The following is a 144,179-nucleotide window of genomic DNA, read 5'->3' on the forward strand; positions in this document are numbered from 1 at the left end:
CCAATAAACTTGTGACGAATGAATCTCATAGCATAACATCATGCCGGGTCGATTCAACAAAAATGTTCTCTTAACATTATGCCCTCAAGGTTGCTGACATAGACATGCCCATGATCAGGAAAACATAACCATCATGCAACACTTGAGCTAGTCTTAGAGGCCAGACTAGGAATACATTTTACCGTTTATTATTCCACACGTGCATATGAGTCTTCCTCCGAGCCTCGTGGTTATTGCAGACTCGAGAACCATAGCAGTTAAAGCATGGAACATAAACATAATTATGAACTCGGAGATAAATAATATCATTTATTATTGCCTCTAGGGCATATCTCCTACAGACTCCCACTTGCACTAGAGTCAATAATCTAGTTAATGCTAATGCACTTTACACCTGTGGCACACCGGTGTAAATATGCTTCGCTTGTGGTATAGCCTGATGTCCAACGGATCTGACGACTTCAGTTCCGTGTGTATCTTTGCATGTCCTCGCGTTTTCACGTTTTCACAAAATTCATATTTTGTGTGGACTTGGCTTTGTATGTATGTGAATCACAGGTCGAACCTGGATTCCTCAGACTAAGTTATGGAGCAACTACCTGCAGTAGTGTCCCATTGTCAAAAGCCATCTTGGAACTATACTAAGTTCATGAATGAACTATATGATTCAACATCTTCTTTGTCGCTTCTAAAGCGTCAACATACTTAGCCCTTGTTATAGAATTCGCCACAGTAACTAGTTTGAACAAATTCCAACTAACTGTGCCACCACATTGTGTGTTACACAAAACCCTTAACTTAAATCGAAAATCGCACGGTGAAAAGATGAAGACTATCGATGTAACATTTTACAACGAACTCTTCATGATCTCCGCTTGCAAGAAAACATATCATCAGTACTTACTCTAGTACTCAATGACATCTTTCACTGTTGTCCCACGATCAGTACTTTGATCACTTTAGTATCCATACTCGCAACACCTTGGGAGTATCGGACATATCTGGTTGTTTTACATACCATGGAATACATGATTAATCCAAACACAAAAGTGTGTGGAATCTGCATCATGTATTTTACTCATCGGTGTTTTGGGACACCGAGTCTTGCAAAAACTCCTTCCATGTGACTTTGGCAAGAATCACTCCTTGGCGTTTTAAATTCTAAAAGGTTTTAGCATCTTGTCAATATGTATTCATTGCTTAGCCCCATTAGGTAAATCTATCTCCATAGATCATCATGCCTAATATTGAGGCTATTTAGCCTAAGCACTTCATCGAAAAACTATTTTCAAATGAAGTCCTAATTCGTGTCAAGAAATTTATTTCCAATTACCAATGTGCCAAGCACATAAGGTTTTTAGAAATATTATTACGCTCCCACTTACTTTCTTGAATTACAAGCATCTTCGTTACCCATTGATGAAGTCAAAACCCCTTTGACCATTTCAGCAAAACACGAAGATTCCAACTCCATTTTGCTCTCTTCTGTCCATTGTTGGAACTCTGAAGTTTGCATACCTACTAGCATCCTCTGGATCGACAAATTACTTTGGACTGTATCATATACAAGTCCTAGCTTTCATTTCCATCAGATGGAAATCCTTTTATCATCCATGTTTCATATCTCATGATTGAAATATGTATTAATTGCTAGTTCAACCCGAACCGACTTTAAGCATCGCTATGATGAAAACAACCTCATCGTAGTCAACTCTTGAACTTGTTATTTCAACAAGTCGAGCTTTATGGATAAAACATTTTTATCCATATCAGTTTTAAGTTCCATAAATATTCGTTAGACTCTAAGTCTTTCGAAAGAAAAATACAATTAGTGAAAGAATTCGTAATCTTGAAGAGAACCTTGCTCCATTCAAAAAAACCTGCGGCAACCTTGCCATCATATGCTTCGCTCCTCATGCATCAGTTCTGCATGGTACTTCTTTGCAGAGTGAAAAATACAATTAGTGAAAGTATTCGTAATCTCGAAGAGAACCTTGTTCCAGCGAAAAGAAACCCCTGGCAACCTTGCCATCATATGCTTAGCTCCTCATGCAACAGTTCTGCATGATACTTCTTTGCATTAAGCTTACCATTGGCGAAAGTTGTGATCTACGTGTTAAGTTTAATTAACCTTAATATATCACTCTACAGAATAACATGCAAATCTTAATTAGTGTATAATGTTATTACATGTACCACACTCCTTAAATCATGCATGGAGGCAGCAACTCACAGGACTACATACTGAAATAATTGCTGATTATCAATATGATGCCATGATGAGATGGAATTAAGCATGAGATTGGTACGCAAAATTAACAGCTAGATTGCAAATGCTTCTCCCGGGAAAAAAAACGCTCATACCACTCAGACGGTCCTCCCCGGAAAGAAAAAACAAATGCTCCTACCGCATATGATTGTACGTGATTATATTTAGCGTGAAGGTAGCCGGTTATGTGATCAGTCCGCAGTATAGTCCATAAGCTGACCGATCTGATTAGTAGTGAAGAGAGAGGACATTGAATACCACAGATGAGCAAAATTACTGTGGATCAACAAAGTAGAGGGTCATGTCAAGCAGTGGTGTAGCTTCATGGGGCCAACCTGGGCAGTGCCCCCCCCCCCCCCCCCCCCCCCGCTCACAGGAAAATGTATGTATATATCTTAGTTGTAGGCCTATTTTTCCATTAAAAATCAGCCTATAGTGATTTTATTTGACCCCTAGTCATTGCCCCCCCCCCCCCATGATTCTTGCCCAAGCTCCGCCACTGCTGTCAAATGCAGCAGATCCGCATATGACGTAGATGGAGCGATCTGTTGCTGCTGCCGGAGAGCCACACAACCTACGAAGATTTAGGGCTGCTGCATATGTCTTAGATGGAGCGATCTGAGACTACTGCTACCACGAAGTGCTCCGAGGCTGCTTCTGCCATGGAGCGATCTGTGGTTTCTCGCTAGTAGAAAAAGGGTCAAATGTCAAGCACATTAGTGCCGGTTTGCTTTTGAGCCGGCACTAATGTGTGCATTAGTGCCGGTTCCAACAGCTAGCCAGCCGCTTTCATTAGTACCGGTTCGTGGCCGACCTTTAGCACCGGTTCGTGCCACGGACCTGTACTAAAGTGAGTGGTGGCAGGATGTTGTCAGTCCGGGGCTCCTCCAGCACCTTTAGTACCGGTTCATGGCACGAACCGGTGCTAAAGGTCGTCCTACATAAACCCTTCGTCCACCCGAGCTCGCTCTGTTCTTCCCCTTTCCCCTCTCCTCTCTGTTCTTTCCCTCTTCCTCTCGAGCTCATCACACATTTTGCCCAAAATTTGTCAAGATTTGAAGGCCCCCATCCATTCAAATGATCACAAAGGTTAGCAACTTTGTCCTTTCATCTCTCATTGCTAGATTAGCTCTTGCAATGCTTTGTATAGTGATTAATTTATGAGTTTAGTAATTTGGTAGAAAATATATGTGCTAGTATTTGATTTATATGCAATTTGTGGTCAAAACTAACACTTAGTTTGCATATGTAGGTGTGGTTTACTTAGTGCCTTCTAAATCTCCGTCGTAACCACAGTCGATCGCCGGCACCGTTCCGTCGCCGGCACCACCTTGTGGTGAGCCTCTTGTTCATGAATGTTTTACATTACCAAATTGATGTTTGTGTGATTTGGATATATAGTTACTCGTATAATTATCTTACCCGTATGTTGTTTGTTATACATAGTGCCATGGTTTTGATATCCGTCCCCGTCGGCCCTCGTCCTTGTTATGATTCGGATGTGGTATATTCTCTTTTAAAACTAGTTGTTGCATTTCGTGTTTATGACAAATTATGCCCATCAAGTTGACATAGATATTTTTGTCTAGGAGGTTTGTGAACCGGAAATTCCAACCGACCCTATTGTCGAGAGGTTAAATTTAGTTGAAAGAGAAAACGAGTATTTGAAAGAAAAATTGAAAAGAATTGAGGGGGAGAAGATGGAATTGGAGTTGCATGTTGCCGATGTCGTCGATGATCACAAGATCAAGATGGAGAAAATGCGCTTGAAGATTAAAAAGATTAGAAAATATGCCATTGATAGTGAGGCTTGGTATCATTATGCTGTTGGATCAATTGTTACCTTAGTTGCGATCTTGATCGCATTTAAATTCATTAGTTAGAGAGTTATTTGTTTGTTGCATTTAAGTCTTGTATGAACTTGTATTAATTTGGTCTATTCGGTGTTGTGTAATGAAGATGAGCCGACAATGGATGTATGATGATCGATGCTCTCCCGAGTTTATTAATGGCGTGCAAACTTTTCTGCTTACGGCTGAGGCAAACAAGCGGGCGGATGGTTTTATGTCTTGTCCATGTTTAGTCTGTAAGAATGATCACAATTACTCTACGTCAAGAACCATTCACGTCCACCTATTTAAGTCCGGTTTCATGCCCCACTATAATGTTTGGACTAAGCACGGAGAAAGAGGGGTTATGATGGAAGACAATAAAGAAGAAGAGGACGACGACAGCTATCCTGGCCATGGGTTCCCTGAATACGATGATACAACAATGGGGGAAGAAGCTGAGCTGGCAATGCGGGAAGAAGCTGAAGAAGAGGCATCAGATGAGCCCGCTGATGATCTAGGTCGGGCCATTGCTGATGCAAAGAGAAACTGCGCAAGTGATTTAGAGAAGAAGAAGTTGCAGCGCATGTTAGAGGATCACAAGAAATTGTTGTACCCGAATTGCGAAGCTGACAAGAAAAAGTTGGGCGCCACACTGGAATTGCTGCAATGGAAGGCAGAGAATGATGTATCTGACAAGGGATTTGGAAAGTTGCTGGTAATGATAAAGAATATGCTTCAAAAGGACAACGAATTGCCCGAGAGTACGTACGAAGCAAAGAAGGTTGTCTGCCCTCTAGGGTTAGAGGTGCAGAAGATACATGCATGCCTTAATGACTGCATCCTTTACCGCGGTGAGTACGAGGATTTGATCAAGCACCTGATGCGGCCATCGAGGATGCGAAGCTGAAGAAGGAGAAGGACAAAGGCTGGCAGATCTGACACCTTTGGCTGTCGGATACGTGAAAATAATAGTGCACGTTTGCTAAATCTTAGTTGCATTCCAGTGCATCACACCGAAGAGGTCATGACATCCCTGGCCTTGTGTGACCGGGACGACGGACAGATTATAACCGACTGAAACTGCTATAGATTTTTCAGTTGCCTGAGGAATTGACAGCCCTATAGTAATGAAACTATTATGTTTCGGATAGCTCAGCTCTTCAGGATTATTTGATTGAACACTTTTTTCATAGCTATTTGATTGTACACTTTCATCCTATCCTCTAACTTTTTTCTTACTTGGAGTAATCCCTCCAACTGGAACCTTAGCAGAGCTCTCCGTCAAGTTCCATGAGAGTCTCAAACGAAAAATTGTGGCCGCCGGATGTGGTTTCAAAGGATAGGATGGGATTTGGAGTGATGTTGGGATCACTCTGTACTTCTCTAGGTTCATTTGCAGTAACACCCTACCCAAAGTTCAAATTGCAGCCACAACTACCCCCTCCCCGTTCCCCAAAATCCTCTTCCCCATGCTGCTCACATTTCGAAACCAAACAAGGGTTTCTCTTCTCACCACCGGAGGCGGACTGGGCGGCGTGCCGGAACGGCGGACCAGAGCCAGCAGACCCGCACGGACCCTCACCGGGAAACGGCCATCCTCGACCACCGTCCTCGTCTGCGGCCGCGGCGGCATGGATTCCGGGAGATGGCCTCGCTGCCGATCCCCGACGAGCTCCTGGCGGAAACCTTCCTCCACCTCCCTGATCCAGCCGACCTCGCCCCACCGCGTCGCCGCCGAACCCTCTTTCCTCGGGCGCTTGCGCAAGTTCCACGCCCCGCCCCTCCTCGGCTTCCACCCCGCCGAGCCGCCTCACCCCTCTGCGCCGGCAGCCATCGCCGTCGCCCTCGCCGGCGATTTCTCCTTCTCCTTCCTACCTGCCCTGCTCACGACTGGGTCGTCGAGGACAGCCGCCACGGCCGCGTACTCCTTAATAGAGCGCCCCGGGAGAGCATCAGTGAAGGGCTCATAGCCGCCTTAAAGGACACAGTGTTGTGCGACCCATTGCACCGGCAATACCTCCTGCTTCCCCAAATTCCTCGCAACCTAGCCGCTATATGAGCCACTCTTGAGAAAACGGCAGAATTTCAGCGAGACTTTCCTTGTTCCATCAGGCGACGATAATGAGGACGCCGAAGCAGCGGCTGCTCAAGAGACGGCATTCACAGTGATTTTGATGGTGCTTTGCCTCGCAGAAGCTAAGCTGGTCGCCTTTGTCTTCTCTTCAAGCACCGGGCAATGGTGAGCCATTTCAACCCAGAATTGGAGCAATTTATCTGGTAACTTGTTGTCGACAATGAGCCTAGTGTTCACCTTCTGCAAGTATCTGTATGGCTGCTTCTACTGGGTGATAAATTGGTTGCAGAAGCTTCTTATGCTTGACAGCCAGAGTATTGAGTTATCCATGGCTGATGACCCACCCATGGTCAGTAGTGCTGGTAGTCCAGATAAAGCCATTGTGGGGACAGGGGAAGGCAGGCCTGGGATGTTTGTGCGTGCATTTGATTTAACACATCTTACATCAAATATACCATTAGGGAAAACAGTGGAGGGAGTTCCAGCCAGTGGCAGAGAGAGAAGAGAATTTTACTGGATTATCAATACTTCTTCATTGGTTCAACAGGGACGTGCTTGCTCCTATGTAAGTATGGAAGCTGTCATGATGCAGGCTATTTCATCCTGGACGTCCAGGCATTCCAGCTTGAGAGAGTGAGCACTTCAACTCGGCGTCGGTTGTACTCACACATATAGCAACTTCCCACCATCGTTGTTATTTACGCCGATGGTATCAAGTGGTAAACTTTCTGTTGCGCCCTAGTTATCTCCCAGATTTCATAATTATCACACTGCTTGTCTCATGCTGGATAGTTCATTATTGTGCTTGGTAATCCTTGTTACACTATTTTGTAGTTGCTACTTTTTATGTGCTCGTGGCGAAGCTAACCAAGCTCAAGAACATAAAAATGATTAATTTGTTTCTCTGTTTTCATTGCCATTTTGAGGTGGTAATCAGAAAAGGCAAAATTAAGTGATGATCTTGATTAATTTCTCAATGGAGTATTCACCAAAAGAATCCTTAATGGAGTTGCCATATAAGTAGCAAGAATAGCTTGTGCTCAGAAACTCTTTCATTTTAAATAATCTTCTGAAGATAAATTAGAGGCAGAGCAACCATGCTTTTTAGACATTTTGAAGTTCTCACCCACCTCTATCTCATCTGCATGCCATATATGCAAGCAATCAGTTTGTTGAACGCTGCTACTGAGACCTTAGGTTAGAAATCCGTTAAACTATCTAAGTAAATCTGTAGGCAATACATGAATTCCTGTAACATGAAGCTACCATTTCTCTCATGGCTCTTAACTCCTTTTAAGATCAATTTCTTATGTGTACCAATCTTTTTCTCGCTATGTAAGTATGTATTCCAGGTTTCCGACTTGTCTTGCAAAAGTACACTAGTAAACACATAAAACTGAGTCTGAGTAGTTACATATCTCAAATTTTATTGAGGTCAAAATTATATGAATGTGAATATTGGCCATTCTGCTTCTTCCTGTCCATTTATTGTATAAGCAGTTTACCAAGTCTTCACCAGTAGTAATGAATATCTATTATCTGAATATGCATTAATTTTGATAAATTGGGCAGATACTCAGGAAGGTACCGAGGAGATGCTGGAACAAAGCGTGGAGGTTTTGCAAGCTGAAGAGCCCATAGCTGCAGATGCTGGATGTCGGGCCGATGAGTCGAGGATTGGAGATAGCGCTGGTTGAGGTTGTGCTGCTCCTAGCCAGTTAACCACAGGTTGGTCCGTAGCAGGGTGCTTTCGGCTCTTATTGGTCTGTATGGTCATCTATTATTAACCTGGATTAATCTCGTCTGTCTTGATTTGACAATGTTATGTGCGTCTTGTGTGTCAGATGTCATGGCGAGCGCATTAATAATTTTTAGTTTATGCACAACCAATAGGTTCATTAAGACAATGTAAGAACCCAAAGTGGTAGAAGCATGTAGAATGGAACTAGTGAAGTACTATTTGGAAATCTAGGAGAAATGCCAAGGAACTAGTTGTTATTTTGGCTCTGAATCGAATGGATTTCTTCATGCTCAAAAATGAATTTGATGATCTAGTATGAGAGATTCTTCTTTGAATTTGCATATCTTTGGTGAAATATGTCACATGCAAACATCTCAGCGCGTTTCTGCTGGTTCTCTTTACCTTCAATTATTTGTTTTCACGCGTAGAAAAAGGTTTATTTTCCTTTCAGAAGTTTGCTGTGTATCAGAACATGTTTGCAGACTTTAACTACTGTATTTCAGATCATGCTACCAACCAAAATTACTTAGTAATTAATTCGAATGAGCCGCAGTAGTTGCAAGTACAGTGTAACAAAACAAACAACATCAACAACATGAACTTGATGCAGTTTGGATGGTTTATCATCTGCAGATAGCCAAATACAAGTTGGCTGTTGCGCCCAGTACAGTTGAGAATCAGAGTACATCACTTGTTGTTTCCACTTTCAGGCTCCGATGCAGCTCTCCCACCGGCCGTACCTCGTGCTGAACGTCCCTCCGCCGAGGCCATGCGCAAACTGCACCACGGCTCTCCGCACGCAGGCGTCCCACGCCTTGGCTATCCCCTTGATTGACCTGGGCTCCGGGAGTTGGCCGAGGGCACGTCGGAACTCCACGTCCAGCACGCCAGCTGCAATCCCCTTTCTGTGTCCGCCGTCATCTCCGACATGCACCGGGGAGCTTCGTGGGTAGTCCGCAGGGACGAGCAGCTTTGTCGACATCTCAGAAGGGTCGATAACCTCCCTGAGGTCCGGTGTAAGCGACACTGGGATGTAGCAGAGCTCGATCACCACCGCCCCGTCCGCTCCTCCTGTGTCGTCATCGGTGATTCTGATCTCCGTCTCCACTAGCATGCTGTACGCAGCTCTGATCTCGTCGCGAAGAGCATGCATTTTTCGCCTCTTGTTGCAGCTATCCCCGCTGGATTCATCAAACCACGCGCAGCTGCCAGACATTGTGTGGCGGAAGGCCCGCTTCAAGTTCACTCCCATATCTTGGGCTAGGCTGCGAAGCGCTGCCGGCGACAAAGACCTATTGGTTTGCTGATGAGCCGGTGGAGTTTCAACAGGATTAGCGTTCTGTGTCAGTTGTGGAATTGCTTCATATGCTGGATGATGATCGTCCTCTTTTTCCTGGCTACATGTTCCACTTCCACTGGTCAATGGTGGCGTACTGCTGCCGGTAAGATTGGTGGCCACCGGTGCTTCAGCCTCACGGCGCACCTCGTCGTGCACCGCTTCTTCACCTGCTACGTCGTGGCTATTCTCTTGCTGCTGTACCAGCAGACTTGTGGCCGGAACGTTTTCTGAAGACTGCGAAAACGACGTCTCTGCTGCAGGTTGCTCTTGATGTTTCTGCTGGCTACCTGTTGCACCTATGTTATTTACAGCCCGAGGAGGGTTCTGCAACCGATCCTTCATGACCCTGTGAAAATGCAGAATACGATCTATGCGTATCTGGTGTTTGTCAAACTGATCCTTCATGGCCTCAGGTATGTTGCTTTTCTGGAGTTGTAGGAAGCTCAATGCAGAACCAATCTTTGCCATGGTATCTACCAATTTCCGATATTTGTCTGCTTGCTCTTTAGGTAATGACTCGAGCTGTTGGTTTGTTATCCTCTGAGGGATGCGTGCTTGTATTGCTCGCTGAAATTCCACGAGCTCCGAGAAGTGAGCGACCTTGAGGGATGTGATCCTCTGGAACATGTCTTCCCTCCAATCCACTTCGACTGGATGGTGCCCAAATTGTTGGTTGTTACGTTCTCCAGAAGGCCCGATCTGCAAAGGGCCGACATTGGACTGCTGTCCTCCTTGAGCTTGGTAACTCTGCCGTTGGTTGACCCTCAAATAATCTTGCTGTGGCTCCTGTGCACGCATGCCGCTTGAGTTATGCCTGGCCATGGATTGGGACTGAATCTGAGTAACCGCCGTTGGATGACAAGGGTGGAGCTGGCCAGTGGGTGCCATTGGGTTGATCCCCATGTTTTGCACTTGATCTGTAGGAGGAAGCCGATTTGCTGATGTTAACCGCGGCACTGCAGTCTGAATCTGAGTTACTGCATTGGGAGGCATGTGTGGCTGATGGTTGAAAGGAGCCTGCGCAACCGGCTGCCGTGTACACATGCCGCTGGAGTTGTGGTGCCTGGACAGGGACTGAGTCTGAATCTGAGCTGCCACGGTAGGATCACAAGGGTGGAGCTGGGCAACGGGTGCCATTGGGGGTTGCTGTGATGGTTTATGATTGAGCTGCATGTTTTGCGCCTGAGGTGGCCTTACAGCGAGACGAGTCGTGGTTGATGGCGACGCTTGCGGCGGCGGCACTGCGGTGGCGTAGGCCGGAACTGCATTGAGAGGCCGCACTTGGCCTCCGGTGTGTGCCTGGTGGTCGGAAGCAGCCGGTTGCCATTTGCTCTGAAGAGTCATCATCTTGATGCTTATTGTTCTGAGGTAGTCCTGCACGTTGTGGGAGTCGCTGAACACCTTGGCCTCAAATCGGGAAGCGACGGCGTGGAGCTGGTCGAGCTGATTCCCTTGGACTTGGAACTGGCACAGATTATTCGTTCTGAAGTGAACCAACAGCACAGACAGGGAGGAAAATAGTTAGATGGATTATTAGTGATCACAACAGAAAACGAGGTTGTCGACTAATATCTTGGAGAAGCATGAGCAGAGCATACGTACATCTTCTGGACCACTTTGGCGCGGAGGTTTGGAGGTGCCGCCGCTAGCCACCGCCCGCCATCGCCGCCGGCGGCGGGATGGGCTTGTTGGCCACCTTCCGCCATGGAGACGAGCGGACGCAGCAGGGAAACGAGTTGGATCGTGGTGAGTTGGGAAAGCGGCTGGATGTGGATCGTGGTGAGTTGCAGGGAAGGAAGGAAAGCAGCGTGGAGTTGTTTGTGATTTATGGGCGCCGCACCGCGATAGAGGAAGCCCAAAGCCGAGTCGGAACAATCCACAACCGGCTCCACGTACAGCTCGGATGTCAGCGTCCCTCATACTGTGAGTGCTCCTCTTTTCTTTTTCTTTTTTTTGGAGCGTAACTTTTTTTTTGTGGGTAACTTTAAAAAAAATTAGGGTAACTGAGTGCTCCTCTTCGGCGCCCTCAGCCCCGCTTAGGCTAGCTGGCGCTCGAATGGTGCGCGGTAGAGGTCGCGGGATCGAATCACGCACGCTCGCAGTTTTTTGCAGTTTAAAGGAATCTGGTGCCTAACGGCCGACAACCATGCCCATTCGTAAGCGTGCCGCGCCCAAGTGGCAGTCCCGTGTGCTTGGATCCGTGCCTTCCCCACCACCATGACGCCTCCAACCGTAGTCTCCGGCGAAATCCGCTCAACGCCCTCCACACAAAAAATCATTGGGGTGTTATTGTTATCATGAAGTGGTTGGTTGAGCTATTTGGTAGGGCAGAGCTCCGGTTTCGGAGCAGGCGACACATTGGTTGGTCCTCTTGTTGGTAGTCTTAGTAAGATGTAACGATGGATTCCATCAATGTAGTGTGATGCATGTATTGCACTTTCAATCTTTATATGAACGCTTGCAATGCATGTGCAACTATCGATATAATAGAATGTGCAAAAACGATGTCGTGCGCTGCCACAATAGCATTTTTTTTTTTCTTGGGCCTGGAAGATTACCAGTGGCGGGCATCAAAAAGGGCATGCCACCGGTAAAGACAACAAACTATGGTGTGGGTGGACGGATCTGCCTGCCACTTGTACCTTACTTACCAGTGGTTGGTGCGATAAGTCGCCAGCCACTACTAATTGTCTACCACTTGTAATATGTTAGCAGTGGTGGCCACGCACTTCTTATTTGGTGTTGTGTTTTAATAGCGATACAATTCTTTTTCTTGTTTTATGAAAGAATATTTGTTGTACTAGCATATATTGTACGTATTAATACTAAAAATTATTATAAGCAATCAAAGTTGGATGATAGAGACAACGTTAATTGATCATGGTTATATCTTTTCTTATTTGGTGTTGTGTTTTAATAGCCATACAATTCTTTTTTTTTGTTTTATAAAAGTAAATTGTCTATATTAGCTATATACTATCATAGACATCACCTTCCAGAAGGTAAAAGTAATATTGCTTGTTGTATAATAGAACACATGAACGGTCGATGTATGTTTGGGGGGATGTTAAAATCGCTACCTATACACAGACCGTTAATTTCTCTTCATGATATCATTTCCACCTTTCCTACTAAATTTCACTGGGTATGACGCGTCCGTGAGGATGTCACATATGCCTTCCTTGGGCTGACCTCTCACCTCGCGCGCTATGGGGATGTAGCCGTTTTCACCCCAGTCTGCCCCTCCCCCCCCTAGTTTTTCACGATCCAGTATTTATGGGAGTCTTATACTCGTGCTTATCCGTGGTGCCATAGCCCACCACCGTCATTTCGTGGTCCAGGTTTGTCCCGCATGACCCCACGAAGACGCCTCGCCCATAGCGTTGGAAGGTCGTCGAGTTTGAATCAACTCCGACCACCACGGGTTGGGCCGCCACCGCCTGCTCCAACGCCATCATCTCATTTGGCGCCACCTGTTTGTAGCCATCGATGGTGACGACCGTGTTCTGGTTTGGCTTGGGCGCCGAGCAGTGGCCATCCTCATGGCCAACATACGGGTACTTAGCATCTGTTCCGATGCCGCCGGTTTGCATTATGTACTTGAAGGCTAACTTCGCGAATCCTCCTTTACACCCCCCGTTCCCCTTGTCGCAGTCCACGAGTTGTTGCGTGGACAACGACGTCTGGTTCCGGGTCCTGATGGAGTTGATGCCCTCGACCGCCGCTGTTGCCGCGAAGGCCCAGCAGGAACCGCAATGCACTCCTTGTAGCTTCACGTTCGTCACCGCCGATGGGCGTTTGCGCCAATCCACAGATGACGGGAGGCCCTTGCGGGCGTTGATGGCGTCGTCCGTGAACCGGCCCTGTCGCCGATGCTTACGGCCATCAGACTTGATGCTGGAGCAGCGACCATATGCGCGATGGACCTCTTCATCGGTCATGCCGCCGAAGAGGTTGAACTTGTGGATCATGCGTGCATTCTGCTTGAACACGTTGAAGCGCCGGGTCTTGTCGTCGAGGTCGCGTGCCACCCTGTACTGCTCGCACCAGCGCTCATACAGCGACCACAAGGAATCCTCCGACGCCAGGTCCTTGTCCTTGATGTCCATGGCGAGCGCCCCCGACGTAGTGGCGGCCGGCCAGCACAATGGCCACGACTAGCATCATCTCAAGTGCTCTTTCCATTGTTGTGTAGTTACTTCGAGTGTCCTAGGTACTTAGCGATGGACCTCCTTATATGGGAAATTCTCATCGTGGACGTACGCTAGTGGAACAACCATTTAGGCAAGGTTGTCAGTGAAAATTTCGTGCTGCATGGAGAATCAGGTAGTAATTCACCCGCAAAAAAAGAATCAGGTAGTAATTGTGCAAATCTTGTGCATATTAAATCTTGTATATTTCATGTAGATCTTCACCGATTCTAATCGTCTATGGAATAAAGAACACTAATAGGAAAAGAGGCTTTTACCCCGGTTCATAAGGGCCTTTAGTCCCGGTTCTGGAACCGGAAGTAAAGGGTCGTTACTAATGCCCTAGACCTTTAGTCCCGGTTCTTACACGAACCGGGACTAAAGGCCGTCCACGTGGCCGGTGCGGGGAGCCCAGGCAGGAGGGCCTTTGGTCCCGGTTGGTGCCACCAACCGGGACCAATAGGCAGGGCCTTTTGTCCCGGTTGGTGCCACCAACCGGGACCAATAGGCATCCACGCGTCAGCAGCTGGCAGGAGCTGAGGTTTTTGTTTTTTTTAAAGGGGGTGGTTTAGGGGTTTTGGGGGGTTAATTTAGGTGTTTCATATATTGTGTTAGCTAGCTAATTAATAGAGAGAAGTGTCCTCTCTTATCTCCGTGCTTGGTCGACGCTACGTATTATATACGTATGGAGAGGAGTAGACACGCTAGCTAGTAATCAAATGAAGGAAACAGAAGATCGTCATGAACATATGCATACAGAGAGAAGTGATATCGACCACCTCTCCTTCTCCGAGATATTGGTCGAACAACAAGTTCTCGTATATCTATCCGACACTACCGGCTACATATATACAATAATTATCTCTTACAATACAATCTCCTAATTAAATTGTAGGAACACAGGGTCCACATAGTATTCTCCGTTTTCAGCGATCACGTGGTCAAGGAAGAATGCCGCCAATTTCTCTTGAATTCCTCGCATACGATCTTCTGCTAGGAGTTCATCCCGCTTCCGAAACATCTAATTTGAAGAAGGGGGTCAATACATATATATATGAATAAATGAAACTCAACACAAATGATGGTAATAAAATAAAATTGTGAATATTATTGCTTACGCACTTCATATTGTTCTTCAGTGTAGCCCCGCTCACAGGTCGTGTAGCGGATGGACTCGCAAACGTAGTATCCACAGTAATTATTCCCGGGTTCCTGCCACAACCACTTTACAAGAAATAGAGGTCAATCAAACTGATAATCAAGCATGCTAAATGGTATTGATGAAACTAGCGCTTGAAATCACTAGGAGATGCGCGGAACATGCTACTATAGTACTTACTTTCGGGTGATTAAATTGCAGCTTCTTCGGCAGTCCCGGAGCTTTTGAGGTGAATTTTCTCCAAACCCTGCCAGACAAAGAAAACAATTACTTGATATCAGGAAATGAACAAAGTTGCTGATATGGTGGATAATGATCGATTTAACTTACTTCTCGAGCATTTGAGTCATGTTCGCATAGTCCTGGGGATCTTTTCGTCTCGAGTCTAAGACGGTTACTACTCCCTGCTCAAGCTTAATCTCTAGGAGAATATAGTGGAAGCTGCGCATGCATGCATAAGTCATCAATTACATTACCATAACCTAGACTAATAAGGGAAACCGAATATGCACAAGACAGTAACACTCACTTGAAGTTGTAAGGAAAGAGTATTATATCTTTGTTTTGATTTAATACCAACGATTGTAGCAAGTTGGCCTCGGCTTCTTTGGGATGTTTTTCAACCGTATATGCATCTATGAGATTTGTGTTAATGAACCCAATATCACCGATTTGTCTTTTCTTCAATTCGGCGATCTTCAATCTGCATAATATAGTGAGGATAAGTATAAATACATGCAATGAAAGAGCTGACCTATATAGAGAGACTTAATGACAGAAGTAGTAGTACTTACAGACAGTAGCAAGTGGTCGTTGTTTTATCGAGGGCCTTTTGATTGTAAAACTGGAAGAAATCCTTAAATGGAACACTCAGCAGATCAATTCCAACGAGGTCATGCTCCGGTTTAACTCTCAGCGTCAAAGTATCCATCCCATCAGACTCTCTGCAGGTTTTCATGTACCAATCATGTAGTCTTCGCATCATCGTGCTTAGAGATCTTTCATCTTTGACGAGAGGCTTCGCGTAATGGTATTTGTGTTCGTCCACCTCCATGATTTCATAATGTACATCGTCGGGCAGGTAATCTCCAAGATTGCTATAACCGGGCACCATACTCGGATCATTAGCGATGATGTCTTTTGACACCTTGAGCGAGGGGCACGATTGGTTCGCTTGTTCGCCGAGCTGGGCAATTTTTTTCCCAGCTCGTCGTTCTTTCATCCTTTTATCACTGACAATACTTCCCGACCGCTCCGCTTCGGCATATGTCTTTGCAAGAACGCGCTCATAGTTGCCTCTCGGCGGAGACTTTGGTGGTTTTGTCAGGGCAGCCAGAGTGCGCTTTGCTTTCACCGGATCTACCTTCTCCTCCGGAGGTCGATGTTTCTTTGCTTTCACCCCTTCAAAGAAGTTCTTCACTTCGGCTCGCACGATCTTCGCGTTCTCCTCCTCGGTCCTCTCGTATGGTAACTTCTCTGGAGTCTTCAGAGAAGGACCGAATCTGTATTGCCTCCCGCCTCTGGCAGCTGTACTGCTAGACGCCGGCAGAGCAGACGGAGCGGCTGCGGCTGTCTTCTTTCCTTGCTTACGAGGCGGAGGAGAAGGACTACGACGCGCCGGAGCAGCCGCAGCGGCGGCAGGTCTCTTCCGCCCTTGCTGACGAGGCGAAGAAGGAGGAGGCTGGCTGCTCTGGCGCGCCGGCGCTGGCGGAGAAGGAGGCGGAGTGCCGCCACGCGCCGGAGAAGGAGGCTGAGTGCCCTGATCACTCGGCAGAGGAGGAGGCGGAGGAGGAGGCGGAGTGTCCTTACTCGCCGGAGCCATCCAGTTCGGAAGCTTGATGAGCTCCTTCCGCCATAGGCATGGAGTCTTCAGAGCAGAACCCAGCTGAGTCTCCCCTTCACCGGTAGGGTGGTCAAGCTGGAGCTCCTCAAATCCCTCCGTTATTTCATCCACCATCACCCTAGCATATCCTTCTGGAATCGGCCGGCAGTGGTAGGTTGCGTCGGGTTCAGTAGGTAAAACAGAGCCAACAGCCGCCTTGACTTTGAAGTTCTGCCATTCCGCCATAAGGTGGCAATGTTGAGACTCCGTGATAGCATCCACGGGGTAGCTAGCAGGAGCCGCATGCTCCAGCTGAAGCAGCTCGGTGGAAGCCACGCTGCTTCTCCGCTGAGATGGCGGTGTAGCTTCGTGGGCAGTTTCGGCATCTCGATTGCCGTCTCGTTCCTCTAGCGCTTGAACCCTTTCGTGCAGCTTCTGAATTTGGATCTGCTCCACTTTTTTCCTCCTCTCCTGGGTTTTGTAACCGCCCGCGTCCGGAAAACCAGCCTTCCACGGAACGGAGCCTGGCGTGCCTCGTGTCCGTCCAGGGTGCTCAGGATTCCCGAGGGCCATTGTGAGCTCGTCGTTCTCTCTGTCTGGAACGAACGTCCCTTGCTGCGCTGCATCGATATAGTGCTTAAGCTTCTTGACGGGTATTGCAAGTTCCTCGTCCGTCCAACGACACCTCCCTGATACAGGGTCCAAGGTTCCGCCAGCCCCGAAGAACCAAGTCCGGCAACGGTCTGGCCAGTTCATTGTCTCTGGTTCGATCCCTTTATCAAGCAGATCCCTCTCAGACTTGGCCCACTTAGGCCGGGCTTTGAGGTAGCCACCTGACCCCGTGCGATGGTGAAGCTTCTTCTTCGCAGCATTCTTCTTGTTTGTCGCTGACATCTTCTTACTCTTTTCCGATGTCTTGTGGGCCACAAATGCGGGCCAGTGATCTCTGATCTTCTCATACCGGCCGATGAATTCTGGTGTCTCTTCTTTGTCGACAAACGTTTTCAGCTCATTCTTCACCTCCTGAATAGGTCTGCCATCTTCTTAAGAGCATGAGACTTGATTAATTGCTCTATAACTGGCTTCTGCGGATCCTTCTCTGGCGGTAGGGTGAAATTTGCCTTCAGCTCAGTCCAAAGATCATCTTTCTGCATATCATTGACATAAGACACCTCAGGGTCTTCCTTCTTAGGCTTATACCCATTGGTGGATGCTGATCGGGATCTTGTCCCTAACTAGAACCCCGCACTGAGCAGCAAAAGCATCCTTTGTCCGGAGGGGTTCAATCGGTTGGCCGTCGCGCGCGATTGCTGTGATCTCAAACCTTTCATCCGAGCGCAACTTTCTCTTCGGGCCTCGTCTCTTTACCGAAGTTGTGCTCGATCCGGAGGCTAGAAAAAAGAAGAAAGACGAGTGTTAATTAATATGTGTACATACCAAAACAATGAATGCATCAATTAGCTAGTCAGCACAGGCTTAACTAATATATTTACCTGGCCGGACTCTGTTCGGTCACCGGAGCCGTCACCACGGGCTCCTTCTTGCACCAGCATTGGGTAACCGGAGCCATCATAATCATGTCTTTCCTCCTCCACTCTTCGATCACCGTAGCCTGCTTCTTCACCCTGTTCTTCCAGACCATCATTGTCGTTAAGATACGACAAGATATCACCTCTGGCTAAGATTATGTCCCCCAACACCTCTTCTGCTTGCTCATCTCGTCCGTGCTCCATTGTTTCTGCAAATATTACAACATGGCAATTATTACACAACATGACAGCAGGTGGACATATTAGTGCAAACGTAGACCTAGCTTATTCCGGGTTTGGGGTGGCCTAGGCAACGCTTCAAGGGTAGGGGCGCGGCGGGAGGGGGTAGGAGACCGACATCATTTTTTCTAGGGTTTGGGTGTCCTCGAGAGTTTTGGTCGAGCGAGAGGGCCGGGGGGTGCTCCCGTGGTATAAGTTATCACGGTCGAGAGGGGGTATACATATCGACCGTCCATCATGTCGAAGTTATCTGGGAGGGAGTTATATATATCGACAACGACGACATACATACACGGGAAAATAATGTTATCGGGGAGGGGTATATCGACCCCCCCCCCCACGTGTTGATGTTATCGGGAGGGGGTTATATCAACAACGACGACATACATACACGGGAAAATAATGTTATCGAGGAGGGGTATATCGACCCCCCCTCGTGTTGAAGTTATCCCCCCTCGTGTTGAAGTTATCGGAGGGGGTAATATCGACAACGACGACATACATACAAGGGAAAATAATGTTATCAGGGAGGGGGTATATCGACCCCCCCCCCCACGTGTTGAAGTTATCAGGAGGGGTTATATTGACAACGACGACATATATACACAGGAAAATAATGTTATCGGGGAGGGGTATATCGACCCCCCCTCGTGTTGAAGTTATCGGGAGGGGTATATATCGACGACGACAGACCCGATAAAACATAAGAAAACGAAGAAGAAATAAAAAGAGGAGAAGAAGAAAGGAATAGAGGAGAGGATTGAAGAAAAAAAAAGAAGAAAAAAGAGGAGAAGAAGAAAGGAATAGAGGAGAAGAAGAAAAAATAGAATTTCTTCTTTTTCTTCTTTTTTCCTCTTCTTATTTATTTCTCCTGTTCTTCCTCTCCTCTTCTTCTTTCTTTCCTCTTCTTATTTTCTTCTTTCCTATCCTTCTTTTTCTTCTTCTTCCCTTCCTAGCTAGATATATAAAACTTTTCTAAAATTGTAACTTTTGCATATATAAAACTTTTCCATGGATCATCATTTCTCATATATATCGAATATATATCCATTGTCATATATAAAAACTTTCTATATATGAACAAAAAAATTTCTATGAACAAAAAAACATTTTTGACATATATATTCATACATTTTGAACATCTACATACATACAAAAAAAAATTTGTTCACATATACATTATAGCCGCATACACATATACATCACATATGAACAAAAAAATTAAACTAATAAAAATAAAAAAACATATAGCCACATATGAACGAAAACATATAGCCACATACATACACATATACATTATATATATATGATCAAAAACAATTAAACTAATTAAAAAACAGAGCCGGGGCGGCGGCTCTCACAGCGGGGCGGCTAGGACGATGGCGACGGCGGGGCGGCGAGGACGCCGGCGCGCGGGGGCGGGACGGGGCAGGGGCGGCGAGGGAGCCGGCGAGCACGCACGGGCCGGGCAGGGGGCTCGGGCGCCGAGGCGGCGCGCGCGAGCAGGGGAGCACGAGGCGGGGCGGCGCATGGGGGCAGGACGACGGCGACGAGCACCGGGCGGCGACCCGTCGAGGCAAGGGCGCGGGGCGACGGCGACGAGGAGCGGGCGGCGACGGCGAGCACGGGCAGCCTGGCGGCGTCGGGGGCAACTGGCGAGGGATCTGAAAATTTCCCAAGTGTTGGCTTATATAGGCACACCTTTGGTCCCGGTTGGTGGCACCAACCGGGACCAATGCCACCCTTTAGTCCCGGTTGGTGCCACCAACCGGGACCAAAGGTCCCTTTTCAGCAGCGCAAAGGGCGGGAAGCGGCGGCCTTTGGTCCCGGTTGGTGGCACCAACCGGGACTAAAGGGGGGGCACCAACCGGGACCAAAGGCCTTGCGCTGCCCGCGGCCAAAAGTTTAGTCCCACCTCGCTAGTTGAGAGGGGCTCGGAGTGGTTTATAAGCCCCACTGCGGCTGCCCTCTCGAGCTCCTCTCAAATGCAGGCTTACGGGCCTAATGTCACACTGTGCTGTCTGTGGGCCTATTGGGCCTTCTGCGGGCCTGAATCCTGGCCCAGGTTGGGTTTCTAGTCGTATTCATGCCGTGGTGGCCCAATAGGTGGCAGTTTTTTAAATTGTTTTCCAGTTTTTTGGTTCTGTTTTTTGCATTATTTATTTTCTTTTGTTTTTTGCTTTATTTTTTAATTCTTTTTGTTTTTAGGTCAGCAAAATTATAAACTGTCTGTTAGTGCCATTAGTTTTAGAAAAAATATAAACTTTCTATTAGTGCCATTAGTTCTTTATGAAAATTCTTTTTGCTGTATTTAGTTTTTTGTTTTCTTTTTTGCTATATTTATTTTGTTTTGTTTCTACTTACAACAAAAACTTATTTATTTTATTTTATTTTGTTTCTAATTACTTATTTATTTTACTTTATGATAATTCTTTTTGCTATTAAAGTTTCTATCAAAAAAGTTCTTTATGAAAATTCTTTTTGCTTTTAATGATTAAAAATAAAAAAGAGGCGCAATGCTCGTTGATTTGCTTCAAGCCTTTCGGAATAGTGTAGACTGCACTGCACATAGCTCGATGCAGTCTACCTTATTCCTCAAGGCTTGAAGCTAAGCAACGTGAGCATTGCGCCTCTTCTTCATCGTCTCTGCACTCAGGGCTTATAAACCGCCCGTTTTGCCTCTCAACTAGCGAGGTGGGACTAAAAAATTGCTTAGTAAGAAACTCTAGTACCGGTTCGTGCCACGAACAGGTACTAAAGGTGCTCGTGGGGCCACAGCCTCATTAGTACCGGTTCGTGGCACCAACAGGGACCAAAGGGTGGAATTGGTCCCGCTTCGTGCCACCAACCGGGACCAATGGCCTTGCACAGCGGCGTGGTGGTGAGTTTAGTCCCACCTCGCTAGCTAAGAGAGAGCCGCACCTGTTTATAAGGTGCGGTACGCCTGAGCTATCGAGCTCCTCTCTAAAGCAGGCTTACGGGCCTAACCTCTCTGTACATGCCTGTGGGCCTACTGGGCCTTCTGCGGGCCTGAATCCTGGCCCATGGATGGGTTTCTAATCATATTCAGGCCGTGGTGGCCCAGTAGGTGGCATAACTTTTAATTTTTGGCCTGTTATTTTTCATGCATTTACTAATTATTTTGAGCTATAAGACCCTAAAATTGAAAAGCATTTCAAATGAACTCTGAAAAGGTTGAAAGTTGGCATGGTATCATCATTTCATCCACATAGCATGTGCAAGAAAGTTGAGAGGGTTACGGCAAAAACTAGATGCACTTCTTGTACAAAACGGACAATGGTATCATACTCGTCTATTACAAAGTTGGCATGGTATCATCATAATAGTTGCGGGAGAAAGTCTTCACTTTTTCTTCGCTTGTGTCATTTGCTTATTGCGCCGTAACCATGGATAATCTTCATCGTTTATCAGGATGCTTGGGTCAGCCTTGACTTTGAAGGGAGGAATTTCATGAAACTTTTCATAATCTTCAGACATGTCTGTCTTGCCCTCCACTCCCACAATGTCCCTTTTTCCTGAAAGAACTATGTGCCGCTTTGGCTCATCGTATGATGTATTCGCTTCCTTATCTTTTCTTTTCCTCGGTCTGGTAGACATGTCCTTCACATAGATAACCTGTGCCACATCATTGGCTAGGACGAACGGTTCGTTAGTGTACCCAAGATTGTTCAGATCCACTGTTGTCATTCCGTACTGTGGGTCTACCTGTACCGCGCCTCCTGACAGATTGACCCATTTGCACTTAAACAAAGGGACCTTAAAATCATGTCCGTAGTCAAGTTCCCATATGTCCATTATGTAACCATAATATGTGTCCTTTCCCCTCTCGGTTGCTGCATCAAAGCGGACACCACTATTTTGGTTGGTGCTCTTTTGATCTTGGGCGATCGTGTAAAATGTATTCCCATTTATCTCGTATCCTTTGTAAATCAATACAGTCGAAGATGGTCCCCTGGACAACGAGTACAACTCATCACAAACAGTGGTGTCACCTCTGAGACGTGTTTCCAACCAACTGCTGAAAGTCCTGATGTGTTCATATGTAATCTAGTCGTCACACTGCTCCAGGTGTTTGGAGCGCAGATTGTTCTTATGTTCATCGACATACGGGGTCACCAAGGTAGAGTTCTGTAGAACTGTGTAGTGTGCTTGAGACCAAGAATATCCGTCCCTGCATATTATTGAGTCCCCCCTCCAAGCGTGCCTTTTCCAGTCAGTCTCCCCTCATACTGAGATTTAGGGAGACCTATCTTCTTAAGGCCAGGAATGAAGTCAACACAAAACCCAATGACATCCTCTGTTTGATGGCCCATGGAGATGCTTCCTTCTGGCCTAGCGCGGTTACGGACATATTTCTTTAGGACTCCCATGAACATCTCAAAGGGGAACATATTGTGTAGAAATAGGGGCCCCAGAATGACAATCTCGTCGACTAGATGAACTAGGACGTGCGTCATGATATTGAAGAAGGATGGTGGGAACACCAGCTCGAAACTGACAAGACATTGCGCCACATCACTCCTTAGCCTTGGTATGATTTCTGGATCGATCACCTTCTGAGAGATTGCATTGAGGAATGCACATAGCTTCACAATGGCTAATCGGACGTTTTCCGGTAGAAGCCCCCTCAATGCAACTCGAAGCAGTTGCGTCGTAATCACGTGGCAGTCATGAGACTTTAGGTTCTGGAACTTTTTCTCTGGCATATTTATTATTCCCTTTATATTCGACGAGAAGCCAGTCGGGACCTTCGTACTGAGCAGGCATTCAAAGAAGATTTCTTTCTCTTCTTTCGTAAGAGCGTAGCTGGCAGGACCTTCATACTGCTTCGGAGGCATGCCGTCTTTTTCGTGCAAACGTTGCAGGTCCTCCCGTGCCTCAGGTGTATCTTTTGTCTTCACATACATGCCCAAGAAGCCTAGCAGGTTCACGCAAAGGTTCTTCGTCACGTTCATCACGTCGATTGAAGAGTGGACCTCTAGCTCTTTCCAGTAGGGTAGGTCCCAAAATATAGATTTCTTCTAACACATGGGTGCGTGTCCCTCAGCGTCATTCGGAACAGCTAGTCCGCCGGGACCCTTTCCAAAGATTACGTGTAAATCATTTACCATAGCAAGTACGTGATCACCGGTACGCATGGCGGGCTTCTTCCGGTGATCTGCCTCGCCTTTGAAATGCTTGCCTTTCTTTCGACATTGATGGTTGGTCGGAAGAAATCGACGATGGCCCAGGTACACATTCTTCCTGCTTTTGTCCAGGTATATACTTTCAGTGTCATCTAAACAGTGCGTGCATGCGTGGTATCCCTTGTTTGTCTGTCCTGAAAGGTTACTGAGAGCGGGCCAATCGTTGATGGTTACAAACAGCAACGCGTGCAGGTTAAATTCCTCCTGTTTGTGCTCATCCCACGTACGTACACCGTTTCCATTCCACAGCTGTAAAAGTTCTTCAACTAATGGCCTTAGGTACACATCAATGTCGTTGCCGGGTTGCTTAGGGCCTTGGATGAGAACTGGCATCATAATGAACTTCCGCTTCATGCACATCCAAGGAGGAAGGTTATACATACATAGAGTCACGGGCCAGGTGCTGTGATTGCTGCTCTGCTCCCCGAAAGGAATAATGTCATCCGCGCTTAAACCAAACCATACGTTCCTTGGGTCAGCTGCAAACTTAGCCCAGTACTTTCTCTCGATTTTTCTCCACTGCGACCCGTCAACGGGTGCTATCAACTTCCCGTCTTTCTTACGGTCCTCACTGTGCCATCGCATCAACTTGGCATGCTCTTCGTTTCTGAACAGACGTTTCAACTGTGGTATTATAGGAGCATACCACATCACCTTCGCAGGAACCCTCTTCCTGGGGGACTCGCCGTCAACATCACCAGGGTCATCTCGTCTGATCTTATACCGCAATGCACCGCATACCGGGCATGCGTTCAGATCCTTGTACGCACCACGGTAGAGGATGCAGTCATTAGGGCATGCATGTATCTTCTGCACCTCCAATCCTAGAGGGCATACGACCTTCTTTGCTGCGTATGTACTGTCGGGCAATTCGTTATCCTTTGGAAGCTTCTTCTTCAATATTTTCAATAGCTTCTCAAATCCTTTGTCAGGCACAGCATTCTCTGCCTTCCACTGCAGCAATTCCAGTACGGTACCGAGCTTTGTGTTGCCATCTTCGCAATTGGGGTACAACCCGTTTTTGTGATCCTCTAACATGCGATCGAACTTCAGCTTCTCCTTTTGACTTTCACATTGCGTCCTTGCATCGACTATGACCCGGCGGATATCATCATCATCGGGCACTGGTTCCTCTTGATCTTCAGCAGCTTCCCCCGTTGCAGCATCACCGTATTCAGGGGGCACATAGTTGTCATCGTCCTCTTCTTCTTCGCCGTCTTCCATCATAACCCCTATTTCTCCGTGCCTCGTCCAAACATTATAGTATGGCATGAAACCCTTGTAAAGCAGGTGGGTGTGAAGGATTTTCCGGTCAGAGTAAAACTTCGTATTCCCACATATAGGGCATGGACAACACATAAAACCATTCTGCTTGTTTGCCTCAGCCACTTCGAGAAAATCATGCACGCCCTTAATGTACTCGGAGGTGTGTCTGTCACCGTACATCCATTGCCGGTTCATCTGCGTGCATTATATATAATTAAGTGTGTCAAAAACCATTACAGAACATCATGAATAGATAATTAAGTGACCAAATTAATAGAAGTTCATCATCACATTAGAACCAAAGTACATACATAGTTCTCATCTAACAACATATATATAGCTCTCCAGAGCATCTAATTAATTAAACCATACATTGAAACTATGTAAAACATTTCAATGCGAAAACAAATGCGATCATAATCGCAACCAAGGTAACAATTGATCCAACGGCATAATGATACCAAGCCTCGGTATGAATGGCATATTTTCTAATCTTTCTAATCTTCAAGCGCATTGCATCCATCTTGATCTTGTGATCATCGACGACATCCACAACATGCAACTCCAATATCATCTTCTCCTCCTCAATTTTTTTATTTTTTCCATCAAGTAATTGTTTTCTTCTTCAACTAAATTTAACCTCTCGACAATAGGGTCGGTTAGAATTTCCGGTTCAACCACCTCCTAGATAAATAAAATCTATGTCACGTTGGTCGGTATATTTGTCATAAACAATAAATGAACCAAATAGTTATAAAAAGATAATATATACCACATCCGAATCATAGACAGTACGAGGGCCGACGGGGGCGGATACCAAAACCATCGCACTATGTAATAAGAAGGAATAATAAAAGTAACAAAATTAGACAAGTAACTATCTAAAGTAAGAATTTTTTTCCTTTCAGAAAGAAGATAAGAACAAGAGGCTCACCACGGTGGTGCTGGCGACGAGATCGGCGCGGGCGATCGACGGCGGTGAAGACGGGGACGGGACGTGACGGACCGCTAAACCTAGACAAATCTCGGGGAAAATGGAGCTCGGAGGTCGAGTTTCGAGAGGACAAAGATTAACTAGTGTGGCTCAGACATTTCATCGAACACCTCATGTGCATAGGAGGTGAGCTAGAGCACCCAAATGCCCTCCCCTCGCTGGCCAGAAAAAACAGAGCACTCTGGAGTGCTCTGCTGTGGCGATGGGGTATATATAGGGAACTCATTGGTCCCGGTTGGTGGCACCAACCGGGACCAAAGGCCTTGTGCTGGAACTGGCGCGGTGCGGTGGGATGTTTAGTCCCACCTCGCTAGCCGAGAGGCTTCGACAGTGGTTTATAAGCGCAGCTGCGCTGACCACTTCGAGCTCCTCTCAAATGCAGGCTTACGGGCCTATTCTGTCACTATTTGCCTGTGGGCCTACTGGGCCTTCTACGGGCCTGAATCCTGGCCCATGGATGGGTTTCTAGTTGTATTCAGGCCGTGGTGGCCCAGTAGGTGGCATAATTTTTTCCTCTGTTTTTTTTCTCTTTTGCTTTATTTGTTTTGTTTTGTTTCTACTTACAACAAAAAACTTATTTATTTTATTTCTAATTACTTATGTATTTTACTTTAATTATTTTATTTTTATTTATTTTACTGCTGCTATTTTTATTTATTTTACTGCTGCTATTTTTACTTAATTTATTAAGGTTTATTTATTGTAGTTACTATAGTTTATTTTATTTTATTTTATTAAGGTTTACGAGCTGTGGGAGGGACGAGGGGTGGCGACGTGCTGTGGGACACGATGCAGGGGCCGAGGAGGGAATTTAGGGTTAAGTTTTTATACGGGAACGGTTAGACGGGCTTTAGCGGGCTTTCACCGGGCTTGTGGAGTTTTACCAGGTCATCGATGAGAGTTTCCAAAAATGTCATTAGAAATCCGTCATGGATTAACAGGTTTCTTGTAGTGATATGTCGAGCACAATGAGTGGTGATCCTCCGGCCTCCCACTCGCACGCAGCCGCCGCCACCCTCCCGCTCGCTCGCCGCCGCTGTCGTCACCAGTCCCAGCCATGGCGCCGCCGCTGCCGTCGTGCCCCTGAAGACCTATTCATCTTGCCTGAAGGTGATCCTGTGTCAGATCCTCCACTTAACCCGCGTGGACCGGCTCGTGGGTCACTGACAGTGGGTCCCTTGGGCCCACTGGTCAGGTTTGACCAGTCGCCCCCGCCTCTTTCCTCCTCTGGCCGAACAGAGGCGGGGCTCCGGCGATCAACGCCGGCGAACGGCGGCTCCTCGCGGGGTCCTGAGGGCGGGGATGGATCCGCCAGGCCGGGGCGGTCCTCCCGGTGGTCGAGGAGGTGGCGGGGATGGACGGAGTCGCCGGCGGTGAGCTCCGCGGCGGACGGCAGCTTCGGGAGGTTTGGGGCTTTGGCCTATGGTGGTTCCCCGACGCAGCTGAGGGTTTGGGCGGCTCCGCACGGTCGAGGGGAGGAGGATGGTGGTGCTATACGGACGGGGGGGCTCTGGTTGCGACTGAATGGACCGGAGGGCGGCGGCGGCTGTACTGGCCGGAGATGGGGAAGAAGACCCTCCCTGGTCGATTGCCTGCTATGGGGGTGCTAGGTGGGGTGGCTTGAGGTCGCCTGAGGGACTGGACGGACTCGGGGGCTCCTTATATAGGCGGCCGGAGTCGGTTCCAACGGCGGCCGTAGATAAGAACGGCGAACCGCCGTTCTCTAGCCTGCAGGACGTCGTGGCGGCGACGGGCACTAGTGGACGAGCTCGCGGATAAGCTTGGACTGCTCCAGAGGCGAGCTGGCGAGCGGCTGTGGCTCGGGCGGCGCCGTCCATGGCAGGGGCCTGCTGTGGCCGGCCGTCGTGCCCCTGAAGACCTATTCATCTTGCCTGAAGGTGATCCTGTGTCAGATCCTGCACGATACCTCATCACTACAACACGTCGGCGGCGGTGTATGAGGCGTCCATGGCCCTGGTGGCGCCTTCAAGGGAGGACGCATGATCTTCAAGGGAGGACAGGCCATCATATTCATCCACTTGGTAGCGTCTTTGTTCATCCAGGTTTGATGATTCATCTTTTCATTATCTAGTCTGTTAGGGATGTCAAACGTACCCTCAACAACTAACGTAAGCATTTATTTTGTTCTGTAGTGAACCCCCTCGATGAATGCATGTCTGTTGCCGTGGCTAGAGAAAATTCTACATATCCACATCCTGATAACCAACAAGATAAGTAGCAGCTTTGATATGGAGGTATTTTCCTTCACTGCGTGCTTTTTCTTTGTGCCCTTTACTGTACTGTAGTAGCATTTGCTAAATTGCATTGAGAGAATAGGACGGCACAACAAGCTAGGGCTTCAAGAAAACCAACCAAATTCCCTTTTTTTTAGATCAACCAACCAAATTGCTGTAATAGCACGATCCGCAAGACCTAGAAGGGATCTACACATGACATCGGTGGCTTCTCCTCCGCCTGCTATTTGCCGCTTTGACACTGTTGACAGATCTGAGTTCCACCTGCTAGGCTCGAATGGTAGATGTTACGGGCAACTGTATGTGAATCCCACTCCAAGGGATCGCCCTTCTCTATCCCAGATATGGCGGTTATGGAGTTGATGGCTCGTGTTTTTTTTCTCTTTTGCTTTATTTGTTTTGTTTTGTTTCTACTTACAACAAAAAACTTATTTATTTTATTTCTAATTACTTATGTATTTTACTTTAATTATTTTATTTTTATTTATTTTACTGCTGCTATTTTTATTTATTTTACTGCTGCTATTTTTACTTAATTTATTAAGGTTTATTTATTGTAGTTACTATAGTTTATTTTATTTTATTTTATTAAGGTTTATTTAGTTTTATTTATTTTATTAAGGTTTATTTATTTTATAAATATAAAAAAAGAACATAGATGCGCTTATAGAGAAAATTAAACCTAAATTCACAGTAAATTTCAATTTACTGTGAATTTAGGTGAAATTCCCTGTATAAGGGCATCTATTTTCACTTTAAGAGAAGCTCAACAAGGCATAGAGGGACGGGCTTATAAACTGGTGTGAGCGCCCTTCGGTTGGCGAGGTGGGACTAAACACTGGCCGCAACTAGGACCAGCCCTTTAGTCCCGGTTTGTGGTATGAACCGGGACTAAAGGGTGGTGGGCCAGGAGCGTGGCCCATTGGTCCCGGTTTGTCCCACCAACCGGGACCAAAGGGTCCGGACGAACCGGGACCAATGCCCCCACGAGGCCCGGCAGGTCCCTGGCCGCACGAACCGGGACCAATGCTCACATTAGTCCCGGTTCGTGACTGAACCGGGGCTAATGTGAAAACTGCCCTGTGACCTAAGCCCTGTTTTCTACTAGTGGAACCATCACCACGCATGCAGTCTTCGAGAAATGGCAGAGAAGAAGTAAATGTGAAGATCATCTTCTTGCTAATCACACCAAGACCTGTCTAATTATTATATAATTATTGAAATAAAAGAAGCAAATAAGTCACCACATTCATTTCACATATCCTAAAAATATCTAATATCCATTGATTGTAGATTTTGATGGTCTAAATTTTTTCATGTAAATAAATGTATATATCCCGGTTCATTAGATGCTATGGACACGATCCATCGATTTCTATTGACCTGCATATACACATGTAACTATAGTCTATGTATGACGGTGATGTACCACTTACGGGCAAGTGTTGTTGAGTAAATAGGCAATTTTCCGATCAATTTAATCCAAGAGTAAATCACTAGCATGACATTGACAGAATTAACGACATACTGATTCTCATCTATACAAGCACGTACTACGTAAATAGTAGACACATCTACACATAATGCTAGTGTTGCTAACATGGAAATAAACATGAGCGGGATAAACGAATTATACCCTCCAGTAGGCTAGGCAGAAGCCGCGGCGTCCTCGGCGGCCTTCTTGACAACTTTGATCTTCTCGGCGGCGGCACGTTCGGCGTCGGTGGACATGGTGATGACGAGGGCAACGCAGACGCAGACGAATTAGTAGATGAACAGAGGCGAGCAATCGCGTAGTTGCTTCCTGAAAACCTAATCGCCCCTCTCCCGTACAGGATCCGAAGAGGCGGGGTTTCGGAGACCTGCTCTCTTGTCGACCGTGTACGCGGCGGATGGGGTGGAGCCGCCGGCGGAACCAGCAGCAGTGGACGTGGAGGCAGAGATGCGACCTGTTTCGCATGACGGCTAGGGTTGGGAGACGCCTCACACATATATAGGCGCAGCCGCGTGGAGAGACGTGGGCTCGACCAACGTCCGAGTCCGTGACAGCCCACGATCCGATGTAGCTATCAGAAACTCTCCGTTACTGACCGGCAAAAATAAGCACATAGGTGTGAGCTCGTCTTGGCTCATTCCCGCAACCCACGGCGCGTCGTGACGAGCTGTGGCGGCGGATGAGGAGTGCGCGAGGGCCTCTTCTATTCTCAAGCTCCAATAGCATGTGGAAGAAAATCCCTTATAAAGAGGTCCAACTCCTTCTCCACTAGCGGGGTGGGACTAAACTTCCCACTACACCTAGTGGCATATAACCCGCATGGGCCCTTAGAGATTTTCTGAAATTGTTAGATGGGCCTAAATCCCACCCCATATTTCAACAACCCCCCACCAGATCTCGAGGGCCTATTGTGTCCTCTGTTCCAATTACTGTTTCGATATACCGGTGTTTCAGTGAAGACCTGTTAAGGTTGAACTTCACCTAGAGCAAATAGCTACATGATGTCTACTACGCAATTTTATTCTTATAGACTCGTGTTAGGCCTAAAAGCGCAGAGTTTTGTAGGGCAGTAGCAATTTTCCCTCAAGTGGATGACCTAAGGTTTATCAATCCGTGCGAGGCGTAGGATGAAGATGGTCTCTCTCAAACAACCCTACAACCAAATAATAAAAAGTCTCTTGTGTCCCCAACACGCCAAATACAATGGTAAATTGTATATGTACACTAGTTCAGCGAAGAGATGGTGATACAAGTGTAGTAATGATAGTAGATATTGATTTTTGTAATAGGAACAATAAAAAATAGCAAGGTAGCAATTGATAAAACGGAGCACAAACGGTATTGCAATGCTTGAAAATGAAGCCTAGGGTCCGTACTTTCACTAGTGCAATCCCTTAACAATGCTAATATAATTGGATCACATAACCATCCCTCAACGTGCAACGAAGAATCACTCCAAAATTCTTATCTAGCGGAGAACGTAAGAAGAAATTGTTTGTAAGGTACGAAACCACCTTAAAGTTATTCTTTCCGTTCGATCTATTCAAGAGTTCGTACTAAAATAACGCAAAGTTATTCTTTCGTTCGATCTATCCAAGAGTTCGTACTAAAATAACACCATATGATACGTATCAACCAACTTTAATGTCACCTAGATACTCCAATGTCACCATAAGTATCCATGAGTTAATTATACAAAACACATCAAACAATTTCAGATTCATAGTACTCGCCAACACAAAGAACCTCAAAGAGCGCGCCAAGATTTCTACCGGAGAAACAAGGACGAAAACATGCATCAACCCCTATGCATAGATTACCCCAACGTCACCTTGGGAATCCGCGAGTTGAGTACCAAAACATATATCAAGTGAATCAATATAATACCCCATTGTCACCACAGGTATTCATATGCATGACATATATCAAGTGCTCTCAAATCCATAAAAATATTCAATCCAATAAACCGAATTCTCAAAGGGAAAACTCAATTCATCATAACAAGATAGAGCGGGAGAAACACCATATGATCCAACTTTATTAACAAAGCCCGTGATATAGCAAGATTGTGCCATCTCAAGAACACGCGAGAGAGAGAGAGAGAGAGAGAGAGAGAGAGATTAAACACATAGCTACTGATACAAACCCTCAGCCCCGAGGGTGGACTACTCCCTCCTCATCATGGTGGCCATAGGGATGATGAAGATGGCCTCCGGTGATAATTTCTCCCTCCAGCAGGGTGCCGGAATGGCTACAGAGGCTTGCGGCGGCAGAACTTTTGATCTATTGAGTCCCTTAGGGTTCTTGGAATATTTGAGAATTTATAGAGCGAAGAGGTGGCGCGGGAGGCCATCAAGCACTGGTAGAAAATGGGCCTTTAGTCCCGGTTCGCAAAGGCCTTTAGTCCCGGCTGTGCAACCGGGACTAAATATGCGCGACTAAAGACCCCCCCTTTAGTCGCGCCTCTTACGAACCGCGACTAAAGGCTTTAGTCCCGGTTCTCGTGGCTAACCGGGACTAAAGGCCCGTCCACGTGGGCGCCAGGGGTCCGTCGGGGCGGAGGACCTTTAGTCCCGGTTCTTGTGGCTAACCGGGACTAAAGGCCTCCTCCGCAGGTTTAGGGTTTTAGCCCCCCTAAACCTGGTTTCTTTTTAATTTGTAGTGTTTTATTTCTTTTATATTTTATTTTGTGTTTTATTTTAATTTGGATGAAGTTTCAGTACACATATTCTACGCTACTATATACATGCATATGAAATTTCAAACAAGAAGAATTCAAGAGGAATATATAATATATATTCAATCTCGGGTGACCATATACAACTTCGAACAAGTTTCCATACACAATTAGGATGGATGACCATATACAACTTCGAACAAGTTTCAATCTCGGGTATGCATATAAATTTCTTCGTCCTCGGTATAGTGTTCTCCTTTAGGATTGATGACTTCCCTCATGAAAAATCCTGCTAATTCATCTTGAATTGGTCGGAAGCGAGCTTCTGGACTAAGCCTCCTCCGCAAGTTATCCGTCGCCTTCCGCACGCTATCCGATGCCTTCCGCTCAGAGGTGTGTCTCCGGATGTTCTCACAAACATAGTATCCACATAGATTGGTCCCCGGTGGCTGCTTATCCACATTAACTAACCTTCTAAAATCTAGCTCATGTTTGAATTCACCGACAATTTCTTCTGAGAACCGTCTCCAAACCCTACAGGGCAAAGAAAATTAAATGAACAAGGGAGTTATTAGTTACTTGATATTAGGAAATGAACGAAAGAGACCGATCGATATAGAGCTCAAATGATTGAAAATAATTACTTTTGCAGCATTTTTCTCATGTCGGCCCAACGCTTTGGATCCGAATCCATAGAGTCCATGATTAGAACTCTGGAGGTGTGAAGTTCAATATTTAGCAGAATCCAGTGGAACCTGCGGACACGTTACATGCACAGTCATGCATAACTCATCGATTAGACATACCATGCATGGAGTAAACAAAAGAGAATGGGCACAAGAGAGAAACACTCACCCAAAATGGTAAGGAAATAGAATATGACTTTTGAGTTGATGCTTTCTAAGAAACTTGTACAAGTCTTTCTCCACGTCTTCGGGGTGATTTTGTAACACATGTCCATTAACGATATGTGGGTCAATGAACCCAACATCATGGATGTTTCTTATTTTGCATTCCCAAATCTTCAATCTGCATAATAGCGTACGCAACAATATAGTTAGGACAATATATATATATATAGTGCAGGCAATGAAGAACGAGATGAGGTAGAAATAAATCACTTACAGAACGTAGCAACTCAGCATAGATTTGTCGAGGTCGCGCAGATTGAACAGCTGGAACAATTCACTCATATGAACTTGTACAGAGTACCGTTTGGTGTGATGCTCCTCTGTAACATCCGCATAAACATATTCTTTGTCGGCCCATGTTATGAATTGCTTGTACCAACGTAGCAGATTTCGCATTTGTGGTGGTAGACTCTTTTCCCGCGCAGGCTCGACGAGAGGCCCATTCCGCACATATTGTAATGCTATCTCACATACTGGCGCATCCTCAAGGCCTAAGAAGGCACGAAGAGTCAAACCCATCTCGGACGCTTGTTTCATGGCACTCGCTACAGTCAATCCAAGTGCTGCCGCAGCTGCTATGATCTCGGGGTCCTCTTCCGGACCGGCTTTCACTATGAGCGGGGGGATCGATTGTTTATTCTGCATCCCGAGCTGGTCAACTTGTTTCCCGCTTTTTTTACTTTCTTCTTTCTCCTCCTTCAATATTTTTGCTTGCCTACGAAGTTCATGTCCATAGTCGTCAGGCATATTCAGCTCGGCTTGGGACGGTGTCGTCAAAAAATCCTTAGCCCACTTCTTTTGCTTCTCAGTGAATACTTGCTTGGGCTCAGGCTCTTTTATCGCCTTCATATCCGCCTTCCATTTCTCATAATGAGCAGACGCGGCCAATTTGGTTTCAGCTTCACTAAGTTCCCAAGGCCTTGGGAGGAGAGGCTTCAGTGATGGCTCCGGTACCCTTGTGGTCTTAGGTACATAAGGGTCCGGGTTAATAGTCCAGGAGCGGGTTTCCTTGCTGTCCGCCTGCTTCTGCTTCTTCGCCGGAGGTGGATTGGGGGGCGTCGTACCCGCCGGAGGAGGATTGGGGGGCGTCGTACCCGCCGGAGGTTGTGGATCGGGGGACGGCGTCGAATGGCGTGAAGGAGGTGTAGGTGAACCACCACGACCACCACCACCGCCACCACCACCACCACCACCATCGGAGGGGGGTGGACTTGTTAGCCTTGGCGCCTCGCCTGGAAACACTATGTACTTCTTTTTCCATAGAATGATCTGGCGCTTGACATCTCCAAGTCTTCTCTCCCCTTCGGGTGTAGCTTTGTCAATCTCCAGGTCCTCAAACCCTTGGACTATGTCTTCCACCGTGACACGAGCATAGCCATATGCAATGGGGTTGTTGTGGTGGAGTGCTCCAGGTGTACAGGGTAAAGCACTGCCGCTAGCTACCTTCGTGGAAACGTTCCCCACGGGATAATGCAGATCACATTCTTTCATCTCCTTTACATCATCCACGGGGTAGTGAGGCTCCGGTGCACGAATCTCGATCATCGGTGCACTAGCACCAGGCGGGGCATCCGTGGAAGCCACGCTGCTTCTCCGCTGCTGGCTTCCGCGATCCGCTTCATGATCTTCATGCGGCCCTGCAGCCGATTTTTCTTGTACTAGTTCATGCACGGTCTGCTTCAACTCATGGAGTTCCGATGCAAACTTCGCCATAAGATCTGCATCCCGGTCTGTCTTTCTCTTACGGCTTCTGTAACAGTACGGGTCATTGTCCTGGGAAAACCCTACTTTCCACGGAACTTTGCCTTTGCCTCGTACACGTCCTCCGTGTTCATCATTCCCGAGGGCTGTTGTCAGTGCGTCTTTCTCTCTGTTGAACTTGATCAAGCCCTCTTGAGCTTGGGTCATTGCGTCAATAAGGGCTTGGGTGGGAGCAAACTTTTTCTTCCGGTGAACACACACCCCTGTCTCCGGGTCTAGCGATCCCCCATGCCCGTACCACCAGCTTTTGGCCCTTGGGTCCCATCCCTCTGTACCTAGAGGGATTCCTCGCACCCTCAGGTCCTCCTCCATCTTCTGCCACTTAGGCTCCGAAAGGCGGTATCCTCCTGGCCCCATAATATGATGGAACTTTTTCTTACTCGCATTATCCTTATTTTTTTCGATATTTCCTTGAAATGCTCCGATTGCTTTTGCCTCACAAATTCTGGCCAATCATCTTTCAGTTTCTCATGTTGTCCATTGAAATCCGGAGTCTTGCCCTTGTTGACATAGTCACGGGTTAAATTTTTCTTGAAGTTCCGGAATGCTTCGCCCATCTTCTGAAGAGCGAACTCTTTAACTAGCCTCCTCCTCTCACGTCCACCCGGAACCTCGTTACCGAATTCATCGACTTTGTTGTATTCCGGAGGTAGAATGAAATGTTCCATAAGCTTTCTCCAGCAATCCTTTTTCGTTCTCTTGTCGACAAAACTGAAACCAAGACGTGCCTTCTTTGGCTCCTTCCATTCCTGGACGGTGATCGGGACGTTGTCTCTAACAACGACTCCGCATTGGTTGATAAACTTTGAGGTGTGCTGTAGGGGCTTGCCGGTTTCACTGACAAACTCAATGGCATATGTTTCTCCTGTTTTCATCGCCTTGGATTTGCCACGCTTTGTCGTACTCGATCCGGCCGAGGGCTAAAAAAAGAAAGAGAGTCGCGCGCGTTAATACATATGTATTCACATTTCAGTAAGTTTGTATCACGAGAGGCTCAATGTATATATATACCTCGCCGGAGGTGGTTGCTACTTGCAATTCGAGATCGTCGTTTGTTGACGGTTGACCTCCGTCGACAATGTCCGTCCCTTCACCTTCTTGATCATCGACAATGTCTGTTCCACCGTCAAGGTTCAGAAAAGAAGAGACTACATCCTCTTCTTGCTCATATTCTGAGCCCGGCACATAAGGAATCTCGTTGTTGATGATGCCCATTAAATAACGTTCAGCCTCCGGATCCCTAAGCGGCTCGGCTCTATCGTCCGCCATATGTCACTCCTGCATGTAGTAAAAATTCTTTAAGTATAAAGGAATTAAAAAATAAGATTAAGGGGACATAGAGGAGGAGGAATTAAAAAATAAGATTATTGAGCACTAATTTGCATAGAAGTTTTTGTTTAGCATTGCCAAGTATTTTGTTTTTCCTTTTCTTTTTTCTTTTCTTTTTCCTTTTCTTATTTTGTTTTTCCTTTTCTTCTTCCTTTTCTTCTTCCTTTTCTTTTGTTTTCTTTTGTTTTTGTTTTGTTTTGGTTTCTTTTGTTTTGTTTTCTTTGTTTTTCTTTGTTTTGTTTTCTTTGTTTTTCTTTTGTTTTTCTTTGTTTTCTTTGTTTTTCTTTTTGTTTTGTTTTGTTTTGTTTTTCTTTCTGTTTTGTTTTGTTTTGTTTTTGTTTTGTTTTGTTTTGTTTTCTTTTGTTTTGTTTTCTTTGTTTTTCTTTGTTTTGTTTTCTTTGTTTTTCTTTTGTTTTTCTTTGTTTTCTTTTGTTTTTGTTTTGTTTTCTTTGTTTTTCTTTGTTTTTCTTTGTTTTGTTTTCTTTGTTTTTCTTTTGTTTTTCTTTGTTTTCTTTTGTTTTTGTTTTGTTTTCTTTGTTTTTCTTTTGTTTTGTTTGTTTTTGTTTTGTTTTGTTTTCTTTGTTTTTCTTTGTTTTGTTTTCTTTGTTTTTCTTTTGTTTTTCTTTGTTTTCTTTTGTTTTTCTTTTGTTTTTGTTTTGTTTTCTTTGTTTTTCTTTGTTTTGTTTTCTTTGTTTTCTTTGTTTTCTTTGTTTTTCTTTTCTTTTGTTTTTTCCTTCGTTTGTGGCGGCGGCGGCGGGAGGCGGGCAGGGGCAGGGGCGGCGGGCGGCGGGCAGGGGCAGGGGCAGGGGCGGCGGGCAGGGGCAGGGGCAGGGCAGGGGCGGCGGCGAGGCGCAGGGGCAGGGCGGCGGCGGCGGCGGAGCTCACTGGGCAGGGCAGGGGCGGCGGCGAGGCGCAGGGGCAGGGCAGGGCGGCGCCGGAGCTCACTGGGGCAGGGGCGGCGGCGCGCAGGGCAAGGGAAGTGGGGGCGGCGGAGCTCACTGGGGCAGGGGCGGCGGCGTCGGGGCAGCGCGTCGGCGTCGATCGGCGTCGGGGCAGCAGCCTGGCGGCGTCGGCGTCGATCGGCGTCGGGGCAGGGCTTCGGCGTCGAGAGGAGAATGGGAGGTGGCGGAAAACGCAAAGTGTTGTATATATAGACAGAGCCTTTAGTCCCGGTTGGGGACGCCAACCGCGACTAAAGGTACCTTTAGTCCCGGTTGGGGAGACCAACCGCGACTAAAGGGTGGACACCAACGGCGACTAAAGGGTACCTTTAGTCGCGGTTGGTCTCCCCAACCGGGACTAAAGGTTCTTTCGCGCCGCTTTCGTTCCCGCACGGAAAGAGCCTTTAGTCGCGGTTCGTGTCACGAACCGCGACTAAAGGTCCTGCCTTTAGTAGCGGTTCGTGTCACGAGCCGCGACTAAAGGTCCTTTTTCATATACTTTTCAGAAAATAGAAATAATATATCAAAAAATCCAGAAAAATAAAACTAATTCATTTTAAAATCTTAAAAATAGAAATAATATATCAAAAAATCCAGAAAAATAAAACTAATTCATTTTAAAATCTTAAAAATAGAAATAATATATCAAAAAATTCAGAAAAATAAAACTAATTCATTTTAAAATCTTAAAAATAGAAATAATATATCAAAAAATTCAATAAAGTAAAACTAATTCATTTAAAATCTTAAAAATAGAAATAATATATCAAAAAATTCAATAAAATAAAACTAATTCATTTTAAAATCTTAAAAATAGAAATAATATATCAAAAAATTCAGAAAAATAAAACTAATTCATTTTAAAATCTTAAAAATAGAAATAATATATCAAAAATCCAGAAAAATAGAACTAATTCATTTTAAAATCTTAAAAATAGAAATAATATATCAAAAAATTCAATAAAATAAAACTAATTCATTTTAAAATCTTAAAAATAGAAATAATATATCAAAAAATCCAGAAAAATAGAACTAATTCATTTTAAAATCTTAAAAATAGAAATAATATATCAAATACAAATCATCCGGATTCGCCATCGTACGTTTTAATTCACATGATCCATTCAACAAAGTTTGGTACAATAAATTATTACACATCAATTCTTCCCTTGTGTCCCTGCTTGCTTACGATTGTGCCGTATCCATGGAGCATCCTCATCATTTAACTTAATGCTTGGGTCAGTGTTCACTTTGAAGGGCGGAATTTCACCAAACATATTATAATCTTCTGACATGTCTGTCTTGTCCTCCACTCCCACGATGTTTCTTTTCCCTGAAAGAACAATGTGGCGCTTTGGATCATCGCATGATGTACTGATCGTTTTCTTATCTTTCCGTTTCCTCGGTTTGCTACTCATGTCCTTCAAATAAAAAACCTGAGCGACATCTTTGGCAAGGACGAATGGTTCGTCAAGGTAACCAAGATTGTTGAAATCCACCATTGTCATTCCGTATTGCTCGTCCACCTTTACCCCACCTCCTGTTAGCTTGAACCATTTGCACCGGAACAAAGGGACCTTAAAGGAGGGTCCATAGTCAAGTTCCCATATCTCCTCTATGTAACCATAATATGTGACCTTTCGCCCATTCTCGGTTGCTGCATCAAAGCGGACACCACTGTTTTGGTTGGTGCTCTTTTTATCTTGGGCGATGGTGTAAAATGTATTCCCATTTATCTCGTACCCTTGGAAAATCGTTATAGTCGAAGATGGTTTCTTGGCCAACATGTACAGCTGATCTCCAACATCATTGTCATTCATTAAATGTTTTCGCAACCAACTGCCGAAAGTCTCCATGTGGGCCTTTCTAATCCAGGATTCAGGCTTCCCCGGGTTGTCCGAGCGTAAAATATTCTTGTGTTGCTCGAAGTACGGAGCCACCAAGCTGGAATTTTGCAGAACTGTGTGGTGTGCTTCAGTCATAGAATGACCGTCCATACATATCGTGGATTTCCTTCCGATCTTGCCTTTTCCACTTAGTCTCCCCTCGTGCCGCGATTGAGGAATACCAATCGGCTTAAGGTCAGGAACATAGTCAATACAGAACTCAATTACCTCCTCATTTCCATAGCCCTTGACGATGCTTCCTTCTGGCCTAGCACGGTTACGAACATATTTCTTTAATACTCCCATGAACCTCTCAAAGGGGAACATATTGTGTAGAAATACAGGACCGAGAATGGAAATCTCTTCGACTAGGTGGAGCAGGAGGTGCGTCATAATATCGAAGAAGGATGGTGGGAACACCAACTCGAAACTGACAAGGCATTGGACCACATCGTTCTGTAACCGTGGTAGATCTTCTGGATTGATTACCTTCTGAGAGATTGCATTGAGGAATGCACATAGCTTCACAATGGCTACTCGAACATTTTCCGGTAGGAGCCCCCTCAAAGCAATCGGAAGCAATTGCGTCATAATCACGTGGCAGTCGTGAGACTTCAGGTTTTGGAACTTTTTCTCCGCCATGTTTATTATTCCCTTTATATTCGACGAGAAGCCAGACGGGACCTTCATACTGCTCAGGCATTCAAAAAAAATGACCTTCTCTTCTTTGGTAAGAGCGTAGCTGGCACGACCTTGAAACCATTCCGGATGCCGGTCATCTGGGTCTTTCAAAAGTTGCTGGTCCTGCCGTGCTTCCTTTGTATCATTTGTCTTCCCATACACGCCCAAGAAGCTTAGCAGGTTCACGCAAATATTCTTCGTAACATGCATCACGTCGATTGCAGAGCGGACATCTAGGACTTTCCAATATTCTAGCTCCCAAAATATAGATTTCTTCTTCCACATGGGTGCGTGCCCGTCAACTCCCCGCGGAACTGATTGTCCGCCAGGACCCTTTCCAAAGATGACTTTCAAATCCTTGACCATATCAAATATCTCAGCACCAGTACGTTCCGCAGGCTTCGGCCGGTGATCTGCCTTGCCGTTGAAATGCTTGCCTTTCTTTCTTACGTTATGATTTCGGGGAAGAAATCGACGATGACCCAGGTACACGTTCTTCTTACAATTAACCAAACGTACACTTTCAGTCTCATGTAAGCAGTGCGTGCATGCATTGTATCCCTTATTTGTCTGTCCCGAAAGGTTACTGAGAGCAGGCCAATCGTTGATGGTTACAAAAAGCAACGCTCGTAGGTCAAATTCCTCTCCTTTGTGCTCATCCCAGACACGTACACCAGGTCTGGCCCACAACTGTAAAAGTTCATCAACTAATGGCCTTAGGTACACATCGATGTCGTTCCCGGGTTGCTTTGGACCTTGGATGAGCACTGGCATCATAATGAACTTCCGCTTCATGCACAACCAAGGAGGAAGGTTGTAGATGCATAGAGTCACGGGCCAGGTGCTATGGCTGGAGCTCTGCTCGCCAAAAGGATTCATGCCATCAGTACTTAGACCAAATCTTATGTTCCTTGCGTCAGCTGCAAAATCTTTGAACACTCTGTCGATCTTTCTCCATTGCGTTCCATCAGCGGTGTGTCTCAACTCCCCGTCGGACTTACGGTCCTCTTTGTGCCATCGCAACGACTTGGCATGCTTTTTGTTCCTGAACAGACGTTTCAACCGTGGTATTATAGGAGCATACCACATCACCTTGGCGGGAACCCTCTTCCTGGGTTTCTCGCCCTCAACATCGTCACCAGGGTCATCGCCTCTGATCTTATAACGCAATGCAGTGCATACAGGGCATTCATTCAAATTCTCGTATTCACCGCGGTAGAGGATGCAGTCGTTAATGCATGCATGTATCTTCAGAACCTCTAAACCTAGAGGGCAGACAACCTTCTTTGCTTCGTACGTACTGGCGGGCAACTCGTTATTCTTCGGAAACATATTCTTCAACATTTTCAGCAAATTTTCAAATGATGAGTCACCTACACCTTCCTGTGCCTTCCATTTTAGCAAATCCAGTGTGCAGCCCAGCTTTTTCAGACTATTATCGCATCCTGGATACAACGACTTTTTGTGATCCTCTAACATGCGATCCAAATTCTCCCTATCCTTGTCAGTTTCGCAGCGTCTCCGTGCATCAGCAATGGTCCGACCAAGATCATCAGCGGGCTCATCATGTGCCTCTTCTTCACCTTCACCTAACCCTTCCCCACCTTCAGCATCATCCTCCATGAAAGTATCACCGAAATGATCATGATAGTTGTCATCGATATCATCCCCTTCTTCATCTTCTTCCATTCTAACCCCTCTTTCTCCATGCTTGGTCCAACAATTATAGCTTCGCATGAAACCGTGCCGAAGCAGGTGCATGTGAACGTCTTTTGAGGAGGAGTAACCCTTCTGATTCTTACAGACAGCACATGGACAGATAATAAAACCTTGCTGCTTGTTCGCATTTGCCACTACGAGGAAATCTTTCAAACCCGTAGTGAACTCGCCGGAGAGTCGGGGACCGTACATCCATTGCCGATTCATCTGCATTATTATTATATAAAGTATATAATTAACCATCATGCATTTGTTAAACTAACTAGCTAGAAATAATACAAATTAAACAATGAACTACACGCATGCATATTTTATCAATGACACATGAAAGGTTCAAGTTGCTAACCGCGATCGCGGAGGAAAAATAAATGAGAAAGCTCAAGTGTGGCTCGGACACTTCATATCATGTTTGTTTCAGGCTCTCGGGCATTTCATCAAACACCTTGTGTGCATAGGAGGAACCAAAAGCAAACCCACCACCCCCTTCTGAATATTGTGAAGTGAGCTGAGTGAAGTGAAGTGAGCTGAGTCCTATATATAGGGATGGGCCTTTAGTCCCGGTTGCCCAGGCCAACCGGGGCTAAAGCCCCTCCCGTCCGCCAGCTGGATGGGCCTTTAGTCCCGGTTGGCCAGGCCAACCGGGACTAAAGCCCCTCCCGTCCGCCAGCTGTCGACCCAGCGCGCTGGGCCCAGATAGTTGGTCGCGGGTCTCCTCCCGAACCGCGACTAAAGACCCCTTTTGTCGCGGTTCGATTATTTTGGGGACTAATGGGGGCGTATGGAAGCCTCTTTTTCTACTAGTGAAGGTGGACACAACCCACCAGGACGCGCCCGGGTGGGTTGTGCCCCCCTCAGGGCACCCCTCTGGTACTTCTTTGGCCCATGTTGTGTCTTCTAGTCCATAAATTTTTTGTATGTTTGTGCCGTATATATATTATCTTGATTGGTCTTTCTGCACGGTGAAATTGAAATTTCCTTTCCAGATATGTATCGACTATTTTTTTGTTAGCATAGGTCTTTGTGATTCTTTTTTTGTACGTGTCTGTTTTCTTTTCGAAGAAAACACGTGCGCGCTTTTTCTTTTTTAGAAACCTGCGATGTGTACATTTTTAACGGGGCTCGAGCACTTCTTTTTACATGTCTTTTTTCCTATGAACAAAGAGGGAACAGCCAACTAAACAAAAATTAGACACGTGTACGGGTCTTTTTTTTTAGGATTATTATGTACGTGGGTATTGATGACTTCTCCTCAAAAGAAAAGAAGGTTATATGTATATTATTGAAAAAACAGCAGATTGGCATCTAAGCCGAGTACAGTAATCAACTTACTGTCAATAAGCCGTGCAGCCCAGGGTAGGGCACTCGGCTTACTGCCAGTAAGCCGTATCGCCAAGAGAAAACACTCGCTTATACCTAATAAGCCATGTCAACGGGTTTAAAAGCACTCGGCTTATAGGGCGACTAGAGAACCGAATGGTCTCTACCGGTATACGTATAAACCGATGTGGCCAGGAAACACTCGACTTAGAGGGGACACGTGGTTGTACAAGAGAGCTCTCGCCTTGCCGGAGAAAGCCCTCGAAAACACTCGGCTTGCATATACGTCGCAAAGGATTGATGGCACACGGCGTCCCAGCAACACTCGGCTTACGTCTATGCCGTGAGGAAAGGAGGGCACATGGCTTAGGTCTAAGCCATGATGCTTCGTGGGCACACGGCATAAGGTGGTGTTCCGGTTTACCTGTAAACCATGAATCCAGCCACGCACACAAGATATACACTAGTTATAGACTTGCCATGTGGCACGTCCGTTAGGTGCTGCCGGCCGTGATCCCAATTCTTTTGCAGTATGCCTTTACTTTATGCTCGGCTTACCTATAAGCCATGTACTCGATAGCTGGCACTTGGCTTATATCACATAAGACGAAACAATCTAAGCCGTGAGCACGACGCCGAGTGCAACACTCGGCTTATAGTTCACCATGGTTAAAATGGCATTTGCCGTGTATGAAACATACATGGCTTCGTTTGTTTTTTCTGTAGTGACAGTATCTAATCAAATCAACAGATTATAAAATTCTAGATGCCATTTGGTTCCTATAAATATAAAAATACATGTCTGAATCCTAAAAATGAAAGCTCAAAAGTAGTTCATCGCAGGTAGTAATTAGGTTTGACCTATCGACGTGACACATTGATTGATGGCAAGACCATTTATCTTTTTCAGCTACGCCAAGTCGAAGGCGGCGGAGGAAATCGCGCTGCAGCTCGGCATCGAGCATGATGCGGACTTCATCAAGGGCGAGCTGCAGATGATGCATTCATTCTCGATGACGGCTGATGAAGAGAAAAGCCAAAACAAGGTGCTCACCACCTGCGTGAAACAGATCGGAATCCTGGCGTACAAGGTGGAGGACAGACTCATGGATTTCAGCCTCCACTCAAAGAAAAAGGCATTTTTGGGGTGCATCCCCTGCACCAGATGATCGACGCCGCATCGCCGAGGAGGTGAAGGAGCTAAGGGCCAAGGTGTAGGACATGAGCAACAGAAACCTGCGCTATCGCCTCTTCAAGGAGTGTTCAGGCTCCAAGTCTACTGTAGTAGAGGACTAGACCAACATTGCCACTGCGGCAATGTTTGGCATCCACGAAGCATGGCTTGATGCCCTGGTGAATGAAAAATCATCAGATATGGACCTCTGCCAGCTGATTACCAACATCGAAAAAGGCTCGCGCCCAGCTTTATAGATAAAGCAACAACCATCATACAACTCCACATGCACCACTCGACGCCACACCACACACACTCAGGACATGATACAAGGGTGTTAAAGCACAACAACTCGACTCCATACAACTCCAAGCAATCAACATGTAGAAAGAAGGGCACCGCTTGAAGTCTCTGGAACTCCCAACCGTGAGCGAGTCACCGCGAAGGGACGAGACTGCATACGACAGACCGTGTACTCCAAGACGGTGCCTTCACAAAGGGGGCGCCAACGAAGTGCCACCACCGCCTGATCCAAGAATCAGGGTTTCCCCTGGAGCGACACGAATGGCATCAGAGAACCGTGACAGCGCCTTCAGAAAGGAGACGATGCCCATAGGCGCCTGCATCGTCGGCTTGGCAGAATCAGAGCGGGTTTTCACCCGGCAAGAACTGCCCGCCTCCGCGACGGCATACAACAAGGCTTAGAGGCGACAACCGCACACCGCCAAAGAACATCGCATATTGGCCACCATGCCACACACATGGCCATGGCAACCCGCCAACACCCGAATCGAGAGCTCCGCCCACGAGCATCGTGGCTCCCACCATCAGGGCCGCCACCCCGTATCCAAGACTGCCCCTCCACCACCTCCGAGCACGGTCACCGCCGACCAGTAAAGGAGTAGAATGCCCCTCCTTCTAGCCCAAAGCAAGCCCAGCTGATTACCAACAATGATGTGGATCTTAGGGTGGTCGTTGTGTGGGGAACTAGTGGTGATCTCGAGAAGACATCTGCCATCCAGGAGGTATTGAAATGGCTTGAGATTTGTGCTTGGATTAGGTTGATGCATCCTTTCAATTCACAAGAGTTCTTCCGAAGTTTGATAAGGCAATTTAATGGAAGCTCCTGTGATGAACTTGGAAAGTCAAAACAAGAAACAAGTGTCGAGGCTAATGTTCTGGCCAAGTTGGAGAAGATGGACCCAAGTGATTTAGTCTGTGTGCTTGATGTGCATTTGTGTAGCAATAGCTATCTGATTGTGATTGATGACCTATCCACAATAGTGGAGTGGCATTGCATTAATAGATTGACTTTTCTGAATTTATTTGGGCAACTCCAAGTAAAATAAATTACTTTATTTGAACACACACTGCAACGTCGTTTGCTTTTAATTGTTTTAACCCATGAAAACCAGGATGTTACAATTCACAATGCCCAACCATGAGGTTCGGACATAATAATAATATGGTAGATCTATAGCACAATTACAATTTTGTTAAGAAAAGAATAAGAATGCAACTTTCCAATCTAAATAGTATAAACTACCCATTATTTAGTGCACTACAAATTGTTGAGTAAACTTCACCCCCTACATCAAAGGATGAAAATGATATAGTACTTCAAAAGGAAAATGAGACAACCAAACATTAATATTGAGTACACGATGAACTAGTGCGGGAGAGTAGCCGCTGCCACGAACTCTTGTTCCAAGCTGTAGCAATTTTGGTTCCTTTGAGAAGGTAAATTAGATCTGTCTACTATACCACTTTGAGCAGTCAACAGCAGAAGCATGTCCGGGCTTTCTCCACTTAACAAGGGTTGCATGTCTTCATTTATTATACCAATCTGACATGATCTCAATCTTTTGGACCGGACATACTGCAATGTCATCTCTACTTGTTTCATTGTAGGTCTCTCGTCACCTCGTAATCTCAAGCAAGTCTCTGCAAGACTGGCCACATCATTAATCTCTTCATTTGTTGCTTCCTCAAGAACTTGAGTAGCCACTATTTCTGCGAGTGGTTTCTCCCTCGTCTCACAAAGGAAATAGCTGGACAAGTTTTGATTTAGCCCAGTATCACTTGTAAAAATAGGCTTCTTTCTGAGCAGCAACTCTATAAGTACTACACCAAAACTATAGACATCACTCTTCTCATTTAACATACCCGTGTGATAATACTCTGGATCCAAGTATCCAAATGTGCCTTGTATATTTGTAACGATATGAGTTTGGTCAATAGGAACCAACCTTGAAGCACCAAAATCTGATACTTTCGCTGTGTAATTTCCATCCAACAGTATGTTAGTGGACTTCATATCACGATGAAATATCGATACTGAAGCAGCTGAGTGGAGGTAATAGAGTGCTCCAGCAGCTTCTGAAGCAATTTTCAAACAATCATCCCAGGACAAGGCAGAGTTGCTAGTGGTACTGGCATGAAGGATTCCAAATAATGAACCATTTGGGATGAAGTCATATACTAGCGGTGGGACTTCAGTCTCGAGACAACAACCGAAGAGCTTGACGATATTCCGGTGATTAATCTTTGAGAGGACAGCAACCTCATTGATGAATTGACTTATCTCAACTTGCTCAGTGACTTTAGACTTCTTTATGGCCACTACCCGTTGGTCGGATAAGATGCCTTTATAAACCAATGCATGCCCTCCTCGACCAACGATACGTGTAGCATCAAAGTTATTTGTTGCCTTTTCTAACTCTGATAGTGAGAAAATCTTTGTATTGTCACTCGCATTTTCATCTGACGATATCAGTTGTTCGAGGAGTTGACCTTGGTTTTGCAGAAAATACTTTCTTCGTAGTTTCTTCTTGATATCTTTCTTCCATCTATGGATCAGTAATATTACAATTGACATGAGAAGTAGAATTCCAAAACCAGCGCTGATCCCAATTGCGATACCTGTAATGATTATGGTCATCAATTCATCATCATTGTTCAGGATTTTCTGGCGCTCATTACGTGGATTTGGTTGTATCATAGAACTCACCTAGTACCAGATTTTGTTTTTTGGTCGATGCGCACATCTTTATTGTAGTATCATAGACTGTATTACTAGGGCATTGGGTGCAATAGTGACTTCCTTCGGTGTTGTGACAAATTCCATTACATGCACCTGGTGTCTTGCACTCATCAACATCTGCGACAATAAATATAATGCAGATTAAAATACATAAATATTTAATTAAGTTGCGCATTGGTGCCGGCATGTAATACTAGCATAGGTCATTCTGAGCTTTACATAATTTTATCATTAGAGACCAGAAATTATAGAATAAACTCATACAGATCTTTGTGCATAGACAACTTATTTGCAGGACCATATGCATAAAGTAGATAGAGAGGTTGAGCTTGAGCACGTTTTTGCATATCTATCATTTTTTTGACTTTGAGATTATTTTGAGATATAGAAGTATCGCTAACAAAGAGACATTTATGGCATTTCCCTAACAAAGAGAAGTTTTGCATATTAGTATGATTTAGGATGTGCACAACAGTGGAGGAGGCAGCGTGATGCTGTGTGTACGTACCTTTGCACCCATCCGCGATATATGGATTCCCGTCAAAGCCAGCCAGACATTTGCAACGGTAACCGACATATTCTTGTTGGGGGTTGACACCCAAGCATATGCTATTCATGCTGACACATGCATATCCGGTCCTATTCTCCTGTGCCTCATGGCATGTTAAATTGGCTACGGCCCACTGCTGCAGTACTACACCCCCAGAGGCAACATAGAGGCCTGGATCTTTAGGTACACGCACCGAAAGGTGGTCTTCATCATATAAGCTGTATTTAACATTCACTAGCCCCTCTGAGATATCTATATAATTTACATAAGTGCTGGAGTATTTTGTACCATACTCGTCAGGAAACTGGAGGGCAGACATCAACGAATTTGTACAATTGAGCTGAAATGACATCCTTGCAGAACAACCGGCCTCTAGGCCAAACGGGAAAGGGACATTGATTTCCCCACACCATCTAGAGCAGTTGGTCTTCCTTTGTATCGGATCGTACCCTAATTTCATAAAAAGGTCAGTTCATCTATTTTAAGATTAGCCTCTCAAATAAGAACAACACCATACCCAATACAAGATATCACATGATCAACTCCTAAAAATCCTGCTAAATTAATGACATGAGCAACACAGTCAGTTTCTATTTTCAAGGAATTATAGCTTTATTAACCAGACAGTACTATAAAAGAACCACATGCCAAATGTATATGAGCTAGATTAGGCAGGGTCGACATCCGCATGTTGTTTCCTTGTTGAAGGTGTTGAAGGTGTTGACTTGAAGTTCTACTTGGGGGTGGGTGATATCCCCATGTTTGAGTACGGTTGGACCAACCAACATTGTCTCGTGAGTAGCAATTCCATCTTGAAGGTGTTGTCTTCAAGCCTTGCACCCTTTTTACGTCAAATGTCGCTTGACTGGTGGATTAAAGTCCATGGTCATAGGTTTTATGATCTATCTATAGAGATGCTGCCGCGAAGTAGGTTCAATGTGGATGGCCTCGATTTTATTTTCTTTCTGTAAGCCGATTTGTTTAGTTTCAATATTTGGCATTGGTTGTCATTTATTATAATACTAAATAATATATGGCTGCGTGTATCAATCTATGTAGAAGCTGGAGATTATCCTCTTTAGAAAAACATTTTCTAGGTAAACAATTAGTTATGCTGATACTAATGGTTTTAATTCGTGATGGTAACGCGTAGGCCTCTCCAAGTGCTCCAAGCTGTACAAGCTTTTAGCCGGGCCACACAGACAAAAGTCTAAGAGGCACCTTTGTGAATAAGGAGAGATATATACTATATTTGTATCTTATCATAGATAAAACTCTTTCCATAAGGCCCAAGGTGAAATCGGAGGTGGCACCATAGAAATGGTAGAATGATCCTACAACTTATGAAATAAAAGGGTCTAGGATACCGGAAATTCGAAACGAGCTTGAACTCATATGCTCCCGCGTGAGCAGTAAAATAGAAAAAAAAAATTGAAACGAGCTTGAACTCATATGCTCCCGCGTGAGCAGTAAAATAGAAAAAAAAAGTTGAAAAGATCATATTTATTTTACAATGAACATTTTTTGTTCTTCTAACTACGTCAAAAATTTTGTGAAGAAAAGACTTGTGTGCAGTTAGGAGACCCGTGCATTAAAAAATCAGAAATTTTAGATATTTTTTACATTTTTAGATTTTACTATTCATGCGGGAGCATTGGGCCCAAACTCCAAAATGCCTCACCCCTAAGATACAACATTTTGGAATACCATGCATGGGGAAAACCATATCTATAAACTCATGATGCAAGAAACAACACTACAAGTGAGAGTAGCCATGGCTGTGCCGAAGAGGAGAGCACCGCCTTTTTATGGCTTTAATTTTTTTGTGAAGCCTATATATGCGAGCATGTGAGAACAAGATTGGTTACTGTTGAAGAAAATTTATGAAATTTTATTGTATATAGTAAGAAAAATAATACACACTGTAAGAAAAGGCTAGGATTTTTTTATCTCAGAGTAATTACCTTTGTCACGCGAGCAGCCATCTGTTAGGAGGTATGGATTGCCTCTGTAACCACTGTCGCACACACAATAATAAGCAACGTTAGATGAACCGAATTGCCTCCTGAAGCTATGGTTGCTGAGACATGCATAATCTGTGCGAGGTTCATCAACGGCGATAGCCCAGTAAATAGAAGCATGATCAGTTGTTACATCAATTGTATCTCATATGGAGCTTCGGTTACTGTGCGCTTTGAACTTCGGCTTCCTAATCTTGTTGCGGACACATACCATATCGAAGCCGGCACCAAACCCAGAGATATCGTAAGCGGTGCAACATCCTTTACCATTGCATTTTTGCCTGGCCACTGTATCTGTGATATCTTCATCAACGCATGTAGTCCTGCACTGACCCACGGTATTGTTGGTGTTGTGCTCGAGCACATACATGTCGAAGTAGCAACCAGTGAAGTTTAAGTATAAAGAATAGCTAGTGGGTGATCTCCCAGGATTCCAGGACATATTGTATGCATCGACCTCAGGTCTCACCGAGACGGATTGGGAAAACGATACATCAATACCTGGTCTGCCATCGCCATCGCCAGTGATGATATCACCGACGGCTCGGTGATTCCGTCGTGCAGGAAGAGCCTGGGGGAGGCACTGTGGGTGTTGTTGCAGATGACCTCAAAGTCTCGCTGTGGCGGCCGGAAGCAGCCCGGCCCTATGCCGAACGGGTAATCGAAACTTAGGTTGCCACAACTTTTCTGGCATCCGGCCTGGGAGGCAAGAGTACTCCTGTTCCCGGCTTGGCTTCCTTGCACGCCAGCGGATGCTCGCATGGTTGCCATCCGTAGCAACAGCAGCGCGAGCAAGCAGAAGAGCCTCATCTTCTTCATCAGAGTATTCGAGGGGAAATGGTGTATTGACTATTGAGGGGTGTCTCGCTGTTTTAGCTTCCAGCTTTGGCGCTCTTATACATGTCCAATATCTAAACGGAATTACACTGTCGTACTCCATTTCTTTAAACAGAATTACACGTTCCATCGCCGTTGTGGAGAAAAAAGAAAGACCACTAGCGCGCCACGACAAATGCAGACAAGTGGGTGGTACACGCCCACTGGGAGGTAGGAGCTAGGAGCTCCACAGAAGCCCCTCATTGCGCTGCCTCTCAATCGTCATCTCAGACCATCTCAGACCGAAACCCTTACATCAACTGGTAACATCTTCCAGCTGCCAAATAGCTCTTGACCGATGCATTAGTGCCAGGACGAATAGATTGATGCGGCGTGGTCCCAACTCGTCACAATCAACTTCAATCTTTGTTTAGAGCAGTGCACGGACATCAGTTAGATGGTTATTTGGGTGAGGATTTGTTACCACCAGGCAGCCTCGAGTGCCTCACTCTGCTTGGTCCTCTAGTCAATGCAATAAAATGGATCCATGAGCTTCAGAATCTCTCCAAGTTAATGCTACAGGGGAGTGAATTGAGGTCAGACGATGCCATATAAGCCCTTGGGGTTCTACCAAATATTGAGGCTCTACGCTCACACGGGTCCATTTTGAGGAAGATGTGATGCCTAATCTCGAGCTGTTACAAGTTGGTTGTTGCGAAAAGTTGAATGCATTCTCCAAGCCCTCACAAAAATCTCATGGAAATTGGGCTGTCAGCACTGACAAGACTCTAGGAAATTTGATTGAGTAGTGGTGTTGTCCGCGAAGATTTTAAGGAAGAGGTGGAGAGGCTGGCCGCGAAGCATATGAACCACGTTAGAGTGAATATTATCTACCTCTCTCTATGTATGAATATTAGTGTGCCTACTTGCTCATGTACTCGACTAGACTACTAGTACTACACATAGAGTGAGAATTGTGCCTCTAATATGACTAGTAGATTGCCCGTGCGTTGCCACGGGCCAACAAATGAATTTGTAAACAATGCTCATTTTACTCCCCACGAACAAACACATTGCACGCAATGTTCAACCACAGCACAAACACAAGTATCTTCTATGTATTTCAACAAACTCCATGCACCCCTCTAGCCTCTCTTCTCCATTGAACATGTCGTTCATCGCCTTCTTTGGCCATACATCAATCATCATCTCATTGCCCCTTGACTCTTCATGTGGCTTCTATGCCATTGTTTTGTTGTCTCACTCTACTACATACGCTATGCAATTTTTTTTAACAGAAGGAGCGCCCGAGGGCGCTATTCATTGAACTTTCATACGCATCTTACATCAAGGATACGAAATCCATAGATTACAAAGTTGCTCAAAGCGAGCAACATTGGACATTGGATACTCCTATGAGATGAGCTAATACAGTATAGTACAGTATGAGCTAATACAGTATGTGGTAGCTAATACAAAGCTTTTTCAGTGAGTCCTTTGCACAGTTATGAGCAACACCATTCAAATCTCTTTTGATGTGATTATCTTTAACATAAGAGACCTGGAAACATTGAAGTATTGTCCTATCTGTGAATGGATTTCACAATGTCCCGGGTTTGAAATTCGCCAGAATCTGCAGCTCTTGCAAGTACCTGATTATCTGTCAGAATGGTGGACCGATAAAACCTGTAACTTTGGACTCTACCTGAAGCCCTTTCATTATAGCTTGAGCAGCTTGATGCACCTGAGTTGGATGTCCCTATTTTCTTCCAAAATGTTTGTCACTTCCCACCTTCCATATACACCAGAAAAAAGTCATTAGATTGCATATGGAAGCATAGTGGTGTCCCGAACTTAAGATTGCTTGAATAATATTAGGAATTGATCTGTAATGTTGCACAAAGTAATCAGACCTAAGAAACCATGGTTCTAAATAATGATTTCCAAATCACAAATGCTATAGATAAAAGAATGCACCATAGAGCTGCATGTTTGCAGTTAGAACATAAGATCAAACTTCAATTAACAAAACATCAAAATAATGATTTCCTATCAACCCCAAATTATCTCACACGTATGTATATCCGTCCACACACATAGCTAATATCACTGATATAAGCCATTTATAAATGCAGCTCGTAAAGCATAAATGCTATAGATAAAAGAATGTAGGGTCCCAAAAATCGTAATATAGGAACAAAGCCCCATCTCTTGTCAGGAACATTATTCCATAGAGATCATTTTTGGCTTGTTTGCATGTCTACATCAGAACAAGTAAAATATGGATGGAGGAATATCCAAGTCTCTCTCTAACCAAACATGTTATACGTACAAATACACACCTTACTACTATTTCTATCAGAACAAGCAAACTCCCTAGTACAACAATTTTTTGGTGAATCATGGGAATCCTTCTCTGGACCAATAAGTCTACTGCCTAAACATATCGGGTGCTACAAATCTGATTAACAAAATAAGTAGATACAGTTGCTTACTCAAGCTCCGGAAAATCTCCTGAAGAAAATATGTCAGAACTATTCATTTGAAATTCCCAATATATAGCACATAATACCAGTCTTTAATTGAACAATTGTTTACTCACTGACAGTGATCTGTCTGAAAAGGCACAAGTTTGTCAGAACAGAAAATGACTTGAAAGACCAGGAGTTAACAGAAGGCTCATTTCTAAATGGGGGTGATGAAAAAAATCAGACATATGACAAATGATTTCACAACATATTATGAAGGAGTTATATGCGGGCATCTCCTTGTTGAAAAATTTAGTTTACAATAGTTATAATGGACCACCATGTAAACAATAAGTTATGTATAAGTCTTAATAACATGGAAAAGAAACATCACATGATGCCAGCTAGTTGCCAACTTGAATAGCTAGCAAATTGCTTGAAGCAAAATGTATATTTACAGTTTTAACAGAAACGTGCTACAAAGATGCGTTCCTGGCTATCAGTTTCAGCTAACTGAAACAGAGTGCGACAATTGCCATACCATGTTCAAATTAAATGGTTAACACACACCAATCATCGGTTGATTACCTCAATCCATTCCTGGCTACTGCGGTACCACCTCTTATGGGGATCTAACAGGGTCGTTTCCATTCTTATAATGATTTACTTGTAACAAAGACACCTAGTTTCGTTCGCAAAGAAACAAATACCACTTAAGTACTTCATTCTTCTACATGGCAGTAAAACTATATGCACCAACCAACATTCCGATAAAAATGGCTTTCAGCCAAGACAGCGCAGAAAAGCCTAAACATGACTCATAGCTGACCAAAATGTGCACAGTTACGCATAAATACAAATCAAGCCCAATCTAAGGCCGGGCATGGCCAACAGATGGGAGAAAAAACAACAAGTTCTAGTGGTTCAGGAATGAATCATGTGTAACATCTCTATCTCTCTCTTCTCTAAAAAAAACATCTCTATCTCTCTCTCCCCACCTCTAGTCTTGTTTATTTCCACCTTATTGAAAGTTGCATAACACACCTTTGCTTCTTTTCTGTCTTGTGAACTAAGTTCTCTAGAATACTATGTTCTTTTTTATCAAGAGGGAAATAATTTAATTATGAAAAGAAAAAACTTATGTAGCATCAGTTCTAGTTGATTTTAGCAATTCCTTTTACATCTGGAATAATTCATTGTTATCAATCTAAAAACACAAAGCAGATATTACCTTTGCTGCATCAGACCCCAAATATATGAGAAATAATCGGATGTGGAAGTTCCTGACAATGATATTGTATTTTTAATATCTAAACAAAATTATTATTGTAAGCATGTCGGATACACAGTTAAATCTAAAATCCAAATAACAAATGGACAATTCGAAAGACAAGTGTGGGAAACAAATGGTAGAATATAAAAATTGAGCTGAATATTTCGTCTAATGTTGAACAAAAAATCCCACAGTCTGAGATACCTTACAAAAGGAAAGGAGCAATATAGCAAGTCAACAACATAACTACGACATGTTGGTACATTTCCATCTACTACAGTTACTAAGCAATTGCAAGTCCACTGTGAACTTATACAGCGTAACACTAATCAGCCGGGCCAGCATGTATATTAAATCAGTAAAAAGGAAACAAAGCCTGATGTACTGCTTGCGCCATCCACACAGCGTAGCACTAATCAGCCGAACCAGCGGGTATATTAAATCAGTACAAAGGAAACAAAGTCTGATGTACTGCTTGCCATCCACACAATTCAGACCTAACAAAGTTTCAAAGGTGTGGTATACAAGGCACACTTCCGACCACAGGTCAATCGACTGAAATACAACTCATGACAAAAATAATCAAGGGCCAAGTTCATTGTGATTCTACCTTGTGCAGATGTAGACAGAGCTTTCTGAGTTTGTAAGTACTCAGTATTACTACAGATCCTGCTTGCACTCAGCCAATGTAGTTGAACTTGCGAGTGGGTGGAGACATTGCCTGAACCTACAAAGATTACAGGTGCACGTTACTTACTTTGTATCATTGACGCTTGTGGATCCTCCAGTACCAGCAACACGTGAAGAGTGCGGGCCTCCAAGGGGAAGAGATACGTATCGTAGCTTGAGTGTCCCCTCCCACTGTGGAACCGTGGAAGTAATCCACCAAGCGCAAGAACCTGTCGATGAAGGAGTGACCAGTTGACGTCGTTGTGCCAAGAGGACACCTCCTGTTGCTTGCACTCATAATGGAGGAGACACTCGATGGCAAGGGGTTCGGCGGCGTCAAATGGTTGCCGTCGACGTAGCAACGAGATCGGCGTCGGCGAAGGGATCAGCGGCGGCGAACGGATCCGCTGGGGCATAGTACATTTTGCAGTTGCTCAACATAACGATGCACCAGATATTCAACATTAAACATGGTCTTGTTCCAAAAAAGAAAACTTCTGTTTAAGTATACAATCAAGTGTGCCTATGTAATCGACACAAATACATGGCAAGGTTTTTAGGAATTGCAAGGTGGCCCAGGACCAGAAAGGTCCCTAAATCATCTAAATATAAATACATGGCTAAGTTATTAATACCTTTCCTTTTTTAAAAATATGACAATCTCCAGCAGGGCAATCACTAAAGTTTGGCAGCGAAGAAAGATTTTAGAATCCTATAGTCAGCCCCTCTTTTCCTCTCTGTGAGCAGACAGTGTAAGTTCGATACTTTGGAGATATTCACTCAACAAAAGAAACTATAAAATAAGATAATCTACAACATATTGAGGCAACAACAAATATTCCTGAACTCAATAGTCTAGAAAATATGATTGAATAATGATGCCAAGAAGACAACAACAGAAGAATTCTCACCAACAAGTAATTCAGAAAATTGACCAGCGGTTAATATAGATAAAGTCGGGAGATGAACATCTATAAAATATCAACAACGAATTGTAGAAATATAGAGATAACTTCACAATCACAGTGTGTTGAAGAAATATAAACAACATGCATGTTTACATGCTAGTGGCTATCCAATCAGCTATCTTCTGTGTGCGCATGTGTTGCTAGTCAATCAGTCAATACACTTATTCGAGCTATGCTGCTACCCAAGTTTGATCTCTCTCAAGGCAAGCGAGCTTTGCTGTGTTTGCAATTTGCCGTCAGCCAAAGACACGTGACAGCTGAAATACTGGTTTCAGAAATATACGTATGCTAGTGGTTTATATATCTCGATCAAAGATCATCTGAGTGTCTGACAATTCGACATGACCCTTGCGTAAGAGGGACATATGATCCACCTATTACTTCATACATGATACATGTTAGATCTCTTCATAACATGTAGGCATTTCAGGTACGAAAGTGCTCTGCACTCGATTGGCTCCTGGATGATTTGTGCTCGACAGGATTAGGAGCCACATAGATTTAAAAAAAAAAGTTAATCCTATGGTCTACCTGACTTGTCGTCTGTGGATCGTGCGTCGATACTCGTGTGCATAGCAGTGCTCTTTCAGGAAAGACGAACATGTTTTAGAACATCATGTGTGGAAACTAAAATAAACAAATAAATAAAGAACATTAATTGTCTAACAGTCCTTTTTCACTGTTATGACTATAAGGATTTTTTTCCAATTCACGAAAATACATTGATCCAGCAATTCTCAATGTCGATTGTTTACCATGGTTTTAATCAACCCGCCATCGAAACCACTGCATATGTCTGTGTCAGATAACAATATGCTAATGAACATTTATTCTCCACTTGATTTAAACAATCATTCATTCTTCATTAAAATTGCAATATGCACCTTTTTTACAATCAATACCATATATACTATAGTAGGAAATAGTACATGGTATAGATACATGAGCTGAATAAATCTAGACGCGATCACCAAGGCAAAGAATTTTTCAAGAAAAGAAGAGACGCACAATCTACCAAAAATTCTAGAACATCAGAGCAATATGCACTACACACACGGGCATAATATAATGACAACGCAGGAGAGGACAAAGATTGACGTACCTGTGATGGTATCCTCGATGGAGCAAAGGGATTCTTGAATTCTGGGATGTTGGTTTTCCACGCATCCACGTACATCTGCAATGCCTCATGCAGGCGCCACTACATTCCCTTGGAGAGGCCGACGAACGTGGTGATGCCGAGTACGAGTTGCGGCTCGCGACGCGCAGGTGCACCCTACCCCCCGCCCCTTCTTCATCTTGATCGGTGGCGACCGGCGTGTGAGCTCCGGCAAACTCATCTGTTGGCGTGGTGCGCGCGGTGATGGCGGGGTTCCGCGGCGGCAGAACCTGACGATGTCCAAGCGGGGAGCCCTCGGCGCGGGCGTGGTGGTCGCAGAAGATGGGGGCGGCGGCGTGGTGGTCGCAGAAGATGGGGGTGTGGGAACCCTAGCGCGTGCGAGGGGCTCGGGGACAGGAGCGATTGGTGCGAGGGGAGAAAAGGGAGCTCGCTGGTCGAAGTGTTTTTTTTTACGGGAGAAAACCAATGTGAAGAGGTGGCGGTACGGTAGGACAAAAAACCTACGAAAAAAATCAGCAAAGGTAGGAGGAGGACGAAAATAAACCAGGGAAGATGGGACGAAAATTAACCGGCGGAGACTACCAACTGCTTCATTAGGAGTAGAGATATCACAACTTTTTCTCTGGCTTACAAATCTACGACTTGACTTTCTTTTAATTTATTTGTCATTGAGCGAATAGGCATTGCAGACTCGGCCATATACAACATGACTATAATGTAATGCAGCAGCTGTATCACTTAAAAGCGCAATACAAAGCACTTCCTTTGCTGTGCTCCTGTGCATTCATATGAAAAATCACAAGCTTTGGCAGATCAATCAATGGCTGCTGGAGCAGAACTTTACGCTCTTAACCATACGGTTCGTAGACCGTACCTGCACAGCAATAAATTTCATTGGTTTTGTTGTAGAGTGAAATTAAGAGATAAATGAGGAGTCCAAATCTTATATTTATTAATTGGAGGCACCATACGAGCCTTCATGTTCATCCACATCAGTAAAATTAATTTAACCATTAGATTTTAAATTTAAAGGTCAAGATCTATTAACAAAAGCTACCTTCTTTTCTTCTGAAAAAGAAACACCACATACATGAGGAGGACCAATCCTACACGTATAAGAAAATAGGGTCTTTTACATCTGTGTCCCTAACTCGAACCCACTACTCATATTTGCCCCTAATTTTAAAGCTTGCTCAAATTTGCCCCTCCACCGTTATGTGCCCTTACGGAAATGCCCTTTCGTGCTGTTTCCGTTAGGTCAAAGGGCTTTGACCGTTTTCTGGATGTTAGTCGGACATTTTGCCCCTGACTCCATGTGACAGTTACATGCGGGACCCATTCGAAATAAACAAAAGGAAAACTAGGTCAGCTCAGATCTACCATGGGTCACTCAGTTACACATGGGACCTACCAAGGAAAAAGAAAAAAACACTCTCCCTCATCCCTTCTTTTTCCCGGCCGTCAGCGGATGCGCTCGCCGGCTGTTCGCCGTAGGGGGGCGGTTGACCGCGCGGGGAGGGCGCCAGCAATGCGAGCTACGCGAGGCGCAAGCTCACCGGGCGCAGTAGGGTGTAGATGCGCGCACGCATGGCCAACACACAGCCGAGGTCAGTCATGGTGGCCGGCTTCGAGCAGGGGGCTCCGGGCATGGAATCGGGTAGGGGATGATGAGAGTAGGGGTGCGAGCTTTCCTAGATGACTTGAGAGAGGTCGGGTTGGTGAAGAATGGCTCATGGCGGCCGAATTTAGGACGGGAAGAGTGACGGCCTTGGCGGAGTTCGACGTCCCGGGCATCGTCTACGGTGGCCCCAGGCCCGATTCACTGCGCAGGGCGGAGGAGAGGCACCCGACGAAGCTCATGGACATGCTCGTATTGCTGGATTTGGATTCCGGCCGCGGTGGCTAACGGCGTCGTCGACCGAAGCTCTTAGACGCTCTCAGGTGATTGCTTCTGTGATAGCTCCAACGATAGCTACGGGCGGCGGCTCCACCCCCTCCGCCGGACCACCCCGAGCCTCCCACCACGGCCCTCACACGCAGGCGTCTGTCCTTCACCGGCGACGGCCACCGGCCGAGCCGCCAAGCCTCGTCGTGACCACGTGAGAACAGGAGTTGACCCTGACATTGGGTCCAATGGCCCACATGTCAGGGAGAGAGAGGGGGAGGTTATGAGAGAGGGAGACCTTTTTTATTGGTGGGCTCCACGTGTAAGTTAGACAGAGAGGTTTTTTTCCTTTTCCTAGGTAGGTCCCACATGTAAGTGGGATGTGCACAGAGGGGCAAAAATGTCCAGCAAACTTGAGGAAAACGGTCAAAGCCCTTTGACCCGACGGAAACGGCACGGAAGGGCATTTCTATAAGGGCACCTAACGGCAGAGGGGTAAATTTGAGCATACTTCGAAATTAGGGGTAAATCTGAGTAGGTGGTTTGAGTTAGGGACAAAAATGCAAATGGCCCAAGAAAATAAGTCCTTAGCCCTCACGACACACCTTTGGAAAAAGTCCACCCCAAAAGCTCCCTCACAGAAAAGAAATCTCCCACACATACATGAGGAGAAGTCCTCAACACCACGTACATAATCCTAAAAAAACAAAAAAAACACGTACACGTGCCTAATTTTTTTTAGTTGCCCGTTCCTTCTCTGCACATAGGAAAAAAAGACACGTAAAAAGAAGTGCTCAAGACCCGTTCAAAATGTTCACATCGCAGGTTTCTAAAAAAGAAAAAGTGCGGACATGTTTCCTTCGAAAAGAAAACAGACATGTACAAATAAAGAATCATAAAGACCTATGCTAATAAAAAAATAGTCTATACATATCTGAAGAAGAAATTTCAATTTCACCGTACAAAAAGACCAGTCAAGATAATATATATACGACACAAACATACAAAATCTTTTGGAACAGATAGATAAGTATATTGTTTACATTAGAAGAAATGTATATTATGTAAATGATAAAGTAGCTTTGTAGAAGTGGTAATACATATACGCCGACCACGGCAAAGCAGTATGGCCTTAGACAACGGAATCGAAACTAAATGACAAACACATCCACCTAAGCAATAACCACTAAGAGTATCATTCAAGAATATTTGGTACCTCTTCTAATAATTAATTTACTTTATGCAATATTTGATTTATTTATCTATATAATTAGCCCATCCCGCAAGTGCCTCTTAGGCTTTTCAAACTTTGTTGAGGAGTTAGTGTGTATATGCATGTTTGTCCAAATTTTTGTTGAGCTGTGTTATATAAGCTACCATGTGGATCAAATTCGAAAATATTATTTTGTAGGCCAGGAAGACGTGTATCTGGCCATACGGATCAAATTTATACATACTTTATCCATACGTCCATTGCTTAGTAGAAAACATAAATTTCACAAAGATGTATAGTGGCCACAATGTGAGGAAGGATCCATTCAGACCAATAATGCCAGTTTGCGCAACATAAAGGGAAAATGGATACACTCTGGCCAATCACGAAGCCTATAAATACATGTGTATACTTAATGTTATTATTGTTTGAATAACGAACTTTTTTACAGCCAATATGATATCCATAATTCATACTATTGCATTTAAATGTTACTACAATAGTTTTCGTAATTATGGACCCCTATAATATCTAGACCGTGCAAACGCATGGGATGATGACTAGTGATTCACTACTTCCATTGCAATGTGGGAGACCTACTTATATACATGGTGAAGGGGTGTGTTGGGGAGACATCTTTTCCCCAACAGACATCTCATGGGAGACATTTCTCCCATAAAATTGATCACATGTTTTATTTCTCAGCACTCCCCCTTGACCAGTTCGTCATTTGTATATTGCAAACTAAAAACTCCTTCAAAACCATGTGGGAAAAATTGAGGAAAAACCTTATAATGATATGCCATCGAAAACTCCTTTAAAACCCAGTGAAAAAATATAAGGAGAAACCAATATGGCGTATATCCACACTTGTATTTATATTGTCTTGTTAAAAACCTTATATGAGAAACACATAAAGGAAAAAAGAGCACAATGAATGATTTGAAGATCAGCAACAGGTTATAACTTGGGATTTTACTCCCATGAACTTTGCAAACATCAATGTTGTCTCATACCAATTCCACGAACCTGATTCTGGAATATAAACGTTGGTAGAGGCATTGCGAATATCACAATAATCCGTTTGTTGCTTATCCTCTTACATTTCTGTAATTTGCGAGGATAAATATAACCTATAAGCAATACAGGTGACATTATCTTGTTAGATAATGTAGTTGATTCCAATGAATCTCCACATGATCTCACATGTGGCTCATCATTCTATGAAGCCATGTATATCTTGTCATGCTTCAAATAAAATAATTACAGCAGAATGATCACTGCAAGGACCCATTTAGAGTCTATTCTGAAGGCTTCCCTCGGAATACTATTCCAATAAACCCAGTCTTTGATATGGCACCATTGGGATCAATTTATTAGCCACTATCAGGATATAACAGCTATAATCAAGACCTTTTGTGTCTTGGACATATCTAAGGATATTCCTTACTGCAACTACTATACCTTTTGTTGGGGATTGCACTCTCAATATGTTGCCAACCAATATAATGTCAGGCACTAACATATTTTGTAAGATATATATGAGTGCTTCGATGGTATTCAAATATAGAACTTCAGGTCCACTATCAATTCACTATCTCCCCCCAGTCTGAATGGGCTTTGTATCCCATGCGTCGGGATGCTATAACCGCATGCAGGTGGAGCTGCAACCGCGCGCCTGTGACGCCCCCGATTTGACCGTACACTAATCATGCACGCAAATGTGTACGACCAAGATCAGGGACTCACGGGAAGATATCACAACACAACTCTAAAACATAAATAAGTCATACAAGTATCATAATACAAGCCAGGGGCCTCGAGGGCCCGAATACAAGTGCTCGATCATAGACGAGTCAGCGGAAGCAACAATATCTGAGTACAGAGATAAGTTAAACAAGTTTGCCTTAAGAAGGCTAGCACAAAAGTAGCAACGATCGAAAAGGCAAGGCCTCCTGCCTGGGACCTCCTGACTACTCCTGGTCGTCGTCAGCGGCCTGCACGTAGTAGTAGGCACCTCCAGTGTCGTAGGTGTCGTCGTCGACGGTGGCGTCTGGCTCCTGGACTCCAATATCTGGTTGCGACAATCAGATAGATAGGAAGGGGGGGAAGAGGGAGAGAAGCAACCGTGAGTACTCATCCAAAGTACTCGCAAGCAAGGAGCTACACTACATATGCATGGGTATATGTATAAAGGGACATATCAGTGGACTGAACTGCAGAATGCCAGAATAAAGGGGGGATAGCTAGTCCTGTCGAAGACTACGCTTCTGGTCATCTCCATCTTGCAGCATATAGAAGAGAATAGAGTGAAGTCCTCCAAGTAGCATCGCATAGCATAATCCTACCCGGCAATCCCCTCCTCGTCGCCCTGTTAGAGAGCGATCACCGGGTTGTATCTGGCACTTGGAAGGGTGTATTTTATTCAGTATCCAGTTCTAGTTGTCATAAGCTCAAGGTACAACTCCGGGTCGTCCTTTTACCGAGGGACACGGCTATTCGAATAGATAAACTTCCCTGCAGGGGTGCACCACATAACCCAACACGCTCGATCCCAATTGGCCGGACACACTTTTCTGGGTCATGCCCGGCCTCGTAAGATCAACGCGTCGCAGCCCCACCTAAGCACAACAGAGCGGTCAGCACGCCGGTCTAAACCTATGCGCGCAGGGGTCTGGGCCCATCGCCCTATGCACACCTGCACGTTGCGAACGCGGCCGCGAGCAGACCTAGCAACCCACACGATCACGGCGGTTACGTCAAAGCGGTCCAACACGGCGCGCGCCACTCAGTCGCTGACGTCACGAAGGCTTCGGCTGATACCACGACGCCGGGATACCCATAACTACTCCCGCGTAGATGGCTAGTGCGTATAGACCAAATGGCCAGACTCAGATCAAATACCAAGATCTCGTTAAGCGTGTTAAGTATCCGCGAACGCCGACCAGGGCCAGGCCCACCTCTTACCTAGGCGGTCTCAACCTGCCCTGTCACTCCGCCACAAAGATCCACTTGCGGGTACTCCTACGAGCCGACCCGACTTTAGTCATCACATGTGTCATGTATATAGTATATAAGTATATACCCGCGATCACCGCCCAGGTGATCACGGCCCGATAGTGTAGCACAGCAGACGGACAAGAATGTAGGGCCACTGATGGAAATCTAGCATCCTATACTAAGCATGTAGGATTGCAGGTAAAGGTATCAACAGTAGTAGCAAGGATAGGCTATGCATCAGAATAGGATATCGAAAAGCAGTAACATGCTACACTACTCTAATGCAAGCAGTATAGAGGAGAGTAGGCGATATCTGGTGATCAAGGGGGGGGGGCTTGCCTGGTTGCTCTGGCAAGTAGGAGGGGTCGTCGACTCCGTAGTCGAACTGGGCAGCAGCAGTGTCGGTCTCGTAGTCTACCGGAGAGAAGAGGGGGAAGAAACAGTAAATACAATGCAAACATAAGCATGACGATGCGTGACATGTCAATGAGCGGTGCTAGGGGTGTCCTAACGCGACAGTAGGAGGTACCGGTGAAGGGGGGAACATCCGGGAGGTATTCCCGATGTTTCGCGCTTTCGGACAGACGGACCGGAGGGGGAAAGTTGCTAGTTCGATAGGTTAGGGAGGTGTGGTGGATGAACGGACTGCGTATTCGGATTCGTCTCGTCGTTCTGAGCAACTTTCATATAGAAAACATTTTCATCCGAGTTACGGTTTAAAAGATATGAATTTTCAAAGTTTATTTGAATTTCTGGAATTATTTAATTAACAGAAAAAGGGATATGACGTCAGCATGACGTAGGAGTGACGTCAGCGGTCAACAGTCCGGGTTGACTGGTCAAACTGACACGGGGGACCCACCTGTCATAGACTGTGGGTTAACAGAGGATTAAACTAATTAGTTTTTAGTTAATTAACTACTGGGCCCACCTGTCAGTGAGAGATTATTTAAACTAATTAATTTTATTTATAAAACATTTTCTTTTTCTTTTCTTTTTTTTAATTATTGCGGCGGGGCCCGCATGTCAGTGACTGGGCCTGCCCGGTCAGCAGTTGACTGGGTCAACCCAGTCAACTGGGACCCGTGGGGGCCACTGGCAGTGACCCAGGGGGTGGCCCCAGGTGTGCCACGTCGGCGGCCGGCGCCGGAGCAACGCCGGCGACCAGACGCACGGCGGCGCGGCTCAGGAGGGGTACGGGTTTCACGTACAGGGGGTCTCCGGGGGCGTGGCTGGGCGCGTTCGACGCGGCTCGACGTCGCGCGTCCAACGGCGGTGGTCGGAGGGGCTGGAACGGCCGGAGACGAGCGCTACGAACTCGCCGGCGGCGAGGAGCTACGCGTGCCCGACGGAAACATATCTACGGCGAGCTAACGAGAAAGCGGAGGGGCTGGGGGGCATCTACAAACGGCGGGGAGTGCAACGGGCTTGACCCCGTGACCATTTGGTCACCGGAGACCCGCCGGCGGCGAGCTCCGCGGCGCGGCGTTCGGGCGCGCGTGGGGGGAAAGCTAGGGAGCGTGGGCGAGCTAGCGGAGTGGGGGAGGAGGTAGAGGAGCTCACCGCGTGGCGCAAGAAAGGCCCGTGGGTGCTTAGAAGCAGCAGGTCGGCGCCGGGGAAGAAGGGGGTCGTCGGCGTCCGAAGATGAAGGCGAGCTCGGGGAGGCCGATGCAGTGGCTCCGAGCTTCGGCGGAGAGGCGGATGGGGTGCAGTCGAGGGCGGCGACGTCGTACGACACGGCGAGGTGGCGAGTGGGGCACGGTGGCCGCGTGAACGACGGGAACGGCGGCGAGCGCGTCGGGCGTGGGAAAGAGGAGAGCGGCGTGGATCCGGGGGGGAGAGGCGCAGAGGCCGAGGGAGTGAGCGGGGCGAGTGGGAGAGAGGCCCGAGGGAGCGGGGGCCGCTGGCGCCCTTATCCTCTCGCGGGGTTCACCGCCGGCGAGGGGGTTCGGCGGCGACGCGCCCCGTTCCGACCCGGTCGGGGGAACAGGAAGGGGACGCGGGGGAGGAGAGGTGGGCTGGGCCGGGGTCGGGGGTGCGGGGGTGCGGCCCAGTTTGGGCCGGGGGGTTCGGTGCAGATGGGCCACGGGTCCAGTGGGGGGGGGAAGGCCTGCTCCTTTTTTTTCTTTTCCTGCTCTGTTTCTGTTTTCTGTTTTTTTTTATTTGCTTATTTCCTTTTCTGTTTTATTTCATTTAAAAGTATTTAGGTATTTTATAAAAATGTGTTTTCTCCACCATAATTACTAGTGTAATATTTAGCACCCACTGAACATTTTTGTTTGAGTTTATGAAAACTTTTAATTTTCACTTTAATTATATTTGAAGTTTGAACTAGGAGTTTGAAAAGGAAGGTGATTCAAATGTGATCAAGCCCTGTTTAGCAACATGATTAGCTTAATCACAGGGAGTTACTGTAGCATGATTCCCAGGGTGTTACAGCGCCGGGCAGAGCTGCGAGAGAGGGGCAACATGATGAGTTCTGTGACCACGAGCATACCGTGCTGCGTCAACAAGGAGAAGCGCGCTGTGAAAGCCCTCGCAAACGGTGTTGTTCATGGTCTAACATCGAGGGCAAGGCCCGATTAGCCGGATGCTTCGATTGGCAAACGGTTGGCGTTATGAATGAGAGGCGTTGTGGAGCTCCTCAAAAGGATGTGTTGCAGGGTCGATGATCAAGGATGGGCGGCGTGACGCAGGTGACCGGCGAGCACAACCGTCCTAGGCGCGATGACATGGGTGGCCGACTACTGCTGATGGCACCACTTTTGAAGTGGAATTCGAGACAAGACAATCTAATGACATAGGATGGTTTGATCTAAGCACGCGCGGTGACAGGCTGAAATTTGGGCGGTCGACCGGCGCGTAGAGTTGGCCATTCAAAAAGCGCGTGTAACGTATCCCAAAAAAAACGTGTGTGGTCCGTCCAGGGAGCCCCTATTCCGCGCGTGGCACGCTGGCGATCGGCCGGGCGTGCCCTCCGCTCCCCTGCGCGTCCTTTTGGGCCGACCCATGTGGGGTGCGACGTGTCTTTTTTCTTTGAGATTTTGAATAAAATCGGATTTCCAGAAAACATTCGCAGATAAAAAAAATGTTCACCGAATTCAAAAACAATTCTTGAATTAAAAAAATGTTCGTGATTTCAAAAGAATGAACATTTTTTATTTTGATGAATAATTTTTATGAGCATTTTTAATAATGATGAACATTATTTGGTATTTGATGAACAAATTTTGAATCCGATGAACATTTTGCGAACTTGATGGACAAAAATTGTATTTGAACCTTTTTTAAAATAAATTAATGATTTTTTGAATTCGATGAACAAAATTTGAAATTTGATGAACATTTTTTGAAAACCGATGAACAGATTTCGTATTTGATGCACATTTTTTAAATTCGGCGAACAAATTCTGAATTTGATGAACGTTTTCTAAATCCAATGAACAAAAATTAAATCCGATCAACAAAAAATGTTCGCGGATTAGAAAAGAAAATTCGCAAAAAAGGATGAAAAAGTAAAGAAGAAAAAGAGAAAATAAAAAGGCAAACAGAAGAGAAAAAGGAAAAAAAAGGTTCAGGAAAGGATCTAAAACCTTCCCAAAACCGGATTGGATGAAAGCCGAAAGTATGGGCTTCGCCTGGTTGGTACGCGTCAAATATCAACTGACGGTACGATGTGTGTACTGGTACATGCACATGCATGGCCACACAGCCGGCTGCCAGTCATGTATCCCGTGCACGTTTCAGCCACGTCACCGATCCGCGCCAAAGCGCATCCGGGCCGTCAACCCAAACATCAGCCGACGGCTGAAACCGCTCCACGGCATCGATCCGAGGCACCAGCTTCTCCACCAACCACAGCCCGCCTCCTTCCTCCTCCAGTTTCCTATATAAATCTCGCCGCCCCCTCCCTCCTCCCCACATCGCAGCATCTGCATCCCCCGTCGCCTTCGATCCAAACCCCACCTCCCCACAACCTCGAATCATCAGCAGCAGCCGCTCCCATGGCGCCCAAGGCGGAGAAGAAGCCGGTGGCTACGGAGAAGTCCCCGGCGGGGAAGAAGCCCAAGGCTGAGAAGCGGCCGCCGGCGTCCAAGGAGGGCGGCGACAAGAAGGGGAAGAAGAAGGCCAAGAAGAGCGTGGAGACGTACAAGATCTACATCTTCAAGGTGCTGAAGCAGGTGCACCCGGACATTGGCATCTCCTCCAAGGCCATGTCCATCATGAACTCCTTCATCAACGACATCTTCGAGAAGCTTGCCGGCGAGTCCGCCAAGCTGGCCAGATACAACAAGAAGCCCACCATCACCTCCCGGGAGATCCAGACCTCCGTCCGCCTTGTCCTCCCCGGCGAGCTCGCCAAGCATGCCGTCTCTGAGGGCACCAAGGCCGTCACCAAGTTCACCTCCTCCTAGGCGTCAGTCTCGTTTCTGAACCCGTTGGATTCTGTATGTAGTTAGGTGCAAGATTGTCTTCTGAATTTGTGATCTTGTGCTGCTTGTTGGTCTGCAGAAATGTTCATGGGACTACTTAATGATATTCTTGCTGCTTGAAGAAATATTGTGTGTCACATCAGATTCTTCTTGCTGTTGTGTTTTTTGCTACTCGATTTCATCTGGAAGGTGTTTCTGTACCACTTGATGGAACTCTAACATGGCCATGAATTACTTCATTTTGCTTCTCTGTACCTTTCCCTTAGCGAGCAGTCTCTGCAGATATTGCCTCTGAATTTGCACGGAGCTTGCATTTGTTCACATTTTAATTTTGTACTCGTATTTGTAGTTTGTATTTCTATTAAAAATTCGTTATTCTTGTAGTGTTGTCCATGACGTGTTGTGAGGCAACTAGCTTTAAATCAGATTCATATTCTTATTGCTTTTGTGTCTATTACTATTCGATTTCATCTGGAAGAGTTCTGTACCACTTGATGGAAATCTAAGAAAGGCCATGAAATGCTTCGTTTTTCTTCACTGTACTTTTTCCTTAGCAAACAGTCTCTGCAGATACTGCCTCTGAAGTTGCATGGAGATTGCTTTTATTCTCATTTTAATTCTGTTAATAGTTCGTTATTCTTGTAGTACTCTGTTCTCCATGTGTTTTCTGTTCCACCAAGTTCACCTCCTCCTAGGCTTCAGACGCGTTTTTGAATCCGTTGGATTCTGTATGTAGTTAGCTGCAAGATTGTGTTCTGAATGTGTGATCTTGTGCTGCTTGTGGGTCTGAAGAAATGTTCATGGGACTGCTTAATGAATATTCTTGCCGCTTGAAGAAATATTGCGTGTCACATCGGAATCTTCTTGCTGTTGTGTTTTTTGCTACTTGATTTCATCTGGAAGGTGTTTCTGTACCACTTGATGGAACTCCAGTAGAATTTCATCAGAAACAGTCTCTGCAGATACAACCTCTGAAGTTGCACAAAGCTTGCCTTTGTTCTCATTTTAATTCTGTACTAGTATTTGTAGTTTGTATTTCTGGTAGTACTGTCCATGTCATGTTGTGAGGCAGCTAGCTTTGAATCAGACGAACATACAGATTTGTGTTCTCTGTTCCACAATGTGATGGAGGCGTGATCGTTCCATATGCACAATGGAGAGGCTGAATAGCATCATTACAAGAGCTGTGTTCTGTTCTGCACTTTTCTTGCACCAAATCAGGGAGTTATTTCAGGCTTTCTATTGACACTGCATCACTCCAGTAGAATTTCTGAACTTTTTCGAGGGAAGTAGAAGTACCGAGTTAAAGCAGCACCGTATGCCTAGTTGCAAGATTTCTAAAGGAAATAAAGTCTATTTTAACAGTTGCAGAATCGGGTGGCGTCCAGGTCTTTGTTGACCTTATCAGTTCAAGCCATCCCGACACTTTTATTCAAGCGGCAAGAATATGCAATCGTGACACTTTTGTTCAAAGTTTCTATTCAATATTCGCATTATCCAAGACCGGTTTCTTGTTTCATCCTCTGCTAAATGTTGCCCTGTTTATGCATCAGTTTAAATAGCCGACAGAGGAAGCGAAAGTGCTCTTTTGATTTCCCGTGAGATAAAAACAGATTAGACATGGATGTCCTCCCTTTCAAATTCCAGAGTATAACACTGGCTTGCGAATGTGAAAGGCTGAGGAATCCCAAAGTTTTGGAACACTGCCATAGTATGAACATTGTGGAGACAAAATTCATTTCTCTGAATGAAGTGATTTCCAGTTGGAAATAAATGATAAATTCTCAACTGAAACCAACCATTTGGTAGAAACAAAACCTAAGTTCCCAAGCTCAAACTTTCAACAAAATTTATACTAAGTACCTAAGTACCGCATTTGAATTTATTTATTTTCTAAAACAGTTCGCCGAGTGCTAGGGAAAAACACTCGGCAAAGATGAAAATGCTAACGACTGCATTGGTTTATAGTGTCGGCCAAAAATACTTTCTGTATGTAGTTAGCTGCAGGACTGTTCTGAATGTGCAATCTTGTGTTGCTTGTGGGTCTAAAGAAATATTCATGGGCTGCTTAATGAATGTTCAAAGTATGGTTGCGTGCCACATCCGATTCTTGCCTTTGTGTTTTTTACTATTCGGTTTCATCTGGAAGGGGTTCTTTACGTCTTGCTTCTGTATTTTATACTCATTCTGAAGTTGGAGATAGCTTGCTCTGGCTCTCATTTAAGTTCTGTACTATTGTTTATATATAGTTTGCATTTCTCTTATCAATTCGTGCTGCGAGGCAGCTAGGCTTTGAAATTTGGATCAGGAGTTGCCTTAATTCTTAAAAGGAAGGGACTGCCTCCAATGAAACCTGCAGATTTTGTGTTCTCTATTCCGCAATGTGTTGAGGCATATGCACAAGAGATCTCAATGCACAATGGAGAGGCTGAATAGCATCATTACAGTGACGCGTAGGCATGTGTTGAATGATTTTGTGGCGAGATGGATGAGAAATGTTAGACGTAGGGCTAATTTCCTGAGCAAGCTCCATCTAATGCAAAGGAGTTTGGGTGAGTGCAGTGAGGAATCATCCAAGGTCACTGCAAAATAAGTGTTGTGGTTTTAATTCAACCACTTATTTTGGATCGGAGGGAGTATTACTTACATACCATGAAAATAATTTCAGTTCAGAGCATGGTGAAGTGTAGCACTTACACGACCAGTGAAAATAAACAGTGTCATTGTTCTTAAAACTAATGTTGAATTCTTAGACGGATCCACGGAAGAATACAGACAGGGTACACGAGAGTAAAGGTGCAAAGTGAAAACGAACATACCTGTTTTAGAAGATAACTAGTAGGTGTACTACGTACTTGCATAGTTAGATTTTAACATATTTGGTATTTAATAAAAATATTTCTCTTTTGATTTTTGTGGATTCGAGAAAAAATCGCATTGTTCGGAACTACAGTTCTGAGTATATCCAAGGTTGCCCATCCATGTTTATATTGCTACGACAACTATATCGACTTTTTTTCACTTGTACGTCGTGGCATCATCTAAAAAGTCTTATGACCCTGCTAGTGTTCGTGAAGTAAAAAAAGAAGTCACTTATTTTGGGTCAGAGGAAGTATTTCACTCGAAGAGTTACATGAAGATGCTTGATAAATTAGATTTTAGTCGGTATGCCAAAATGTAAGACAATCTTTCGGATGTTATGCAAAACAATGAAAAATTATATTGCAATGCAACATATGGAGATAAAAGGATGCCTGCTTGGTTTTTGGGGTTTTGAATTTGTTTTAGAGTGCTCTCCCCCGTTTTCTTTTATTGGATCATCAAAAAGGTTCCTGAATCCCTGTTGTTTTCTTTATTGGTTGTTTCAGTTTTCTAGCTTTTTTATAAAAATAATTATTTTTCAAATTCAAAAAATTGTTCATGATTTTAAAAAATATTTCAAAAAATCAAAAGTATTTATTTTAAAAAATATTAGTTCATGGTTTCACAAAAATGTTCAAAAGTTGGAATTTCATAATTTGTTCATGTTTTTTAAAAATTATTTCATTTATTCCAAAATTGTTTGCTTCTTTCAAAAAATGGTCACAATGATCAAACATTGCTCGCCTTTTAAAAAAAGTTCATGTTTGAAAAAATTGTTCACAAATTTAAATAATGTTCATGTTTCAAAAACTATTTATTTTTTAAAATATTGTTCACATTCTCAAAAGCATTGCTACAGTGAACCACATGTCAGGAATTAGGCACTAGTAATCGGTCCCTAAAGTGCCCGTTACTACAATAGTACAATCCTCCAATGGGCCGGCTAGCCGGGCTGCCCCTGTGCCCCTCGTCGCTATTAGACCTAGGAGCTCCCACGAAAACTGTCAAATGAGGGAGAAACTATAAAAGGGCGAGATCCCTAATTAAGGGGCACCTCATGCAAAGATCATTCTCACCTTCTCAGAGGTTTTTTTTTGCGGGATAAAAGGGAGTTTTATTGCATTGTCACAGAGTTACAATCGAGAGGCCAAAGATCCTCAATACATGGTGGAACCGAGTGAACCCACACAGCCGTGGTTCTCTCGATGCGGCTATAGTTTGCCAACCGATCTGCAACACTATTCTGACTACGGTGTAATTTCTGAGGTAAAAACTCTCTTTCCTTCATCAGCTCTTTAATCTCCAGTACCAAATGCCCATATGCTGATTTGGTGAGGCCATCAGTAGCCAACACTGAGAGGCCAATCGCCGAGTCCGACTGCACAACCACCGGAAGTACTGTGTGTTGGATGGCCAAAGCCATACCCTGCATGATAGCATGGATCTCCGCCTCCAAAGCATCATTACAGTTAAACATGTAACAATAAGCCGCCAACAAAATCGTACCTGACCCATTTCTCAACACGATTCCGGTCGCTGCCGAGCCGTCTGCCTCCCGGAAGGAACCATCATATGAAAGCGCGATAGTCCCTAGCCCAGGAGCCAACCATGGCGGCGCTGGATGTTTGAACTGAGTGTCGCCCTTCTGATCCGAGACCGGCATTTTTCCTTTTATTATTTCTTCCGTGGTAAAGCGACTAGCGAGCCGAATGGATTTGTAGTAACTGTCCAGATACTCCACTATTGCCACCACCTATGGTACATCCTTGCCATGTGAGCAATCGTTCCGCAACTGCCATATACGCCAGACCAACATGATCACCATGTCTCGAACCTGATCAGAGCATTGAGTGAGTAGGTTCAGAAGCTATTCCTTGCCGGTATTGATCAGCAGATTATCCGACGGGAGAGGCCATCTAGCACGCATGTTTGTCCACAGAGTACGCGCATGATCACATGTGACTAAAGCATGGAATTCATTCTCCACAACCTGAGTGGTTGATAAGTGGCGTACTGTAGGTGGGCCGCTTACCGCAACCTGAGAGTTTTCCCATTTTACGTTGATTCATATATTCAAAACACTTTGTCTGTTAAATCACTGGTCCAAATTTTGAACTGTTTTCACTGTTGGATTTCTCGCATCAAAATCTTTGATACGTCTCCAGCGTATATACTTTTCCAAACACTTTTGCTCTTGTTCTGGCCTCTAATTTGCATGGTTTGAGTAAAATTAACCCAGATTGACGCTGTTTTCAGCAGGATTACCATAGTGTTGTTTTTGTGCAGAAATAAAACTTCCCGGTATTGGACTGGAAAATTTTGGAGATTTATTTTGGAAAATATAAAAAATACTGGAGCCAAAAAGTATCAAAAAGAGGCCGGGGGTGCCCACATGGACAAGTGGCGCGGGCCCCGGAGCGTCCTCTTGATCTAATTCCAACGCTATAAATTCACATCCGCTCGGAATAAAATCAGACAGAAAATGTTATCGCGCTTTACGATATAGAGCCGCCACCATCGTCAATTTCTTTGTCGGGAGCCCTATGGAGTCTGTTCGTGGCTTCGAAGAGAGGGTATCATCACTGTCGACATCATCAACCCTTCTCCATCAACAATTTCATGATGCTCATAATCATGTGTGAGTAATCTTCTTATAGGCATACTGGAGGTAGATGAGATTGGATGAAATTTCTTATGTAATCATATCAATTTGTTAGAGCAACTCTAGCAGACCCCGCATCCCGCCGGCCCGCAAAACGCGTTTGCAGTTCGTGCAAAACCGCTTTTGCGGGCTAGCTCGGGCTGGCACAGATGCAGACCCCCCAAACGGATCCCTAAAAAAGTATATCCGCGGAATATGCCTTTTTACGGGTCGGCTTTGCGGGGTCTGCTCTTTGCGCCGCTGCATCCTGCATATCATCGGCCCGCAAATATCAAATCCAACATAATTCAACAATCGAAAACAAACTGAATTATTCAAATCAAACATAATACAATAATCATCCGCATTACAAATAATTATTCAAATCACCGTAGCAAACTTAAATAATGCAATACAGAACTTGTCATGAATACAAATACAAATGAATAAAAAATTTAGAAACTGTCCAGCCCTTTGCCAATGGTGCTCAATGAGATCATCCTGAAGTTGAAAGTGTGTGTCTGCATTTTCAATCTCCTTGTATGTCTGAAGAAAAGCTCTAATGCGGTTTGGGTCTCTAGCTGGTTTGACACGGCTACCCACATTGTCGTAAAAGAATTCTAAGTTCATTCATCTTTCATCTTCAAGAATCATATTGTGCAGGATAACACAGCATGTCATGATGTTCTTCAAGGTTTTCTTATCCCAAAAACGAGCAGGACCACGGACAATGGCAAACCTAGATTGCAAAACACCAAATGCTCTTTCAATGTCTTTTAGGGCTGCCTCTTGCACCCTTGCAAATTCACATTGTTTTTTTGTTTTGGGTTCTTTGATGCTCTTGACAAATGTGCACCAAGGAGGGTATATACCATCTGCAAGATAGTACCCCTTTGTGTATTCATGCCCATTGATAGTGTAGTTGCAAGCAGGAGCATCACCACTAGCAAGCCTAGCAAACAAATGGACCGTTGCAACACATTGATATCATTGAGAGTGCCCGGCATACCAAAAAAGCAATGCCAAATCCATAAATCCTCGGATGCTACGGCCTCTAGCACAATTGTTGCATCACGAGACTTGCCACAATACATTCCTTGCTAAGCCTTGGGGAAATTTTTCCAATTCCAATGCATACCATCAATGCTACCTAGCATGCCAGACCAACCTCTCATCTCATTAGATGCCATCAGTTTCTTTGTGTCATCTTCATTGGGTACCCGAAGATACTCAGGACCAAAGACACGGACGATCACTTTTGTAAATCTACGCACAGACTCAATTGTGCTATCTTCACCAATGCGAAGATACTCATCGACATAGTCAGCCGGAATGCCATATGCAATCACCCGCATAGCTGCGGAGATTTTTTGATATGCACTAAATCCCTTTAAGCCCACGACATTCCTTCTTTGAGTAAAATACCGGCAATTTGCCTCGCAAGCTTGAACAAATTTCACAAAGTGGGATCGGCGCATTCGGTACCTTCTCCGGAAGAGGTGCGGAGGATATGTAGGATTCTCCGCGAAATAGTCTTGCATCAACATCTCGTTCCCAAGATGGCGATTCCGAGGAATGCACAGACGCCCGACAGTCGATCCTCGCCTCCTCTTCCGGTGCTCGTCTTCATGCTCCTTCACGGCAAGCGCCATGACTAATGTTTGCTGCCGAAAGGTCGCAAGCATGGTCTCAACATCCGAGTCGTCCGAATCGGATGAATCGGAGAGTAAGAACTTCTCGCAGAGGCTCAACTCCATCTACACGCATACCGGCAAGTCAATCAACTACACAACTCGCAAATATCATAAAAAAGGGACTAACCGGTGGCGGCTGATCCCGGGCGGCGACGAGGGGGCGCGCTCGACGGTGGTTGATCCCCGGCGGCGGCGGCGACGAGGGGCGGCTCTTGTCGCCGGATCCAGGGGGTCGGTGCAGCGGCTCGGCGCGGGAGGGTGTGGGGTGGCCCCGCGGCGTGATTCCGCCCGCAGATATGGCCGGAATCGCCGGTGGCGGGCAGGCGGAAGCAAGGGCGGGCGGCGGCGGAAGGAGGGGGGAAAGGCGCGCGGGGCTGAAATGGCCCTCCCGCCAACTTCTTCTCTCTGATGCAGGGCACCGCAGCCGCGAGGGGGAAACCCGCGTTTTCCCGGGTTGGGGTCGGATGCGGGGTCTGGTCAGGCAGGTTTTCCAGCCCATACCCGCATTTTGGCAGTTATTTTGCGGGTCGGGGGCGGATGCGGGGTCTGCTAGAGTTGCTCTTAGGGCTTGATCTCTAGTATCCACTATGTTCTGAGATTGATGTTGTTATGACTTTACTATGCTTAATCCTTGTCACTAGGGTCCGAGCGCCATGATTTCAGATATGAACCTATTATGTTTTCATGAATATATGTGGGATATTGATCATATCTGCATGTTGTATGCACCTGTTATTGTTTTTGAACTGTAGACCCCAAGGTGACAATAATTGAGATACTCTCCGGAGATGACTACAATTTGAGGAGTTCATGTAATCACTATGTGTAAATGCTTTGTTCTGATTCTCTATTAAAAGAAGCGCCTTAATTATCCTTAGTTTCCATTAGGACCCTGCTGCCACGGGAGGGTAGGACAAAAAATGTTATGCAAGTTCTTATTGCAGTCACGTATGACTATATACAAAATACATATCTACATATGATTGATGAATTGGAACCTGCTCTATTACTAACGACCCCTTCGATGATAAAACCTCGGTCGGGCCGACATGGAAGCAACCACCTTAGCATATCCTGGGACCATTTGTCATGATCGTTGACTAGCCGAACAGACAAACCTGTTACTAGTGATGGATTATCGTCACCATAAACTATATTAGGTGACAAATTGGCCAATCAAATATTACAGTCTTGGCCGTCACCGAAAATGCACATAGGTGATAAAACTGGGTTTGTCACCTAAGATATGATCTTAGGTGAAAAAAATGTGGAACCATCGAGGTTTTATTTATTGTGATGCTTCAGTGGTGACGGCCGAAAATCCTCACCGTCACATTTTTGGTGGCGAAAATTGGTTTCACATGACACAAGTGAACCGTTGCTAAAAGCCCTCTGTTTTGTAGTGCACCTACATAATATAAACCTTCTGATAGGACAATGCTTCATCCAAATGTACATATCATTTGCAGTGTGTGATAGCAATGAATTATCTGAATGCCCTCAAGGGTGTGCACGTCGACGCGCAGCGCGTCCAACAAAAACGCATTGAGGAGCTTGCCCAACAAGGGTAGCCCAACCCCCCAGCATGACCACGTCCTCCATCGTCACCGTGGTCTCGCCCCACAAGAAGAAGAACATGTTTGTATCTCTAGATCAGAATGTTGCGAGCTAGACCAGTAGATCCTCGTCACACCCCACATGACATGTGGTTGAGATAATGACGTCAAATATATCAACTCTCTTCCACAGGCCCTCAAGAAGCGGCCGAAGCATGGTCACCTAGCGCCTACACAACTTCGAGCAGGCGGGCTAGCCCTTCCATTCCACCCGGAGCTCGTCACCAAGAAAGGGGCCTCCAATACGTCGCAGGGAGGGCACGACTGAGAGACGAGTGGCATTCGCATGGAGCAGGATGAAGTAGGATGATCGGGGGGTTGGGCGGGAGCGATCTGTGTCGAAGATGTTCATTGCAATGGATTCCTGGACCAAGAGCTCCTCCTTGTTGGACATTACAGAGGGGGGTTTCGTGTGGTTTGGTTTAGTTTGTTTGAGAGAGATAGAGAGTGGGGTCTGCCATGGAGAGGAGTCCTATATACCTAAATAGTTGATCCCCACTATCTCCATTTCTTTCAACATGCACACATGCCACCTCATCACACATGTCAAATAATCACCCGACCAAATATTTCTCTTATCATGCATGGGGAATGCTATTTATGTTCTCTCTCAACATGCACACATCTCAACTCACCAAACATGTCACTTTATTACATACTTGGACAATGCTACTTATATTATACAAAATATTTATAATTGTATAATAATTAGATACAATAAAGTATATGTATTTAAATTTACATTTCCATATCATACTTTCAGAGAACTAAAACTTATCAAATATTGCATATAATAAATTATATGTACTTAAATTTATATTTTCATATCCTAATTTCAGATAATCAAACCTTATCAAATATATTGCAACCAGTTGTTGTAGCAACGCGTGGGGGGTAAAGTAGTTAAGTGTGAGCAAAAGTGCAACCCTCCAAAGTAGTGACTTGAAATGTCAAGAAGATTGATCTATAGATGGGATATTTGTGGTACATGCAATTTATCATGAACCATTTATTTAGTATGATGAGATGGTTGATGTCAACACATCAATATCTCCTTTGATGCAATAGGTGACTAATATTTATTTTTACAAGGAACAAAAATGTAGCATTGATGCATATATATATAGTATAATGCGCAACAAGACAAGAAAAAACTAACAGGTTGACTAATGCATATTATATGCTACAGACAACATTGGTATCTAAACATTGTACATCTAAATTTTACAAGACAACTATTGATTATTTAAAATGAACGTCAAATTTTATATGTGGAAAGAAAAATATATATGTATATATGGCAATGCTAGAAGAATTACAATCAATATACAATAATCAATAGCAATGATGGGTTATCTTATAATCAAGAGCATGAGTAGGATGGGATATCTTTGAAGTTAAGTCACTTATATTGTATTAATATCCTAAATTAATTGTTGGAAATTATTTTTAATTTTAGAAAATATAAGTGGGTTAAATTCAAAGAGAAAGCTAAAATTAATTAGCATTAATTTATATATATATATATATATATATATATTCTTATTTAGTACCATGATATAATGATAGTTTATTATTTGAAGATAATCTAAAATTAATTAGCATTAATTTTTATATATTTTGTGATTAGCATTAATTATTTATATATTTGGTCAATAAAATCATTAAAGCATGGTAAAAAAAGGAAATGTATAAAAATTAATGATAATTAATTTTAGATTTATCTTCAAATATCACTCACTTATAATTTATAAATTAATAAATAAATCCCAATATATTTAATTCTTTAATTTAGGATATTAATATTATATTAGGGACTAAACTTTGAAGATATCCCATCCTGCTCATGCTCTTGATTATAAGATATCCCATCATTCCTATTGATTGTTTTTCATTGAATATATTTCTTCTAGATTGGCATATAAAATTTGACATTAATTTTAAACAATCAATAGTTGTCTTATAGATGTACAATGTTTAGCTATATACCAATGTTGTCTGTAGCATATAATATGCATTAGTCAACCTATTTGTTATTTTATTGTCTTGTTGCACATTATACCGTAGATATGTATCAGTGCTATATTTCTATTCCTTCTAAAAATAAATATTATCACCTATTGCATGAAAGGAGATACTGGTATGTTGACATGAACCATCCGACCATACTAAATAAATGGTTCATAATAAATTGCATGTACCACAAATTTCTCATCTATAAATCAATATTCTTCACATTGGAAGTCACTAGGATGGAGTGTTGCACTCGTGTTCACACTTAACTACATGATACCCTGCGGTTGCTGCGAAAATTGGTTGCAATATATTTGATAAGGTTTGGTTCTCCAAAATTAGGATACGAAAATGTAAATTTAAATGCATATAATTTATTCTAGCTAATATTTGATAAGATTTGGTTCTTTGAAATTAGGACATGAAAATGTAAATGTAAATATGTATAATTTATTGTACTTAATTATTATATAATTGTAAATATTTTGGAGAATATATGTAGCATTCTCCAGTATGTGATAAAGTGACATGTTTGGTGACTTGGGATGTGTGTATGTTGAGAGAGAACATAAATAACTTTCCCATGCATGGTAAGAGAAATAACTAGTGGGGTGATGATGTGATATTTGCGGTGAGGTATAATGTGTGCATGTTGAGGTAAATGGAGATATTGAAGATATATAAACTATTAAAGTACTCCCTCCGTCTGAAAATACTTGTCATCAAAATGAACAAAAAAGATGTATTTAGACGTATATTAATTCTAGATACATCCTTTTTATCCATTTTGATGATAAGTATTTTCGGACGGAAGAAGTATATATATAGGATCCTTTCTGTGCCAATCCCCACTCTCTCTCTCTCTCAACTAAACCAAACCACAGGAAAAAAACCCCTCTGCCATGTCCAATGAGGAGGAGCTCCTGGTCCAGGAATCCACTGCCACGGACATCTCCGGCGCGGACCGCTCCCATCCAACCGCCCGATCGGCCTACTTCCTCCTACCCCGCGCGGACGCCACTCGTCCCCCCGTGCTGCCATCCCCGCGACGCAGTGGAGGCCCCTTTCTTCATGGCGAGATCCGGGTGGAATGGAGGGGCTGGCTCTCCTCCTCGAAGCTGTGGAGGTGCTGGGTGACCAAGCTTCGGCCACTGCACGAGGGCCTGTGGAAGAGAGTTGGTATATTTGACGCCATCCTCTCAACCACATGGCGGGTTCGGCGTGACGAAGATCTGCTGCTCCAGCTCGCGGCGTTCTGGTCCAGAGAGACCGGCACGTTCGTCTTCCCGTGGGGCGAGGCCACGGTGACGCTGGAGGACGTGGCCGTGCTCGGGGGGCTACCTCTATTGGGCATGCCCGTGTGCGCGGCGTTGCCGGACGCGCTGCGCGGGGACGTGCACGCCCTTGAGGGCGTTCGGAGCGCTCTGAACCGGAGCAAGAGCAAGAAGCCAAACTATTCCTCGTGGGTAAAGTACTTCCTCGAGCGGCCACCGGAAACTGATGCAGGAGGCGACCGTGGAGACAAGGCCGCTGGATTGCTCGAGCACGGGGCATTCTTGGCCATGTGGCTGTCTGAGTACGTGCTCCCGTCGCCGCCGTGTGACGTGGTTCTGGCGCGGGTGCTCCCCATCGCCGCCCAACTGGCACGCGGCCAGCCCGTGGCTCTCGCACCTGCGGCGCTTGCTAGCATCTACAAGTGCTTGTCCACGCTCGCCGGGTGTGCCCCGCTCCAGATCCTCCAGCTTTGGGTCTGGGAGCGGTTCCCGGAGCTTCGCCCAGAGAAGAAGGTATCCGCCCACAACAATGACAACGGCGTGCCGGCCAGGGCTGCAAAGTGGCACAACGTCAGAGAGCTGCTTGACCCGAGGTACATCCATGCTGTGTTCATGTCACCAGGGAGATTTGAGTGGATGCCTTATGGCAGCAGCAGCTTTGGCGTGCCACCCGGCAATGGCGGCCGTCGGGTCCATGGCCAGGACATAGCAAGAAGCGAGGAGCTGCTAGCCATGGCGCTATGCCTTCACCCTTGCGAGCTGGTGGGCATCGATTGCATCGAGCAGTACTGTCCGCACCGTGTCGCGCGGCAGCTGGGCTTCGATCAGGACGTGCCCGGGGATGTCTGTCGTGTCAACTCGGATCCAGTGGCCGCGTGGTCAACCTATAAGATAGAGGCTAGATCCTTTGCATTCATCTTTCCAAATCGCGACGCCGGCGTGACCGTTGAGTATGCGCGGTGGTGGGAGCCATACTCGTCCGCATGCGCAGCTCATGTTGCTAATGCTGCAAGGACAAAGAAGCTGGTTCATCCGAGTAAAAGAATGATGGAAGAAGCTACTGTGGTTGATCTGCAGTCAACATCTGAAGACATCGTGGCCATCAACGATAATGAATCCCTCAAAGAATCTGAAAAGGATGTTGAGGTGGCCGCGATGCTTACGAAATCATCCGAACCGGTGAACGAAAATGTTGAGGTAGCCGAGAGAGTGGTTTGTGCTAGAACACCGTACTATCTTAGGCCATTTGGGCAGGCCAAATATGGCCAGGCGGGCCCAAGCAGGAGAAATTCGGATCAAGAATTTTTTTCAGCCAAAACGGGAAGTGGGGACGATGGAAATGATTAAGCAAGCATCTGAAGCTCGAGAGGCCGAGAAGATTGAGTTGGAAAAACAGATTCATAGTCTGAAGAAACAGATTTGGGGCTAAATCAGGTTTTCGACTTTTTCATAAGTTGTTCTTTATTGCAGGAATGTGCTATGTCATGAAGTAAGCAGATAGGATATTATCATTAGGTTGGCCAAAAAAAATTATCTTTACATGAGAGACTGTATTGTACTTTTATGCATTTTGGGGATGAACTTCACCTTTACCCCATTAATTATCGTGTACGCTCTCTCTGATTTGCTCTGACCTTATGCTAGAAAACACTATCTCACATGCAAAAGTTTTATTCCAGTCATACAGATGCAGTTGACTTTTTCAATTTGTCGAACTACAATACTGTGAATTCGTATTAATTAGTGTGTGTGAATTAAGCTGGCTGACCTGTGCAGTACTGTGATTTCTTACTACCAGTCCTAAGCTGATTGATCTATCTTATGTGCTCATAGTTCATGTTTTGCAACATGATGCATGGATGATCTATAAGTTAGTACTGGTAAACATAGAAAGTAATACATAGGCGAATTCAAAAGGGTACCTTGATCCTTCCTTTCCTCATCAATATACAATCTGTAGTTTACACATAGACAGACCGATTACACATATGCAAGTGCAAAAAAGATTTATTATTCGAAAAAGTATGTTTTTGGTCCCTCAAGTTTACCAAAAGTATACAACTGGCCCCTCAAAAAAAATTGGGTGACATTTGGCCCCTCGAGTGTAGAAACCGGGTAAGTTTCATCCAAAACCTGGTTTCAGTGGGAAACGGGCCGTGTGGCAGCGGCTTTCTATGTCCTCACTTGTCACATCGGATGGGCTATTTGGTCAAACCCATCACCCACGCAGATCCCCCCCCCCCCCCCCCCCCCGGTGTGCCCTGATCCCCTTTCTCCCAAACCCAACATTCTGTGGTGATGGTGCTGGTAGAAGCTATGGCAGCAGCGCACCGTTGTTCTTTCCCCTTGACTTGAGGAACTAAATGTCACCCAAAAATTCTTGAGGGGACACTTTTATTCTTTTGGTAAACTTGAGAGACCATAAGCGTACTTTTCTCTTATTATTATACAAAAATGGTTAAGAAAAAAGATAAAGATCTATGTCATGATTTTTTAGGAATCATCAAAGGATTTACCTTGCCACTCGCTTGGAGAATAGTGCTTGGAGTGGTAGAATTCATCCCGGCGAGGTTCATGATTGTGGTACCTGTGTAAAAGAGTGCATGGGCATTATCGCCAGCCAAAACAACTTAACACCACTCATGAGAACATTGTGTCATCGAGTTCCCTCCGCGAAATTTCCTCCTCACTACCTGAAGGTGGTGGTTGTGAAGTGGGAGATGATTTGAGGGCATGGAAGGAGGCACTTGGAGAAGACAAGGGGTGGTGGAGCTCCCGACGGTCCTCGCTGGATTTGAAGGCGACGCTATTGAGAAATCGGATGGCGGCGGGGGCTGGGAGAGGCATGGGTTTCTAGGGTTAGGGATAGGTGGCGGGGTATATATTGAAAGGAGAACGTAGATTGGCCGTAGGATCTCCATCAAGAGATACCTAAACTTGATTGGGTTTTTCTGAACAGAAAATCGTTCCCTTTAATTATAACTCCGATACGTCATATGCTCGCACTTTATTTTCCTTTTCTGTGTAATTGAAACTTTTCCTATTTATAATATTGGCCACCAATTAATAGCCATTCGTGCATATAGACGCATTTGTGTATTTTTGTATTTCATCGTTTTAACTCTTAGTGAAATTATCTGAATGCATTTTGGCTAGCTCGTATGAGAATCGAAAGGATGGAGTGAACCGAAGATTTGACCATGAAAATTTTAAATTATATGTCTGAATTGCCTCAGAAAGTAATTTCACATTGTTTTTTAATTTTATGGATATATTGTAATCAGAAGTAATGGTCAAAGTTGTTTTTCTGAAGTTTGCTAATGTCCGAATGAATCACACGTTTTACATCATTGGATGGATATCACAGTCAATAAGAAAGATTTGATATCATTAACCCACGAGATTTGGTCTCTTCTCTTTTCAATTTTCTTGAACAATCTTCTCTCTCCATTTCAGTTCACCGACTGCAACCGGTCGAGGCCATTAATTACTCCACAGTAGCTATCGGAACCTCCAGATTGACTGTTCAGTTTGATCCTGAGGTTCAGGCCGGCTGGGGATGCAATGCTTCATGGGTTTGAAGGACTGGAGCCCCGGATTTTGACTTGTGTTTAAACCGTGCTAGGTGTAACATGTTATAGTCTGTATGTTTGGTAGCATTTAAGGAGAGCGCAACTCCGATCTTGATCAGGGTCCAGAGCCAAATCGCCTGTGTTTCAGTTACCAGTGTAGTCTCCTTTCAAAAAAAAGTTACCAGTGTAGTCATCTTATCAAGTGCTGGTGACCAAATGGCGCAGCCATCCAAAGTGTTTAAACTGTGCTAGGTAGACCGTAGACGTAACATCTTAGTTTGACTGTTTGGTGGTATTTCAATTGCTACCTCGTAAGCCAAAGGTTACAAAAGAATCTCAATAATCGGAGTCTAACACGGGTTAGGCCAACTTCAATGCGCCGACCCATTTGGTCCGCACGCGTCCGTTTGGATCGAAACAACAGAAATCGTGGCCCAATGCGCCGACGTCCGCCTGCTACCCATTTCCGGCCCAATTTGGGCCTGGTTTGTGTCGGCATGGACACTGCACGGATACATAGGACGCTCTCCCTTGTCTCCGGGCCCGCCCATAGGTGGCACATCGGCCATTTTCCACCTTCGGCCATGCCGCCCTCACCACCGCCACCCACTTCCCGCCGCTTGGACGATGCCCAGGCCGCCGCCCTCATCCACCCACTCCCCCGACCTCAACGCCGCATCCGAGGCACACCCTTGCCGGTTTTGGTGGCCTCTTACCACCGCCGTCGTAGCACGAGAAGGCATGGATGTTGGGCCTCCACTTCTGCTGGCCTCGCACTCCCAAGCAGTCGGCACCACCCTCGCCTCCACTTCAGCCGGCTAGCTGCATGTACGTGGAGGGCGTGGGGCTCTTCATCAGTCGTTACCCCACCATGCCCACAAGGTGTTCGACATTTTGCTCGCAAGGTACCATGGACAGTGGGGATGAGTTCTTTTTCAATAATTTTATTTGTTCATCGGACGATCATGATTTTGTGGTTGCGACTATGGTAGTCGATGACCACATTGCTAGGCAGTGGCTGAGGTTTAGGGGATTGATCCGGGGCCATGTTCCGACATTGAACCACAACAGAGAGAGCGGCCATTGCCTACTCTACGCGGATTACTTTCAGTGCAGCCCCACTCTTCAATCCCAAGATTTGGCGTTGTTTCTGAGTGGCGAGACATGTGTTCAACTGTATTCGGGAAGGAGTGGTGGCATATGATGATTATTTTGATGCAAAGAGGATGCCCTTAGAAAGGTTGCCTTGTACTCTTTTTAGAAATGCACTGCAGCTATTCGGATGCTTGAATACGGAATTCCCAATGATCTTCTGGATGAGTATTTCCGCATGAGTGAGTCCACATGTCTTGCATCATTGTACAAGTTTTGCGAGGCTGTCGCAGGAGTGTTTGGCCCGGAGTACCTGAGAGAGCCAAATACCGCGGATAGAGCCCGGTTGTTGGCGATCAATGCAAAGACAAGCTTTTCGGGAATGCTTGGGAGCATAGATTGTATGCACTGGAAGTGGAAGAACTGTCCATTTGCTTGGCAGGAGTAGTATAAGCGGCATGTTAAAGCTTGCACTGTAATACTTGAAGTTCTGGCTTCACAAGATCTTTAGATTTGACACTCCTTTTTCGGCATGGTTGGTTCTCGCAATGACATCACGTGCTTCAACGCTCTTCGGTGTTTGAAAGGCTTGCAAAAGGGTCAACTTTGAGATAAATGGCCACCATTACAACAAGGGATACTACCTAGTTGATTAAATCTATCCTCAGTGGTAAACTCTTGTGAAGATAATATCCAATCCGATAGGAGAAGAGGGCTAGGGTTGCCCAAGCACAAGAGAGTGCTAGGAAGGATGTGGAGCATGCTTTTGGTGTGCTTCAATCTCAGTGGGCTATCATTCATGTTAGAAGGGATAGAGAGAGATTTGTGGAATCGTTGATTTATTGCTTGAGCCTCGTGGGCATATATATAGGAGTACATGGTCATCTTGGAGTACAAGGCAAGGTAGAATAAATCCTACACTATCCTGTGTTTCCTAAATAAACATTATACTCAACATCCCCCCGCAGTCACAACGGTAGCGACGCAGACGGTGAGACTGGAGAAGAATCTGAAGGCAAGCCGTCGGACCCCCCCCCCCCCCCACAGTCGTAACGGTCGATGCATCGCACAAGGTGTGGCTAGAGTGGGAACCGACGAGGTTGCTCAAGCAAGGCAGTGGCCTTTTGTGCCGTTTATCGATGTAGCCGAGAGCGTAGGGTGGTGTAGCTGTGGTCGAGGTAGCCATGCATGCGAAGAACGCCGTGGTCGATGTCGAGTCGGGGTGGCCGGTGTCGAGGAAGTCATCGTGGAGCTGCGGGTGCAAGGAGGCACCGAGTTAGTCATGGGCGCAGTAGTGTCGAAGAACTGGTGCGCCGGGAAGAAGACGGGGTTGACGAGGCGTCGCGCCGGGTGTGCCAAGCCCGGTGACACGTCGTGGACGAAGGCACGCATCGGTGTTGCCAGCACAGGGCATGTGTAGACGGACGAAGACGAAGTTGACGAAGCGTCGCACCAGGCTTCCCAGGTCTGGGGAAACGTCCTGGACGAAGGCACGCATCGGTGTTGCCAGCACCCGGATGCGTGGACTGGGACCTGCACGAGTTGTACGCCATGTCGAAGAAGTCAGAGAGGCCAGCAGAAAAGGGGACTCGACGACGGTTGCGACGCCAATCGGCGCGGGGCCGATGTCGCTGACGGTGGTCGGAGTATATGAAGTGGTCGGGGGAGATCATGATGACGCTAGCGACCGGCTGGTGTTGGACGAAAACGAAAGGGGTGGACGGGCGGCGCGGCTCGGGTGAGCGAGAAGCGGCGGCGGCTGGGTTAGGCGCGGCGATGCTCGAAGTAGGCGAGGAAGAACCCGACTGCGTGACGAAGACCGGCGCGGATGGTGGCGTCCCCACACCAAGGGAGGCGGCGCGACACATACCACGGGAAGTCGATGCGCGGGGACGGCGGAGTGGACCGCGCACCGCGGCGCTACGGCCCGAATGGGCGACGCAATAGCAACACGAGGGTCAGAGCGACGACAGGAAGACCTCGGGGCGGCGACGTGGACCGCGTGCCACGCTCGCTACGGCCCGATGGGGCGACGTAGCGGCAGCGCGAGGGTCGGTGCAGCCAAGGGGACGGTCTGAAGCAGACGGTCTCAGGGCGGCGGTGGACCGCGAGCCGCAGCACTATGGCCGAAGGGGCAATGTAGCAGCAGCACGCGTGTTGGTGCAAACACAAGGACGGCCTCGGACGACGGCGTGGACAGTGTGCCGCGGCACTACGGCCCGAAGGAGCTACACGGCTGCGGTGCGCGAGTAGATGCAGCCACGAAAAAAACCACGGCGGTGCGGTGCTGTGGCTCGACGGGGCGACGCAGCAGCAGCCTTTGCTCGATCAGTGGAGATGTACAGATACTCGATGACGATGTCTATGAAATCCAGCGAAGAGACGCGTATACGGTTGATCAGACCATAGTCACGGTTGGCAAGATCAAGAAAACGAAGATGTCGGTGAGGTATCCAAAACACGCATGCGCGACTCGGACGTGGCAGGAGTACGACCTGGCAAAGACACATGCTGTGCAGGGACGCGTCTAGGCTTGCAAGCGGCAACACCCGCCTAGAATGCAACGCGCACGAGCAGGCAAACCTGCGCAGGACGTGTTTCAGATCGGATCCCGATCACGATCTCCAAAACACCCTCGTCCAGGACATTGCATCGCGCATGCAACGAGCTGATGCACGTGAGCACTGCATCGAAGCTAGCCTGCAGACGGAGCATGAGGCCACCTGCGTCGTTATCGTTGAAGTCGCGAGAGACGCGCCGGGACGAACGAGGCGGAGGCCGGTGCAGTGTCAGCCAAGGTTGAAGTAGATGCGCGCGAAGAATCGACGAGCGGCGGCGGGCGATGCAATCTGATTTTAGATCGGTAAACCAAAAAAAATAACACCATCAATCGATCGGCAAGAGAGAAAATCCGGAGCAAGGGCTCGGGAAAAATATTCTTTAGGGCAGCCGGTTAACACGATCGGCGGACAAACCCTAGATACGGTTGGTGCAGCCCCCGGCGGCAGTCATGGGGGACGACCATCCCAAGGGCGGCGCGTGGGTGCGAAAGCTGCGGCGGCTAGGGTTTAGGATCGAGGTAAGGCTGCTACCATGTTAGAAGGGATAGAGAGATTGATGGAATCGTTGATTTATTGCTTGAGCCTTGTGGGCATATATATAAGAGTACATGGTCATCTTGAAGTACAAGGCAAGGTAGAATAAATCCTACACTATCCTATGTTTCCTAAATAAATATTATACTCAACAGTTCATCAGCCCGCTAGAACATGAAGCCGGCGTAAGATGTGTATGATGATGACTGCTTGTGTGATCATGCACACCATGTTCGTAGAGGATCATGCACACCATCTTCAATGAAAGGTTTTTGTCTCAGGGTGAAAATGTTGTGCCTGAGCATGGACTAGCAACTTGGTATAGTTCATCCAATTTCATTATGAAATGTGTGATTGGGCAACTCACATTTAACCCAAAATAATTTGGTTGAGCACATGTGAACTCACCTTGTCAACCAATAGAGGTATCGCCCAATTTCCTTTAATATATTTGTGAAATTTAAATTTGATTGTAAACTATGAGTTTTTTATTTTGCTGTAAACTAATTATTATTCTGGTGTGAAACTATGTGATTTATTTGGTTGTAACTATGTGCAATGTTTATTTTTAGTTAGATTTATATGCATGAAAGTCTAAACTGCAAAATTGAGTAAATTTGGCCGGCTACCGGCCTGGTGGACCAAATGGGTTCGTCATTTGGGCGTACTGGCCAACAAAACACGGATGAGGGCGGACAGGGCGCCTCCAGCCGACCCAAACGGACAAAAAACAGACCAAATTCGTGTCCGTTTCTGTCGGCGCGTTGGAGTTGACCTTAGAATTCTCTGTAGTAGCACCACAGTACAGACCCGACCTCACTTTTCATTTGCACCACAATGGGGTGCGATACTGCAGAGGATCTCAACAACCTTGACATGCTACTAGTGGGTGAAGTTTGTCGTTTTGGTTGGAGTTCAGGTTTTTGCCAAGAAGACTTGTACGAGATCTCACATTAGGTGAGATTGTGAGATTAACCCTAAAAATTCATATTTACACATTTTAAAAAAAAACTAAAATTATTTGACAACATCCATGTGGGTATGTCTAGAACTCCGAAAAAAATCAGCTCAAAAATCGATGTACATTTAGATATACAAAAAAGACAAATTGAAATGTGAATAGTGGCAGCTTTGGGTGAATAGTACTTTGACACTATTCACATCTGATTTTGTGTTTTTGTTTATATTAATGTAAGTTGAATTAGGAGCTGAAACTTTTTGAGATTGTACATCAAACATTGATGTGTGTCTACAAAAAAAATTGAGAATATTTGAACATGTATTTAAAAAAATTTGATCTCATTGAGTTTTCTTGGCACCCGGGACCCATGAAGCACGATATTTTTTTCCTTTCGAAGTAGGTATTTTAAAGTCTCAAAAAATGATTCTTTTATACAAATACAGTTGGATATTCCGTGCATACCTGTCCTTTTTAAAAATAATATGATAAATAAGACACTACCAAAAAGATAAAAATCTGGCCCAAAAAACAACAAATACGCAAGCACATGTTGGTTCATGTGTTTGTCTTTTTTTCATCTTTTGTATACGTTGCATATAAATATGTATATTGGAATATGCACACACATGCAGCACAACTATGTATACACACACAAAAAGTTTCAATATTTTTGAGGTATAACTAATATTTTGTAGTTATAAAAAACTAATATTTTGTAAAAAAGATCGGGCTCCTGAAGCCCGGCCACCAAAGTGCATTTTCGACCTTGGTTGGCTCCCTATAAAGCGCGAGAGCTGCCATGCCCTTATATTGTGCGACTACGCCGTTAGGGTGTCACTCTTTGCGGGCGTCTCTCCAAAAAGGGTTTTAACTCCTCAAAAAAAACTTATGATGAGTTAAACCACACTTAGTTGAACTCTCAAAGTATTTAGATGGTTGAGTTTTTCAGGAGAAGGGTTCGTCGGCTCTCATATTTGATCATCGGCTCTCATATCTTCATCGCCGTCGGCTGGGAGCTCGTGGCTCAATTAGGCCATCGTCAAGCTTCGTTTCATTGGAAACAAACCGCCAGAGGACAAAAAAATTTGTGACCCTCCTTTTGACTGGAGATGCCCATGCTTCTTCAGCGAGGCGTCATACCCATGCAACCCTAGCCAGATGGGCTGGGATGACTCCTATACGTGTGTGGCATGGCACAACCCACTCAAGCACGCAAACTACACAGGTCGTGCTTGGCTGGCACGTGTTCTGCGCTCCCTAGCCCAGGCACGACACAACAAGGAAACAGGTCGGCCCACTGACGCATTTAGACACCAACTCGTCTGATTTGGGGCTATTTTAGGCCTATTTAGGCTGTTTTGCGAGCTAATATTTAAAGAACTGGAAAAAATTAAACGGGTGATGCCGTGCCGGCACACTTTCCCAGCCTCGAGGCCCCAGCACGACCCCAGACGGGCCACGCGTCGGCACGACCCGATTAGATATGTGTCGGACCAGGCCCACCGTAGGGCGGGCACACGGGCTAACATGTCGGCCTGCCTGGCCCAGATGGCGAACTTTGCACCCAGGCCAGGCCACTATCGATCGAACCCAACTCTTCTAGTCCCCGCTCGTGCACGTTTTGGCCACGTCATCGATCCGATTCATCTAGCCCGTCCATCCAAAAGCAGCAGCGAACGACTGGAAGTACTCCAAAGCATCAATCCGTGGCACCAGCGTGTCCACCAATCACAGGCCATCTCCTTTGTCCTGCTTCCTACTATAACAATCTCGCCACGCCCTCTGTTTCCTCACATCGCAGCATCTGCAGTCCGCCAGCCCAAATATTCCAACCAAACTCGACCACCGCACCACACCGTCAAAGTACCCATGGCACCCAAGGTGGAGAAGAAGTCGGTGCCCGAGAAGACCCCGAAGGGGAAGAAGCCCACGGCGGAGAAGAAGTTGGTGCCTGAGAAGACCCCGAAGGGGAAGAAGCCCACGGCGGAGAAGAAGTCGGTGCCCGAGAAGACCCCGGAGGGGAAGAGGCCCACGGCGGATAAGAGGCCATCGGCGGGTAAGACGGCGTCCAAGGAGGACGGCGGCAAGAAGGGCAAGAAGAAGTCCGAGAAGATTGTGGCTTACGAAAATGTTGAAGTAGCTGAGAAAGTGGTTTGTACTAGAACACTCTACTATCTAAGGCCATTTGAGCAGGACAAATATGGTCAGGTGGGCTCAAGCAGGAGAAATTCAGATCAAGAATTTTTTCAACCAAAAAGGGAAGTGGGGACGGTGGAAATGATTAAGCAAGCATGTGAAGCTCGAGAGGCTGAGAAGACTGAGTTGGAAAAAACAATTCAGTGTCTGAAGAAATAGATTTGGGGCTAAATCAGGTTTTCGACTTTGTCATAAGTTGTTCTTTATTACAGGAATGTCCTATGTCATGACAAGGAAGAACAAATGATGTTATCATTAGGTTGGTCAGAAGAAACTATCTCTTCATGAGAGAGAATGTATTTTACTTTTCTATATTTGGGGGATGAGCTTCAAATTAACCCCACTAAGTATCATGTACTCTTCTGATTTTATTTTCTCTCATCATATGCTAAAAAACACTATAATCTTCACATGTGAAAGTAATATGCCAATCAGTGAGCAATAGACATTTCCAATTTGTTGAACTGCACTAATGTGATTTCGTATTAATTAGTATGTGAACTAAGATGGCTGACTCGTGCAGTAATGTGATTTCTTACTATCAGGCCTAAGTTGACTGATCTACGTTCCATGTTAATAGTTCATCTTTTACAACATGATGCATGAGTGATCTGTAAGTTGTTAATGGTAAACACAAAAATTATTAAATACGCGAATTCAAAAGGTTACCTTGATCCTTCCTTTGTCGGTAATATACAATATGTAGTTTACACAAAAAGATCGACTATACATATGCAACTACAAAAAAGATTTATTATCATACAAAACTGGTTAACTAGAAAGATAGAGATCTATGTCATAAATTCTTTTAGGAATCATCAAGGGATTTACCTTGCCATTCTCTTGAAGAATAGTACTCCTGGCGGTAGTACTCATCTCAGCAAGGTTCATGATTGTCCTACCCATGTCAAAGAGTGCATGAGCATTACCGCCATCCAAAACAACTTAACACCACCGAGGAGAACACCGTTTCATCGAATTCCCTTCGCCAAATGTCCATCTTGCTACCAAATACATCTTATCATTTTCTCATCATTGTCATGGGCCGACAATTTCTCTTTTCGTTAGCTACCTGAAGGTGGTGGTTGTTAAGTGGGAGAAAATGCAAGGGCATGGAATGAGGCACTTGGTAAATACAAGTGGTGGTGGCGCTCTTGGTGGCCTCGCTGGATTTGAAGGCGACACTATTGAGAAATAAGGTGGCGGTGCTGCTGGGAGAGGCATGAGTTCCTGGGTAAGGGATGAGTGGCACGGTATATATTGAAGGAAAAACGTTGATTGGCCATAGTATCTCCATCAGGAGATACCTAAACTCGATTGGGTTTTGCAGAATAGAAAATCATTCCCTTTATAACGTTGATATGTCATCTACTCCCACTTTTTTTCCTTTAGTGCGTAAATTTTTATATTTTTGTCGGATTGAAACTTTTCCTATTAAACATGGACCCCAATAAGCCATTTGTGCATATAGATGCACTTATGCATTTTTTGCTAGTTCGTTTGAGAATCAAATGGATCGACGGAGTAAAACTCAAGTTTTGGCCATGAATATTTTATATCATACGTGTGAATTACCTCAAAAAGTTTTTTCACATTATACATTTTGATTTCATGAATATATTGTAATTGGAAGTAATGTCTAGAACCATGACACCGTTTACATTACTGGATGGAGTGATAACACACTCAATAAAAAGATTCAATATCATTTACCCTCGAGATTTGGTCTCTTCTCTCTTCATTTCAGATCACGGACCACACCGGTCGACCCCATTAATTACTCCGCACTAGCTATCGTAACCTTTAGATTGATCATTTCGATTTGACTCTGAGGGTCAGGTCGAATGGGGATGCAATGCTTCAGGGTTTGAAGGGAGAATACCCTGTGCTCCCAACACTTAGGTTTGAAGGACTGAAGCCCCGGATTTTGAGTTGTGTTTAAACCATGCTAGATGTACACTTTATAGTTTGTTTGTTTGGTAGTGTTTCAGTGTGAAGGAGGGCGCAACTCCAATCTTGATTAGGGCTCAGAATCCAGATCCAGACCAGTTGTGTTGTAGTTTTTTTCCTTTTGAGGGGTTGTGTGTTGTGGTTGCCAGATTCTCATTTTTATCTAATGCTAGCGACAAAAGGGCACAACCATCCAAAGTGTTCAAATCCTGCCAGGCGTAATATCTTAGTTTGAATGTTTGGTGGTATTTCAATCGTTATCACCAATTGTCACGATTTTTGTTAGGGACAATTGGCATGATCTAGCCTCACTTTGAACTATAGAGAAGGGGACGGGAGAGGGAAACCGGATGTTGGAGACAAAGACATACCCTGCTTGGTAAAAGGGGAAATAGTTTTTTCAGTACAAAAGGGGAAACAGATGCGTACAAGTCCTTTTGTGGGCTTGTTATGTTGATGCCCCCAGCTCGTACTATCTCATTCTTTTTTCCTTTTCGAACTTAGTTTAACTACCAGGTCTAGCACTTGAACCCTATTGCGTTGGTTCCACCACAAGGAACCTGATCATCATGCTCAGTTTGCACGAGCAACTCAAATTACCAACCCATAAAACTACAAGGAAAGCTTATGTACATCGCTAGAGATGGGTAGACTCCTTCATTTAACTTCTTTTTTTCTTGTAGATATGTATTCTACAGAAAGAAAAAAAATGCATGTAGTAATGTTCTACTGTTTTCAATTCAAAATAAAAGTCTCACTGCCTGCCAGAAAAAAATAAGCAACTCATGCTCTAGGTCGGAAGAAGGGCAAATGACGCGTCGTTTCCGTGGACATATACTTTGTTTTGAAAAAATAAGACACCCCACAAATCAGTCTGAAAGAAACTGTAAACAAAAAGAAATGTTGATAACCAAAAAAAGCCAGTTGGATGTTGAGGTACACACTAGGTTGAATTGAATCTGAGGGACGGAAACATGATTGTTGACAAAATGAAAATTAGTTAGCCGCCCTTATGGGAAAGTGAAAAAAGGTGTTATTTTGTCCACTCGTTGATTCAACAACTAAGCAGGTTCGTCAATTTGCATACAAAATGCAGAAAACTTTAGTAGGTAAGATGTATGAACAAGTAGCATTAGCATGTAAGTTGTATCAACACTATATGGACAAGTGACATTAGTGTGTAACTAAAAATTATACCGTGGCAGGGTATAATTATGCAAACACAAGTGAGAAGGCCCAAGGGAAAAAAAAAGTTGCACCAGCCGGGAATCGGTGGCAGGGTATAATTATGCAAACACAAGTGAGAAGGCCCAAGGGAAAAAAAGTTGCACCAGCCGGGAATCGAACCCGGGTCTGTACCGTGGCAGGGTACTATTCTACCACTAGACCACTGGTGCTTTGCTGAACGACGGCTTAAAAGTACTTAAACAATTCTAGGACTGAAAAGGCAAACAGTATTATTTACCCATGCATTTTAGTGTTGTCCAACTAAATTTAATACACAACTTCGATCCACATATCATTCTAGTTCTTGGCACTTCTGGGAGACGCCAACGTGTGATAAAGAAAAGACAGAAAGTAGTGGCTACTCTGACATGACACATAAATCAGCAAGAACTAATTCAGAGAACATGTCAAGTAAGCTCAGTGTCGACCACGATTTTGTCCATATGGAGTAGCAACTAAACACATTCTGCTGCCAAAAAAAAGACACATAAATCAGCAAGAACTAATTCAGAGAACATGCCAAGTAAGCTCAGTGTCAACCACGATTTTGTCCATTATATGGAGTAACAAGTAAATACATTCTGCTGCCAAAAAAAAAGAACTTAAACCAAATTAGCAAACATAACTCCATCACCAGGTGAGATGGAAAATAAGTGATGGGCAAACAGACCACAGTACATTTGTTTCCTACTTCTCTTCTAGAGAAAAAGGTCGAAGCCCACCTTTATTTATAAATAAAGCCGAATAAATGGCAGAGTAGCTTATACACATTGAAACAGAGGTCCAAACGATACAGTAAAAATGACCATAAAACCGTATTTTCAAAGTTGTAGCACCAAACTGAACATCGAGTGCAAGTTCTATGACTACCGGTGATATTACCTCTAGCATACGGCATTGGGACACAACATCATGGCCCAGGACAACAGAAAACTAAGCTGCTGTCAAAGATGGAAGACGGAACAGCCGAAGATCGAAGAGCAGGAAGCAGGCTCGGATCCTAGAGGCATGTCGGAGGACGCATCCCGATCTCTAGCAGCGGTGAGAGACTTTCCCTGCTCAAGGAAATCAATTATTTTAGAAATGCAGCCTAAGCATACACAGAGCTGATGATGTGAGTAACAAATGAAGCCTCCCCTTAGTTCTGTGTGTGACCGGAGGCTGGGGATTCAACAGATGGCTGGTTGAAGATGCCTATGTATGTATGCTCCAGCAGAAAGGACTGTGATGCCCAGTAACCTCACCGCTCGAGGCTAATGGGAAAAACATCCCTGCGTGGGTGGGATGCTTGGCCGTGTAACAAGTTCCTTTGGCTTTTGTTCCTAGTTTTTTTGCCACATGAAATAGACAATTCTACATTTAGATTCCTGTATTTACAGAGGCGAAAAATCTTCTGACCTGGGAACAAAAATCAACCACTTGATTGATGAAAAGAAAAGCCCCAACAATACTGCTAAACAGCTGAAACACATAGCACCATCATGAAACAAATTAATCAATGGTTGCAACTACACCCTCCACACAAATTGCATTGATTTTAAACCCCTGCTCATCTGCCTCTAGCATAGGCAATTATGCTTTTCTATATTTATTTTACAGGTTGCAATCATCAACCAGAACATTCTGCGTACCAATTTGATCATATTACTTACATTCCTAGTAGGTTGATATAGTAACCATAATGCTACGGTAACTACAGACCATAGTGCTTCAGTAACCACACAGTTTTTCTCTGTTTAGTTGCAAGAACAGAGCGAATAGGAACTTTCTTTTTCTTGCCTTCATTACCTCGCAGATTGAAATAGAAAGTGAGGCACCCTGACTCGATGTTCCTGAAGGCGCTCTGGCTATGGCCTAGTTCACCCTTCTCAGGGCCAGGAGTAAAACCACAGCTTGCCTCCTCAAAATACCAGCAGAACCAACTCATCAGGCATGCAATCGGGATAACAACATATCATTCAGAGTTCAAACCAAGTAAACAAACATATGCATCAGGCACTGGTGCATCCAAAGTTTTAACTCTATTCTCCTCCCATTTAATGGATGAGGCAAAAAAAGTTTAACTACATCAAGAGCTAAAAACAATTAGTATTTCATATATGGCAATCTGTAAGAGCTAAAATAACAGCCATACAGATACCAGACCTTACTCCCTTACAAGACAAGACAGTGCCATAAAAAACTCTTAAATCAGGACCAGGATCAATTCCCCAAATCAAACTAGCCATCATGAATTGATGATACTTGGGTAACTTGTCCAAATGAAACTAAAATTCAACCATGGTGGTTCAGTTTCAAAGAAAACAGGGTATAATCAGTTTCAAGTGTTGACTGAAAAATAGCTCATGTGCCAAGAAACATAGCTTACATCTGACTTTTAACGGTTTAGCTGACAGCAAAATGGCTCATGCAAATCAAGCAAATATCCGAGATGCAACCTTTATTTGTCATCAAGCACAGAAGAGCTTGTTGTGCATAGATTGACACCCAGGAGAAACAGAGGGGTCTAAAAAACACACCGCTCAGGGCTTGTAGATCTGGCCATCAATAATTGTGAGGTGCGCTGTTATGACCACCACAATACCATGGGTGGAAAAGCCACTTAAACTTTCAGTTCAGAACAATACATGAACGAGATTTCTAACTTCTAAACCATGCATGCTTATACAAAACTAAAAACCATACATGACCACAAGTTTGCTGCAACAAATTCAAGAAGAATTCGCCACAGCAAACTGAACCTGAGAGCCAACCAATATATATATGATCCATGTTTTAGGACACTGTATAACTTAGAAAAACACCAGCGAGGTCTTGAATAGCATCAATCCAACTGAGTCCCCTCCCTCTTCGTCTCCTTAGCACTGTCCAGATGTTGGTCCTTGGTACCACGTATGCATCTCAGAACTGCAAAAACAAGGCAGAGTTAATTACATCTAGGTCTTAACCATTTTTTTCTAGATCTAGTCTAGATATAACAGAACTAAAGGAAGCTGTTAAAAGTGGTAGTCGAATATGTATCGTCCGGTGGAACTCGTCCATGGCAAGAACCATCGTTCCCTGCTTCAACCTGATTGTCGGCTCATTCAAAGTTGAGCAAAGATTCCTCTTCAAATCGGGTTTGTCAACCATCGGGTTGAATTTATCCATAGCACCAGCCATCGTAGTACCCATCGTACAAAAAAACAGAGGATTGGCTGATGCTATGGACAAATTCAACCAGAGGATTGGCTCCCTGCTTGTGCGTGCCTTGATTTGGGCAGCGGCAACGATAAAAGCGACTTCCTAACCATCGGGTTGAAGCTACCCATAGCACCAGCCATCCTACCCACCGTGGGGCACCAGCGGCCGCCGTTGAAGGGTAGGGTAGGATGGATGATGCTATGGACAAGTTCAACCAGAGGACCTGCTGCGCGTCGGAGGGGGCTGGCTCGGCCGTCGGCAGAACAGGTGGTGCGCTCTCGCCGGGGAGAGAGTCCCGGAGCGGAGGGGCCGTCGGAGAGGAAGCGAGAGGGCGCACGAACCCCGACCGCTGCGCCCCGCCGTCGCAGCCGCCTGCACCGCTAGATGCGTGCAGGGCGGCCGCCGCCCTCCGCCGCCGCCAATCGCGTTAGACTGGTTATTAGGTTAGGGTTTGTCCGAGGGGTGGTGCTGTATTTATGTACGGCGACGCTCGCGCATCACGCCATGTTTGTTTTGGACCGACGGCCCAACGGCCCGCGCGCACTGGTTAAAGACGCCCCCGTCAGTGCGGCCCATTAAAACTAGTAGGTTTCCCTTTCGTATGAAAACTTAATTTTATTTGTCTCAAAAAAAACTTAATGTATTCTCTCAGAAAAATGAAAAATTAATTTTTCTATAAAAATTATTTTAATCAATAAAAAATGTTTGTGTGTGACGATAAATATTCACACACAAAAACTTAATTTTATTCTCTACCCCTAAAAAAATTTAATTCTATTCTCTCAGAAAAATGATTTAATCTTATTTATAAAAGTAGAAGGACATGACTCGGGTAAATGGACAACTAGCTAGGAGAGTTTAGCAAACACAAGAGAGTTAGCCTGACCCTTAGGTTTAGACACCACAACCAAAATAGCCCATTCAAGACCCCCGTACAACTAGGTCGCTGCTACGATCTTCCTCTCTCGTTCCTCGTGTTGCTCCAACAAGATTTTGGCGTGTCTTTTTATCTGTCGCGCTGGCAGGCGCATAGTGATGACCTTGTTGTTGTTATCTGTGAAGCCAGACTACGCGTCAAGACAAAAGCTTCGACCTTAAGTCGCTGGTGCCGCTGCGTGATTCAAGTTCATGCTCGCGGTGCCTTCCCGACTATTCGAAGGTAAGACTGCAATTTATGTCTCCGGATGCCAAGCTAGAATAAATATTATGTTCAGGGTGCCTACGTAACTCAGCAAAACTGCAAACTTTGAGCATAGTACCTCAGTCACACGTTGCTACTTTGAGCAGGTGCATTGCACACCCGAGCATCATTCGGCTGCTAAAACAACCTAATTTGAGATGCCAACCTAATATGAAATATATATAAAAACACATTTCAAAATGATAAAAAATCGGAACAATAATTTCATGTGTACATCCGGACATTCTCTGTTCGCACACAAAATTTCGCAAAGAAAGAATATTTTTGTGGCATGCATAAAAAAGATTAAAAATGCCTCCTGAATAGTTATAATCAAGAATAAAAAATTGTCTTTTTTTTACACAAGCCACGAGAAATCCCTTTTTCACCGAAATTTTGTGCACGAACATATAATGTCCGGATGTACACGCGGGATTTTTTTCTCTTTTTTTTTTTAACTTTATAGAATGTGTATTTAGACAATGGGTGCATCTACAGCCATGAGCAAAAGTAAATTTCTCCTATTTCTACATACTCACATGACAGAACTCTTAAAAGATAGTAACATCATCAAAGCACGAACAGGAACCACTCCCGTACCAAAAGATGGCGAATGGCTCTTGCAAATGCAAGTTAGAATGTACTATATTCATACAATGGTAGCTTTGTGTCCACTAATTACCTAGTCTAGTACACTATAAAGAAAATTACCTAGTGTAGTATAAACATAGAGAAAAAACTCAGGTGTCTCAACAGTAACAATTAACAAACTTTTTGTGTGCCATCACAAAGTGTTGGTTGCATTTGGCATGTCCCTTGCCTCTATAAAACATGGGCGCAATGCTTCTAGCTTATCTCTTCTTTTTCGCAGGAAGCCTCTAATTTCTCGGAAAAATTGCAGAAAGCATCTGATTCCAAATTTTCAGACATGTTCTTGATGGATGACAAGTCAGAAATTAACAACGTCGACCAACTTCAGTTTTGCTCGAATGGCAACAATCAGAGGATAAAAATTTCAGTACGGCGCCTAAATGATAAACCTGACAACACCTAAGCGGCTGCAAAATCACGAATTAACTGCAGTAATCAACTACAGAGAGGTTAATGAAAATGAGAGGTTGTACCTGCAGACTTACGAACTACAGAACCAGATTCAGACTGCACAAAAACGAGAGCTAGCAAGACGCATAGAAGAACCTTCCAACCGAAACTGAATAAAACAAGCACACGATTGAGCAATAATTCAGACAGCAACCTGACTAATTCTTCAGACCCACAAGCAGCACAATTCTTACAGAGATTGTAACATCGCACTGCTAACTACACACAGAACACCGCCATCAACTCATGATACAAGGATGAAGCCTAAGAAGAGGTGAACTTGGTGACGGCCTTGGTGCCCTCGGAGACGGCGTGCTTGGCGAGCTCGCCGGGGAGGACGAGGCGGACGGAGGTCTGGATCTCCCTCGACGTGATGGTGGGCTTCTTGTTGTAGCGGGCCAGCTTGGCGGACTCGCCGGCGAGCTTCTCGAAGATGTCGTTGATGAAGGAGTTCATGATGGACATGGCCTTGGAGGAGATGCCGATGTCGGGGTGCACCTGCTTGAGCACCTTGAAGATGTAGATCTTGTACGTCTCCACGCTCTTCTTGGCCTTCTTCTTCCCCTTCTTCTCGCCCCCGCCCTCCTTGGACGCCGTCTTCCCGGCCGCGGGCCTCTTCTCCGCCGCGGGCTTCTTCCCCGCCGGGGTCTTCTCCGGCGCCGGCTTCTTCTCCGCCTTGGGTGCCATGGGTGCTTCGACGGCGGTGGAGCTTGGTGCTTGGTTGGAAGGTGTGGGCTGGGGGGACTGCGGATGCTGCGATGTGGAGAGGCGGATGGGGCGGCGGGATTGTTATGTAGAGGAGGACGGAGGAGGAAGGTGGGCTGTGATTGGTGGAGATGCGGATGGCGCGGATCGATGCCTTTGGGTTAGTTTCAGCCGTTCGTCGCTGTGTATGGATGGACGGACCGGATGCGCTTTGACGCGGATCGGTGACGTGGCGGAAACGTTCACTGGCAGGTCGGTCGATGATTTTCTGCAGGAGGGAACGGGTTCGACCAGAGCAGGAAGACGATGCTCAGCTTCTCGCCAGTTTAGTTGCATCAAACTGGACGTGTGAAATCATGCAAGCCGGCATCACACTGAAAAGATTTGGTGGAGTTTCGACATCTACCACCGTACCATGTTGGATTTTGATGCCCATGCTCATCCAAACCCTTTTGTCGTCACGTCCACTTTGGCTTGACCTCATTCACTTCGGCACACCGGTCTTTCGCCCGCCCGCTTTCATGGTAGCACAACGACTGAGAAGCCTACTTCGGCTTCCAAGCAGGCCCTCCGTAAACCATACCCACACTCCTCATCCTCTCACCCACCCACCGAACAATGCACATCAGCACACCTATGGCCGCCGCGATGGCCAAAGAAGTAATCGTCGGCACACGACTCCATGTCCGGGAGCAGCTCCATAAACCAGGTGCCGCTTTGGGTGACGGTTCCCCTGCGAGTGGACTGGGTGCCAATCTCGAAGGAGAAGGTGTGGACGTTTGAGGAGGAGCGAGCGGAGGAGGAAGTTGCCCTCATCGCCGAGGAGGATCATTGTTATTATGCGTCGCCGCCCGCGCATGAGGATCTTGGCCTTGATGAGTACCTCAATTGGTACGCCAAAACACATCTCATTTGTGCCGGATATCCTGCACTTCTACGTGTTGATCCCGTATGAGAAGGAAGAGAAACCACGCTCACGCTCACGTCGGCGACCACGTGCTCAAGATCGGATAGTGACGAAGGTGCTGGTGGCTTCGGAGTCCACCCTACAAGGTCAACGTCTTGATACCTCACCAAGTATTTGTTATGAGTAGTTTAAATTTAGGTTGAACTTATTTAATTTCGTCTGTTTGGTTGTAATGTATCAACCTTTGCTTAAATTATGTATGTTTCACTTCAGTTTTGTCTGTGTTTGTGCGAGGTCCGTTTCAAATGGCCCGAACATTCGGTGTTCACGGCTGTTTGGTCGATGCCCCGCCCATCAATCTTGAACACGTTTAGACGTGTGCGCGGATATTTGATGCCGTCCATTTGATGATCCACGTGGAGCTACCTTAACCCTGTGAGTAAGGGCGCAAACTCACAATTGCTGAAATATTTAAAACAAAAAAAAGTTTAAACATGTAGGATCAGCCAATTTACTAGGAATGTTGTACGATGCCTTTACCTTGTGGTCCTAATCCACAAAAAAGTAAAAGGGAGATAATTTTTATTAAACAAAATATTACTAATATCTGGCCACACAATGAACAACTACTAAGGGCGACTCCAACAGTTTCCCTAAAAAAACTTCCTGTAACAGGTTTTACAAAATTTAGTGGAAGTTCCTTCAGAGCAACTTTTGTTAGATCCCGTAAATTTCTTCCCCTAAATTCCCAATTCACTTATTTTTTTATTAAACATAAATAGAAATGACATATTCATATGTCTAATATCATCATAATAATTCAAGCAATGATACATAGAAGTCACATACTTGATAATAGTTTCAAAAGAAACACTATTTGAAATTTGGTATGGCATTCAAGTCCTAATTTAAACATAATCGATGGTCAAAAACATTGAAAATAAAACATAGTAGTACGAAATTTATTGACCATGAAGCGTCTACAAATGCTCAACTAGATCATGACAGAGCTGTTGAGAACCCGCACGGGCTTCTCATCGATGCATTTTGAGAAATTTCTACAATCGTCGTTCATCCTTGTGTGCCTAAACTGGTGGTACGTAAACTTTGTTCCCCTCATTCTCATAGCGATAGTCAGGCAGTTGTTCTCTCTCATCCTCTATGATCATGTTATGCAATATCATGCATGTGATCATGATGCGCCACAAGTCCTTTTGATGCCAAAAGCGTGAAGGACCATGAACAATGGCAACCAAGCTTGGAGAGTCCCAAATGCCCGCTCAACATCATTTCTACATGCTTCTTGTCTCCTAGGAAAGCAAGTATTCTTATTACTTCCAAGGTTTGATATTGTCTTCACAAAAGCTAACCATGCTGAATATATGTCATCAGCAAGATAGTATCCCATGTTATATTGACGCCCATTGATTTCAAAATTCACTAGAGGTGCCTCTCCAACAGGAAACCTTGAAAATCGATGAGATCTTTGCAGAACATTCAGATCAGTGTTAGATCCTGGCAATCCAAATCCACAGGTTATTTGATGTCACATCTTCTAGAATTATAGTTGCGGCTTTACCCTTTCCTTTGAATTGTCCATGTAACGTCATAGGGCAAAGCTCCCACTTCCAATGCATGCAATTGGTACTTCCAAGCATTACTGGAAAGCCTCTTGATGCACCCATCTCAAGAAATCTTGTGTCCTCTTTGTTTGGAGCTCGAAGATATTATTCTCCAAATATCTCAATGAAGATAGCACTTTTTTTCATACTGGCAATGCAAGTACTCTCTGCCACTCCAATCCAATCATCACCAGAATCAGCTGCACATCCATATGCAAGCATTCTCTCAGCAATACAAACTTTTTTCAAACTGTTGTGACCTTGTTGACCGTCTGCATTTCTTTTTTGTTGAAAGAACGAGCAGTGTTCTTCGACGGCACGAGCAATGCGCAAGAACAAAGTCATTGACATTCGGAATCTTCTCCTAAGAGTTTTGGCACCATATACTGGATTCTCTCCAATGTAGTCCCTATTCTGACGAAGCACATGATGACGAGCCACCGAACCTCCCTACTTTGGCTTCTTGTTTGCCATCGTATCTGCGTACAAAGCCATCACACGGTCGATTTCTTCATCCTCGTCGGAGGATGAGTCCTCAAAAAAAGATTGAAAAAGAGTGTTCACATACAATGAACAAGAAAAAACTATGATCAAAGACATTGTTGTACGAAAAATTTCAAAAGGTAAAAAATTGGGTCAAGAATATCATTGAATACCTTCGCTACGTCGGATTCTTGAGTGGAGGATTGCAGACATCGACGGAGCAAGGCAGGGGAGGAGGTGGGGTGGCCGAAGCGGGGCCATCACAGAAGGAGCCCGCTCCGCACCGGGGCTGGAGCGGCGCAACGACGGCTTGGTTGCGTGGCGGAGCCCCGGCGAAGCAACAGTGTCAGTGGCGGGGCCGGGGGGGGGGGGGGGGGGGGGGGTGGACGGAGCGGCGCGGCAGGAGCACACACCGCACCGGGTCACAGCAACAACGTTGGCGGCGGCGGGGGGGGGGGGGGGGGGGGGCTTGCCGCGCTTGGTGGCCTGAAGTCTTGCCCAAACTTCTTCTAAAGGGTACTCTATGCACCTTTTGTTTGGTCAAATCTATGCACCTTTGTTGAAGTTGCTCTGAGTTATATTCTAAAACAAGTGTGTACGTTCTCTGATCTTCGTGTCAGGTACAATTGTCTATCAGCATTTGGTTTGTGGATCCACAGAAGAGATCAACATCAGTTTAAGAGTAACGGCATTGTTTACTTCAACTGATCGTTTTACTGCTACTTCACCATGCTCTGAACTAATACTCTTTGCATGAGGCAGACAGACGGAGCTTGCTCAGCAAATTTGCAGAAACACCACCAATTTATCATCCATCTTGACACAAATTCTTTCAACACGTGCCTACGCATCATTGCTTCAGCCTCTCCATTGTGCGTATGCAACCGTCTGTCTGCATCACATTGTGGAACAGAGAACACAAAATCTGCAGGTCAATCGTGGAAACAGGAGTCCATTCCTTTTCAGCAAAATGGCACCTCCTAGTCAAAGATTCAAAGCCTAGCTGCCTCACAACACGATGGACAGTAGTACTACATGAATCATGGATTAATGACAGAAAAGAAAAGTACAAATACTAGTACAGAATTAGAGCAAAAGCAATCTCTCTACAACTTCAGAGATTGTATCTGCAAGGAATTGCAAACCATAGTAGTCAGCACAAGAATCAGACAAAGGCGGAAAGTTACACTGAAAAGAACATTACTATTTCTTCAGACCGGCAAGCGATACAATCTGATTCTCACAAGATAACATCTTCATAACACAAACTGGCAGCTAACTACATACAGAATGCCACCATCGATTCGTCCATACAAGGATGAAGCCTAGGACGAGGTGAACTTGGTGACAGCCTTGGTGCCCTCAGACACGGCGTGCTTGGCGAGCTCGCCGGGGAGGACGAGGCGGACAGAGGTTTGAATCTCCCTAGAGGTGATGGTGGGCTTCTTGTTGTAGCGCGCGAGCTTGGCGGACTCGCCGACGAGCTTCTCGAAGATGTCGTTGATGAAGGAGTTCATGATGGACATGGCCTTGTAGGAGATGCCGATGTCCGGGTGCACCTGCTTCAGCACCTTGAAGATGTAGATCTTGTACGTCTCCACGCTCTTCTTGGCCTTCTTCTTCCCCTTCTTCTCGCCGCCCTCCTTGGACGCCGGCGGCCGCTTCTCGGCCTTGGGCTTCTTCCCCGCCGGGGTCTTCTCGGTCGCCACCGCTTCTTCTCTGCCTTGGGCGCCATGGGGGCTGCTACTGATTATGATTCGCGGGTGCGGGGAGGTGGGGTTTGGATCGGAGGTGATGTGGGGCTGCAGATGCTGCGGTGTGGGGAGATGGAGGGGGCGGCGAGATCTCTACTCCTAATGTCTCAGTTGGTAGTCTCGCCTTACATCTCACCACATCCCACCACTCCTATCTTTCGCTCACCTTTCACATTACGTCACCACATTGTACTTGGGCCGGCCCAATCAATTCGTCTGACCCTTCTTTCCTTTTTTTTCGTGATTGCTTTGGCAGGCGTTGATTCAATATAATCACATAAATAAATAGGTCATTAACAATTAAGAAATCGTACCATATATACAAGATCACCTTTCTAAATCTCAACATCATATCTACTCCTAATGTCTCAATTGATAGTCTCGCCTCACATCCCACCACATCCCACCACTCCTATCTTTCGCTCACCTTTCACATTACGTCACCACATTGTACTTGGGCCGGCCCAATCAATTCGTCTGACCCTTCTTTCCTTTTTTTTCGTGATTGCTTTGGCAGGCGTTGATTCAATATAATCACATAAATAAATAGGTCATTAACAATTAAGAAATCGTACCATATATACAAGATCACCTTTCTAAATCTCAACATCATATCTACTCCTAATGTCTCAATTGATAGTCTCGCCTCACATCCCACCACATCCCACCACTCCTATCTTTCGCTCACCTTTCACATTACATCACAACATTGTACTTGGGCCGGCCCAATCAATTCGTCTGACCCTTCTTTCTTTTTTTTCGTGATTGTTTTGGCAGGTGTTGATTCAATATAATCACATAAATAAATAGGTCATTAACAATTAAGAAATCGTACCATATATACGAGATCACTTTTCTAAATCTCAATATCATAGAAGGTAATTAAGATCACCTTCCTTCGCGTTCATGCCCGCACATCTCCCAATCCTCTCCCTACTCCTCACGGTTGCCCCGACGTCGCTGCACGCCTGCACCCGATGCCACGCCGCCATACCCCATGGATGCCTTGCCTGCCACGGCCTTGCTGATCCTTCTCTCCAACGCGCCATTGCCTCCCTTGCGTCGCCGCCGCCCATGATCTCTACCGGTGCAACGACGTACGCGGCCTTCCCACACGTCGCTGACTCACATCATATCCGGCCTTCATCGACGCCCTCTACATGGGGCAGCAACCCATCTCATCCTTAGCCCCACCATGACCGTGCAGTTCCTTTCTCGACACCACTGTCGACCTTTGGGTCGTCGTTCTTTGCAAACGCATCTGGTTCACGCACATACGTCGTCGCGCACACACGCGTCAGTGCTTAGCGGTGCCTTCGCCACTGGCGGTGGATGCCGCTGCATTTCGAATTTTGATGAAGACTGCCTGCATCACACCTTCGCCTAGGCTGAGGGGAGCAAAAGCCACGCCGCCGCGCTTCCGACCATGGGCCACAGCCTGTCGGTCTTCATCCGTCAGGGGCACTTCCACATCTGCTACTCCACTTCCCTGTGCGAACACGTCGACACAGATTAGCACTCGACTGTGGCACCAAGCTCAAATCAGGGGCTGCAAGATTCCATCACGAGTCTTGGTTTATTGGTGTGGTCTTGGTCTTGATTGTAAATCCCAGTTTGGGATTTAGCTACAACCGCTGATTCATTGAGGATTCTGATGGGAGACGATCAGAAGGAAAAAGAACTTTTCCCAAGTAACAGCAGCTGGGTATATTGATGTACAGTGAACAAGAAGCTTGCATTTTTTTATTTGATGATTAGTTCAATGGCGTTTCCCCTATTAGGCTTTGGCTAAATCGAAGCACTAGCGGGAATGATGAACATCAGGTAACCTTTTATAGGGTCTCTATTTGTTTTTGGTAATTTGCAGTATGGTATATATTGAATTGTTGTTGGGTACAAGAAAGAAGTGGCAGAGGATCTGTAATTCTACCCCATGGTAAAATATACTGATGTTGGTGTTTCTTTTCAAGATCAGACAATTCTTTACCCATTTGGTCCATTGCAGTACGGTATCATAACATTTACTTTCAAAAAATTATCTTAGAACCTCATGGTCTCATGTTCTAGGAAATTTAATTTCAACGGCAATGTTATCTACCAGCAGCAAGATTTCTACATGCTTAGAAAAGCAGTACATTTATTTATATGGAAATACTTTTCAGCAAAAATGCACATGGAAGAGATGCCTCGACAAGCACAACTGCATCAAGATGCACTAGTAGAAAAAGAGGCTTCCATACGCCCCCATTAGTCCCTAAAATAATCGAACCGCGACCAAAGGGGTCTTTAGTCGCAGTTCGGGAGGAGACCCGCGACCAACTATCTGGGCCCAGCGCGCTCGGTCGACAGCTGGCGGACGGGAGGGGCTTTAGTCCCGGTTGGCCTGGCCAACCGGGACTAAAGGTCCTCAGGCTGGCCCGAAGGCCTTTAGTCGCGGTTGGCCAGGCCAACCGGGACTAAAGGCCCATCCCTATATATAGGACTCAGCTCACTTCACTTCACTCAGCTCACTTCACAATATTCAGAAGGGGGGTGGTGGGTTTGCTTTTGGTTCCTCCTATGCACATAAGGTGTTCGATGAAATGCCTGAGAGCATGAAACAAACATGATATGAAGTGTCCGAGCCACACTTGAGCTTTCTCATTTATTTTTCCTCCGCGATCGCGGTTAGCAACTTGAACCTTTCATGTGTCATTGATAAAATATGCATGTGTGTAGTTCATTGTTTAATTTGTATTATTTCTAGCTAGTTAGTTTAACAAATGCATGATGGTTAATTATATACTTTATATAATAATAATGCAGATGAATCGGCAATGGATGTACGGTCCCCGACTCTCCGGCGAGTTCACTACGGGTTTGAAAGATTTCCTCGTAGTGGCAAATGCGAACAAGCAGCGAGGTTTTATTATCTGTCCATGTGCTGTCTGTAAGAATCAGAAGGGTTACTCCTCCTCAAGAGACGTTCACATGCACCTGCTTCGGCACGGTTTCATGCGAAGCTATAATTGTTGGACCAAGCATGGAGAAAGAGGGGTTAGAATGGAAGAAGATGAAGAAGGGGATGATATCGATGACAACTATCATGATCATTTCGGTGATACTTTCATGGAGGATGATGCTGAAGGTGGGGAAGGGTTAGGTGAAGGTGAAGAAGAGGCACATGATGAGCCCGCTGATGATCTTGGTCGGACCATTGCTGATGCACGGAGACGCTGCGAAACTGACAAGGAGAGGGAGAATTTGGATCGCATGTTAGAGGATCACAAAAAGTCGTTGTACCCAGGATGCGATAATAGTCTGAAAAAGCTGGGCTGCACACTGGATTTGCTAAAATGGAAGGCACGGGAAGGTGTAGGTGACTCATCATTTGAAAATTTGCTGAAAATGTTGAAGAATATGTTTCCGAAGAATAACGAGTTGCCCGCCAGTACGTACGAAGCAAAGAAGGTTGTCTGCCCTCTAGGTTTAGAGGTTCTGAAGATACATGCATGCATTAACGACTGCATCCTCTACCGCGGTGAATACGAGAATTTGAATGAATGCCCTGTATGCACTGCATTGCGTTATAAGATCAGAGGCGATGACCCTGGTGACGATGTTGAGGGCGAGAAACCCAGGAAGAGGGTTCCCGCCAAGGTGATGTGGTATGCTCCTATAATACCACGGTTGAAACGTCTGTTCAGGAACAAAAAGCATGCCAAGTCGTTGCGATGGCACAAAGAGGACCGTAAGTCCGACGGGGAGTTGAGACACACCGCTGATGGAACGCAATGGAGAAAGATCGACAGAGTGTTCAAAGATTTTGCAGCTGACGCAAGGAACATAAGATTTGGTCTAAGTACTGATGGCATGAATCCTTTTAGCGAGCAGAGCTCCAGCCATAGCACCTGGCCCGTGACTCTATGCATCTACAACCTTCCTCCTTGGTTGTGCATGAAGCGAAAGTTCATTATGATGCCAGTGCTCATCCAAGGTCCAAAGCAACCCGGGAACGACATCGATGTGTACCTAAGGCCATTAGTTGATGAACTTTTACAGTTGTGGGGCAGACCTGGTGTACGTGTCTGGGATGAGCACAAAGGAGAGGAATTTGACCTACGAGCGTTGCTTTTTGTAACCATCAACGATTGGCCTGCTCTCAGTAACCTTTCGGGACAGACAAATAAGGGATACAATGCATGCACGCACTGCTTACATGAGACTGAAAGTGTACATTTGGGTAATTGTAAGAAGAACGTGTACCTGGGTCATCGTCGATTTCTTCCCCGAAATCATAACGTAAGAAAGAAAGGCAAGCATTTCAACGGCAAGGCAGATCACCGGCCGAAGCCTGCGGAACGTACTGGTGCTGAGATAGTTGATATGGTCAAGGATTTGAAAGTCATCTTTGGAAAGGGTCCTGGCGGACAATCAGTTCCGCGGGGAGTTGACGGGCACGCACCCATGTGGAAGAAGAAATCTATATTTTGGGAGCTAGAATATTAGAAAGTCCTAGATGTCCGCTCTGCAATCGACGTGATGCATGTTACGAAGAATATTTGCGTGAACCTGCTAAGCTTCTTGGGCGTGTATGGGAAGACAAATGATACAAAGGAAGCACGGCAGGACCAGCAACTTTTGAAAGACCCAGATGACCGGCATCCGGAATGGTTTCAAGGTCGTGCCAGCTACGCTCTTACCAAAGAAGAGAAGGTCATTTTTTTTGAATGCCTGAGCAGTATGAAGGTCCCGTCTGGCTTCTCGTCGAATATAAAGGGAATAATAAACATGGCGGACAAAAAGTTCCAAAACCTGAAGTCTCACGATTGCCACGTGATTATGACGCAATTGCTTCCGATTGCTTTGAGGAGGCTCCTACCGGAAAATGTTCGAGTAGCCATTGTGAAGCTATGTGCATTCCTCAATGCAATCTCTCAGAAGGTAATCAATCCAGAAGATCTACCACGGTTACAGAACGATGTGGTCCAATGCCTTGTCAGTTTTGAGTTGGTGTTCCCACCATCCTTCTTCGATATTATGACGCACCTCCTGCTCCACCTAGTCGAAGAGATTTCCATTCTCGGTCCTGTATTTCTACACAATATGTTCCCCTTTGAGAGGTTCATGGGAGTATTAAAGAAATATGTTCGTAACCGTGCTAGGCCAGAAGGAAGCCTCGTCAAGGGCAATGGAAATGAGGAGGTAATTGAGTTCTGTATTGACTATGTTCCTGACCTTAAGCCGATTGGTATTCCTCAATCGCGGCACGAGGGGAGACTAAGTGGAAAAGGCACGATCGGAAGGAAATCAACGATATGTATGGACGGTCATTCTATGACTGAAGCACACCACACAGTTCTGCAAAATTCCAGCTTGGTGGCTCCGTACTTCGAGCAACACAAGAATATTTTACGCTCGGACAACCCGGGGAAGCCTGAATCCTGGATTAGAAAGGCCCACATGGAGACTTTCGGCAATTGGTTGCGAAAACATTTAATGAATGACAATGATGTTGGAGATCAGCTGTACATGTTGGCCAAGAAACCATCTTCGACTATAACGATTTTCCAAGGGTACGAGATAAATGGGAATACATTTTACACCATCGCCCAAGATAAAAAGAGCACCAACCAAAACAGTGGTGTCCGCTTTGATGCAGCAACCGAGAATGGGCAAAAGGTCACATATTATGGTTACATAGAGGAGATATGGGAACTTGACTATGGACCCTCCTTTAAGGTCCCTTTGTTCCGGTGCAAATGGTTCAAGCTAACAGGAGGTGGGGTAAAGGTGGACGAGCAATACGGAATGACAATGGTGGATTTCAACAATCTTGGTTACCTTGACGAACCATTCGTCCTTGCCAAAGATGTCGCTCAGGTTTTTTATTTGAAGGACATGAGTAGCAAACCGAGGAAACGAAAAGATAAGAAAATGATCAGTACATCATGCGATGATCCAAAGCGCCACATTGTTCTTTCAAGGAAAAGAAACATCGTGGGAGTGGAGGACAAGACAGACATGTCAGAAGATTATAATATATTTGGTGAAATTCCGCCCTTCAAAGTGAACACTGACCCAAGCATTAAGTTAAATGATGAGGATGCTCCATGGATACGGCACAATCGTAAGCAAGCACGGACACAAGGGAAGAATTGATGTGTAATAATTTATTATACCAAACTTTGTTGAATGGATCATGTGAATTAAAACGTACGATGGCGAACCCGGATGATTTGTATTTGGTCGATGAACTGAATGATGTATCAAACCTTTTGTCAAACCTTCAAGGGATCGATGAACTGATTTTTTTTATATTATTTGTATTTTTAAGATTTTAAAATGAATTTGTTTTATTTTTCTGAATTTTTTGATATATTATTTGTATTTTTAAGATTTGAAAATGAATTAGTTTTTTTCTGATTTTTTTGATATATTATTTGTATTTTTAAGATTTTAAAATGAATTAGTTTTATTTTTCTGATTTTTTGATATATTATTTGTATTTTTAAGATTTTAAAATGAATTAGTTTATTTTTTTGAATTTTTTGATATATAATTGTATTTTTAAGATTTTAAAATGAATTAGTTTTATTTTATTGAATTTTTTGTTATATTATTTGTATTTTTAAGATTTTAAAATGAATTAGTTTTATTTTTCTGATTTTTTGATATATTATTCGTATTTCTAAGATTTTAAAATGAATTAGTTTTATTTTTCTGATTTTTTTGATATATTATTTGTATTTTTAAGATTTTAAAATGAATTAGTTTTATTTTTCTGATTTTTTGATATATTATTTGTATTTTTAAAATTTTAAAATGAATTAGTTTTATTTTTTTGAATTTTTTGATATATAATTGTATTTTTAAGATTTTAAAATGAATTAGTTTTATTTTATTGATTTTTTTGATATATTATTTGTATTTTTAAGATTTTAAAATGAATTAGTTTTATTTTTCTGTTTTTTTGATATATTATTTGTATTTTTAAGATTTTAAAATGAATTAGTTTTATTTTTCTGATTTTTTGATATATTATTTGTATTTTTAAGATTTTAAAATGAATTAGTTTTATTTTTCTGATTTTTGATATATTATTTGTATTTTTAAGATTTTAAAATGAATTAGTTTTATTTTTCTGATTTTTTTGATATATTATTTGTATTTTTAAGATTTTAAAATGAATTAGTTTTATTTTATATGAAAAAGGACCTTTAGTCGCGGTTCGTGACACGAACCGTGACTAAAGGCTCTTTCCGCGCGGGAACGAAAGCGGCGCGAAAGAACCTTTAGTCCCGCTTGGGGAGACCAACCGCGACTAAAGGGTACCAACCTTTAGTCGCGGTTGGTGTCCCCAGCCGGGACTAATGCTCTGTCTATATATACAACACTTAGTAAATTTCCCCCCACCTCCCATTCTCCTCTCGACGCCGACGCCCTGCCCCGACGCCGATCGACGCCGACGCCCTGCCCCGACGCCGACGCCCTGCCCCCAGTGAGCTCCGACGCCCTGCACTGCCGCCGCCGCCCCTGCCCTGCCCTGCGCGCCGCCGCCACCGCTGCCCCTGCCCCTGCGCGCCGCCGCTGCCGCCGCCCTTGCCCTGCACTGCCGCCGCCGCCCCTGCCCTGCCCTGCGCGCCGCCGCCACCGCTGCCCCTGCCCCTGCGCGCTGCCGCCGCCGCCACCGCTGCCCCTGCCCCTGCGCGCTGCCGCCGCCGCCACCGCTGCCCCTGCCCCTGCCGCCGCCGCCGCCCGCCGCCGATCGACGCCAAGGAAAAAGAAAAGGAAGAAGAAAAGGAAAAACAAAATAAGAAAAGGAAAAAGAAAAGGAAGAAGAAAAGGAAAAAGAAAATAAGAAAAGGAAGAAGAAAAGGAAAAAGAAAAGGAAAAACAAAATAAGAAAAGGAAAAAGAAAAGGAATAAGAAAAGGAAAAAAGAAAAGGAAGAAGAAAAGGAAAAATGAAATAAGAAAAGGAAAAATAAAAGGAAGAAGAAAAGGAAAAAGAAAAGGAAGAAGAAAAGGAAAAACAAAATGAGAAAAGGAAAAAGAAAAGGAAGAAGAAAAGGCAAAACAAAATAAGAAAAGGAAAAAGAAAAGGAAGAAGAAAAGGAAAAAGAAAAGGAAGAAGAAAAGGAAAAAGAAAAGGAAGAAGAAAAGGAAGAAGAAAAGGAAAAAGAAAAGGAAGAAGAAAAGGAAAAAGAAAAGGAAAAACAAAATACTTGGCAGTGCTCAAACAAAAACTTCTATGCAAATTAGTGCTCAATAATCTTATTTTTTAATTACTCCTCCTCTATGTCCCCTTAATCTTATTTTTTAATTCCTTTATACTTAATTAATTTTTACTACATGCAGGAGTGACATATGGCGGACGATAGAGCCGAGCCGCTTAGGGATCCGGAGGCTGAACGTTATTTAATGGGCATCATAAACAACGAGATTCCTTATGTGCCGGGCTCAGAATATGAGCAAGAAGAGGATGTAGTCTCTTCTTTTCTGAACCTTGACGGTGGAACAGACATTGTCGATGATCAAGAAGGTGAAGGAACGGACATTGTCGACGGAGGTCAACCGTCAACAAACGACGATATCGAATTGCAAGTAGCAACCACCTCCGGCGAGGTATATATATACATTGAGCCTCTCGTGATACAAACTTACTGAAATGTGAATACATATGTATTAACGCGCGCGACTCTCTTTCTTTTTTAGCCCTCGGCTGGATCGAGTACGACAAAGCGTGGCAAATCCAAGGCGATGAAAACAGGAGAAACATATGCCATTGATTTTGTCAGTGAAACCGGCAAGCCCCTACAGCACACCTCAAAGTTTATCAACCAATGCGGAGTCATTGTTAGAGACAACATCCCGATCACCGTCCAGGAATGGAAGGAGCCAAAGAAGGCACGTCTTGGTTTCAGTTTTGTCGACAAGAGAACGAAAAAGGATTGCTGGAGAAAGCTTATGGAACATTTCATTCTACCTCCGGAATACAACAAAGTCGATGAATTCGGTAACGAGGTTCCGGGTGGACGTGAGAGGAGGAGGCTAGTTAAAGAGTTCGCTCTTCAGAAGATGGGCGAAGCATTCCGGAACTTCAAGAAAAATTTAACCCGTGACTATGTCAACAAGGGCAAGACTCCGGATTTCAATGGACAACATGAGAAACTGAAAGATGATTGGCCAGAATTTGTGAGGCAAAAGAAATCGGAGCATTTCAAGGAAATATCGAAAAAAATAAGGATAGTGCGAGTAAGAAAAAGTTCCATCATATTATGGGGCCAGGAGGATACCGCCTTTCGGAGCCTAAGTGGCAGAAGATGGAGGAGGACCTGAGGGTGCGAGGAATCCCTCTAGGTACAGAGGGATGGGACCCAAGGGCCAATAGCTGGTGGTACGGGCATGGGGGATCGCTAGACCCGGAGACAGGGGTGTGTGTTCACCGGAAGAAAAAGTTTGCTCCCACCGAAGCCCTTATTGACGCAATGACCCAAGCTCAAGAGGGCTTGATCAAGTTCAACAGAGAGAAAGACGCACTGACAACAGCCCTCGGGAATGATGAACACGGAGGACGTGTACGAGGCAAAGGCAGAATTCCGTGGAAAGTAGGGTTTTCCCAGGACAATGACCCGTACTGTTACAGAAGCCGTAAGAGAAAGACTGACCGGGATGCAGACCTTTTGGCGAAGTTTGCATCGGAACTCCATGAGTTGAAGCAGACCGTGCATGAACTAGTAAAAGAAAAATCGGCTGCAGGGCCGCATGAAGATCATGAAGCGGATCGCGGAAGCCAGCAGCGGAGAAGCAGCGTGGCTTCCACGGATGCCCTGCCTGGTGCTAATGCACCGATGATCGAGATTCGTGCACCGGAGCCTCACTACCCCGTGGATGATGTAAAGGAGATGAAAGAATGTGATCTGCATTATCCCGTGGGGAACGTTTTCACGAAGGTAGCTACTGGCAGTGCTTTACCCTGTACACCTGGAGCACTCCACCACAACAACCCCATTGAATATGGCTATGCTCGTGTCACGGTGGAAGACATAGTCCAAGAGTTTGAGGACCTGGAGATTGACAAAGCTACACCCGAAGGGGAGAGAAGACTTGGAGATGTCAAGCGCCAGATCATTCTATGGAAAAAGAAGTACATAGTGTTTCCAGGCGAGGCGCCAAGGCTAACAAGTCCACCCCCCTCCGATGGTGGTGGTGGTGGTGGTGGTGGCGGTGGTGGTGGTGGTGGTCGTGGTGGTTCACCTACACCTCCTTCACGCCATTCGACGCCGTCCCCCGATCCACAACCTCCGGTGGGTAAGCAGCCGCCGCCCCCCAATCCTCCTCCGGCGAGTACGACGCCCCCCAATCCTCCTCCGGCGGGTACGACGCCCCCCAATCCACCTCCGGCGAAGAAGCAGAAGCAGGCGGACAGCAAGGAAACCCGCTCCTGGACTATTAACCCGAACCCTTATGTACCTAAGACCACAAGGGTACCGGAGCCATCACTGAAGCCTCTCCTCCCAAGGCCTTGGGAACTTAGTGAAGCTGAAACCAAATTGGCCGCGTCTGCTCATTATGAGAAATGGAAGGCGGATATGAAGGCGATAAAAGAGCCTGAGCCCAAGCAAGTATTCACTGAGAAGCAAAAGAAGTGGGCTAAGGATTTTTGACGACACCGTCCCAAGCCGAGCTGAATATGCCTGACGACTATGGACATGAACTTCGTAGGCAAGCAAAAATATTGAAGGAGGAGAAAGAAGAAAGTAAAAAAAGCGGGAAACAAGTTGACCAGCTCGGGATGCAGAATAAACAATCGATCCCCCCGCTCATAGTGAAAGCCGGTCCGGAAGAGGACCCCGAGATCATAGCAGCTGCGGCAGCACTTGGATTGACTGTAGCGAGTGCCATGAAACAAGCGTCCGAGATGGGTTTGACTCTTCGTGCCTTGTTAGGCCTTGAGGATGCGCCAGTATGTGAGATAGCATTACAATATGTGCGGAATGGGCCTCTCGTCGAGCCTGCGCGGGAAAAGAGTCTACCACCACAAATGCGAAATCTGCTACGTTGGTACAAGCATTTCATAACATGGGCCGACAAAAAATATGTTTATGCGGATGTTACAGAGGAGCATCACACCAAACGGTACTCTGTACAAGTTCATATGAGTGAATTGTTCCAGCTATTCAATCTGCGCGACCTCGACAAATCTATCCTGAGTTGCTACGTTCTGTAAGTGATTTATTTCTATCTCATCTCGTTCTTCATTGCCTGCACTATATATATATATATATATATATATATATATATATATATATATATATATATATATATATATATATATATATATATATATATATATATATATTGTCCTAACTATATTGTTGCGTACGCTATTATGCAGATTGAAGATTTGGGAATGCAAAATAAGAAACATCCATGATGTTGGGTTCATTGACCCACATATCGTTAATGGACATGTGTTACAAAATCACCCCGAAGACGTGGAGAAAGACTTGTACAAGTTTCTTAGAAAGCATCAACTCAAAAGTAATATTCTATTTCCTTACCATTTTGGGTGAGTGTTTCTGTCTTGTGCCCATTCTATTTTGTTTACTCCATGCATGGTATGTCTAATCGATGAGTTATGCATGACTGTGCATGTAACGTGTCCGCAGGTTCCACTGGATTCTGCTAAATATTGAACTTCACACCTCCAGAGTTCTAATCATGGACTCTATGGATTCGGATTCAAAGCTTTGGGCCGACATGAGAAAAATGCTGCAAAAGTAATTATTTTCAATCATTTGAGCTCTATATCGATCGGTCTCTTTCGTTCATTTCCTAATATCAAGTAACTAATAACTCCCTTGTTCATTTAATTTTCTTTGCCCTGTAGGGTTTGGAGACGGTTCTCAGAAGAAATTGTCGGTGAATTCAAACATGAGCTAGATTTTAGAAGGTTAGTTAATGTGGATAAGCAGCCACCGGGGACCAATCTATGTGGATACTATGTTTATGAGAACATCCGGAGACAAACCTCTGAGCGGAAGGCATCAGATAGCGTGCGGAAGGCGACGGATAACTTGCGGAGGAGGCTTAGTCCAGAAGCTCGCTTCCGACCAATTCAAGATGAATTAGCAGGATTTTTCATGAGGGAAGTCATCAATCCTAAAGGAGAACACTATACCGAGGACGAAGACATTTATATGCATACCCGAGATTGAAACTTGTTCGAAGTTGTATATGGTCATCCATCCTAATTGTGTATGGAAACTTGTTCGAAGTTGTATATGGTCACCCGAGATTGAATATATATTATATATTCCTCTTGAATTCTTCTTGTTTGAAATTTCATATGCATGTATATAGTAGCGTAGAATATGTGTACTGAAACTTCATCAAAATTAAAATAAAACACAAAATAAAATATAAAAGAAATAAAACACTACAAATTAAAAAGAAACCAGGTTTAGGGGGGCTAAAACCCTAAACCTGCGGAGGAGGCCTTTAGTCCCGGTTAGCCACGAGAACCGGGACTAAAGGTCCTCCACCCCGACGGACTCCTGGCGCCCACGTGGACGGGCCTTTAGTCGCGGTTCGTAAGAGGCGCGACTAAAGGGGGGGGGGCCTTTAGTCGCGCATATTTAGTCCCGGTTGCACAGCCGGAATTAATGGCCTTTGCGAACCGGGACTAAAGGCCTATTCTCTACCAGTGATGCCTGCTGTTGACACAATATCTCCAGCGCCCTTGCTCCCAATTACGGCCTCTTTGTGTACAATAAAAGCAAGAACATAGCAATAGGACTGCTTGGCTGCTATTGCTCCACTTGACTTTATAGATTGCTTCCTCCGATGAATTTTTAATTACCTAAACTAAAGCAACTAACAAGGCAACTATGAGTAGTTAATGAGTATCATTTCCAGTTTGATGATGATTGATGTCATGCTTGAGATTTAACGGCTTGTGCCTTTTAGGAAATCTTACACCGAAATGTCGCCAGTTATTGTCATGCTTCTTTGGTAAATGTGTAAAAAAAATTAATATTATCATGATAATAATCAATTTTAACTTAATTCTTGGGCTCGTCCATTTTTGCTGAAAATTGTCTGCTGTATTGCTATTTGTGGCTTTTGTGCTTACATTCCGATTCACTTTGTTTTTCACTAACATATATGTCAGGCCTGAAACATTTATGATATGTAGCGTCCACTGGAAGCGAGTATATATACATTTTTTTTCTAGGGAATCACATGATGTTAAAATTTGTGAAGAAGAACAAGGAGGCTTTGGTAAGTAGTGTACCACTGCCTTAGGACATACATGTTAACAAAACACTTTGGAACGTGGTTGTCACAGGTTGAGATTTTTGTTGTCGTGTTGGGACAATCCAGGTCTTATTTATTTTTTGTGACTGATCATGATCTTATGGTTTGAGCCTGGAGCGACATGATTGTTCTTTGAGAATGACGATCTGCAACTCATTTTATGAAAGCATGTGTACTCGGATATTGTTCTAGGCTCAGTGGAAGGAGCAGAGCTTTAGATATCCAGCCAAGTTTAAGATGAGAGCCCAAGCGTAATAACCAGAGCATACCCCAGCCTCCCCAAAAAAAAGGGCTTCGGCATACTCACATAGCTATCTTATTGATTCATCAAACAAAAGGGCAAGTCTAAGACCGTTCTGTCACAGGCTTACTTTATTACGTAGACACAAAAAGGGCAAGCAAAACTTATGGAGTTTTACACGGCAGGAGGTTCATACAAATAGTTCTTTCACTCCATGCATGTTGCATACAATAATAAAAAAATGTTGTCTTTTGCAAATCATGAATAGGATGGTGGTGGATTCTATTGACGTTTAGAAAGAACTCATCAACAAGGGTCACGAGGAGATGTTGTTTGAAGGGGCCGAAAATCCATCGAGTTTTATACAACAAAATGATGTGCAAAATAGCCACGACATCGAGTTTCGCAAAGAAATGACATTCATGGTCTTGTTTTTTTACTAAAATAAAATAAGAGATATTCTTCAAAAATACTTTTTATAGCACCAATTTTATCTCTTTTGCTCAAAATACCATATATCTTATTTCTTCTCGTGGCTGCCGCACTCGGATAAGGTGGTGGCACTACAGTGAGTAGCAAGTCGTGTCGTCGTAACGTTCGCCCTCGACGTGACGATGTGTATTGCTTGCCACCAGAAATCAGCTTGGGATGGCCTCATCATGGAGATCAATGGTGCGACAGCGCGACCACGCTTGGTGCATCTCGGCTGGGGTAGATCACCGGGCCCAATGATGAGGGCGTCGTCCCTCCTCCTCGCCATGGCAAACTGTTGTGCCTGAGGTTGTCCAACCCATATACGAATGGTTTAGCTATGTGGCTGGCACTAACACAAGGCTGTGAGCCCTTCTGCACCTCCTGGCCGGATTCGGCTGCCCAGGATGCCAGACTGGCGGGCACGCTGGCTCGTTGCCGAGGCAGTGACGCAAGAGGTTGTCGGGGAGAGGAGGTGGAAGACGCTGTGATGGGGAGAGGGGCGGGCGCGCGACACCGTGGAAGGGAGGGGAGGTGGTGGGGAAAGAAGGGGGTGGACTTCGCCATTGCGTGGAGGGGAGGTGCCAGGGAGAGATGGCGGCGATGATGTTCGTGGCGGGGAGATGAGATGCGGCGACACCTGGTAGCTGGCTAGCTATGGAGAGAGCAGGAAGCGGTTGTGCAGTGAGTGAGTGAGAGAAGTGACTGCCTTTTTTCCTTCGAGAAAAGGAGAAAGGGGCAGCTCCTATGTGGTGACATAAATGTCACATAACCTAACAAGTAGAAAATATCCAACCAAGGCATACATAGGTAGCCTATAATTTATAGCTCACTAAAGCCAGGATGTAACTCACATTGTACCATGCAAATGAAGTTGAAACAACATTCCTCACACTATATGATAATATCTTAGACGCATGAAGTAGATCTTAGTATGTAAGAGATAATTATTTGGACCATTGCTCTCTATCTACACATCATTTAATTAGATATTTTATCAACTTACATCGTAAGTGAAGTGGATTTCAATTACTTCTCCATTGTTATGGGCTATAATTTCTATACATGCTTTGTCATGCATTATATCTATGCCCTCCGGAACTATATATGCAACCAGCAAACATATATCAATGGCCCGTGGCAACGCACGGGCATTTTACTAGTTTATATAGGAAACTGGAAGGAGGAAGGAGGCGGGCGGCAAAATTGACAAATTTGAGCTATGAACGAAATCAAATCACAGAATAAATTGCCCGTGAAACTATTTCACGCTGTTGACCTTTTTGTGTGACGCCCGACACGAAGGCGTCACACTACACTGTGCAACACCTCACAGATAGGCGCTACACGCCTGGCCAGCATCGCACCCGTGTGATCCGAAAATTACTAAGTCAGTGTGCAGCGCCTGAGAGCTAGGCGCCACACTATACAGTGTAGCGCCTAGCTTCTAGGCGTTGCACTAATGGTTGCTTCATTTTGTAAGGCAACCACTAGTGCATCGCCTGAGAGCTAGGCGCCACACTATATAGTGCAGCGCCTAGCTCTTAGGCTCTGCACAATGACTTATCAATTTTTAGGCAGTCTGGGGTGCAACGCTGGCCAGGCGTGTAACGCCTATCTGTGAGGCGTTGCACAGTGTAGTGTGGCGTCTTCGTGTCGGGCGTCATACAAAAAGGTCAGCCGCGTGAAATAATTTCACGGGCAGTTCATTCTATGATTTGATTTCGTCCACAGGTCAAATTTGTCAAATTTACCGAGGCGGGCTGTGGTTGGTGGGGAGGCTGGTGCCTTGGATCGATGCCGTGGAGCGGTTTCAGCCGTCGGCTGATGTTTGAGGTGGACGGCCCGGATGCGCTTTGGCGCGGATCGGTGACCTGGCCGAAACGTGCACGGCATGGGAGGTACATGACTCTGGCCGGCGGATGGTGAACGATCGTGGCCATGCATATACCAGCACACATCGTAGAATGGACATTAAACTGTTGTAAAACTATGGTCGATGTGCGGGAGCAAATGGACAAACATCCTTTTTTGTCCACTTTCAAATTATTTTTATTCAAATTTGAACCGTGTTTGCGTGGAAAGGGACACGCGCGAACGGGCAGGACGCGTGCCCTTATCCTCCCCTGGCCCGCCCGTCGGGGACACAGACGTCCCTTTTTCTCTTCCCCTCCCTCCCCCGTCATTGCCACTGCCCATTTTCCCCGGCCGCCTCTCTGTCCAACCCGGCCGCCCAAAAGCACAACAACCGGATTTGTGCTTCTCTCGCATCGGCGTCCGACGGCCAACTAGTAGATCTGTGATGGGAGGATCTGGCGCATCCGGCCGCCGGCGCCTGCGCCTTGCCATGGATTGGTCGGGTATTGAACCACACAACCCAGGCAAACGCCTCCGCGCCGCATGCAGGTATTGACTCTAGCCGCTCGGATCTGTCCCGTCGATGGTTCACCTGCAAAGAAGGTGGGCTGTGATTGGTGGAGGTGCGGATGCCGCGGATCGATGCCTTTTGGGTAGTCTCAGCCGTTCGTCGCTGTGTTGGGATGGGCGGACCGGATGCGCTTTGGCGCGGATCGGTGACGTGGCGGAAACGCTCTCGGGCGGGTCGGTCGGTGATTTTCTGCTGGAGGGAACGGGTTCGACCGACAGGCAGAGCACGAAGACGACCCTCAGCTTCTCGCCAGTTTACGTTGGCCGCGTGCCCGTCGCCGCCGCAGCGGCCGTTGCATCAAATTGTGATGAGTAAATAGGCAGTTTTTCGATTAAATTAATCCATGAATAAATCATGAGCATGACATGGACAGCATTGATAACACACTGATTACGATCTAAAAAAGCATGTACTACGCACATAGTAGAAACATCTACGCATATTGCTAGTACTGCTACAACAGAAAGAAACACGAGAGGGATAAACGATGTATACCCTCCAATCAGCCACGCGGCGGCGGTGGCGGTGGCAGCAGCCGCGGCATCCTCAGCGGCCTTCTTGTCGGCCTCGGCCTTCTCAGCGGCGGCACGGTCGGCGTCGGTCGACATGGTGATGACGAAGGTGATGCGGACGTAGATGAACAGAAGCGAGCAGTCGCGTAGTCGCTACCCAAAAACCTAATCGCCCCTCTCCCGTACAGGATCCGGAGAGGCGGGGTTTCGGAGGCCTGCTCTCCCGTCAACCGTGTACGCGGTGAACGAGACGGAGTCGCCGGCGGCAGCAGCAGCAGAGGAACAACGTGGGCGTGGAGGCGGAGATGGAGATGCGTTCTGTTTTCGCGGCGGCTAGGGTTGGCAGTGCCCCACATATATATGTGCGGCCGCGCGTGGAGAGACGTGGGCTGAACCCACGTCCAAGTCGATAGCCCATGATCCGACGTCTCAGATCGTGGCCCTACCCGTCAAAGACTCTCCGTTCCTGACCGGCAAAAAGAAGCGCATAGGAGTGAGCTCGGCTCGGCTCAATCCCGCAACCCGCGGCGCGGCGCGTCGTGACGAGGCGAGCGGAGGAGGAGGAGTGCGCGAGGGCTTCTTTTCTTCCCAAGCTCCAATAGCATGAGGGAGAGAATCCCTTATAAACCGCTCCAACTCTCCTTCCACTTCCGGGGTGGGACTAAACTTCCCACCACCTTGTCATGCCACCTACATGGGCCCTTAGAGATTAAATCTGAAATTGTCATATGGGCTCTAGGCCCATCTCATATTTCAACAATCCCCCACCAGATCTCAGGGGCCCACTTGTCCTTTGTTCCAAACGCTGTTTTGATATACCAGCATCTCAGTGAAGACCGATTAAGGTTGAGCTCCACCTAGACCAAGTAGTTACACTCCTTCACAACTGAACAATGGACTATGCCTTGAATTGTCAGTTTGGCGTCAAGAAGTTTCACCACAAGTCTCACTGATACGAGGCTGCCGAAGGCCGACCCCTCGGGTGGAGCATATTAGTCACACTCCTGGCCTGTTCATGAGCTTGCTAGAGATCACCCCAATCTCATAGACTGTGACCAGCAGTCGGGCTCATATAGGTGTGTTCCTCCAAAGATCGCTCTGTAGGATAGCATCTTGCTTATACATATAAGCCTTGGAACACATTAAGACAGTAGTCATCCTTCCATACAGTTTCCGAGAGTATTGCATCTCCAACGGAGTGGGTTAGTAAAGTTACTCTCCTCAGTTCACCGCTGGCTTGTTTTCCTAGGTCCTACTTCACGGGATCTCCGATCACATAGGTTGGGTTACTACCATGGCAACTCATGTGGGTCTCATACCCATCTTCCTTGATGCGCTATCTATCACAACACGTGATAACCCTTTAGTGAAGGGATCTGCCAGATTCTTAGCTGTTTGGATATAATCCAACGCTATCACTCCGGAGTTTCTCAATTTTCTGACAGCTTTCAATCTCATTCTTATGTGTTTGTTGGACTTCATGTTGTCCTTTGAACTCTTCACTTTGACAATAACTGTTTGATTGACGCAGTTCATAAGGATGGCCGGAACCGGCTTCTCAACCACTGGCAAGTCCATCAACAGATCTCGAAGCCATTCTGCTTCGCCACCCGATGTGTCTAATGCTGTTAATTCTGCTTCCATTGTCGATCTTGTTAAGATCGTTTGCTTGCAAGACTTCCAGGAAACAGCACCACCTCCAAGAGTAAACATATACCCAGTTGTGGCCTTCATCTCATCAGCATCAGAGATCCAATTCGCATCACTATACCCTTCAAGTACCAACGGGTATCCGGTATAGTGAAGTCCATAGTTCATAGTACCTTTCAGATAACGCATAACTCTCTCAAGAGCACGCCAATGTACATCACCCGGTTTGGAAACAAATCGGCTCAGTTTGCTAATAGCAAATGCGATGTCAGGCCTCGTTGCGCTCGCTAGATACTGGAGTGAACCAACAATCTGAGAGTATCTCAATTGATCTATAGCTGTGCCTTTAGACTTTCGAATCAGCACACTAGAATCATATGGTGTTTGAGATGGTTTGCAGTCCGAATATCCAAAGCGACTTAACACCTTCTCGACATAATGGGATTGCAGAAGTGTAATCCCACCCTCATCATCTCTCAATAGCTTGATGTTCAAGATAACATCAGCCACTCCAAGGTCCTTCATCTCAAAGTTCTGAGATAGGAAAGTCTTAACCTCCTCGATCAACTTGAGATTAGTCCCAAATATCAGTATGTCATCAACATACAAACACAGTATAACTCCTTCGCCCCACCATAGCGATAGTATACACATTTGTCGGCCTCATTAACAACAAAGCCAACAGATGTCAACGTTTCATTAAACTTGTCATGCCATTGCTTAGGCGCTTGTCTCAGGCCATACAAAGATTTCACCAACTTACACACCTTTCCTTCCCGACCATCTATCACAAAGCCATCAGGCTGTTGCATATAGATTTCCTCCTTTAGCTCTCCGTTCAGGAAAGCCGTCTTAACATCCATCTGATGAATGAGAAGACCATGCGAGGCCGCCAACGAGAGTAATACTCGAATGGTGGTCAGTCTGGCCACAGGTGAATAAGTGTCGAACAAATCTTCTTCTTCTTTCTGGGCGTAGCCCTTGGCCACAAGCCTAGCCTTGTACTTTTCTATCATACCGTCGGGCCTAAGCTTCTTCTTGAACACCTACTTGCATCCCAATGGTTTGCAACCATAAGGACGTTCAGTAAGCTCCCAAGTCCCGTTAGCTATGATGGAATCCATCTCGCTACGGACCGCATCCTTCCAGTAGTCAGCTTCTGGAGATGCATACGCTTCTGAAATAGAAGTGGGATTATCCCCCACGAGGTATATGAAGAAATCATCACCAAAGGTCTTTAGAGTCCTTTGTCTCTTGCCCCTACCAAGGGTTTCCTCATGAATGAGAGGACAAGCGAGGTCTAAGCTTGGGGGAGTTGATACGTCCATTTTGCATCATGCTTTTATATCGATATTTATTGCAATATGGGTTGTTATTACACGTTATGTCACAATACTTATGCCTATTCTCTCTTATTTTACAAGGTTTACATAAGGAGGGAGAATGCCGACAGCTGGAATTCTGGGCTGGAAAAGGAGCAAATATTAGAGACCTATTATGCACAACTCCAAAAGTCCTGAAACTCCACGAAAGTTGTTTTTGGAAATAAAAAAAATATTGAGCGGAAGAAGTACGTCAGAGGGGGCCCCACCTGGCCACGAGGGTGGGGGGCGCGCCCTACCCCCTTGGGCACGCCCCCTGCCTCGTGGGCCCCCTGTTGGCTCTCCGGTGGCCATCTTCTGCTATATGAAGTCTTTCGTCGAGTAAAAAATCATAAGCAACCTTTCGGGACGAGACTCCGCCGCCACGAGGCGGAACCTTGGTGGAACCAATCTAGGGCTCCAGCAGAGCTGTTCTGCCAGGGACACTTCCCTCCGGGAGGGGGAAATCATCGCCATCGTCATCACCAACGCTCGTCTCATCAGGAGAGGGCAATCTCCATCAACATCTTCACCAGCACCATCTCCTCTCAAAACCCTAGTTCATCTCTTGTATCCAATTCTTGTCTCCAAGTCCGGGATTGGTACTAGTAGGTTGCTAGTAGTGTTGATTACTCCTTGTATTTGATGCTAGTTGGTTTATTTGGTGGAAGATCATATGTTCAGATCCTATATGCATATTAATACCACTCTGATTATGAACATGAATATGCTTTGTGAGTAGTTACGTTTGTTCCTGAGGACATGGGAGAAGTCTTGCTATTAGTAGCCATGTGAATTTGGTATTCGTTCGATATTTTGATGAGATGTATGTTGTCTATCCTCTAGTGGGGTTATGTGAACGTCGACTACATAACACTTCACCATTATTTGGGCCTAGAGGAAGGCATTGGGAAGTAATAAGTAGATGATGGGTTGCTAGAGTGACATAAGCTTAAACCCTAGTTTATGCGTTGCTTCGTAAGGGGCTGATTTGGATCCATATGTTTCATGCTATGGTTAGGTTTACCTTAATACTTTTGTTGTAGTTGCGGATGCTTGCAATAGAGGTTAATCATAAGTGGGATGCTTGTTCAAGTAAGAACAGCACCCAAGCACCGGTCCACCCACATATCAAATTATCAAAGTACCGAACGCGAATCATATGAACGTGATGAAAACTAGCTTGACGATAATTCCCATGTGTCCTCGGGAGCATTTTCCTTTATATAAGAGTTTGTCTAGGCTTGTCCTTTGCTAAAAAAGGATTGGGCCACCTTGCTGCACTTTATTTACTTTTGTTACTTGTTGCTCGTTACAAATTATCCTATCACAAAACTATCTGTTACCACTTATTTCAGTACTTGCAGAGAGTACCTTGCTGAAAACCGCTTATCATTTCCTTCTGCTCCTCGTTGGGATCGACACTCTTACTTATTGAAAGGACTATGATAGATCCCCTATACTTGTGGGTCATCACCATGCAACGGATGCACTAGAGCTATAAGTATATGAAAGCTCAACAAAAGAAACTAAGTGGGTGTGCATCCAACTCGCTTGCTCACGAAGACCTAGGGCATTTTAAGGAAGCCCATCATTGGAATATACAAGCCAAGTTCTATAATGAAAATTTCCCACTAGTATATGAAAGTGATATCATAGGATATTCTCTACCATGAAGATCATGGTTCTACTTTGAAGCACAAGTGTGGTAAAAAGATAGTAGCATTGTCCCTTCTCTCTTTTTTCTCTTTTTTTTATTTGGGCCTTTTCTCTTCTTTTTTATGGCCTCTTTTTTTTAGTCCGGAGTCTCATCCCGACTTATGGGGGAATCATAGTCTCCATCATCCTTTCCTCACTTGGTACAATGCTCTAATAATGATGATCATCACACTTTTATTTTCTTTACAACTCAAGAATTACAACTCAATACTTAGAACAAAATATGACTCTATGTGGATGCCTCCGGCGGTGTACCGAGATATGCAATGAATCAAGAGTGACATGTATGAAAGAATTATGAACGGTGGCTTTGCCACAAATACGATGTCAACTACATGATCATGCAAAGCAATATGACAATGATGAAGCGTGCCATAGTAAACGGAACGGTGGTAAGTTGCATGGCAATATATCTCGGAATGGCTATGGAAATGCCATGATAGGTAGGTATGGTGGCCATTTTGAGGAAGGCATATGGTGGGTGTATGATACCGGCGAAAAGTGCGCGGTATTAGAGAGGCTAGCAATGGTGGAAGGAAGAGAGTGCGTATAATCCATGGACTCAACATTAGTCATAAAGAACTCATATACTTGTTGCAAAAATCTACAAGTTATCAAAGCAAAGTATTACGCGCATGCTCCTAGGGGGATAGATTGGTAGGAAAAGACCATCGCTCGTCCCCGACCGCCACTCATAAGGAAGACAATCAATAAATAAATCATGCTCCGACTTCATCACATAACGGTTCGCCATACATGCATGCTACGGGAATCACAAACTTTAACACAAGTATTTCTCAGATTCACAACTACTCAACTAGCATGACTCTAATATCACCATCTTCATATCTCAAAACAATTATCAAGCATCAAACTTCTCATAGTATTCAACACACTCATAAGATTTTTTTTTACTAATCTTGGATGCCTATCATAATTAAAGCAAATTACCATGCTGTTTTGTAGGACTCTCAAAATAATATAAGTGAAGCATGAGAGAACAATAGTTTCTATAAAACAAATCCACCACCGTGCTCTAAAATATATAAGTGAAGCACTAGAGCAAAAACTATATAGCTCAAAAGATATAAGTGAAGCACATAGAGTATTCTAATAAATTCCGAATCATGTGTGTCTCTCTCAAAAGGTGTGTACAGCAAGGATGATTATGGTAAACTAAAAAGCAAAGACTCAAATCATACAAGACGCTCCAAGCAAAACACATATCATGTGGTGAATAAAAATATAGCTCCAAGTAAAGTTACCGATGGACGAAGACGAAAGAGGGGATGCCTTCCGGGGCATCCCCAATCTTTGGCTTTTTTGTGTCCTTAGATTATCTTGGGGTGCCATGGGCTTCCCCAAGCTTAGGCTCTTGCCACTCCTTGTTCCATAATCCATCAAATCTTTTACCCAAACTTGAAAACTTCACAACACAAAACTTAACAGAAAATCTCGTGAGCTCCGTTAGCGAAAGAAAACAAAACACCACTTCAAGGTACTGTATTGAACTCATTCTGTATTTGTATTGGTGTTAAACCTACTGTATTCCAACTTCTCTATGGTTTATAAACTCTTTTACTAGCCATAGATTCATCAAAATAAGCAAACAACACACGAAAAACAGAATCTGTCAAAAACAGAACAGTCTGTAGTAATCTGTAACTAACACAAACTTATGGAACTCAAAAAATTCCACCAAAATAGGACGACCTAGATAATTTGTTTATTGATCTACTGCAATTGGAATCATTATTTTATCACATTCTGGTGATTTTTAACAATTGTTTTCGTGAACAGAAAGTTTCTGGAATTTTCAGCAAGATCAAATAACTATCATCCAAGAAGATCCTATAGGTTAAACTTGGCACAAACACTAATTAAAACATAAAAACAAATCTAACCAGAGGATAGATCAAATATTTATTCCTAAACAGAAGCAAAAAAGCAAAAAACTAAAATAAAATTGGGTTGACTCCCAACAAGCGCTATCGTTTAACGCCCCTAGTTAGGCATAAAAGCAAGGATAGATCTAGGTATTGTCATCTTTGGTAGGCAATCCATAAGTGGCTCTCATAATAGATTCATAAGGTAATTTTATTTTCTTTCTAGGGAAGTGTTCCATGCCTTTCCATAACGGAAATTGGAATCTAATATTCCCTTCCTTCATATCAATAATTGCACCAATCGTTCTAAGGAAAGGTCTACCAAGAATAATAGGACATGAAGGATTGCAATCTATATCAAGAACGATGAAATCTACGGGCACATAGTTCCTATTTGCAACAATAAGAACATCATTAATTCTTCCCATAGGTTTTTTAATAGTGGAATCTGCAAGGTGCAAGTTCAAAGAACAATCATCAAATTCACGGAATCCTAGCAAATCACAAAGTTTTTGGGATCGTGGAAACGCTAGCACCCAAATCACACAAAGCATAGCATTCATGATCTTTAATTTTAATTTTAGGGATAATTAGATTTATGCCCCTAGTTGTGTCCCACTCGTCTGTTTTACCCCTAATTTCCAAAATTCACCGGTTATGTCCAAGTCACTTTGCTCCTCTTATGCGTTTGCCCTTTGACCGTTTGACCATCAGTTTGAAAACTTCATAACTAATTCATACTAAATCAGAAAAATGCAAATAAGATACCAAAATGTTCAGAAAAACATCACCTATATGTCAGTGTCATTTGCATTCATGAAAAAAGTGTTGCAAAATGCACATCCGAGTTTTAGCTCTTTTAAGACCACCATGAATAGTAAAATCTAAAAAAAATCAAAAAAATATGGTGGGAAAGAACGACAAATGTTCTAAGTGCCTGCCAAGTTTCATCAGGGAACGACATTCGTGGAAGTCGTGGCAAAAAAATAATCTGTTTTGGAGTGCTGATTGTTTTTTTGCTGGGGCACCCACGAATGTCATTCCTTGATAAAACTTGGCAAGCACTTAAAACATTTGTCATTCTTTGTCACCAAATTTTGTTTTGAATTTTATGAATTTTTTTAGATTTTACTATTCATGGTGGTAGCATAAGAGCTAAAACTCGGATGGGCACTTTCAAACACTTTTTTCATGAATGCAAATGACACTGACATATAGGTGATGTTTTTCCGAATATTTTGGTATCTTATTTGCATTTTTTTGATTTAGTATGAATTAGTTATGAAGTTTTCAAACTGACGGTCAAACGGTCAAAGGGCAAAAGCATAAGAGAAGCGAAGTGACTTGGACAGAAGCAGTGACTTTTGGAAATTAGGGGAAAACAGCCGAGTGAGACACAACTTGGGGCATAAATCTAATTATCCCTTAATTTTAATAGTAGGTTCCCACTCATCATAAAGTTTTCTAGGGATAGAAACTTCCAACTCAAGTTTTTCTTCATAAGATTGCATCAAAGCATCAACGATATGTTTAGTAAAAGCTTTATTTTGACTATAAGCATGCAGAGAATTTAGTACGGATTGCAACAAGGAAATACAATCTATCAAAGAGCAATTATCATAATTAAATTCCTTGAGATCCAAAATAGTGGGTTCATTGATATCTAAAGTTTTGACTTCTTCAATCCCACTTTTACCCAATTTCGCATCAAGATCTAAAGACTCCGAATTTTTGGAACGCCTTCTAGGTAAAGGTGGCTCATATTCAGTCCCATCATTATCAAGATTCATATTGCAAAACAAAGATTTAATAGGGGACACATCAATAACTTTAGATCTTCATCTTTATTCTCACAAAAACTAGAAGAACACGCTTTCTGTCGTGGAATAGTCACGGCAGATGCCCTTGTGAAAGGACTTAGTCGTGGAGCCATCGCAACTAGGAAGCTTACAGGGGTTAAAGCGGGACAAAGGACACGAGGGTTATACTGGTTCGGCCCCTTACGGTGAAGGTAAAAGCCTACTCCAGTTGAGGTGGAATTACTAGGGTTTCGATGACCAGGGAGCGAATCCGCTATGCCTGGCTACCGATTTGATGTTATCTCCCTTAAGCCGCCGGCGGGTCATCCCCTTATATACATGGGTTGACGCCCCGCGGCCTACAGAGTCCCGGCCGGCTTATAAACAGTATCCGGCTCGGTAACTAGTTAATCTTGCCTTACAACACAAGTCACGCCATTACGGCGGTTTATCACTACGGGCCTTAAGTCGCCTACGGGCTTTAGGCCCTTTATTGAACCGCCATCTTCAAGCTTGATATTGGGCTTCATATAATGAATTGCTACAGCGTAACCCGGCCCCTCCTGGGCGGGTTACACCAGTAGTTATATCCCCAACACTTTCACAAAGCAATCTTTCTTAGCACGCATCCTAGCGGTTCTTTCTTTGCACTCATCAATGGAAATTCTCATGGCTTTGAGAGACTCATTGATATCATGCTTAGGTGGAATAGATCTAAGTTTCAAAGAATCAACATCAAGAGAAATTCTATCAACGTTCCTAACCAATTCATCAACTTTAAGCAATTTTTCTTCAAGCAACGCATTGAAATTCTTTTGTGAATTCATAAACTCCTTAACACTAATCTCAAATTCACAAACTCATGATCAAGTTGCTTAAAATTCATGATATCGTTTCTAAGAGAGATGATTTTACCGGGAGGAAAATACTTAGAGATAAAAGCATCTTTGCACTTATTCCATGAATCAATACTATTTTTAGGCAAAGACGAAAACCAAACTTTAGCACGATCTCTAAGCGAAAAAGGAAATAGCTTCAATTTAACAATATCATTGTCCACATCTTTCTTCTTTTGCATATCACACAAATCAACAAATCTATTTAGATGGGTAGCGGCATCTTCACTAGGAAGGCCGGCGAATTGATCTTTCATGACAAGATTCAACAAAGCAGCATTAATTTCACAAGATTCAGTATCGGTAAGAGGAGCAATCGGAGTGCTAAGAAAATCATTGTTGTTGGTATTGGTAAAGTCACACAATTTAGTATTGTCTTGAGCCATCGTGACAAGCAAGCAATCCAACTCACGAGCAAACAAGAAGCGAGCGAAAAAAAGCGAACGGAAAAGAGGGCGAATAAAACGGCAAGGGTGAAGTGGGGGAGAGGAAAATGAGAGGCAAATGGCAAATAATGTAATGCGAGGGATAAGAGTTTGTGATGGGTACTTGGTGTGTCTTGACTTTTGTGTGGGCTCCCCGACAACGGCGCCAGAAATGGCTCATTGTCGGGCAATCAAATCTTGACTTGACTTCGCGTAAGCCTCCCCGGCAACGGCGCTAGAAATCCTTCTTGCTACCTCTTGAGCACTGCGTTGGTTTTTCCTTGAAGAGGAAAGAGTGATGCAGCAAAGTAGCGTAAGTATTTCCCTCAGTTTTTGAGAACCAAGGTATCAATCCAGTAGGAGACCACGCTCAAGTCCCGTGCACCTACACAAACAAATAAGAACCTCGCAACCAACGCGATAAAGGGGTTGTCAATCCCTTCACGATCACTTACGAGAGTGAGATCTGATAGAGATGATCAGATAATATTTTTGGTATTTTTATAATAAAGACTAAAAGTAAAGAAAGCAAAATAAACGGCGCCAGAGATAGCTTGTTGACGGGAAATTAATATGATGGAAAATAGACCCGGGGGCCATAGGTTTCACTAGTGGCTTCTCTCAAGATAGCATAAGTATTTACGGTGGGTGAACAAATTACCGTCGAGCAATTGATAGAATTGAGCATAGTTATAAGAATATCTAGGTATGATCATGTATATAGGCATCACGTCCGCGACAAGTAGACCGACTCCTGCCTGCATCTACTACTATTACTCCACACATCAACGGCTATCCAGCATGCATCTAGAGTATTAAGTTCATAAGAACAGAGTAATGCTTTAAGTAAGATGACATGATGTAGAGAGATAAACTCATGCAATATGATATAAACCCCATCTTTTTATCCTCGATGGCAACAATACAATACGTGCCTTGCTGCCCCTGCTGTCACTGGGAAAGGACACCGCAAGATTGAACCCAAAGCTAAGCACTTCTCCCATTGCAAGAAAGATCAATCTAGTAGGCCAAACCAAACTGATAATTGGAAGAGACTTGCAAGATAACCAATCATACATAAAAGAATTAAGAGGAGATTCAAATATTGTTCATAGATAAACTTGATCATAAACCAACAATTCATCGGTCTCGACAAACACACCGCAAAAGAAGATTACATCGAATAAATCTCCAAGAGAATCGAGGAGAACTTTGTATTGAGATCCAAAGAGAGAGAAGAAGCCATCTAGCTAATAACTATGGACCCGAAGGTTTGAGGTAAACTACTCACACATCATCGGAGAGGCTATGGTGTTGATGTAGAAGCCCTCCGTGATCAATGCCCCCTCCGGCGGAGCGCCGGAAAAGGCCCCAAGATGGGATCTCACGGGTACAGAAGGTTGCGGCGGTGGAAATAGGGTTTTGGCTCCGTATATGATGTTTCCAGGGTACATGGGTATATATAGGAGGAAGAAGTATGTCGATGGAGCAACATGGGCCCCACGAGGGTGGAGGGCGCGCCTGGGGGAGGGGGGGGGTAGGCGCGCCCCCTGCCTCGTGCTATCCTCGTTGATTGCTTTACGTAGACTCCAAGTCCTCTGGATCACGTTTGTTTCGAAAATCACGTTGCCGAAGGTTTCATTCCGTTTGGACTCCGTTTGATATTCTTTTTCTGCGAAACACTGAAATAGGCAAAAAAAACATCAATTCGGGCTGGGCCTCCGATAGGTTAGTCCCAAAAATAATATAAAAGTGTATAATAAAGCCCATTAAACATCCAAAACAGAATATAATATAGCATGGAACAATAAAAAATTATAGATACGTTGGAGACGTATCAGGGAGGAGTCGGAACGGCCACAGAAGTGAAGGAAATATGCCCTAGAGACAATAATAAATTTGTTATTTTATATTTCCTTATTCATGATAAAGGTTTATTATTCATGCTAGAATTGTATTGACCGGAAACTTAAATACATGTGTGGATACATAAACAAATACCGTGACTCTAGTGAGCCTCTACTAGACTAGCTCGTTGATCAAAGATGGTTAATGTTTCCTAACCATAGACATGAGTTGTCATTTGATAATGGGATCACATAATTAGGAGAATAATGTGATGGACAAGACCCATCTGTTAGCTTCGCATTTGATCGTTTAATTTATTGCTATTGCTTTCTTAATGTCAAATACATATTCCTTCGACTATGAGATTATGCAACTCCCGGATACCGGAGGAATGCCTTGTGTGCTATCAAACGTCACAACGTAACTGGGTGATTATAAAGATGCTCTACAGGTATCTCCGAAGGTGTTTGTTGAGTTGGCCTAGATCGAGATTAGGAGTTGTCACGCCGAGTATCAGAGAGGTATATCCGGGCCCTCTCGGTAATACACATCATAAGCTTGCAAGCAAACGACTAAGGAGTTAGTCACGAGGTGATGTATTACGGAACGAGTAAAGAGACTTGCCGGTAATGAGATTGAACTAGGTATGAAGATACCAACGATCGAATCTCGGTCAAGTAACATACCGATGGACAAAGGGAATTACGTATGTTGTCATAACGGTTCGACCGATAAAGATCTTCGTAGAATATGTAGGAGCCAATATGGGCATCCAGGTTCCGCTATTGATTATTGACTGGAGAGGTGTCTCGGTCATGTCTACATAGTTCTCGAACCCGTAGGGTCCGCACGCTTAACGTTCGTTGACGATATAGTATTATATGAGTTATGTGATTTGGTGACCGAATGTTGTTCGGAGTCCTGGATGAGATCACAGACATGACAAGGAGTCTCGAAATGGTCGAAGGTAAAGATTGATATATAGGACGATGATATTCGGACACCGGAAGTGTTTCGGAGGGTACCGGGTACTTATCGGGTCACCGGAAAGGAGTTTCGGGCACCCCCGGCAAAGATATGGGTCTTATGGGCCAAGTGAAGGAACACACCAGCCCTGGTGCGCCCCTATAGAAGCCAGCCCTATGAGGAGAAGAAGGAAAGAGGGAAGGGCAAGGAAAGTGTGGATTAGGATTCCTACTTCCTTCCCTCTCCCCTCCTCTTTCATCCCCCCCCCCCCCCCGGTTATATATGGCAGGGGGCGCGGCTTGGGAGGGACTCCAAGTAGGATTCCTCCTACTTGGGCGCCTCCTATGGCTGCTTCTCCCTCCCTCCCATCTATATACATGAGGAGGGGGCGCCTAGCATACAATAGACAATTGCCCAGCCGTGTGCGCCGCCCCCTCCACAGTTTACACCCTCGGTCATATCTTCGTGGTGCTTAGGCTAAGCCCTGCGAGGATCACTTCACCATCACCGTCACCACGCCGTCGTGCTGAAGGAACTCATCTACTACCTCGACGTCTTGCTGGATCAAGACGGCGAGGGGCGTCACCAAGCTGAACGTGTGCAGAACTCGGAGGTGCCGTGTGTTCGGTACTTGATCGGTCGGAGATAGAAGAAGTTCGACTACATCAACCGCATTGTCAAACGCTTCCGCTTACGGTCTACAAGGGTACGTAGACACCCCCCCTCGTTACTATGCATCTCCATGGATAGATCATTGCGTGTGTGTAAATTTTTTTTGTTTTTCATGCAACGTTTCCCAACAAGAAGGAGCCCGCACCACACCGGGGCTGCGGCGTCGCAACTACGGTGGAGCCCCGACGAAGGGTAGTGGGCGAAGCAGCAGTGGCGGCGATGGGGGGGGGCAGGGGTGGTCGGAGCGGGGCGGCGCGGCAGGAGCCCACACCGCAGCGGGGCCGCGGCGGCGCAACTGCCCAGCGTTGCAGCGGCGAGGTGGCCTGAAGTTTTAGTTGGCCAAAATATTACGGGATGTAATACTTCCCCTGGACTAGAGGGAAATTCATGTCAAATTTACATAATCCTCTAACTTTATTCCATGTTTACGGAATCTGTTCGAGACCATTTTTGCCCAAACTTCTTCTAAACGGGTACTCCATGCACCTTTTTTTTGGGGGTCAAATCGATGCACCTTTGTTGAAGTTGCTCTGAGTTATATTCTAAAACAAGTGTGTACGTTCTCTGATCTCCCTCTCAGGTACAATTGTCTGTCTGCATTTTGTTTGTGGATCCACAGAAGAGATCAACATTAGTTTAAGAGTAACGGCATTGCTGATCGTTTTAGTGCTACTTCACTATGCTCTGAACTGATACTCTTTGCATGATGGTAAGTAATAGGAGTAGCATTTACAGTGTTCATTCTCGCCTGACCCGGGATGATTCATCAACTGCACTCACCAAAACTCCCTTTGCATCAGATGGAGCTTGCTCAGCAAATTTGCATAAACATCACCAAAATTATCACCCATCTTGACACAATTTCTTCTACAGGTGCCTACGCGTCAGTGCTATTCAGCCTCTCCATTGTGCATATGCAACCGTCACGTCTCGATCACATTGTGGAACAGAGAACACAAAATCTGCAGGTCAATCGTGGAAGCAACGCCTCCTGGTCAAAGATTCAAAGCCTAGCTGCCTGGAACGCAACACAAAGGACAGTTCTTGTAGAATTATAGTTAGAACAAAAGCAATCTCTCTACAACTTCAGAGGTTGTATCTGCAGGACTCAAGAATCAGACGAAGGCAGAAAGTTACACTGAAAGGAACATTACTATTTCTTCAGACCGACAGGCGATACAATTTGATTCTCACGAGATAACATCTTCAGAACACAAACTGGCAGCTAGCTACATACAGAATGCGACCATCCATTCGTCCGATGAAGCCTAGGCTGAGGTGAACTTGGTGACGGCCTTGGTGCCCTCGGAGACGGCGTGCTTGGCGAGCTCGCCGGGGAGGACGAGGCGGACGGAGGTCTGGATCTCCCGGGAGGTGATGGTGGGCTTCTTGTTGTAGCGGGCGAGCTTGGCGGACTCGCCGGCGAGCTTCTCGAAGATGTCGTTGATGAAGGAGTTCATGATGGACATGGCCTTGGAGGAGATGCCGATGTCCGGGTGCACCTGCTTGAGCACCTTGAAGATGTAGATCTTGTACGTCTCCACGCTCTTCTTGGACTTCTTCTTGCCCTTCTTCTCGCCGCCCTCCTTGGACGCCGGCGGCCGCTTCTCTGCCTTGGGCTTCTTCCCCGCTGGAGCCTTCTCCGTGGCCACCGGCTTCTTCTCCGCCTTGGGTGCCATGGACGCTGATTCGAGGGTGTCGAGACTCGAGAGGTGGGGTTAGGCTGCAAGAGGCGGGAGGCGGAGTGTGCAGATGCTGTGATGTGAGGAGGCGGAGAGATCGTTAAATAGGAAGGTGGAAGGAGGAAGGAGATGAGCTGTGATTGGTGGATGGGCTGGTGCTCCGGATCGATGCCTCGGAGTAGTTCCAGCCGTTCGCTGGTGTTTGAGATGGACGGACAGGGTTCGTTTTGGCGCGGATCGGTGACCTGGCCAAAATCTGTTGGGCATTTATCACCAGCCACCTACTAAGGTATACTGTATTTGGCTATTCCCGTAAAAAAGGTATATTTGGTTATTTACACTTTTTTAATACATAATATGTTGGACTAAGGCCAACTCCGACACGATGACCCATTTCGTCTCCTTCTGTTCGGCGGCGTCAGGCACTCGGGCCTGTTCATGGGGCTCCGGGGTCCCGGGGGCGTGCTGCTGGCGGATCTGGGAGTCCCTGTTGTTGTTGTGGCCGGCAGGTGGCGCGGGTTGGGGCAACAGCTTGGCGTGGTTGCTGCTCTAACCGTGGGGCGGATGGCAAGGTGAGGTCCAGTGTGTGGTGGCCTTCCTACAACGCGCCGCTACATGGTAGTTTGGCAGTTCCGTTTGCGGTGACAGTTGGCTTCTTCGGCGTCGGCTCGTCAGCAAGCGGACCGTTTCGGCTTCTGTCTCCTTTCCTCGTTGCGCTTATGCTGTCTTCGCCGGAGGATTGGTCCTCTCCCAATCATCGTCCACTATTGAGGACGATTCCCTTGCCAAGAGGGCCAAGGAATCATCGTTGCGTCCCTTCGATTGGTGGTGTGCCACTGGTGAGTTCGTCCATTATCCGGGAGCGGTAGCGCGGGGCAGTGGCAGCCAGATCTGGACGACATGTGGGGGGGGGGGGTTCTTGGGGCTGCCCATGGGTGGGAAATGAGGGTCCTTTACGCTAGTCTCTTTGGTCGTCGTAGTTTTGCGCCTCAGGTGGGGTGGTGTCGGGGTCTTGGACTCCGGGGCGGCGGCCTTCGTGGTGGTAGCCGCGTTGCTTGTGGGCGGAGCTCGGGGTTAGGTGTGGTCTGGTTGCCATGGTCGTGCGGGCGACATGGTGGTTCGTGTGCGGCGGTCGTGGTGTGGCAAACAATGGCTTGGTATACCCCGTTTGAAAATGATGGCGTGGTGCCGGGGAGAAAACCCATTCTGGCTATGCCAGGTCGACGGCAGTGGCGCCTATGGTGTCGTCCCCTTCTTAAAGGCGTCGCCGCAACTCTTCTTCTTCTCCCTCTGAGGAAACCCCGATCGCTGGATCGGGCGGTGGCAGCATTTAGGTGTTGTTTTCTTCTTGAAGGCGTCGCCGCGAGTCTTCTTCTTCTCCCTCTGAGGAAACCCCGATCGCTGGATCGGGCGGTGGCGGCATTTAGGTGTTGTTTTCTTCTTGAAGGCGCCGTCCTAGAGCTCCTGGTTCATCATACACGGCTCTTCTGTGTACCTATTCTTATCGCCCATGTATCATGACTTGAGTGTGTGCGTTGTGGTGTCGAGCGCCTTGAGTGTATGTGTTGTTGTGTCGAGCTGTATGATGATTGGTCGTTGTTTTATATATTTCAGTAATCTAATCAATTTTCACTCTGCAGTTAAAATCTCATACGAGGTAGCGTGAATGTGGAATCTAGGATCATAGAAACGACGACCCATAACTGCCTGACAGCATCTAGAAACTCTATAGGCTAATGGCCCGATTACATATGAGTGACAGACAAAGACACGTTGAGAAAATAACTCCGACCAAACATTAGGTATTATAATGCCCCAAATGAACAGCAATGTTAAATGACGATTATTGTAATCCTGTGTTGATAAACAAAGTCTGAAAATGCTCCAGTATTGTTATCAATCACTAGCATAGATCTGTAGCGAGAAAAATATAAAAATAAATTTAGCAACCAGTACAAAGTAAACCAGAAAATGTTTCATTCTGTTAGCACTAGGGATCCTGATGACGACGCAAACGACGTATCATCGTCCCCATCTGCGTCACCGTCAGATTCTGATGATGATGAATCTTCAAACAATGTATCATCATTTTCTTCTATTTCGTTGCGCCTGCCCCTCCTACTTTTGGTTGAATTACTTGCTGTTGGGGCTGTCATCCCCTGTACGAGATCACCAAGGAGGGTCTCCAACCCTGATGCAAACTTGTGGATGATCCCCTGTATTTTAAGCTTGTCCTGCAGAAAAAAAACAGTAAAAAGCATTATCAGAGCAATTTAGGGTGAGGTTTGGGTGTGAGAAAAGGTGATAGGGTAGATGGCACATCAACTCATCCTTGTCAAAGAAAAAGAAAAAAGGATTCTTGTTTTTACATTTTCAGAGCAACTTGGGTGGGTGTTTTGCTTCATCCAGGTTTCGAAGCCACCAGGGCCTCCGAACAGACCCAATGTGCTTGTGCCCGATCCACTAGCAGCCTCCTCTCTGAATTCTTCCTTTAGCTGCATGTACATGTTTGAAAAAAAGAGATCAAAAAAAGGTTGATCCTCCATGAGAGAGGTTGATTCTCTGGAAGTACTATTCTAAAATGAACCTATTGTCAGTAATGCTGTGTGGGAAAAAAAGAGGGAGGAGGTGGTGAAAAGAACCTGAAATTTGCCAAAACAGGGTGGATCATGCTCTAACATGTCCAGCTCAGCGACAATATCAACCTGGGTCTTGGACCATGCGTTTACTCTATATGGTGTGTTAGTTAACTCAAGCTCCATGCCATCACAATCCAAAGCATCGAGGTACCTTAGCTGTGGTACAAGATTAACAGACAGAAAAAACGAGATATAATAAGAGAGTGGGACATGCAAAATACGCGGAACACCAAAATGGCTAATAAACACAGATTGGGCAAGATGGAGGAGCACATAGTTGCCTGATATTATACTTATGTGGTTGCCTAAGAAAAGCAAATACTTGTAGCTGCCAGATTAAAAAACCCAGAAACATGCTTAAAAAATAGTTGCCTAGTAAGTATACCTGTATGTTTGCTTTGAAAAACCAAGAAAATTTTGGATGGGGTGTCACTCACCATGCAGTAAAGTAAGCACCCATTTGTGTACTTCCCATTTGAGAGGTGCTCGTGGAGCTGGTCCACGACAAATTTGCACAAGTTCAACCTGTCTGCCCGGTTGATATCCGCCTTCTCAAAACAAAAAGGAAAAAGAAGTGTCAAAGCAAGCAAGAGAAAAACAAACAAAAGAGGTGCTGCTGCTATATGAAATCTCATGGAAGAGTGTGTTACCAGCATGGGGTAGCACTTGTTGCTGACCCGTGCATCGGTCGTAGGGGCCAACAGAGTTGAGACAGTGTAAATAAGCCACAACTTCTTGAATCTATCATCAGCCTCGCTATGGTTGATGATTGCAGTAGCAACTGTCGTGATGTTTGGCCTGCTGCCATCGCCCGGAAACAAAGTAGCTGCGAACTCCTGTTCCATATCATAGTCGGCTTCATACTTGACCTCAATGTCTCCATGAGGGATGCCCAAAATCTGATGTACAGACTCCTCGGTCAGTGGAATGAACCCATGTCCTGGCACGACAAACCCTCTCCTTCCTGAGTGGTACAACCTTGTGAACCATGTCACGACGGTGTTGTGTAAGTATGCACACTTGATGTCCAGGAACGGTCCAGTCCCCATGGCTCTGACAGCAACGCATTGACCTTCGTTGATGTGCTCATAGAGCTTACAAATGGCGTGTGGCGATGTCTGCTCAGTTCCATCAACCTGAGCCTGAGCAAAAAAATTGGTAACTATGCAGTATGATTTTGGCAAGTACTACTGGAAAAAAGCGACAATTGATATGAAAAAATGTGGTAAAAAGGGTTATGTGTGCCACAATTGATACAAAAAAATTAGCTATGCAAAAAAAAAAGCTATGGATATTTGACCACGTGAAGAACATGATGTTGGCAATGTGATAACAAAGGGCAGTAAATTAGTAAAAAAACACGAACCTTATTGGCTATCTGCCTGCCGCCTGCAACTGGATCCAGCCGGCTCTTCTTCCTCCTTGGCATTTTCAAAAAACTCTGCTCATTTTAAAACATGGAGAGTAAGAAAAAACGCCGTGATAGAGGGCCACTGGCTAAAACATCCCTGCTACGCGCTATAGTTTTGCACATATAAGTGAAGATAAAGAAAATCAGCGCCTTCAGCGGCTTATCTCAATGAGCTTGCATGGATGCACAACACAGACTACTGGTTTATGCAAAAAGTACCAGCCATATATGGCGACTGCACTAATGAGTAAATGTGGTAACTGCATATATGTCAACTACTCTATGCAAAGAAGCGCCAGCATACAAGGCGATTGCGCCGCTAGTAAATGTGGCAACCACCCCTGTAAATATGTGGGAACCGCCCATATGGTAATGTGGAAACTATCGTAGGAGATCATCTAGTTCATCGTCACTTGGGATAAAACATAAAAGAAAGCGGCAGCAGCAGCATCTCTAGAAAAATCGACAAAAGAAAGGAACACTGGGGCTCTGACTACATCCAGTTCATCAATCAACAGAAAAAGAAAATAAAACACAGCAGCAGCAGCAGCAGCATCCCTACAATCAACAAAAAAGCTCGCAGTTCAATTTAAGCTGTATGCCACTAGATCGTGGAACATCATGCTTGAAAATCAATTCCACGGATTCAACTTATTCAGAGTTTCAGACCATACTCTGGGAGACGAGGAACTTTTGAACACGAGTTTCAGACTCTGCTCACCGCCGGCCACCGCGGCGCGCTGGCGGCGGCCTCTATGGACCAGGCGAGGCAGGAGGTCGGGGTGGACAGGCCGTGGAGAGGAAGGACTAATCTTCCCACCGGCGGCCACATCTCGCGTCGTTCCCCGCTGTCGCCCGACGGATTTAGTTCCTCTCTGCAAACCGCCGATTGCGTCCCCGCCCAACCACCGTCCCGCGAGAGAGAAAAAAAAAACTGCGCGAGGTACACTGCGTCAAGTGGACTCACTGGAGTAGCCTGCACGCCGGCGTCGGAGCGGATCTGGAAGGGGTCGCCGCCTCCGCTCTTCCTCGCAATCCGGTGAGCCCCGATGCAGTTGAGGAAGGGAAATGGAGGAAGACGACACGCAGCGCCGCTCAGGCAAAAAATAAAAAGGCCAAGGCCTTGGACCTGCCCCGTGGCCCAAGGTCAATATATCAGGCCATGGGTCAGCCCATTTCATCAGAAATTTGAGGCCTCACTGACCGGTTGGATATAGTCTGACCTAAAAATCAGTGCACTTACAACTCTGTCTACACAGTACAGTAAAATAACAAAAATCCAATCATTCCACATATCTAATCTTTCCACATCTAGTAAAATGATGAGATCGAAAGATTACAGGTCTCAAAGAGCATCAAGCTAAAGACCTAAAAAAATGGTGATTGTTAGACAATCCAACAGATTCATAGACAAGATCAAAAGATTACAGGTTCCACATAGCTATCTTTTCACATCCAGTAGATTATAGAGAAAGCCGGCATCTCTTTGCTTCATCGTCTGCTGGAGGTTGACATCAATTGCTCCAACAAGCATCAATCCTCATTATATGTATTTACAAGGAAATGTTACAAGACTAATTCAATACACATCAATAGAATAATATATTTATGAACATATGAATATTCTTAGTAGCAAGGTACACAAATGTTTGCACTCAAAAATTTGCAACACATGGGTTATTAGACATCAACTTGGCGGCACTCAGAATCATATTGTGTCCAGTAGATGCTTGCATGACCATGATGCTCGAAGAGACAACTACACGTGAAAAAAAACAAAAATAACACCCACTTTGTGACAGTGCCATACACCGAGGGTGGCTCACCAAGAGGAGCTCGCTAGGGCGCCTACCAAGGGGCCCATAAGGCCCAGTAACCGAAGGAACCCGAAGGAGGAGGTAACCACCTTACGATCGTCTTGCCTCCCAAGTTAAGAGTGGAGGCGGCCTAGACCGAATCTCTCATTCCGTAAACCCTAGCCTCCACCGTGTATATAAGGGGAGGCTAGAGGCCCCATCTATTCCTAAACCAAACAACCCTCGGTAGCAATCTTATCAATTGTACTCCCTCGCACGAGGTACCCTCCCACCATGAATAATAGGAAGAACTAGGATGTAGGGTATTACTCTCCAGAGGCCCGAACCTGGGTAACTTGTGCGTGCGGGCTCTGTCCCGGTACTTCCGACCACGCCAGGCACCCTGCCGAGGGATCTAACGATTCTTGCTCCATCACTTTTCATATCTATTCATTAATTTCAATTGTCAAATATGAACAAACAACACAAATATGTTCTAATAGTGATCTCACATAGATTTAATGACAGTGATGGCTGGAATTAAATTTGATTATCGATCAAAAATTGAATTATGATCTTAGGTGGAGAAAGATTAAAGTAAAAACAATACAAAGACATGCCAAATACATTGTAAGTCCATTATAATGTCATGAATTGAAGCCAAGCTACGCTGAGTATTAGCTTCAAAAAAAAGATTCATGAATTTGTAAACTTGAAGTATTAATAAGAAACACAGAAAAAACTTGTGTCGTATGGCTTTACCCATGGCCCTTATCCAATCTTGTAGGAAAACAAGAGCTTCAAGTGTCTTTGGGGTAATTCTATTATTGGAAATATGCCCTAGAGGCAATAATATTGTATCATTATATTTTCATTTTCATAACTAAGAGTTTATATCATGTTATAACTGTTATGGTCCTGGAATATGTGATTCAGTGGAAAACTCATATGCACGCGTGGAATGATAAATAGTAAAGAATAGGTTCCTAGTCATGCATCTAAGACTGACTCAAGTGTTGTTGATGATCATGTTTTCTGAATCATAGGATATCGTTAAGTGTAATGACAGTCCTAAGACAACATTGAGATTATGACATTAGAAAAATGATTATATTGAATCGACCCAAATTTGTTTATTATACACTTATACTTTTAGATAATATCGTCTGAAATCAATTGTTATAATACAAAGTGTTAACATGCATGTCAGTTCCTCAAACCATGAGAGTATCGTAGTCACTTCCTACCGTACGGTGAACTTTGGGGTTGCTCAAACATCATCTGTAACACGGTGATCATAACAACAACGTATAGGTTCATCAGAAAGTTTGACAAAGGACCACATAGCTCGAGAGTGGGATTTGCTCCTCCGGAGATGGAAAGATATTCTTAGGGCCCTCCCAGTGTGATGACATCAATCATTGTCTGGCAAGACACAGGTGACTACGTCATGGGGATGCTGAAACACTTCAACGAGAAAGAAGAACAAAGCCGGTAACGAGGGCAACGATATAATGAGCATGTGTATGACTCAGGAGGATAGCGATGCATCTCGGGTTTTGTAAGGTATCACAAAGCACAGGGAACATCACATAATAACCAAAGGTTCACTTTAATGTCATTCGTGTAATCATAGGGATCGATATGGACGTCCAAGCACTACAAAAAAAGACACATCCGTGACATTTTGGGCCGAATGAATTTTTTTTTGTCATACTTATGACACTTCTATGACGATAATTGTGACAAAACCCGGTATCATCATAGATGTGGTGGGCTCCTACTTCTGTGACAAAAAATCATGACAGAAAATGGGCTTTTCGTCCTGGGCGGGCCGGAGACACAGCTGCATGACATTCTTTGGGCCGTCCATGATGGAAAAAACCATGGTAGAAGTAAGGGCGAGGGAAATATCGGGGTGTTCCCGGTTACGGTGGGTGGTCGGGGCCAAGCGATGCACGTTTCTCTCGTACACGCACGCGCGTGGGTGCGAGGCGTTGGGCTCTAACTGAACCCGAGTGATTGCACTGCAGGCTACGCGTTACTGAACCCGAGTGATCGATCGATGGCTGTTAACTG

General features: G+C 45.1%; 7 protein-coding genes, 1 non-coding gene and 3 pseudogenes across 8 annotated transcripts; 2 read left to right on the plus strand and 9 right to left on the minus strand.

Moving 5' to 3' along the window:
- Positions 1–7,979: 7,979 nt before the first annotated feature.
- Positions 7,980–11,224, minus strand: LOC123140849 (mediator of RNA polymerase II transcription subunit 15a-like). The gene is made up of 2 exons (XM_044560122.1): positions 10,858–11,224; positions 7,980–10,738 (listed from the first exon to the last, which is right to left on the minus strand). The coding sequence occupies exons 1-2, from the start codon at positions 10,959–10,961 to the stop codon at positions 8,623–8,625; spliced, it is 2,220 nt and encodes a 739-aa protein (XP_044416057.1). The 5' UTR covers positions 10,962–11,224; the 3' UTR covers positions 7,980–8,622.
- Positions 11,225–12,349: 1,125 nt separating this feature from the next.
- LOC123142346 (ervatamin-C-like) lies at positions 12,350–13,440 on the minus strand (annotated as a pseudogene).
- A 32,037-nt stretch (positions 13,441–45,477) lies between these two features.
- On the minus strand, positions 45,478–50,232 carry LOC123140850 (wall-associated receptor kinase 1-like). The gene is made up of 5 exons (XM_044560123.1): positions 49,924–50,232; positions 49,634–49,777; positions 47,360–47,705; positions 46,945–46,968; positions 45,478–46,730 (listed from the first exon to the last, which is right to left on the minus strand). The coding sequence occupies exons 1-5, from the start codon at positions 50,230–50,232 to the stop codon at positions 45,478–45,480; spliced, it is 2,076 nt and encodes a 691-aa protein (XP_044416058.1).
- Positions 50,233–51,638: 1,406 nt separating this feature from the next.
- Positions 51,639–57,161, minus strand: LOC123143165 (uncharacterized). The gene is made up of 4 exons (XM_044562013.1): positions 54,818–57,161; positions 54,590–54,706; positions 53,938–53,989; positions 51,639–52,854 (listed from the first exon to the last, which is right to left on the minus strand). The coding sequence occupies exons 1-4, from the start codon at positions 55,062–55,064 to the stop codon at positions 52,833–52,835; spliced, it is 438 nt and encodes a 145-aa protein (XP_044417948.1). The 5' UTR covers positions 55,065–57,161; the 3' UTR covers positions 51,639–52,832.
- Positions 57,162–66,756: 9,595 nt separating this feature from the next.
- Positions 66,757–67,392, plus strand: LOC123143166 (histone H2B.3-like). The gene has a single exon (XM_044562014.1). It carries the CDS (start codon positions 66,839–66,841, stop codon positions 67,247–67,249), a length of 411 nt encoding a protein of 136 aa, XP_044417949.1. The 5' UTR covers positions 66,757–66,838; the 3' UTR covers positions 67,250–67,392.
- An 11,603-nt stretch (positions 67,393–78,995) lies between these two features.
- Positions 78,996–80,262, plus strand: LOC123142347 (protein MAIN-LIKE 2-like; annotated as a pseudogene).
- A 13,297-nt stretch (positions 80,263–93,559) lies between these two features.
- TRNAG-GCC (transfer RNA glycine (anticodon GCC)) lies at positions 93,560–93,630 on the minus strand. Its single transcript has one exon. It is a non-coding gene; the product is annotated as a tRNA-Gly (tRNA).
- Positions 93,631–99,017: 5,387 nt separating this feature from the next.
- LOC123143167 (histone H2B.1-like) lies at positions 99,018–99,696 on the minus strand. The gene has a single exon (XM_044562015.1). It carries the CDS (start codon positions 99,609–99,611, stop codon positions 99,189–99,191), a length of 423 nt encoding a protein of 140 aa, XP_044417950.1. The 5' UTR covers positions 99,612–99,696; the 3' UTR covers positions 99,018–99,188.
- Positions 99,697–103,966: 4,270 nt separating this feature from the next.
- LOC123143168 (histone H2B.3-like) lies at positions 103,967–104,376 on the minus strand (annotated as a pseudogene).
- A 31,329-nt stretch (positions 104,377–135,705) lies between these two features.
- LOC123143170 (histone H2B.3-like) lies at positions 135,706–136,335 on the minus strand. Its single transcript, XM_044562016.1, has one exon. The coding sequence runs from the start codon at positions 136,249–136,251 to the stop codon at positions 135,841–135,843; it is 411 nt and encodes a 136-aa protein (XP_044417951.1). The 5' UTR covers positions 136,252–136,335; the 3' UTR covers positions 135,706–135,840.
- Positions 136,336–138,027: 1,692 nt separating this feature from the next.
- On the minus strand, positions 138,028–141,432 carry LOC123143171 (uncharacterized). The gene is made up of 7 exons (XM_044562017.1): positions 141,272–141,432; positions 140,260–140,334; positions 139,544–140,035; positions 139,331–139,441; positions 138,897–139,049; positions 138,624–138,749; positions 138,028–138,488 (listed from the first exon to the last, which is right to left on the minus strand). The coding sequence occupies exons 2-7, from the start codon at positions 140,320–140,322 to the stop codon at positions 138,231–138,233; spliced, it is 1,203 nt and encodes a 400-aa protein (XP_044417952.1). The 5' UTR covers positions 140,323–140,334; positions 141,272–141,432; the 3' UTR covers positions 138,028–138,230.
- Positions 141,433–144,179: the final 2,747 nt, after the last annotated feature.

Source organism: Triticum aestivum, chromosome 6D, assembly GCF_018294505.1.
Source record: "Triticum aestivum cultivar Chinese Spring chromosome 6D, IWGSC CS RefSeq v2.1, whole genome shotgun sequence".
NCBI lineage: Eukaryota > Viridiplantae > Streptophyta > Magnoliopsida > Poales > Poaceae > Triticum > Triticum aestivum.

Coding starts and splice junctions, on each gene's coding strand:
- LOC123143170 (XM_044562016.1), bottom strand. CDS start 136,251: ATGGCACCCAAGGCGGAGAAGAAGCCGGTGGCCACGGAGAAGGCTCCA.
- LOC123143166 (XM_044562014.1), top strand. CDS start 66,839: ATGGCGCCCAAGGCGGAGAAGAAGCCGGTGGCTACGGAGAAGTCCCCG.
- LOC123140850 (XM_044560123.1), bottom strand. CDS start 50,232: ATGAGGCTCTTCTGCTTGCTCGCGCTGCTGTTGCTACGGATGGCAACC. Junction 49,778..49,923: donor CGATGGCGATGGCAGACCAG/GTATTGATGTAT, acceptor TATGTGCTCGAG/CACAACACCAACAATACCGT. Junction 46,969..47,359: donor TATCGCGGATGGGTGCAAAG/GTACGTACACAC, acceptor TTATTGTCGCAG/ATGTTGATGAGTGCAAGACA.
- LOC123143165 (XM_044562013.1), bottom strand. CDS start 55,064: ATGCCCCAGCGGATCCGTTCGCCGCCGCTGATCCCTTCGCCGACGCCG. Junction 53,990..54,589: donor TCTGTCTACATCTGCACAAG/GTAGAATCACAA, acceptor TATCATTGTCAG/GAACTTCCACATCCGATTAT. Junction 52,855..53,937: donor TGGGGTCTGATGCAGCAAAG/GTAATATCTGCT, acceptor GTGCCTTTTCAG/ACAGATCACTGTCAGTGAGT.
- LOC123143167 (XM_044562015.1), bottom strand. CDS start 99,611: ATGGCACCCAAGGCGGAGAAGAAGCCGGCGCCGGAGAAGACCCCGGCG.
- LOC123143171 (XM_044562017.1), bottom strand. CDS start 140,322: ATGCCAAGGAGGAAGAAGAGCCGGCTGGATCCAGTTGCAGGCGGCAGG. Junction 139,050..139,330: donor GGTGCTTACTTTACTGCATG/GTGAGTGACACC, acceptor CTTGTACCACAG/CTAAGGTACCTCGATGCTTT. Junction 138,750..138,896: donor CCTGTTTTGGCAAATTTCAG/GTTCTTTTCACC, acceptor ATGTACATGCAG/CTAAAGGAAGAATTCAGAGA.
- LOC123140849 (XM_044560122.1), bottom strand. CDS start 10,961: ATGGCGGAAGGTGGCCAACAAGCCCATCCCGCCGCCGGCGGCGATGGC. Junction 10,739..10,857: donor GCCAAAGTGGTCCAGAAGAT/GTACGTATGCTC, acceptor GGTTCACTTCAG/AACGAATAATCTGTGCCAGT.